At 40.2% G+C, this 121,051-nt stretch overlaps 8 protein-coding genes, 2 long non-coding RNA genes and 1 other non-coding gene across 20 annotated transcripts; 6 read left to right on the top strand and 5 right to left on the bottom strand.

Moving 5' to 3' along the window:
- Positions 1-1,552: 1,552 nt before the first annotated feature.
- LOC130178406 (gamma-interferon-inducible lysosomal thiol reductase-like) lies at positions 1,553-6,590 on the top strand. Its single transcript, XM_056390574.1, has 7 exons — positions 1,553-1,810; positions 3,294-3,482; positions 3,775-3,849; positions 4,097-4,183; positions 4,583-4,735; positions 6,205-6,273; positions 6,423-6,590. Exons 1-7 carry the CDS (start codon positions 1,679-1,681, stop codon positions 6,486-6,488), a joined length of 771 nt encoding a protein of 256 aa, XP_056246549.1. The 5' UTR covers positions 1,553-1,678; the 3' UTR covers positions 6,489-6,590.
- A 135-nt stretch (positions 6,591-6,725) lies between these two features.
- pde4ca (phosphodiesterase 4C, cAMP-specific a) lies at positions 6,726-60,037 on the top strand. Of its 9 annotated transcripts, XR_008829158.1 has the most exons (18): positions 6,734-7,853; positions 9,340-9,569; positions 47,711-47,902; positions 49,028-49,072; positions 49,733-49,769; positions 50,450-50,523; positions 50,634-50,686; positions 51,087-51,199; positions 54,271-54,364; positions 54,522-54,694; positions 54,799-54,897; positions 55,106-55,270; positions 55,387-55,486; positions 55,648-55,802; positions 55,902-56,024; positions 56,126-56,308; positions 56,454-57,121; positions 57,253-60,037. XR_008829158.1 is itself a non-coding variant. In XM_056390566.1 (17 exons), the coding sequence occupies exons 1-17, from the start codon at positions 6,726-6,728 to the stop codon at positions 56,955-56,957; spliced, it is 2,424 nt and encodes an 807-aa protein (XP_056246541.1). In that variant the 3' UTR covers positions 56,958-60,037. The 9 variants fall into 9 exon arrangements, 8 of the variants coding, with proteins under 8 accessions (XP_056246541.1, XP_056246540.1, XP_056246542.1 ...); XM_056390566.1 differs by having other exon boundaries at positions 6,726-6,809; positions 56,454-60,037; XM_056390565.1 differs by having other exon boundaries at positions 56,454-60,037.
- On the bottom strand, positions 11,162-19,815 carry LOC130178407 (uncharacterized). The gene is made up of 3 exons (XR_008829159.1): positions 19,676-19,815; positions 12,405-12,605; positions 11,162-12,181 (listed from the first exon to the last, which is right to left on the bottom strand). It is a non-coding gene; the product is annotated as an uncharacterized LOC130178407 (long non-coding RNA).
- A 644-nt stretch (positions 60,038-60,681) lies between the features above and the next one.
- On the top strand, positions 60,682-69,450 carry LOC130178574 (ras-related protein Rab-3A-like). The gene is made up of 5 exons (XM_056390933.1): positions 60,682-60,797; positions 62,662-62,886; positions 64,497-64,615; positions 65,360-65,484; positions 66,364-69,450. Exons 1-5 carry the CDS (start codon positions 60,693-60,695, stop codon positions 66,552-66,554), a joined length of 765 nt encoding a protein of 254 aa, XP_056246908.1. The 5' UTR covers positions 60,682-60,692; the 3' UTR covers positions 66,555-69,450.
- A 332-nt stretch (positions 69,451-69,782) lies between these two features.
- LOC130178573 (transcription factor JunD-like) lies at positions 69,783-71,755 on the bottom strand. The gene has a single exon (XM_056390932.1). The coding sequence runs from the start codon at positions 71,495-71,497 to the stop codon at positions 70,559-70,561; it is 939 nt and encodes a 312-aa protein (XP_056246907.1). The 5' UTR covers positions 71,498-71,755; the 3' UTR covers positions 69,783-70,558.
- A 1,893-nt stretch (positions 71,756-73,648) lies between these two features.
- On the top strand, positions 73,649-77,286 carry LOC130178575 (pyroglutamyl-peptidase 1-like). Its single transcript, XM_056390934.1, has 5 exons — positions 73,649-74,200; positions 74,723-74,775; positions 74,940-75,056; positions 75,201-75,433; positions 76,171-77,286. The coding sequence occupies exons 1-5, from the start codon at positions 74,170-74,172 to the stop codon at positions 76,397-76,399; spliced, it is 663 nt and encodes a 220-aa protein (XP_056246909.1). The 5' UTR covers positions 73,649-74,169; the 3' UTR covers positions 76,400-77,286.
- Positions 77,287-77,440: 154 nt separating this feature from the next.
- On the bottom strand, positions 77,441-79,329 carry LOC130178578 (uncharacterized). Its single transcript, XR_008829184.1, has 3 exons — positions 79,236-79,329; positions 78,549-78,608; positions 77,441-78,284 (listed from the first exon to the last, which is right to left on the bottom strand). It is a non-coding gene; the product is annotated as an uncharacterized LOC130178578 (long non-coding RNA).
- A 36-nt stretch (positions 79,330-79,365) lies between these two features.
- On the top strand, positions 79,366-93,273 carry LOC130178571 (regulator of nonsense transcripts 1). Its single transcript, XM_056390929.1, has 24 exons — positions 79,366-79,694; positions 80,287-80,423; positions 81,114-81,203; positions 81,395-81,562; positions 81,677-81,857; positions 82,676-82,837; positions 83,210-83,294; positions 83,680-83,778; positions 84,466-84,574; positions 85,041-85,200; positions 85,439-85,557; positions 85,758-85,922; positions 86,180-86,294; positions 86,532-86,675; positions 86,838-87,051; positions 87,489-87,606; positions 87,776-87,932; positions 88,208-88,350; positions 88,443-88,617; positions 88,890-88,971; positions 89,216-89,377; positions 89,485-89,756; positions 90,058-90,180; positions 90,634-93,273. Exons 1-23 carry the CDS (start codon positions 79,524-79,526, stop codon positions 90,175-90,177), a joined length of 3,348 nt encoding a protein of 1,115 aa, XP_056246904.1. The 5' UTR covers positions 79,366-79,523; the 3' UTR covers positions 90,178-90,180; positions 90,634-93,273.
- Positions 93,274-93,520: 247 nt separating this feature from the next.
- Positions 93,521-110,197, top strand: LOC130178572 (homer protein homolog 3). 2 transcript variants are annotated; one of them, XM_056390931.1, is made up of 10 exons: positions 93,521-94,100; positions 94,273-94,321; positions 98,651-98,807; positions 100,605-100,736; positions 100,866-100,970; positions 102,117-102,229; positions 104,377-104,533; positions 108,031-108,138; positions 108,266-108,346; positions 108,474-110,197. In XM_056390931.1, the coding sequence occupies exons 2-10, from the start codon at positions 94,299-94,301 to the stop codon at positions 108,657-108,659; spliced, it is 1,062 nt and encodes a 353-aa protein (XP_056246906.1). In that variant the 5' UTR covers positions 93,521-94,100; positions 94,273-94,298; the 3' UTR covers positions 108,660-110,197. The 2 variants fall into 2 exon arrangements, with proteins under 2 accessions (XP_056246906.1, XP_056246905.1); XM_056390930.1 differs by having other exon boundaries at positions 93,522-94,100; positions 102,096-102,229.
- A 92-nt stretch (positions 110,198-110,289) lies between these two features.
- LOC130178577 (ubiquitin-60S ribosomal protein L40-like) lies at positions 110,290-113,605 on the bottom strand. The gene is made up of 5 exons (XM_056390935.1): positions 113,224-113,605; positions 112,679-112,786; positions 111,244-111,330; positions 111,016-111,118; positions 110,290-110,437 (listed from the first exon to the last, which is right to left on the bottom strand). Exons 1-5 carry the CDS (start codon positions 113,228-113,230, stop codon positions 110,344-110,346), a joined length of 399 nt encoding a protein of 132 aa, XP_056246910.1. The 5' UTR covers positions 113,231-113,605; the 3' UTR covers positions 110,290-110,343.
- Positions 113,518-113,591, bottom strand: trnan-guu (transfer RNA asparagine (anticodon GUU)). The gene has a single exon. It is a non-coding gene; the product is annotated as a tRNA-Asn (tRNA).
- Positions 113,606-121,051: the final 7,446 nt, after the last annotated feature.

Raw genomic sequence — 121,051 nt, 5'->3', positions numbered from 1 at the left:
TCTACTATGAGATTTAAACATAAACATAGCAGAAATGTTCTGTTGGCCTTGTTCAGTTTAGGGAAAGTTTCATCAAAATTGAAGTTTACCTGAGGAGTGTTGACCATTAGCACCACCACTATGGAACAGTGTTTTTAGGAGTGGGTCCCCATTTTGTTTGTGTTGTGCATGTTCACAGTAATGCACATGTGCACACTCATAATACACCAAACATGGGTAGGAATGAAACAAGAAAGGTAGTGAAGAAGAAAACTGCTAGCAAGCAAAAATGCAGGGTTTAAAAAATCTAAAATTCAAAGTTTATTGAGGAAGGGAATACACTCAACATGTTTGCTAGGCCTAAAGGACACACACAATGTATTAGATGTTATATAACATTTGTTTGCTTATCTCTAGGAAAGACGTTTTGTGTCACCTTTATCTGTGAACAAAGTTGTGTTTCCATAGGAAGTGAGTAGTAAGCTTTTCCAAGGACAACATTAGTGTAGTCACTGGTGAGGAGTAACCAGGAATTGTTTTTTTTTTTCTGGAAAGAAACAATGCTGCTTCCTCTTTTAAAAGATAATTTGCGAACGCTGAGAGAAGCACAAATGAAATACCAGACAATTCCACTATGTTAGAGTTGGACATAAACCTGATATGGGTATCTCAAAACTTTGGCAAATAAAACAACTTCCTGTGTAGCTGGATACTTCTACAATGAAGTGAAAAATGTGTGTTTTTGTGATTGAGTGGACCGATACCTTCTTTTGCAGTGTGACACACATTCCACACACTGTAGGTAAATACAGCAAAGGCACACAAAATTGAAAGCTGCACAGATGAATTTAGTGAATTTTAGTTTTGTCTGTAACACTCTGAGTCAACACTCAGAGAAGCAGACAGGAAGCAGAGTGAATCATGCAGTCATGTTATGTCCTGTCCGTTTTTTTTTTGTCACTCTGTCCTTGTTTTTTTGCAGAAAGCTGGGAGAGATCATCTGACAGTCACCAGGTAAAACGTTTCATAATATTCAAGGGTTTGAGCTGTTTTGCTGCAGTTTGTGACCTTTGCACTGAGGAACTGAGCTGAGACATGCAATGGCTTTATAATTAGCCAGATGATGCAGAAGTCATGCAAAAAAGACTATCCCACAAAACAAGCTGAGTGAACTGATCATAAGACTGTTATTCCTCCTGGTGATATTTTCAAGTTCTTGATTTCTTCTTTATCTGTACAAGACCAGTTTGTAGAAGGGAACTTTTTTTTTTAACCCCACCCCCAGGTGTAATTCACGAAACCCAGTAAAACCTCCTTGGTATTTGCAGAATCCATGATATGTAGTGCATTGCGTGTTATAAGGAGAAATTTAATACAATGAACAGTTCATGCTTTTAATTTTTCAGGTTTCATTCTTGTGGGAACTTGTGTGACCACGTGACATTTAAAACTAATTTCTGTGGAATCACACTTCCTCAAAACAGCACCTGCCAAGTCTTCCTGCGGGGATCTCTGCTAGATACAAGTGACGTTGTCTTGATCATATGATCAGGAGCCAATCAAAAAAACAGGCAGCCTCCACAAGGAAGCATCGGGGCTGTATTTAAAGTTGCTCGGGACAGTGGTTTGTAGGTCAGTGTTGTGTTATTGTGGACTTTGTTTAAAAGTGTCAAAGTAAAGCCCTAAACTGCAGCTGAAGATGAAAGCCCCTCTGCTGCTGATTATGACTGTTTGGTTAAACACTCAGTACGGCGGCAGCTTTGTCTCCTCTTCATGCTCCCATCCTCCATCAAAGTGGTGCTCATCTCTGGACACAGCTATCCAGTGCGGGGTAAGTTATGTTCACGTATTAGGAAAGCTTTTAAGACATTATCTAATTTTACGTACGTTTTTGAATGGCTGGCGTCCGTTAAAATCCCAGGACACATCACTCCGTGTAGTTCCGGGAAACAGTTCAACCACCGTTCAAAATCATTGTGCTGGACAGAACTACAGGAAACCATAGCAACAATATTGACAATGAGATACGTCACCGTAACTTAGTTAATCTTAGCTCGCTAACTCACCGGTGAAACCTAGTGCAAACTTTGAATGACCCTGGAAACACAGCTTCTCATTGAACATATAGCCACTGTACAAAATAATACACTTAGAGGTGTCCAGTTACACAAAGTAAAGATGTCGGTGGATGAGTTTTCCTTGTGTAGTTTTTCCCGGTTAGTTTCACAGAGAACTGATACCCAAATTAAGTTGTCAGTCGACTGTATTCTGCTTCAGGTTGTATTTTTGTCAGCTAGCTAAACTCACTGAGGAAGTGAGCAGCAGAGAATTTTTTTAAGACTACATGGTGGGCTAAAGAAAAAATAAGCGAAAGAGGAAGTAATACAGTATACACTTCATACAGGACTTAACCTCTAGTCTCTCTTTACCTCAGTGTGTGGCTGCTAACAGAGACACACTCCAGTAAACACAGATAGTGCCACGTATAATTAAAGAAATGTACAGAGTCAAAGTTACTAAAACTTAAAGCACATCTAGTCCAAGTCACATCTAATAGGAAACAAATATAAATAAAATAAAGTTGTGGGCATATTCATTTGCTCTGTAAATTTTGAACAGCTGATTTTACTGTGACACTAATTTAAACTGATAAATATATAAAAAATGGTACCACTTACCCTGAGCTCTCCTAGTATTGCACCCAAGTGGAAAATGGCCTGACCCTACACACACACACACACACACACACACACACACACACGCGCGCTGTTCTAGGTCACCTTTGGATACATTATAGACTTGCATTTCCTGGAAACTTACCCTGACCCATAACGACTAATTGCCTAGCCCCTCCAACACTAATCTGAATCTAACCCTAACTCTGAAACCAAGTCTTAACCCTCAGACATTCCTTTAAACTTCTAGCAGTTTGGTCCCCATGAAGCTCCATGCACCCCAAAAGTATACTGGGAGTACAAATATAGTAAATCAAAATGCACACATCCTTGTTTGTTGGGACTTGTCATTGACAAAATGTATTCCCTAACCCCTTACCCTAACCATGACCATCACAACTGAATTCTTAACCCTAACCTAGACCCAATTCTAACCTGAACCATTAAACCAAGTTTTAACCCTTAAACAACCATTTTTAAATTGTGGGGTCCAGCAGTTTGGTCCCCACAAAGCTGTCTGACTTCAAAAGTATAGTGGGCTCCCGGTTTTCGGCCCCACAAATGTGGTAAAACAAACCCCCGGAGCACAGAGAGTGATTAAACATAAAATAACCTCTCCACTTTTGCCCCCTTGTGCAGGTTTTGAAGCAGTGCCTTGAGTCTAACTTCACCAGGTCCCATCAGACAGCAGATTCAATCCAGGTGGGGCTTTACTATGAGAGTCTATGCCCTGGCTGCAGAGGTTTTCTCACTGAGATGCTCTTCCCCACCTGGCTCTTGCTGAGTGACATCATGACTGTTACTCTGGTGCCCTACGGAAATGCTGTGGTAAGCAGTGAACCAAGCACATTGGTAAATATGGGGTGGCTAATGTCTTAAAAAGATATGTGATGTTGGTTTTACTACAAAAAGAGGCAGATGCAGGAGAGGTAAAATTGATACAAGAAAAAAAGCCTATATCAAACCATATGTGGTCACAAAATAAGCAAATAGATTTAGCTTTGGTGGCAAGAAAGGGGTAAGTGAAGTGAAGTGTGAAGTGCATCATAATCTTGGTCAAGAAATGTGTTTGTTACTAATTTATGAATATTGCATTTTCCCCACCGCCCAACCCCAACAGGAGAAACCTGATGGACAGAAATTTGTTTTCGATTGCCAGCATGGAGAACAGGAATGTCTGGGTAACATGATTGAGGTAAAGTTACACAACTAATGCACGGAGAGAAAACTGCTGAATAATGCTGTAACTGCTATTTGAAACATGTTATCTGCCTTGGTTTGTTAAAAGAAATACTATGCAGAAAATACTGTGTGGATCCATGTAAACCTGAGTGTTGTGAAAGCATTATAATTCCTCAGAGAAACACTCCATACTCAAAGTACCTTTTTAATATTTTTATTCTCCTTTATATGTATGTGTGTTTCTGTCCTATTCCTTTCAGACTTGTCTACTAAACATGACCACTATTGCTTTCCCGGTCATCTTCTGTATGGAGTCCTCAAGTGATGTCATCAATTCAGCCAAAAGCGTAAGGAAGTCAGAGCGAGTGTGTGTGCATGCATGCGTGTGTGCTCATCTGCCCAGTCATTTGGCTGGTGTCTGTTTGTCTGCCTCCTTCTTTGCACCATCTTTTCAATCACTGTCACTTCCCCAATATATTTCAAAAGGGTCAACCCCTGCGAAGCTCGTCACTTATACCTCTACACATAATTTTATTTATATCTCATTCCATCTCTATTTAATTTTATCTTATATTCGTATTTTATACGACAAGTCCTCTTTTTAGCTGAGCTGACCTGTTTTCTTGTTCAACGCATTTCATTGTACTGTTGACCTTGTGTTAACTTACATATGAATAAAACTGAACTGAACTGAAGTTATTTCACCACTGAAATTCATGTGTGTGTATTTCCATTGTTGTTTATAGTGTTTGGAAATCTACAATCCCCAGTTGAGCTGGGACAAAGTCATGGGCTGTGTGAAAGGGGATCTGGGAAACCAGCTGATGCATCTGAATGCCATGAAGACCAAAGCGCTGAATCCACCACACAAATATGTGCCTTGGGTGACCATTAATGGGGTAAGGCTCCAGTGCATTTAGCAGCTCCTGTGGTATTCTGCAGAAAAACCATAACTACGAGGCAGCTAGACACTATCAATTTACAGATCTAAAGAGACGACATCAACCTGACTTGGAGATTGAATACATGCTAGCTGATACATGCATTTTTCCATCCTGACTTGTTTTGAAGCCACTCTCTCTGCAGTGCCCCCGTTCTGCCATGCTTTCGATGCTTGATTTTTAATCAAGTGATGTTGTGATCATTTTGACACTTGATCTGCCCCAAAGTACTAATCTATAAGTGAAAGAGAGCTGTGACTGGTGCGTGAAGCTACAGCTTGATGCGACTCCAAAGCTTAGCACAACAGATGCCGCTGTCTCTCTGCCAAGCAGCCTGAGACCAAATGCACAATAACGACTTGAAACTGCAGTTCACTCTAAATCAATTCCATAAGAATAGAAGAGGGGAAAAAAACTAATCCTGTCTACATGAAGCATCAGGCAACAGAGACACTGCTCACATTTTATATCCAACTGGCTTTGTCAAACCAAGCCTGAACTGAAAAATTAAAAGCAATTTTAAAGTTTATAAATTACTGCGATAAGAGAATGTTTGTGTTTCTGAGTTTCTACCTCTATATGTACAGTGATCGGGGTGTACAGGGTCAAATAACATTACACAACATTATAATATAATACACTTACTCACTTGATTTGAGGACAAATGGAAACATTTTACTATTTTGAATTGGGATTTTTGCCATTTAGCCCCCAATTGTATTTTATTTCTTTTATGAAAATATTCCAAATTTGCTTACAAATCTGAATGAAGGGAAATACAATCTTGGACTGTGGGAAAATCACATGCAGCAGTCTTGGCACCAAAGGGTGCTCTTGATTGTAAGTGGCCTGAGATTTCTTGGCCATTACATCATCAACCAGAAAATCCTTCATATCTTAAGACTCCCATGAAATATCTGTCCCTATCAAGACTGTATCTGCTACAAGACGCTGTCATGAAATCATACATGTAACTTAAGTGTGAAGCTCAGAGTTTGCTTTTTCACAGAGGTGATGTTCAATATTCTAAGCAATAGTCTCGTCATGTTAAGCAACAATCCTATTGCGTTCACTTGGCTCTGTTGGTAAGCTTTTACTGCAACCACCGTTCCTCTTTGCCTTTGTGGTGACTGTGTTTGGGTGTGTCTCTCCTACCATAATAAATAACATGCAGTTGTTGTGACCAAGTACACCTGCAAGTAAGTTAGTTGCTAACAATTTGACCTCTTTTAAATGTTGTCTGATGGACAGTTAGTGCTATTTTTTAATCTTCATAGTGAAGTTAGTGATTGTGAGAGCTTTAACAGAAAAATGACATACTACATTTATTTTAACCATCGTCCTTGCAGCTCTGTCTTTTTTTTTTTTTTTCAATGACCACCTTTTTTATGCCGGTCTTTGGGAAACCAATCTTTATTTATTTGCAGGAGCACACAGACGATTTGCAGGACAAAGCCATGAATTCTCTCTTCACTCTCGTCTGCAACATGTACAAGGTACAGTTAATCTCATTCATTGACTCTGTATGCTGAACTTTTGCCTTCTTAATACAATTTTACCGTGTATATTTTTAAATCGCAAGCAGTTCATAATTTTTGATTCGCTTAGACTTGAACTTTGACCTTTAACAAACTCTTTTTTTCAGGGCACCAAGCCTGCAGCCTGCGGAGGGGGCCACAAACACTTCAAAAGCTACTGCCACAATGAGTGAAGGAGCAGCACTACACTTGCCTTTATACTTGCTCTGCTCCAGGTGTGGCCACTAAATAAGCAACACTGAGGAATGTCATCAAATATATATTTCTTAATCTTTGATTTTACAATCTGTTTCTATAAAGGGAATAATTGATCACCTCACTTTATAATTCAAAGCATATAAATACAGTTGACTTTTTAAAAAAAACGTGTCATTACTGAAATGTTTTCTACTGAAACCATGAAACCATAAATGCTTTCTGAAATGCAGTGTTCTCACTGTCCTTCAGATGGCGCCATGTTTCATAAGCTCATCTTCAGTCCCCTGTTACCTGAGGTAATAAAAGAAATAAACAGTTACATGTATATGGCGGTTAGATAAAGAACTTGTCATACTACACTCACTTTATTTACCAGATTCCTTAAATATGAGCTCAGCATTGTCTGCCAGATTGTGCATGGAAAGTTTTAACACAACTGATATAACATTCAATTACATCTTATTCAAAAATAAAACTGCAAAATACAGTTAATTATACATTATACACGTCATTAAGCGAACCAGAGAACATAACTAAAGCTGTTAAAAACACATCAGTGATTCATGAGTCACAACTGACGTTATACTTGATGTTTTATATTTGGTTTTTAAGCCCGGGTTCATGTGGGTGTGCGGCGGAAGAGGCAGGGTCATTAAAGTTCACAAAGTCTCCTGGGAATCGCACTGAATGTTTAACACGCACTCACATCCTTTTACAAATAGTAAATCTATCCGAAGTTGTGTTAATGTTGTAAAAAAAAAAACAACAACCATTAAATAGAATGGTTATAGGCAGCAGCTTGATCAAAGCCAGAGTCTCTCTGGCCTAACCAGAAGGGCTGGATGCATGAAGTCCTCTGATTCTACAGGCAGATAGACACACATGAATAATGGCCTGTCATGCAAGCAGCTCCACTGCCTCAATCTCACTACCAGCTAACATCTTCAGGCTCCATATACTTTCGCATTATTCTCAATAGACTAAATATCGCCATTTAAAAAAGTATACACGTATATTCGTTGCATTTGGGTCTAATGAGCTTACAGTTTAAAAAAGGCCACAGCTGAAGTTTAAAATGCAAACTCACAAGTGTGCTTAGAAAGTTAGCTGTTGATCACTGAAATAAAGACAGCTGAGGGTTTCTGAAGAGGCGGGGAAATACTTTTTTACTGAGTGACAGCCCAAGGAAGTATTAGTGCCACAGACAACTTCATATCTGATCTTAAATGGGGTTCCTGTATGCTCCTCTGGTATTTCCTTCCCAGTTGTTTTGTTCCCATGATACAGTAACTGGAAATATGAGGAGAAATAACTCATCAAAATTTTTCAACTTCACCGAGGTAAGAGACATTAATGAACCTTTAAGAAATACTAAAAAGAAAAATGTAGTAAATTACAATAGTCAATTCTGCTTGTGGCTTATGGATCAAATTTATTATTATTTATGATCTTTTCAGAACTCAAACAAAAAAAGAAAGTGAGCTGGTTTAACTTTAGCTATAATACGAAGATGCGAGGTTTCTTGTGTGACTGATCTCTTGTACATCAGGAGTATGTAATTACACTTTGATATCTTGTTCTATGCATTTTACCATTGCCTGACAGCTGTGCAGAAGAGCAATGGAGCCTTGAGTGTTAAAATAAGCCCCATTTAATTGCAAGTTCGGATTGTTAGCAATAAAATAATTTGTCCATTATGTTTATAAGTTTGAACAAATGAGGTTTGGCAGATATCAAACGACCATTTGACAAGAGGAAGTCAAGTGTTTTATCATGAGTAAAGTTTGCACTGTTCCCTGTGTTTTGGTCACCTAAGTCAAAGAAATGTTCAACAATAAAACCGGAGTGTGTGTTGACAATTGCTTATGGAAAGGTGGAACTCCCAAACAGATGGAGAGATAAGGTCACGGGATAGCGGCAGAAAACAAGGACTCTTATCTGTTTCTCCTCAACACTGACGCTGAGAGAGAGATGCCCTAAGAGCTAAATCCCAAACACTGTCTCACTGTGAGAACCATCTGTTGTGTCCAAGGTGATAGTGCGTGGGTCTCAGGACCTGAAATCAGATAAACCTTTCAAAGATAATGCCTGACTGGGGCTCGTCACATTTTCGGCAAAAGCACAAAAACAGCCCTGTCTGCAACTTACCTTTAGATCTCAGCAATTTTTTTTTTTCATAAGGTCTCTTCAAGAGGTTCAGAAAAGGCCAAGCTTGACCTTAGTTAAGGGAATATGCCAGTGAAACCTAAGACAAACACACACTGGTAGCTTTCCTTGGCTTTTCCTGCAAGTTAGTTTTGTGATGAAGCAGATAAAGTATCTCAGCTGCACACTCGGGGATCTAGTGCTGGGTTATATGGAATCAGGTTAAGCTTCACTGAGCTGTAAATTGTTGTGACGTAGAGCAATTAGTGTCAGTAACAGCAGTTCAGGTTCAAAAGTATTTTTGTTTCATCTGCATTGCCATGAAAAGGACGTTGTGCTGACGCTTGATATAGTCGATGCAAAGCATATGAAAAGAGAGAGGGTGGTGGAGACTGACCTCTGTCAACCGTTCCTAAACATGTTGCATTTATAACGAATGAGTGAAGAAAGTTTGCTCACCCAGCTTTGCCATAAGAGAAGTGGTCTGTAAGTTACTGTCTGTGGAGCATCTAAATTTCACATCTCTTCATGCCATCACAGTCTCCTCATTCTCTAGTTTCACAATTAGAAGCATCTGATCTAATAATGTAATCAAATTGACCACATGAAATGACTGCTGTTTCCTTTCATTTCTCATCTCTGTTCTGTCATATCCTGGTCTTTGTTTCTTCTGCCATCCAGAGACAGTGGGACTCCTCAGAGCAGGCCTCCTCCGCTGAGTGTCTGCAGGACCCCGATTTCAAATGTGCTGTGAAGAGGCTCTTCTCAGGCACCCTGCAGCTGCCCAGGCTGTCCTGCAGACCCTCCATGCAGGACAGACCAGAGGACGGCCCCGGGTCCGGCCCCGTGGCCCACAGCATCAAACACTCCAGGAGCCTGGGGACACTGACCAGCTACATATGTAAAGGCCTGTGAGTCAATGATTCTATGTGTTGTCAGTGTCCTGCTGCAGATGCAGTGGATCTTTTTGGTGATACGCCTCTCTATAATGTTCATGTTCATTCGCACCAAAACTTTGGAGTAAATAAATCTACATAATTGAATCTACTGGGGCTCTGTTCCAACTTTAAAGGAGTGTATGGGTCTACTTAGCTTAAAGAGCCATTTTTAAGTGTCTATTATTATTTTTATACTTGAAACTTCAAACCTGTGTGGAGCATGTGTGAAAATGAGTTCGTTTTTCTAGCTGGACGCGTTTTCAAGATTAATGATTAGAATTATATGTCATCAATCGATAACCAGCATGATGGGGTTTAAGGTAACTTTGCAGCACCTTCTTCCAATTCCGTTTCCTGTAAAGAATTCAGCAGAGCTTGACGATTTTTTTTTTTTTAGTGCCTAAGTGCTTAATTTAGGTAGAAAAAGCTGATTTGCTTCTTGAGCATATGATCCAAAGTGTCCCGCTTAAGGCGTCGCTCTCCCCTCTGTCACACTGCTGAACAATTATCACTATAAAAGATCAAACAAACAAGGCTCTTATGATTGTTTCCACAACGACATTCAAGCTGCAGCTGTAAATACATTTTTTGCCTCTCTACACTGTGTATGTGTGTATGTGTGTGTGTGTGTGTGTGGGTGTGGGTGTACTGCACTTTTGTTTTCTTTTTTTACATGTTGGGGGAATGCACACGGACGTGTTTGATTTCATAAGTCATTGTAGTGCATGTCAGAGGTGATCAGATATGGCTTTACTTTGGACAAAGACACAGTTGTATCATAGATATTTTTCCCTTTTACAGCAAACAAACCTTCATCATTGGTATTTATCTGTGCAAATGACGAAAGCAGTACACATACTACACGGTTACTCGCCAGTATTAGTCTGTATGAGTGGACATGCGCCCTGGGATGTCCTAAGATATAACCTGATGAAAAGTATATACAATGAATTGCAATGAAATCTATTGGTGCACTGTGACTTCACGGACCATGAAAAGGGCTAGTCAAAAATTCAATACTATTGTTTACCACCTCTTATATAAAAATGACATTCGCGTGTGAATGATGCTGAGTTAGATTTGACTAAATTACAGTCTAGGATTTTGTAAAGTTCCAAATTACCAATTGATTCAAATTGATAAACACTCCTGTAAGTTTAACTTTATTTGAGGGCGGGACAAGCAGTGTGTTTGTCTGGCACCAAATAACAAAAATGGACATTTATAGTGGCAGAGTCCAGAATTATTTTACTCAGATGATAGCTCCAAAAAGAAATATAAACATTGCACATGTATTCATATTAATAGACTATTATTTCAAAACCAATTTTTACCGGTAACACAAGAAATAGTGTTGTTCAATGGTTTTCAGTGACAACCCATTTGTTAACATGAGTCATGTGTCACTAACTACGGCTTTGCCTTCATACTCATATTTAGGCACAGTAAACTGTCTAAAACAAGTGAACTCCCATTCTGTACAATAGAACACAGTTCGTACAGAGTACATTAGGCAGCTTGACATAATTTGTCAAAATGAGAAGGCGAACACACTGGTGTGCAGATTCATCACATTTAATATGGCATGGTCAAAACTCTACAGATGAGGCACTGGAAAATAGGTTCATACATTGTGATGATTAGGCTATATTTATTCCATAAATGTTTATATACCAGCAGGTATAAAGCAACACTGCCACAGACATGACTCCTATGATGTTGATGGACCTAAAAGCCTTTTATTGTGTTCCTTGTCTCGGGAGAGGGCCATGTGCTCGCCTATTTACAAGTTGGTAGTGCAATTTTGATGCAGCGCCAGAGAAATTGTTTATGGAGTAGCATTCGAAGCCACAGGTTGTTTAAACCTGACAATGCCGCACATGTTAGGGAAATCTAATCAGAATTGAACTGAATTATTTTATTGTGATGTCACTAATTTGATGTCATTATATGTCTATCAAAGTTAACATTAAACTCGCGGTAACTACATCTAAAATAGTCACGATGTTGTGTTCTGTGGAGGCTTGTTTCTGAAAGCTGACCACAGACAGTCATGTAGCCAGTACAGGCAGCGTCTACAGTAAGCCATGTTCTTATAGATGAAAATAAGGTTAAAAAGTCATTTCTGGCCTCGGCAGGATAAACACTTTGTTACCCCCTCTCTTGGAACAGCTTTTACTGTGCGGTGGCTTGAACTCCCTGATGAGGTCCCCATCCAGAACATCTAACACAGGCACTGAAGAATTAACCTCTGGCCCATAGCGCTCCTAGATCACAATAAATTTGGCACAGTTACGCACATGATGAGAGTCAGACACAGGAAACGGTGTAAATTGTGATTATTTGAAGAGGAGATAGTGCAGGAGCGGCTGGAGAACAAGTGTTTCATTTGGAAAAAATGTGAGCTAAAGCACAGGATGGACAAGTGTAGATGAGGCCAGATGCAGGTGAAACAAGGTCTTTCTGATCACACTGCTCATGAAGTAGGACTCTTGTGACTTTCCACTTGAAAAGGAAGATTTCCAAAAGGCAAACCATCGTCAGCCCGGATCAAAGCTTGTCCCCGGTTGTGGCTTGAACATCACCTGAAATTGTGACATCATTACTGGAGGAAAAATATTGTGAGAATAATCTGCCCACACCACTTGGGAACACAGTGTAAACGGGTTGTTTCTTCTCAGTTGTTTCCACAGTGGCCCAATGGACAAAGCATTAGGATGCTGTCTACATGACTAGCTTTGTGCGGCGTGGAATATGTTGTAGCATACAAACGGATGCCGTCTCACATTGCTGAACTATGACAACTACCTTTTAATGAACTTGATCAACCCCACTCCAGGACCTGCGGGAGTGCCGCCACAGGAATGTACACTCTGTTCTGGCCTCGCTGAATCGAACTGAGAACTGGGCAGATCTCACCTCTGCCTCTGTCATCCACATGACTGAAATGATGATGTGCTTCAGGGCCAGGATTTGTTTGGGCCCAGGATCATCCTCTGATGTGTTGAGCTTGGGGAAGAGAGAAGAGCATCTTTACTGCTGGGCATTAGAACAAGGCAGAAGTGGTTAGGAAACAATGCAGACTTCGTCTGGCAGAAGGTTAACTGCTTCATACTCGGGATATATTACAGTGGTACAAACATGTCCAAAAAAGGACTCACATGTAAGAAATGTAATTTTAGAAAACCAATGAAAAATGGTAAGGTTTATATTCTGCAAATGAAAGATCTGAGCAAAGAACAGAAGAGTAAAGCAGTATGTTTTGGCCACTTGGGGGCAGCGGAACAAGCTGTAAACATCATGTTGACATATCATCACCTTTGTTATAACAGACAGTTGTTTATTTACATATTAAGTAGACATGGAACAATATTAGCATTTGTTTGTGTCGACTATTCACCTTCCTTTTAGCTCTGTTGCATTCTCCACCAGCTCCTCAGAAAATATTATATGATGCTAAATGCTCCACCAAGTTCACCAAGTTCAGCATCTAGTTGGTAACTTTGTCTGCTGTTTGGCGCCGGGCAGGTTGCATTCACAGCGTTCATTTCTATTGTTTATATTGTGGAAAACTGGATTGATGAGAGACGTGAGACTGAACAAAAACATTAAAGCTGCCGGCCATAAAACCAAAACACTGAGCTGATAGACGCTAAAAGTCTCTGTAATTCTGGTCATTTCTGGTCCGGTGATGATTCTCTGTAGGTTCATGACTATGCGTGGCCCCTTTCATATTACACATAGTATTAACATAAAACACTGATAATGTGCCGTACATCATATCCGCTGTTACAGACTAATTCTTTTTGTGAACGGGTTACATAAACAATCTTGACAAGCAGTTGACCTCATTATGACTAGTTTACATCCACAGTGTCTGTGTTTCATTTGGATGAGAACAATTGTGTCTATCTACTAGTACAGTACTGCTGCACCAGAATACATACAGTACAGTAGCTATGAGTATATACCAATAAAAAGCCTTTAACCAAAGAATCGTTCTTCCCTGCTCTCCCTACCAGCTGTTGGTCATAGGTTCAGTCCTGTGTCAGATGTTCCAGCTCCCCAGGTTATTTCAGTTACGCTAGACAGCACCGGTGTTTAGCTGTGAGTCCTTAATCACAGGAGGACCTTTTCTCACTCTGCAGCGATAAACAAAAAGATTGGGTGGGGGTGAAGATGATGTTGCCTCTGGTCACAGATAGAGAGCGCCATCGTGACAGCACCCATGCCCTCTATAGCTTTTATCTACCTCTGCTTTTTATAGTCAGAGGCTCTTCATGTGACTTCTCCTGGTACGCTCAGAGCATGTGAAAGGCAAAGAGGCTGCCTTTGAGGAAATAGGCAACTTCACAACAAATGGCACCTCGGGGACCAGGGGAAAAGCCTGAGTATGCAAAGTCAGTTGGAGTGAGAGTAAGAGAGGCGAGCTAGAGGGCCGAGCCAGGCGACAGCTTAATGTTTATACAGTGGAGGAACTTAGAGAGGAAGTAATTATGGAGCACAGTTTGAAGTTGATGAACAATATGCTCCGTAAGATTAGGAGTGAAGGAAGAGGGGAGGCAGAGTATTGGAAAGAGAGAGAAGCAGAAGGGGGCGATCCGTCATGTGTCTCCTCCCTGTATATCAGACAACCATATTTAGTTGGAGAGAGGGAAGGCCTAGGAGTAATGTAAACAAAGCCTGGGAGAGGGAGGGAGGCAGGGAGAGTACATCAACACTAATGTTTGAGACTATTGCCCCGCACGACAGTCAGCATGGTCTTTTGGAAGAGACAAGAGAAGGACTGATTAGGTTTCAAATAAAGATGTTGAAGTCTCTTAGAGAGGTCATTCTGTTAACTTTTTGAAAAGGTTTTGTTTTGGGGTTTTTTGGGGGATTTTTAAAGCAGCTTCTTTGAGAGTTTTAACAAAAGAGTTTTGGAGAAGACAGGAACAGGTCCAGGTTTTGTTCAAATGTGAGGAGGAAGTGAGGACTGGACCAGAGGCACTAGCTTCACCTGGATTTGGCAAATCAAGACGGATCACTAACATACGCCCTGTCACAAAAACATCACGTAAAAGTTTATTTGAGAATCCAAAGAGTTCAGAGACAATTTCAAGAGGAACTAATCTCCTGATCCCTGACCGTCCTCTGTTCAGTATGAGTGACCTGTGCACTGAGAGCTCTGAGGAAGAGCAGTCTGATGTTGAGGACAGGCCGCAGGAACAAACGGTGACCAGGCTGCCAATCATTCAGCTCATGCCCAGGTCCAAAGCAGGCTCACCGGGAGGATCCCCAAAGAGCTCGCCCAAGGATTCCCCTCGCGGGTCTCCTCGTAACTCCCCGCTGCTCTTCAGAAAGCTACTGATGAACCGCAGCATCAACCTCCAGAGGCGCCGCTTCACTCTCGCCCACACGCCCAGGTAGAGTCCGTAACTCTGAGGCGATGATGACAAAGATGACAATGCTGTTTCACTGAATAAGCCATGTGTAGCTTTACCCTGTTTCATTTCAATTTGACAATACAGGTCATTTCCACTCGCGTCTGCACCTGTCCTGGGCTGCTCAGGTGAATATTAAATATATCATTTACAGCTAACAATGGTAAAAGATGGGCCAGAAATCCTCCCCAATATACTGACTTAAATTCAAATACCAAACGTCCAAATACACGCATATTTATTAACGCGCTCTCATTTAAGATGTGGGAGAAATGCTCAGTAGTATTTTGTCAGAACTTCTGATTATTGTTTCAGTGGATCTGTTTGTGTTGTTGAAGTAGGAGCTGGTTCTTGTCTCATGGCCAATAGTCACTCCACTCAGCTGGAAATGTTAAATGTATTTTTGGTTTATTTTTATGCAGGCAGCAACCATTCACACTACAAAAGTGGTTGCCCTTAAGCTTATGTTTTGATGCAGACCACAAGATGTTCATGTACTGCTGCATTCCAGTTAAACACACTGTCCTCTACCAGAATAAAATCAGCTGTTGTTTCAGGGCAATTCTGCTAAATAAAATCCCCTAATGTGAGGATTATTTTGAAGGTGCTGTTTCATCCTCTTTAAATGTGGCAGATGATATTTAAAACAGAAGCAGGATCGGTCCCTACTGGTATTTTTGCTTGATTCTTGCCATCTTTGTGCTTGATTAGAAATTTTATTATTTATATGGGTAAAATTGACTGAAAAGCCCAAATCTGTAAGTTTCTGTTGAAATGGATTTCAAAATATGGTGTCAGTTTTAGTGCTTCATTTCCTACAGGTGTGAGTGTTTTTCCTAAGCTTTGTACACCTTTTGTTTTCCAACTGAGCAGCATCCTCTCAGCAAACACAGCTCAACGTCACCGGATCAGCAGTTTATTGTTCCACTTCTTTGTCAAGCAAGTACTTTAATCTCTCAGGGACAAAATTACCGTTCTTAGTAGCCACACAACAATGGAACACAACTCCAGCCTGGAACTGGACGTTTTGTGCTTAACTTAAAACATTATTCATTTATTTTTAATTATTCATCCGTTATATTGCCCTTAACTCACAGCTGTCTCGCCACCTCCGCTCTGGTAGCTGTTGATAGCTTTAGTTTTATGAGACAGTATTGCATCAGGCTTGGCTCTCAATTCCAATATAAATTAAACATTTACATGGTTAACAACGTCAAGGCAAGAGTCGTATGATCAATTAAACCATACTTGACCGTAACTTCTTGAAAGAGGAAGAATAAACAGGGCCCTACATACAGTATATGTCTGGATGGATATACAAACAGGCAGATATTTGTTCTTTTTGCTTCAAGCACACAGTGTATTTCCACATTGGTCCGTTAAAAACGCCTGTAGGTCTCTTCAAAATAAGTGCCTATTGTGGAGTGTACTGTAAGTACTGTAAAACCAATTTTTTACGCACATGCCTCGTACCTCTTTGTCAATGTTTACCCTTCACTCCTCAGCATATACACATTCAGATGTAGGTACCAAGCAATGCTCGGCTGTTACAAGGTGTTTCCGACCTGCTGCAGTGATGTTAGAAATAAGATTAAAAGTCAGGGAGAAACTTTAGCCGGTGCCGTAAAACCATGCCTTACTTTTATTGGCAAGAAAAGAGTATTAAACATTCCTAAAGACACCAGTGCCTAGTAGAAAACTAAAAAAAAAGTGTTTACAAGTTCATTCACCTTTTATAAACATGTAGGGGGTGGGGTGGGGTGGGGGGTCACTTTCGTTTTGCATCATTTTGTGTTTAATGGTCTTGGATTTGAGATAGCTGGACACATTTCTTTTCCAGGGCTTATTGTAACTCTCCAGCCAAACTGTTTCATTAATTTCAGCGTGTCTGTTGAAAATCTAAATATTAGAGGGCGAGAGTTCAGTCGAGAGGATTCCAACACTCAATCAGGAAAGTCAGATGCTTGCAGGATAACACAGATATTCAACATGTCAGAGCCTTTATATTATACAGCTCTGAGGTCAGGCCATTGTTAGTGTCCCTCTGCAGGGTATGTGCAGTGTCCCATAATGTCAGAGCTGAAATAAATGGACGGGGATGAGTTATTGCAGGATGGCTGGCAAGGAGGAGGAATTAAACAAACTGGGGGTCCAGCGGAAAATAAATGTCGCAGGCAGCTCAAATATAGAACATACCCGCAAAGTTATTTTCACTTAGTGTCTAAGTTGATTAAACCTCTCTTTCCACTCCACAGACACCATGTCAAGTGGATGTGTTGGGAGAAAAACGTTTTGTGAACATCGTTTCAGTCAGTCAGGTCTAGTGTGAGTCTGGGGTGATTTGTTTCCATTACGTCTTTCATTGATAAATTTAGGACATTTCCTGGGCTGACACAACAAAATGTGCATAGAGTACAGATGATGCTTGTTTTCTAGGGGGGATATAGCAAAGTGAATATTAGCAAACCAGTAATGCATATACTGCATGTACAAATATTATAAATGCCGATGCCTTTCATTGTCATTTGAAGGGAGCAGTACTCTGGACCAGAGTAATTGGGGGTTTTACAAAAAGTGTCATTATGAGCCTAAAGAATTGAGATCAGCATTCCCAGTCTGACTCAGGTATATGCTACATTTACAAAAAAACAAAACAAAACAGGATATGTTCAGGATGGTCACACATTCTCCGGATGAATATTAACACAGCATTTCCTGTTTTTTTCCACTAGAGGATGCTATGTTGTGAAATGTGGGCAGAGAGCCTGTCAGGAAGATGTGTTTCAGTTTCTGTGATGGGTCACAGCAGAGGAAAGAGACATCATTCTTTGGCTGCGGTTTGACTCTGTGGGGGCTCAAATGTTTTAGGAAGGTGATTCTGGCATGGTGCTGTTGTCGACCTTTTTCTCTGGCATGTAATGAGTGGGACTGAATGTGTTGCTGGCAGATGAATAATAGTGTTAAAAGTTCAATTATGCACTGTAACTCTAAAAACTCTCATTGATTGAAGGTTGTGTCCTGTATTTTGACCTAAAGTTGTCAAAGTTATGTTTAATAGTGGAACAAGTGAGCAAATGCTCCCAGCTCCAGAGCAGACAGTTTAACTTGATGGGACAGATCTGTTGTAACAGACACTTCCTGTCTGCTCCTCCCTCACATTATGAAAAATTAGATGTTTCAGTCCTTTACTAATCACCTGTTCTCTGCACTATTTTCACAATCACACATTTGGTGACACCAAATATTTGTTTAACACTGCAGGAGGATATTGTGTGAATCAGATGGATTATATTGTGGCATGAGAAGAGAACTCAATATTAAAAAGGAAAATTGAATAACCTCTAAAAAAAAAAAAAAAAAAAAGCGTGCGCACACACACACACACACACACACACACACACACACACACACACACACACACACACACAATACTGAAGTATTGATTGACCAGTATGCTATTGCTGCTGCTGGCATGGAGGCAGGCTGGTTACACGTAAACAGAAACTGTACCAACTGTCTCTCTTTGCAGCGAACGTACTTGTGATCACAACACTATGATATAGCACAGCGCAACATGTTTTTTCTTCTTTCACCTCACCTCTACTAGTCCCACTCCAACCCCAGCGCTGTTCACACTGCTCCACTTTCTCATGCAATGGCTGTCGTTATCTGTGCTCTCTCTCTCTCTCTCTCTCTCTCTCTCTCTCTCTCTCTCTCTCTCTCTCTCTCGCTCTCTAAAACACCCAGCACCCCACCCCTTCTCTCTCCCACCACATTATCTCTCTCTCTCTCTCTCTCTCTCTCTCTCTCTCTCTCTCTCTCTCTCTCTCTCTCAGGGGAGATAGTGTTGTTGTTTGTTGTTTTAAGCTTGAGTTTGGTCCCACCACTCTCAGGAGAGAAGAGAGGGGAGAGCAGAAGTCTATTGTGGCCCACTGACAGGGACTACATGGGACGGTCCACCCCAGGGAGCATCTGTTGGGATTATAACACTCTTTCCAGCTCACTTTTTTCCCACTAAGAATAACTCAGTGTGTTGGTGGTGTAGCATCACAGAGGCAACCCCCTTTGTTGAAATGGACAGCTCTATGTCAAGGTTGTTGGACTTGATTTTTAGAGACAGAAAAATATCTGGGGCCCACTGTTGAGGAACTCGGTTTTGTCTGACTGCAGCTCATTTGGAAGAACTCAAGCTTGCTGTTTCCTATTTAGGAGTACAAGGAGAGAGAAAAAAGAAACAGGAGAGAGCCGTTTATCTTGGCACGTCTGTGGTGGTGAGCTCAAAGGAGAACTGACAGCTGACACCATCCTCAATTTCACTTGATTTGATTGGACCCCATATTTCCACTGTCAGTGAGATGATATACTAACTCACTTTGTGACAGGTCTCTAACAGCCTGGAGTCTTTGCCTTTTTAGGCTGTTCACACACACATACACACACACTCTTTCTGAGCTCTTAATTTTTTAGATTTTTCTTTTTTCCGCAAAAACAAATGGACATATCCTTATCGCTGGGACCGAAAACTGCACTGCAAATTCAATTTCTAGCTTGATGCTCTTTGATCCATTGATTCTGCACTGAGCTGGAAGTGAATCGCTTCTAGATAACAAGTTTTATCTAATAAATAGAGAAGGGGACCCGGCGGGCCTGACTTACTGTTGCGTTCACTTTCATTCTTACTTCTACCAGGTGCAGTTGTTGAGACTCTTGTTTTGCTGTTTTGCATCTTGACATTGTTTTGCATCTGTCATTCTTGGACCTGTTTTTCCTGCATCGTCCTCTCAAAGGGACCTTTCTCCCTGCGCCATAACTTGTGACCACAGAGAGTGTAAAGGAATTGGGACAGTCCTTTTTGATTCATGACAGCATGGGGGTTTTTGATTGCGCCACAGAAGTTCACATTGTTTATCCCTCGCCTCCCAAAGCTGCTATTTTGATGCTGCTCTGAACTCAACCCAACTCTTTTTTCAACCTGCCAATAAAATGATGAACAAAGACTCTCGCTTTTCAAGGAAAATGCACAGCAACTTCTCCACCCGCAGGCACTCGTGCATTGGGTACGTATCCGGCTGTGTGATTGTGATTACAGTTGCTCATGTACAGTGAAGGCAACATAATGCATGTGTGCACAGGAAGTATCGGTAAGCTGACTTCCAATATGAATGTAATCAGCTGATGGGGAATTTTTGACTGTGCTGCTCTGTCACTGTGTTTACAGTGATATTGTGTTGTATCCATGTTGATGTCTATCTGGTGGTTTTATGTGGGTAACTGCGGCTCTGTATTTGCATATAGATTTTGTTGTGATGTGTAGTTGTGAAGTTTCTAGCCCCTGTCTCAGAGTGCCATTTAGATTACATAAAACATAAAATATCGATTGAAGACAGAAAACATTTTGACATGAAAATGAATGCCTTTTGCAGTTCTGAAGCACTGCTGTGAGCTGTGTGAGTTGTGAGTCTGCACCTGAGTGCTGTTTAAAACTCTGGATTAACTTTAACAAATATCCGCCACATGATTTGACATGCACTGTGGTGAAGGCTGTTGCTGTTGCTGTTGGTGTGCTGTGGTCTGCAGTGCAGGCCTTGGGGTGGCATGGTGGATCAATGGTTCTGTCCACTGATGTCCCTCCTTGGGGTCCATGGACCCGCGCCAAGCCGAGGCGTCCGTGATAGGCACGGTATGATACATGAGAGCGGCAGATTTCACCTGTTTTCCATCTTGTCCCGTCGGAAACAAAACAGAGAGAAATAATAAAGAATGTGTCAAATGAACTCACTTCCAAGAGGTAAATTATTGTAGCAGGCCCCCTTGTCGACACACTGACGTGACTGATTGACTTAATTGTAGCTGAAACTTGATACGGCTGTGTAATCAGCAGGCCAGATTCAAAAAACATAAAATCTACTACAGCTGTCATGAGATCCCTGCAGGATACGATATTATGTAAGTTTATAGAGACTAAAAAAAGAGACTCAATGCATGAAACAAAAGAGTACACACACATCATAACCAGCATATGAGTATGCACACACACATATAAACATATAAATCTGCTAGACAACATGACTTTTTGGAGCTTAAGCTCCGAAAGCTGCACAGATTCATAAAGAATCTTTTCTTCCTGCACTGAAAAAAAAAAAAGATGTCAGAGCTCTCGTGGGATTTTTTTCAGTGCAGTGTGTGGTGTGGCAAACTTTTCTGAACTCTGGGCATAAGGCATGTGCCTCGCGAGTGTCATCCGAACTCCTCCAGCCGTGAGCCTGTTTGGATCATATGAGGAGATCAAAGCAGGAGATTTTAGACCACAGCCAGAAATACAGAAGTGCAGCAGGGAACAGAACAAGCCTCTATTCTCTTATTACCTGATTTGTTCATCAAGCTTACTGACTGAAAAAAAAAAACAGCACTGAAGCGGAGTCACTGTTGGGAGCTTCAGCTCAAAGCAATGTTCAGATCCTGTTTTTCAGTTTCAGCACAAATAAAGACAATGATTTTTTTTTATTGTATGATGATGGAGAGTGAGTGATGGTGATGAGTGTTGCTGTGTTACAGCAGTAGAGGTACTTAAATTAGTTAAGTGAGCAGTTAAATTCTTTTACAAAGGAATAATTTTCTCTGCAACACACACACACACACACACACACACACACACACACACATCCAAACACCCTGAGACAAAGCAGTCTCTTGTAATCCAGATGTGTCCATCACAATAGAGACAGTTCTTATCCGCACTTGTACTAACAGTACCAGGGCACCATTCATCCTACCCTATGACTTACACACACACACACACACACACACACACACACACACACACACACACACACTCCTAACCTTCTCAACAATGCTTTTTATGGCTTCTCTGGCAGTGTGGTACATTTAAACAACACTGTGTCACTGCATTAAGCCAAACATGGCTTGAGATGAGAGCCCTCAGTCAGTGTCATGAGAAGATAGTTGTTGCTGCAGTAACAGTTTGAGAAGATGCCATTTATCTGAAGTAGAGAGTGACGGAAAGAGACAGAGTGAGGTATGTGATAATTTACACAAAGAGGCTAACGGCACAGACGAGAGGGCGGTGAAGAAGTGATAGGGAGGACGTGGGTTGAGATAGCGCTGCTTTTAGCGCAGAGATAATGACTGGAAGCAGAGGGTTAGACCGAGGGACAGGGGCATTACAGGGTGAGCAGAGAATAAAAAGATATTTCTAAAGTAGACAAAAAAAAAAAAGAAGAGAGGCAGAAAGTTATTGTGACTAAAAGAATAATGGGGAAAACAAAAAAAAAAGTGTCAAGTGAGGCCACCCCACCAAAGAGCAACAGTGTCAATGTCAGAGGTCCCAATATAGCCGCCAGCCCCCCCCCCTCCCCAACACACACCAAGATTAGTCAATAGGGCCTGTGTGGCTGTGGCGGGCTGGCTGATGTGTGCGTCACTGCTGTACTCCATATTTTCAGCATGACTGATTTCCCCAATCGCCTCCAGAGCCTCATCGATTCCTGAGGCCAGCAGCAGCAGCAGCAGCAGCAGCAGCACAGCAGCAGCAGCAGCAGCAGCACAGCACAGCACAGCACAGCACAGCACAGACACCACTGACATTCAAAATGAGCAGCTCTACTGTATTTCCTACTCAGACTGTGAGAGGACATGAGAGACGTCTTTCCTTTATCCAAAGTTCACAGAGACCGTGGAAACAATCAAAAGATGAGAAAGATTAGAACTGCGAAGGAAATGGCAGTTTTAAGTGATTTCTTTCTGACAGTTCTCTGCCCTGAACAAAGTGGATAAGCTGCTACTCTAGTTATTAGTATTAGCAGAAATCAGGATATGGCCTCCAAAAGTGTGATTAGATACAGTCAAGTTTGTGATACACACCGATCAGCCACTACATTAAAACTGGCAGCTGGTTCTAATATTGTAGCTGATTAGAAAATTTAAAAAAATCATCCTATTTTAACCAAATATTGTTTCACTTAATTATTGATGAATATGTGGATTGAGAATGGAGAAAGAAACTATTGTATCAGACGTCAGTGGTGGGTGTTAGCTCTGTGATAGAGCAGTATCAGGACGACTGTTCACTGTAACCACTAGAGGGGGAAACTGACTTGGTTATGCTCAGAAAGTGATGGAGAACAATGACCTCCTGTTAGACCAGGCGCTACTCGGATATGGGAAAATAAAAACACAATGTATCGGTTTGGTAGATTAAAATTTTATTTTTAGGCTGCTGGAAACCAGCCATGTTTCACTAATGAGACTTTCATGGTGCTGTGGAGTTTATGTATTTGTATTGATCATGCGGCAGAAGGCTGACACTTTTACACTCTGAAACACAGCATTGTGTGTTATTATTATTGGTTATTGGTGTTATTGGTTTGTGTTATTTTTCTGCTGCGGCTTCTTCTGCCTGTTCTGTATATGCAATATACCTGCTGCACTGTCTGTCCAGCTGTGCCAGAGGTTTCTCCCTTTGTCTTTTTCTTCTTTTTTCTTGAGAAACTCTTTTAAATCACAGGTCTTGCGGTTCACATTGTACAGAGACAGATCTATGATTCTGAGTACACAAATACTATTACAACCCAACTACTGATAAGTTACAAATTATTTTTATTTACACACCTGGCACATTGATTTTATGAAAGGTTTAATAATCTCTTTGAAGTAATATTAATATTTATCGGCAAAATCAGACACTCAGCTCACCTCCAATAATAATTTTATTTTCTAAGTTTAATTTTTACATTCATTTTTAACAGTGTTTTGCAGAATTAACTTCCTGTTAGGTACTTACAAAAATGTTGATGTATTCCTCTGTCGTTCATACAATACCTTTTGGCCCTTGTAACCTCAATGATCAGTAATTTATTATCATCTAAAAGTATATTTTAGTTGTTTTTTTTTGTTTGTTTTTTTGCTGGACACTGATGTACCACATGTGCTACTAGTCTTACGAACACCTATACACATACAGTGCCCATGTACACACACTTGCAGTAGGCTACACACTAGCTCAGAGTGAGCATTTCACTTGTATTTCCCACAAACACTTCCCTGCTGAGGGAGTGGCCACCTGCCACAGAGGTGTGCGCACAGACGTGTGTAAGTCTGAATGTCCATTTAAAGTGTGCGTTTGAATGTGTGCCCATGTCCCTGCACACGTGCATGCATTAGTGAACTCCCTTGTGCTTAAATCCTGGCATCTTTTTTGGCTGTGTGTGTGTGTGTGTGTGTGTGTGCGTGTGTGTGTGTGTTTGACTGCGTTTGCATATGTGCGTACAAGTCTGTCATCCACCCAATTCCCAAATCGGAGGAGCCCCAAACTCTGCCGTCATGCTAGCAGATGGCAGCCTAATGAATCATGAGGCGACACACTGATAGCCTTTACTACAGTACATGCTGTAACATGACGTTTGACATCACTGAGACTCAGTTAAATATAGGCCGCTAGCAACAGCCACATGCTGACACCTGGTGCTGTTGCTTTGTTACGTCCACAGTATTTTAGATGACATTTGTAGCAAGAAGAAATTTGTTTCAGTTTATTTGATTTTCTTCTGCACTGTGGTAAATGCTTTTAATTTGAAATAACCAGAACAAGTGCTGTACTGTTTGGGTGCTTTGAAAGATGTAACACGCTGTAAGCCTGTTTTTCTAGTATTTCCAGGGAAGATACTGTCCATTGGTTTATCATGATCATTGCTGCACACAGAAAGTTACAGTTTCAGTGAAGAAATGAATCCTTTTTTTGTAAGGACGTGGTCGTACCTGGGAATAATTCTTCCCTGGAGACCCTGTAACAGATATGGAAGACTATAGTAGAAATGGGCGGCCATGCTCATGGGAATATGCCTGTGTGTGTATGTTATTAGTGTGTTTGTGTACCCTTTTCTTCTGCAGCTGCTTTTTCAACCTCTTGAACTGTGCTGTGCCCAACACTCAGTCCCTTTATACAAGCTCACGTTGTGTAGCTGAGCGTGGTTGAAACAGAAAGTTATTTTAAATTCTGGTAGAGAAGTTTCCAAAGACAGCAAACATTTTTTCTTTTTCATATAATAATGTAATATGTTGGGTTTTAATATATTATTCAGAGGCTAGTTTACTTAGGTTTTGAGATGCTGTTATAGGCACTAGTCAAATAGTATTTCTTCATATTTATTATGTGGCCACAGAGAAATTCTATTCTCGCAAATTAAGAGGAAGGCAGCGCACACTACTAACAGCTGCATGATTGGATTGATGCAGTATATGTTTTCTATGTTTAATCGCATATGTCACACCACTATTTCTATATTAATTATGTAATGGTCTGGATTAGCAGGTGTAAAATTTGCATGTTTCTTAGAAGCATGGCAGTAGTTTCCATTTGCTATGATGAGACATCATCACCATTAAGGAATGAGAGGGTGTTTCTAAATTGCTCATCATTTTTTGGTGCATTTGAGGAGACTGTTAGGACATTATGCCTCCAACTTGTGCCATACTCCAGTTATTCAAATGTTTAATTTAGTCAGTAACCATTTTTTGACCTAACTGCAATATTTAATTGCTATTTCTTGTCATATAACCTTTCAAAACAGCGCCTAATTGTATTCTAAAATATTCTATGTGATAGTTTTCTTTAATATTTTAATATCAAGAGCAAGGAATACTTTCTCATGTAGTTTATTTTCTTTCAGACACGGGCAAACACATCCTAAACAGGCTGATTAGGCTTAATTGCATTCAAATTAAGATGACTTAATTAAGCTGTGCATTCATATCACCACTTTTAAAAAATACTGTAAATTGAAAACTCGAGGCTACGTAAACTTTTTGTGTCCCTCATGGTGATTTGAGATAGGATTAGGAGATCTGCCCTCCACTGTAGCATGATACAGCTGTGATCAAATATTTTGTAATATATACTGTATGTCATATAGTGGTGGAAAAGGTGTTTCTATATTCTAAAATAAATCCAGGAGAAATTTAAGGGAATAATCAGTTAAATACTTAAAGTCTATCACTCAAGGAAGAATCTTATTCTAGCAAGTGGTTCTTGTATAGACAAAGCAGGGAAAAATATTGCAGTCTCATCATAATCACAATGTTGACTTGCATGGATTTCAGACAAAGGAGCAACATAAAGTGACTGACATGACTTCGGATCTCAAAGCCAGACAGGGTTGGTGAATATTCAGTTTTCATTAACCCACATGAGCGCAGTTAATACTGTTCTTTCCAAGTAAATGTCCTCAGATGTTGTTACAGTATTTCATTTCATTGTACATTTTCTTGTATTTTCATTTTAACATAATTGGTCAGCAGTGGACAATATGACTTTGGAAATTAGTCAATGTCAGCTAACTTTACATACAAACCACAAACAGACAGTGTGTCCACTGACAGGCAACAACCCTGACATACAGCGTTCCTCGCTCACTTCAAAACAGCTCGTTATCCAGGAATGCTCACCATGCCTCCATGTAGCCAACACATGATGTCATGAGGCCCCCTTTGCAAATAATGGACTATTAAACCCACAACTGAGGGGTCAGCCAGAATTTATGATGCCTCGCTATTTTATGAGTTATAAGAGATTACCTTGCCACATCGTTTCAGCCTCGGCGTCCAGTGCTTCACAGCGCGACTGTCTTAAGATGAGATGTGAAGATACTGTGCAGAAGCAAACATTTAATGTCTGTCTTTCTTCAGACATCCACTCTCTTCCACCACGGTGACGCAGACACATGGAACACTGTGAAATCCTCGGGTCTGTTGCCAACCGAAGTGTGTGTGTGTGTGTGTGTGTGTGTGTGTGTGTGTGTGTGTGTGTGTGTGTGTGTGTGTGTTTGCGCGCACACGTGTGTGCATGTCCACTCTAGATGACAAAGAATACTGCTCTTGAAAGGTGTCGTTTAAGCTTTATTCCTCTATCTGCACATGAAAACAATTTTCCTGTGATGAAAACCTGTCAAAAGTGCTGGTTGCTGTAAAGTTTCAATCCATAACATCCCTTCATCCAGCTTGTATCAGGACATTGTTCATCCCAGCGGGGATAAATTCTTCAGTTTTACGAGTCCAAAGTCAGGTCGCATGCTAATGTTTATACAGTATGTATTTGCAGAGGATAAGTGTGAATACAGAGCTAGGAAAATAAATGAACTGAGAGACTGCATAGTAGAAGTATTAAGTATATCCGGTTTAACTTGTAGCTTTTCTTTATCAGCCCATGAGGGGCCTGATCATGATTCTGACCCTGCACAGTAAATCCCGTTAAACCCAAATAGCGATTATTCAATTCACTGTAGTTGTGTGATAGGATTTATAAACTGTTGCTGCTGAATTCAGGCTCCAGGAAGCCATAACATACAGCATTATTGTAGGTCTCCTCAGTTTGTGGTTATGATTGGCCCTTTTGTGTGTGCACCTCTTCAGATTTCCTTAAATGGCAGTTTTTCTTGACACACACATCTTGTACAGACACAGACACTTTGTATTAAAGGATTATATTAAATACTTTTAGAGAGCAAACGCCACAGTTATATGTTGTCTGTGCTCTACGTCGCAACTAACGTAAATATAAAGCCGAAAAATGAAACTATACCATATGAAAAAAAATATAAGCCAACTTTTTCACATAAGCAGTAATAAGGCTTTCATATGTAGGTAATGGAGCAGGGGTTCTGAAATATATTTTAAAAACCCTGGCCTCCTGAAAGGGGCCTGGTTCATATTAAAGATACCTATTGAGCCTCTGCTGTATAACCACTCATTACTTTTTCTTTTCTATCCTTACCTATTGTTGTCTCTCTGCCTAACATTTGTGAATTCCAGGATGATGAGGCGATGCCATTGATTGATTTGCCAATTTAATTGAACCATGTCATGCTGCAGAATGTAGCTTGAAGTCCTTTTATGGAGATGTTTTTTGTGCGTACGAGCTAACTGGAGACCAATTGATCGTTCGTCAAGCTCTGCTATGCCTGTCGATCTTACAGTACTTGCAAGGCACAAACAGTAATGCAGTTTATAATGGTGGCCAAATTTCTGCTCAAAATTCTGAGTAAGCCAACAGCTGTCTATTTTGCTGAAAAAAGTCATAAGCAGATTTTATCAGCTGTAGCTAGCACGCTATATTAAGCTAACATTAGCTCCATGAGTTGGTCGAAAATGCCATCTCGGGTTTCCTGTTGCCTCATTTTAAAATCTCAGTCTTGATGACTATATACAAGATGTATAAGCTAAAAATACAAGACTGAGGCTAAAGTTATATGTCGTAGGCAAAAAGTTTACGTCTGCATGGTGATCCATACGTAGGACGTGAAAGACAGCATTGTTCTTGTATTGCAGTATAGCTAGTTAGGTTAACCCCTAGTTCTCAGACTGTCTTACACGAGCAAAGGCTGTTAGGATGAGGACGAACAAATGAGTGCAACATCGGCAGGAGTTGCTGAAGTTTCACTCCCCAGATACAGTAAGGAGCAAGACAGAGCTGCTAACGTTTGCCTAAAATCTAAGGATCTAGGACTAGCTTCCAACCAGTGCGGAAATGCTGTACAGTGTATTTGCAAGTTGCAAACAAGTCTTTTTTAATGTAACCTGTAACCCAACAAACTAATGTAGTTATTTAATACTGTTCTCCCTGGCCTTGGAAGTAATGCTCGGTTACTAAGTCAGCCAGGCATGCTAATGATAACAGCTGACATTAAAGCGGATGAACACAGCATTTAATCCACTCCACATTTACACTTTTTCTCCCTCTCGCTTTCTTTTTGTATTTTTGGTTTTGGAAAGACTGTAAAAGACTGCCGAATATCTCTCTTATTACAGCCCCGTGAACATCACTTCAACATTAGGAGAATCCGAAGCTTGAACAGGACAGCCTGGTTACGGTTACCAAGCTATGATTGGACAGTCTTGGTTTGGGGGAGGGGTTTAGCGAATGGTCATTAGGAATTTTAATACTCAATCCTATGCATATAATGCTCAATGCTAATTTTATAATACCCAGTGCTATATCACTGCAATGTGCAAATTGTCGTATGGACTTGGGGACAGTAAAGCACCTGCTGTGCAGTCAGAAAACACTCCCCCTCAGTAAGTCAAAGGGGCATTTTCCCATGGCTCATTCTGATGAAATCTTACAAAACTCTTTGGACTACGAATCCATAGCAAGGCTTAATCTCTCTCTGGGAACATAGCCTGTAGATTCGTGGCTCCTGACTCATTTTGCTGATCTCTTGTCAAATATTTCCTGTTTAAGTTTTCATATGAAGCATACAGAAGGTCGACCAGCTAAGGTTTCATATTTACTTTTCACATTTCTGGTCTTCAAAAATACACTGCCCCCGGCCACGGGTGACCTTGCATGCTGGCTCCTAAGCCTGTGCGTGAGTGCGTACTGTATACGAGTAAGTGTGTGTGTGTGTGTGTGTGTGTGTGTGTGTGTGTGTGTGCGTACATGTTCTTCGTTCTCAGCAAGCTGTGTCCCAAGAGCTACTTACTATAATACCCTATCATACTCATCCTGTCATCAATCTCTTTACCTAACATAGACGGACATACTTGCCACACACACACACACACACACACACACACACACACACATACACACACACACACACACACACACAAACACACACACACACACACACACACACACGAATACACACTCCATCTGGAAAGGATAATGGTACTGTGTCCACAGGGAGAGTGCTGTCCTGCGATTGTATCACGACTGAGTGTGTGTGTGTGTGTGTGTGTGTGTGTAGGTGTGAGAGAGCAGGAAGGGGTTAAAATTGCTTAAACATTTGGTGAAGGCAGGAACCAAGCTGGCTCTGTTCCTGCCCCCTTTCTTAGCTCTGACCTCACTCTGAAACTTGTTCCCCCCTTGTGTGTGATACACACACACACACACACACATACACACACACACGCATACACACAAACACACACACACACACATACACACACACACACACACACACACACACACACACACACAGACACTTGCTCAGTCACATGCCTACATACACACTTGCTCACTGACGTACACGCTCAGTTGCACACACACACACACACACACACACACACACACACACACACACACACACACACATCTTGTATAGATCTGTGCACATTCTGTGGGGCGCTCGGACAAAAAAAAAAACACACACACACACGCGGCGCACAGGGCTACTGTGACAGACTGGAGCAGGAGAGCAAGTTTGCTCAGCGAAAGGAAAGGTCTGTGTTTGTTCTGTGATTAAAGGTGTAGCAGCCAGAGGGGAGAGGAGGAAGCAGAGAGAGAAACAGAAGAAGAGCAAGAGAGAGAGAGAGAGAGCAGACAGACAGAAAGGGAGAGGGGGAAGAGGGCAGCAGCGTTGTGCCACATTTAGACTCGGAGCAAAGACAAGATGTACAAGGGGGACCGATTAATGGAGCTCTTCTGAGAGTGATGAAAAGCTTTTTTTTTTTACAGCCAGCAAGGAAGACAGATAAGCAGCAGAGAGTGTGCAGCTCTCACAAGAAGAATTCAGGTGCTCAGGAAGGAATACACTCCAAATTTCTACATATCTACCAAGAGAAAGCAGACTTTCACCAGCACACAGTAGCATGTATTGATTCGCCCCGGTCATCCTGTCTCTGCGCTGGAGCCACTGGTCCTAGAGCTGGCGTCCACTCCTGCCAGAGGTAATGAGAACTCCTGGGAAGCCGTGGAGAGCCGGACAGCCCGACAGAGCGAGACAGACGAGGAAGCGGGCCGAGTTTCACAGGGATGAGAGGGGCCACATGCTGAGGAGAACCAAGAGAGGGAGAACAGCGGAGCGGCCAAGAAGAGGAGGGTGAGGACGAGTTAAAGAGAGTAGGCTAAAGAAACATGAGTGTGCCGACGAACTGTGGGTTCTGTTACTCCGTGGAGCGGAGTATCACTGTGCGGAGTGGGAACATATGGGGATCACCGTGCGCTGTCAACAGGCCTATTGACATCATACAGAAACGCAGGCGGTAATTAACAGCTATCTCATTTACTCGCTCGGTCCTTTTGTCTTTCTCTCCTCAGTGTCTTCTTTCATCTCTCTCTCTCTCTCTCTCTCACACACACACACACACATCCAGCGTGTTGCACGTTATATAGATCATACAATGAAATATATGAAGTTAAGAACACTGCTCTGTGGAAAAAAGAGGTTCTTATTTAACTTTATTTTCATTAAAAAAAACTTTTTAGTAGCTTTGACTCCAAGAAGCTGGAATATAGAATCACTTTTGCAGCAACCATGACAATTCCTTATATCAGTATTAACTGAAACAGAATAATTGACATCCTGCAGTATACTACAGAAGCCCCTACATCGCTTACTATATTGTTATCATTTAGAGAATGTAAACGTCTTTTTTATAAAACATAATATCTGAAATCTGTAGACTGCATCGAATCTTTTATCAGCTGCAATATTTACAGAAACATTCTTTTGCCCTTATCAGTTGTTTTTTGTTCATATCTACATTTCCCAAAATATTTTTTATCGTGTTTCTTCTTGACCACTTGTGTAGTCTCCTCTTTTGTAACTGTTTTTTTTTTCATTATACAAATGACTCCATATATCTTTTCATTTTGACAAGAGATGACATAAGGAATTGTGTGCAAATGACAGCTTTTGGATCATTTGAATTTTATGGGTAAAAAAACAGTCCTCAATGTATCTTTGAATTAGTATTGCAGTTCAGAACACTAATGCCAAAGTCATGGTTAAAGACAAATATGACAACTATAGTTATGCTATATTATATACTGCAGCCAAGACATGGAAATGAGGTGACTAAGCTGTACAGAAGTGGAACTGTAATTCAAAGTGTGTGTTGGAGACAGAAATGCAGCTGCAAAGCTCCTTCAAAGGCAAGTTTGGCAAATATCTTGCAAAATTACACTTTCAACTTGACTTTCAAACTTGAATTTTAAAACTAAGGTAAAATATCTGTTAATTTTCATTTTCAGTAATGGACCTACTTAATATCCAGGGAACACTTGTGGGTAAAGTCAGTCAACAGTGAATGTAGAGACGTAGATATCACATGGTGGTGTAATTAACTTATTGATTTTTACTGCAGCTGTAACCACCACGTCTGTTGCGTCTCTAAATAGCAACTTTAGGACATTTCCCTGCACTGTGACTTCTGCAGTCCGTCACAATGTGCGAAACAACCGTGATTGTGGACTGTGCACACATCCTGCACATTGGCGCGTCAGAAATCTGGTTTGTTCACCACATATTACACGGACTCTTTCTTGTTAAAACATATCTATCTGCCATGTGGCTCTAATGCTACAGTTCCTTACACAAATATTCTCACAGGAAAAGTCCGCCATAACTTTTGTAGCTTCACACATAATCCTCAGTGCCAGCGGGGAGGCTGTGAGGGAGGACTCAGAGATAAAGTCGTGTTTACATTATGGTCCTCTGTCCTCTTTCTCAGGCAGGATCCTTGTTTATCAGATTTAATGCAGAACATTTGTGAGCATGGGGGATTTTAAAGGGCAGTTGTCCTTTCTAATTTAATTCCCCTCAAGACCCATGCCAAGAAATGTAATTGACTTCTGCTCTTACACAAGCAAAAATCTCCTCAGTATGAAAAATTTGTGGGGTAAGTATAGAAATGTTGGACAATTATGTATCACATTACTGCTGAGACTGAGTCCACCTGTGGATCTAAAAAACGGTCCAGAAGTTCTCTGCCCGCTTGATCGCATTTTTAAGAGCAGTGGTCTTTGCTGAAGATGATCGGTTAAAAGAAGTCACAGACTGGGAGGCAGGGAGGGAGCGGGAGAGCTGTATTTGGGATGAGGTATCGATCTTGCGGTGTACACCGGTGATGCTGACGAAAGAGCAGAATCAGTTCGAGACGAAATCACCACCACCATTTTATTTGCAGGAGGGAAGGATTGAAGGGGGTTATCAGCCTTGCCAGTCTCCATTTTAGCTAGGAGATTCTTGGAAATGTTTTTGTAGATATAAAACCATTAGATAACAGTAATGACTGACGGCATGTAAGTTGTAAATCTTTAGGCTTTCGACGTGCATTTCTGTTTTTTTTTTTGTTTGTATCTTTCTATTTCCTTCCAGTCCCAGGCATCGACCTATCCACATAAAGTAGAACATGGTGCTGGTAACAAAGTGACATCCATGAAAGCTCTCAGACATGTCGGATAGAGCTCCTTTTGTATTTGAAAAATATATTCATGCTCGGGTGCATCGTCACATAGACCTGAGGCAAGCAGACAAGATGAACTTGCGGGGGGGGGTGTAAATCTGCAGCTTTTGACATCAGACACCAAACCCAGAGTGTCTCGTGTGCCTTTGCTGCGTGATTTAAAGCCCAATTATCTCAGTCAACCGCAGAAGACAACAGCCAGATAACAGTAGCCCTTTCTCCTTAGATGGATATGTGGCGAGGGTATGCACGTTTTCACATGTCTGTGGGCACAACAGGTACCATATAACCTGAAGTGTTAAATACATCTGCTCTTGATGCATACCATACTACTTTTCTAAAGATCTCAGGGTGAGTGGTGATGGTTTATTTTGCCCAGTGGCAGTTATGTCTCCTTTCAACTTTCAGCTGTAAAGCTAACACCTGCTTTACCCCAAAGAGGACAGATAAGGGGATTCCCTTCAAAATTCCTGGGACAATAGAAGCTTATTGGCTTTGATGTGTTTCACTGCATTCATTTATCTTTTGATTTCACTTTTATGAACCTGAAATTGGCTTTAAGCTAAAAAAAAAAAAGAAAAAAGGAATCTGTCAGCACATTTAATTCAACTGTATTTGCTAGCTGAGAATGAAATGATAAAGCTAAAGCTTTTCATGTTGGCGGCGTGGCTCAGTGGATGGCAAAATTGGTTGGTGAGTCCAGCACTTTGGTCCAGACAGAAATATTTCAAGAACTATTGAACAGATGAAGTTTTTGAAAAGACATTCATGGTCCCCAGAGGATGAAACAGAATGATTTTGGGGATCTCCAACTTTTCCTCACGCCCCATCAAGACATTCTTGATGAGTTTGTGGAGGAAATGTCTTGACAACTAAGGGACTGATTGCCATGGCATGTGGTGTAGACATCCATGTTCCCTGAATTAACTTTGGTAAAGCCCTATCATTTCATCTGGCTGGGGTGACACCATCAGGCAAAAATTTAAATTTGTCAAACTTTGGTTTGTGACTAAATACCTGCAAAATGAGTCACATTTCCACCAGCCTCAGCTGTACTTTCTATTTAGTCCTAATTAGTAAATGTTAGCATGCTAACATGCTAACATAGTAAACATGATACCTGCTTAACAACAGTATGTTGGCATTGTCCTTGGAAGTATATTAGCATGCTGATGTTAGCATTTGGCTCATAGCTCAATCAAAGTGATTTCCCTTCCAACAGATCACAGGAGCTGTCCATTCAAAACTGAATGCCTGTTAATTAGCTCCATTACTTTGAGCTATGTTACTTCTCTTCTTTCACCATTTACAGTCTGCTGTATGTCCATGGCCTGTTGATCTAATTTTCCTCAGCGCTGTCTGCAGCGGGCCAAGTACAAAATGAAGTGGCAATGACACAGAGCATTATGCGGGTTATGAGAGCCAGGAAACGGGTGTAAAAATCCTAAAGATTATTTCAAAATGGACCACTGACAGCAAAACAAAGTATGAGCTTTGTTGGATGTCAGGGGGTGAGAGAGTGTGATTCATGGACAGAGTAATTTAATACGAATTAAGAGTCTTACAGAGACGACAGTTTTGGCTTGTTGCATGTGAGTGAGCTAAGTGAGGTTCAACTTTAGAGGTGCATTTCTTAGAAACCTAATCCTCTCTCCTGTCAGTTCAACCTGGGAGGAGAGCAGAGGAAAAGTGAAATCTTCATCTCTCTAATTTATCAAAATCTCCAAGTGTGAATGTTGGATACACTCTGATATTTTAGATGCCAAGTCCTGTCAAGGAGCTTCTAATTTTTTTTCTTTACTGATAAGTTTGTGTACATTAACTCTTGTCTTTGAGATATATACGCGCCGCTTGTGCCAGAGGTCAATTCTCCAGGTCAATGTGGCTATGATAAATGAATCCGAGCTTTCAGTCACAGTACATGAATCTCCTAATTTGCAGAAATTATTAAGTCATCTCATGCCCTCCACGGAGCATAACTCTTGCTGGTTCTGGCAAAGGGGAGGAGGCGTTACAGCCAAAAGGCATCTTGTCGTAATAAATGTGTCTGAGAGTGTTTCCAAGGCATTTCTTAAATCATCAGTGGCTTCTAATGGTGGTCTGGCCCACAGGGAGCTTCACGGACCTTCATTTATCTGCCTCACAGACAGGAGGAACGGGTCCACCGGTGTTGGGTTACAGGCCTCACACACACAGACACACGCATACTGTACTCGTGTGGGATGCGAAGTAGGGCTTGCAACTGTGTGTTCGTGCACGAACACTTGGAACACAGAACACAATCTTTGGTGCTGGGTCATTTGTAACCTTCAATCAGCTGAGTGTTTGCAGTGTGACAGGCGTCATGGACTCAATGCTCTCTTAAAACCCCACAACTTTACTGTCCAGTGACGAGCTTTCCAGACCCACACCAGAATATTTTTCGTAGAATGTCAGAGTAATTGTGCAATTATATGCCTCTGTGTGTGTGCGTCCATATATACTATAAAAAGGCATTGTGTCTAAGGAAAAGGCTTTTTTCCCTTTGACATTAGTTTTTAGTTCATTTTTAAAAATGTCCTCCACCTTCTTCAGCTGACTGCGTACGTGTTCACTCCTCAGAACTTCTTGTTGTGTAACATCATGTGTGTAAATTCAAATTCACATTTAAAGTTTAAAGAATTTTTTTTTATTTTTATGTCTTTATGTGTGCCAGTTTCAGGAAAATTGGGTTTTCCACCAGTACTCTGTACATATAGGTTAAAGTAAAATTGTTCTCACTGATTATTGTAGAGACTGTGGACACAGGTGGAAACAGCTTTAACTTTTTTATGGAGGAATATTTCTCAAAATCACAACCAAGTCATACATTAAAATAAGTGAAGCTGCAAGTAAACACACTGCATCTCAAAGCACTATTTCACAGGAACATTCAGCTTTTTTTATTGACAGTTCAACTAACCAGTAACTGATTTAATTTTGCCGACATGTTTATGATAATTTACGCTGAATAACGTTTAGAATAAAGAAACGTATAAAGTGTTAATTCGAACTGTAACAAGAAGATATGCTGTCGTGACACATCCACACGTTGTCTGATGTTTCTCTGTGCTCTCACTGCAGGAACCTTTACCATTTGCCTCACTCTGATCATGTTACAACACTTTTATAGACCAGGTTCCTTTCTTCATGTCTCTTCTCACCTTCAGAACCACTGCTCCGCTCACTTCCCCCTTTCCCTCCAGTTTCTCTCCTCTCACTTCACTGTTTTCTCTGCTGCGCTACGCAATCCCGGAGGATAACAGAGACTGAATCTGTCTGTGGTGTGTGTGTGTGTGTGTGTGTGTGTGTGTGTGTGTGTGTGTGTGTGTGTGTGTGTGTGTGTGTGTGTGTGCGCGCAGGCAGACGAGGACTCTCCTATGAGTCACTTTAAATCTCTTCTGGTCTCTAGCTCACTCAGGTTTATTAAAGTGACCACTGCCAGTGCTCCTTACTTCACCCTGTTGTCCTTTACCATAAATGTACATTGTCCTTATCTACAAGTTTTTTTTCCATGCACTGACACATATATTTAAGATATAGTATAGTGTGTATGTCTGACCTAGAGTTCACTCCCAGTTTAAACAATGGTCTACGGTTTGAAAGAATACAGCGTGTACAATATGTAGGGTGTCCTTGGCTAGCTGTCCTCACATTATTCTGCAGTTTGTCTTCCTGCCAAAGAGGCTAATTGTTAAAGTTCACTTAAGGAAAGACAAACAGCAGCATCTGAACATAAGGAATTCATTCACAGTGGAGGATCGGCTGTCCAAGCCTAATTTTAAAAAAATGCAAGTATTTCTTAATAATTTGACTGCACTGAAATTGTTAGAATTCTTGCAGCTGATAAGAACTTAGGCAACTAAAAATCAAACTGTGGATTTTTTAAGGAAAGAGAGAAAAACACTGCTATCAGGTTTATCATTTAAAATGGACAAACAAGTCCTTACTCTCAACTTCCTGGAGATCCACATCACTCCTCAAGCTAGGATCGCCTCCTTGATCATGATACTGTACCGCCATGCTGCTCATCAATTGATATCAATCGATTGATGATTGACAGAGAGCCTGTCCTCAGCAGCCACTTCACACTGTGAAGTACATCAGAGGTCAGCATCCACCGGTGCAGGCGTCATCACGGCGTTGTGCTTTGTTTTCCAAAGGAAAGATCTGAGGAAAAGGGCTGGGCTCTGAGATGGTGATTACAGCCGTCGGAAAGAGAACACGGGGACACTGAGAATACTCTTCACATATAATAACACACACACACACACACACACACACACACTCACACACACACACACACACACATGCATACTAACTAGTTTTGTGTTTATTTTTCTGTCTGTTTCTTTCTTTTGGCTGCTCTGAGTTCATAGCAAAATAAACTGCTCCGACTTAATCACAGTGGACAAACTTCATTACAGTAAGACAGTGGCCTCACACACACACACACACACACACACACACACACACACATACTCACGCACACACACACACACACACACACACACACACACACACACACACATACGTGTTTAATTTACAGACCAGCTGCTGGTTTTGAAACGAGCCAGTTAGGTGGCTGCCAAGTGTGTGTGAGTGTGTGTGTGTGTGTGTCACAAGTAAAACTTATATAAAGTAAAAAAAAAAAGTCATCCTTCTTGGCATTGAAATATATACATTTGTTGATACTTAAAATTACACATTTGATCTGACAGTCTTCCCAAATAAAAAAAAAAAGAGTAATGAATTGCGTTTGAAACTATAAACAACTCTTACTTCACTTACTGTTCACAAACAGCCGACAGAAGAAACGATCTTATTTCACACCGCTGCCTCTATACAAACTTGTCCCATTATAGAGTTGGCCTCACAGCTCTGTTCACTTGTTTTATATGAAGGTCAGTGAAGTGATCATGTGTTCCTGCCTTTCTGTTGTGTCAGCTACATTTCCTCACTTTCTTTTAAAACCATTTTCATTGCATGATTCTGAACAATGGACACTTATATCACAGTTACATAATGTCTATATTTAGCTATCATTTTTGTTGGGTGTGAAATGATACAACGCCTGAGAGGTTACTGTTTGTGGTGCTATTCAAAAGTAATTTCTGACATAATAGCAGCTAAACTCGACTTTTAAATCTGTGTTATTTTGTTGAATGCTTTGAGATGCATATATGCAGCGTGTAGATGTTTCCTCCATGTTTTTTAACAAGGGGGATTAGTCAGTAACAGAGACAAGGGCACAAACGGGGGGGGGGGGGGGGGGGGGGCAAATCTAATGTTTTCCTGCATGCTGCTGCCCAGGCAAGAGTTACTGGGATACTGCTCAAAATCAGTTTAAGGAATGATTTGACATTTCGTGAAACATGCTCATTTGCATTCTTGCTAAATAAGCAGCAATGCAGCTGTTTGAGATTCATCCGGGATTTAAATAAGGATTACAGCTGAACAGAATGTAACAGGTAAATAGGTAATAGGTAAAACACACCACCTCCATCAGGCTGCCGCAAAGATGTCACAGGAAAGGAGAGGAAGGGCAAAACAAACAAACAGGGTGGTTCTCTCTCTGTGTGAGGGGCCACAGCAACCCCCCCCCCCCCCCCAAAAAAAAAAAAAAAACAACCAGACAACTTTTATCCCTGAACACAGACTGGTGACTCCTGTGTTATGCAGTAATTCACACGCAGAAAATGTCACTGTGAATTTGAAACTGTTCCAAATGTACTTTTAAAGTCTGGCCATATTGACCACCTCCGTAGTTCATCCATGGTTCACTTTATTGTGTGTGTTGAGCTGCAGGGTGTGGACTCGCAGCTGCTGGTGTGAACTTTGTGGTCTCATTAAGCCAATCCTAATCCCGGTTTGCTCCAGAACATCTTTCATGTGTCATGTGCAGATGCAGCACAGACACATACAGCCTAGATTATAATTCTTAAACCGCAACAGGGGGGGGAAAAAAAAAAGAAGTTTGAGTTTTACAGTTTTGCTGCTTTTGTTTCACAGATCTTTATTTACTTCCGATTTCTTTCAACGGACTCATAGTCACGAAATAGAAATGATCTCAAATGATCAAAGGAAATCCAATACTCTCAAGCGTCACTAGATGAGATCTGTGTTACATGTAATAAATGCTCTCTGCCTTCTTTTAAATGTCTCTTGAATAAATGGCTGAGCCAGTTCTGCAAGTCGGCTCTGGTGTAACTAATTCTACCTCTGGCTGTGTCACAGCAAAGGCTTGGGAATGATGAATGAAGGTTCAGATGACAGCTTGTCCTGGTTTACAGGCCTATCTCCTCTCTCGCTCTCTCCCTCTCTCGCTCTGCCCCGTAGCTCCTGTATTTTAATGCTCCCCAGATGGGATTGACGTTGCCGTGACAGGCGGTGACGCAGGCGGGGTGTCGAGTATCAGGGCCACTGACAGGTTACCATCAATCACACTTCTTACCAGCCAGCCACTTAAATAACAAACGCTGTAACACACCTCTTTCTTTCTTTATGCTTTTTTTTTTTTTTTTTTTGTGTAAAAGGCTTTATGATGCCCAGGAATGTTGGCTCCAGTTTGGTCTTTAGACTAGAGAAAGTAATCAGGTGTGTGTATATACATGTGTGTGAGTGCGTCTGTCCATGTACATGTGTGGGCGCCTTTGAGGTAGATTTGAATGAAGCCCAGTGTACGAATGCAGAGGGGCCAAATTAGGATGGATCTATTTAACCGCATCCAATCCTAGAGAAGTGGCATACTGGATTCAGATTAGATTGAACACTATCGAACCCCGGCACTAAGCAAATAGTTCACTTTCTGTTCTGGAGGACTGCTTCTTCATTTGTGCATGTTTCAACCTGAATGTCACATTTAACACTAATTAGTTCCGTCTGCATCAATCAGGCGCTAAGGGGGTTAATATGCACAGAGGCAAATGATGACAGTAAAGTATTAGTTTACATTCAGACCGGTTAGTAACAGGCTCAAACAAAAAAACAGTTAGAAACTCTAGTTTACAGCATACACATATTGACGTTATTATTTGCTGTGTGATTTGTTATAGTGAAGTCTGTCCATGCGAGGGGGGGGCATGCTTGCACTTTAAGTACACACAGTATTTCAGACATGGATTTATGGATCAGGCTATAACAGTGCCATTTTTTATGCACAGGGTCATTAACTTAACCAAACTACTGTGATACTGTTGGCAAGTCAGGTCTGAGCTGTCTGTATTTGTTTTAAAGCTGATGTTTCCTCATGGTGTTGGGCAACGTGATTGTGTGTGTGTGTGTGTGTCTGTGTGTGTGTGTGTGTGTGTGTGTGTGACAGCAGCTGTGATCAAACCTGACTATCACAGGGGTTTAGTGTAGGAAATTCAAGTCCTTTTGGCTCAACGAGAATTTCGTCATTTTAATCTTTGAACCAAAGGTATATTCAAATCCTCAAAGACCTTTTGAACCATCTGGATGAAAAAATACTCCATCATCTGCACAATAAAAGGTTTTTAATGTGTTTCTTAAGTTGCAAGTCTGTGTCCTATCCCGGTAGCTATCAAGCTGCTATCTTTGTTTTGACTCTGAAACATAGGCTCAACTTGGGAAACAAATTAAAAATCTTTTTAATTGTACGGGCGCAATATTTTTCCATCCAGACGGTTAAAGAATCTTTGGGATTTTTGGAAATATCTTCAGATAAATGTAAGCATTTTTAAATGACTGTCTGGGTTTTTCAAGTAATTATTTCAGAGAAACTGATGGTTACCTCTTTGACTCAATATAAAATAATGCAATGGACAGTGCAGAAAGACGGTCTATGTGTAATGGTGCAGACACTGGGACTTGAGCTGAATGAGGAGAAACTAAGACATTTGGTAACTGACAGCAAATGCAGGAGACACAAATCATCATGAGACAGAAATGATTACTGTGTTGGAATTTCTTTCAAATGTATTTTTTTATTTATTTCTTTTATTTAAAGTGCATTTTGAAAGTATTCAGATCCTTCACTTCCTTTCGCATGTTGCAGCCTTGTGGTAAAATGGTTCAAATTCATTTTTTCCATCATCAGTCTACACTCCAATTACCAATACTAGTTGTCTTTTCCTAAGTCCGTCACATCTCACACTGACCTCATGTCGTTTTCCATCAAGACAAGATACCGGCTAACAAGAGACGCCTATCATTGGTAGTGAGCTCTAAAGAGGAAGTGTGGTTAAGTAACAGCAGACACATCATTAAGTATAATCTGACTACAAGCACCGTCGTGTGACCGACCGAGTGATTGATCACATCTGGTGTTGGCTTCACAGCAATTACTCCCATGGTTCCCAACCTCTCTGGTTTCTGAACACTCATCACAGTTTGTGAGTGGAGCTGTGAGCAAAGATTACTTTTATCTTTAAAAGATTGTTTGATGTAATGGAGGCCTGGAGAGCTTAGAGTATCCAGTATTTCACAAGAAAAAGAAACTGAGAAAAGTCAGAAAAATAAACATGTTTTAGTTGTTAGTTTAGTTTGGAAAAATATATATTTTCTTTTTTATCCCTGTATCAGTATTAACAATCTAATAGTGTCATATTGAGTTATAGATCACAGGGGACATTTTACTGCAGAACCAGTACTTTCACTGCTGATACTTTAACTACATGAAGCTGATAATACTTGTGAAGTACGACCGCGAGTGAACTGATCGTAGCCCGTTAAATCCAGTAGAGTCCCTCTTTTTATGCGTGATCCATATTCGGAGCTCATTAAGCTCAGAGTATTTGGAACAAGTAACGTGTGAAAATGTAGGTCTAAAGGCCAGTTTGTCCAAGCTGTTATTTCACCATGTCACAACAATCAATATCAACCAATAATCAATATTTCAGATGTTCTGCTGCTCAGCTCACTTTTAGGATGGAGCTATGGGTTGTTAACATTAATTAGGCTAGTTTCATTAATGTAATACACACACTTGGGTCTGAGTGATTAATCGGTTAATCAGGAAAATGTCAGAAAATAAAAAATTCTGTCCAGAAAAGGTGCATGAGACGGAACCAGTGATAAATAGTACAACATAAAAAGAAAAAAAAATGTATGAATAAAAGAAATAAAATGTATTCAGTTAGATAAAAAAGCAGGAAATTTGAGAAAATTCGTTTTTTTATTTCATTGAAAAAAACTCTATTGTTAACAGTGGGATTTACACATTGCCCCGCTCTTGCAGTCCCACCCACGGCCAGTAGAGGGCCCCTCTCCTCAGAGTAACTGAACAGATTCATTTCAGTTCCCCAGACAGCACCTACTACACACATCAGCCATCACTCGCCAACAAGTTTATCTGGTATATTGTTAAACAGCACCCTCCCACTCAGCAGGAGGAATTTAAAAAAAATTCAGTTTGTTCTTTTTATTTTTGTCACTTGTGGCTGAGGCTGAGAAAAGGAGAGAGGGAGGAGGGTGTGAGGGGAGGTGAGAAGAGGTGGGTGGGAGGGTGAGACTGGCTGGCATGTGAAAGACACAAAGACAATGGAGTCATTTTTGAAGACCGACCATCCAAACAGCCAGGGTGCTTCTGTGGGAGCTTCCTGTCCGGACGAAGTGCACGCTAAGCCTGAACGCTGACCTTTGACCTTTTAAAAACACAAAATGCCGCAGTTGACATATTTAGTATACATTTGGTAAATTGTATGCTTAAAGACTGCACAATGGAGGTGTTCAAAAAACAATGGAAGATTCTGGTTTCACATTAGGAGCATGTTCACTCCATCATCATCCCCTGCAGTAAAAACATAAACAACTACCATTATTCAGTTTGAATCTAAAATGTAGTAATACATGAATTCCATAACTACAGAAACAAGTCCATATGAAAACCATTTAAAACCTAAATAAGAATGGTATTGTTATTTGTAATTCAGCTGTTTTCCATGTGATTTAATGGAAAGACCATCTCATCTAATCACATTTTCCTCATGTGACTAGATGCAGCAGGTACACAACATAACACCACAGGAAACATTATGAAATACACATATAATACACATCTGATGCATTTCTCCAACAGCAACAAAAAAACTGACTTAAAATTGAATCAACACCTCCCTGACACAAAAACTAATTTTCACAAGGACAGTATGTGTTGTTGAATTATTGTTTCAAGTTATTGTTTATTTGGATCCCCATCAGTAGTTGCCTTGGCAACAACTACTCCTGGTGTTCATGCAACCATGTTTATTATTCATTACATCTGATTTATACATACCAGAGGGAAACCATTGCAACTGTAGTAGTGGAAATCATGTGAGACATTCACATTGTTGCAAGAATACATAGTTGTTGTGTCTGAGTGTGTATAAATAAAAGATAAATAGTCCAGTGTCATGAGTAAGTCAGGAGTCTGTGTTCACTCCCCTGCACTGAACTCAGCAGAGTGAGAGAGAAAGAGGAGAAAAACTGGAAGTGAAATAGCAGCAAGGGAAAGACGTGGGCGATATTTTGATCTGTGATCTAATTTTAGCTTGGCATCGGCTTCAAATAGAAACTTCTCCATAAATATTCATGAATGGAGGGAAGAATCTGCTGCTCTGTGATGCAGCGGGAGAAGACAGGGGAGGGGGAGAACTCTGTATTCTACCTGAAAAGCTATTTTTAGCTGCATCACTGCCTCTCCCGGTCTATTCCCCCACGCTTCTGTCTCTGTGCAGCTAAAATTAGCTGCACAGAGACAGAAGCGCGGTGCAGAAACTAAAATAGAAACGGGTTTATGGTCAGAGCACGCAGGAACAGCCAGGGGTGCAGCATCATTAGAGAGGACAGATCGAGGTAGATGGAGAGAGAGAGAGTTAAAGAGTGAGGAGTGGGTGAGGCTACATGTGTTCTTGTAGTAACAGGGATGTATGTGCTTACAGATCAAAATGGACACATTATAGGTGTGTAAGGTGGCACGTTGCATGACTGTGATGCACATTAATACACACATAATTCAAAACTGATTCATCCACACCTGTGACACAACGCCCCCACACACACATACACGGTTAAATACACATTTGTACATTTGCACCCCACCAACTCAACCCAAACAGCTCCAGTCACACAGTGTGCAGTGCAGTTAAGACCAAAAAGTCCTCATGTACATGTCTCAGAACAGGCTGTACTCTCTTTCTCTGAAATAGTATTTACACTCGCTCTCTCTTTTCCCTATTTTACCTCAGCCTAGCTCTCTCTCACCCCCCTTTACCCTGCTGTCCCCACTCCCTCCCACTCCTATCCTCTCAACTCCTCTCCTTGGCTATGTATAGCGCAGTCAGTAAGTCTGAATCTGTCACATGAATGGAGGGATGGGGGCTTCTGTTCGGCTGGTGTTACGTAATAGCCAGTAACACACCAATGTCTAGCTCTCACGCAGCATCCTGGGAGGGTAACAGGAAAGAGCAATGAATGGGATTTGTACATGCTGCAGTTGGTGCATTCCTACTGTTTGAGCTGCATTTTGCTTGAAATCAAATTTATGTATTAATGCTATGAAAGCCAGTTGCATGGCTCCAAAAATGGCACTGATCAATCAGTCCACCGCTTTTGGATGGATTGGCACCAAACTTTGACACTCGTGCTCTTGAGAGGATGAATCCTAATGACTTTAGTGTTCCCCTGATTCCACCTTAAGATTGACAGTTGCAGTTTTAGAGTGAAATATTTTGGAAATTCTTGTATGTGTGGATTACCATGAAATTTGGTACTTTCCACATAGCACCTTCATCGGGTCTGAATTTTAAGCCGCATTTCAACCAAAAAGTACCTGGAACTTTTAGTTCTAGGTACTTTTAGTCCCAGGTACTTTTTTGAACTTTGAGTTTCAGGTACTTTTCTCCAGGAACTAGAGGTTCCTGTGGTCCATTGTTGTCTGCACGGCCTAAAGTCTCGGGAAGATCATGAAAAATTATTTCTTGACATTACATTATTCACAGCACTTTGGGGACATAATATGAACGAAAATACAGGACAATTTGCGTCCCTTATTCTTTCATACAGGACGCAGCATTTTATTTTCAAATACAGGATGATCCCATATTATACTTTACGGGTGGCAAGTCTAGCCACTCCGGTTGTTGTGGTCCTTTATTCTTTTGAAGTCTTGTTTGCGCTTTTTTACCTTCTCTCGGACCTGTTTTGCTGTGTGGGAAATGTGTTCACTTTCTCGCTGCGGACTTCTAAACATCACGGGTGAAATAAAATGCTGCAAGTACTCTACCAGTCACAAATGTTCACCACTGCAGACCACCCACTGCTAAACATCAGCATGTTAGCATTGCCATTGTGAGAATTTTACCATGCTCCTGTTAGCATTTATCTCTGCTGTGCCAGTGTAATAAACTTTTAGTCTTTATTTTTAATACCAGTTAATCTATTATTTATTGTACTGAATCTTTATGAAGTGGCATATAATACTGAAAAATGTCGCAACAAGTTCCCTAAGCCAAAGGTTACGTTAGAGTTATTAGTTCTGTCAGAGCAACAATCCAAAGCCAAAACATATTCCATTTAAAATGGTATAAAGTACAGGAAAGTAGTGACTCCTCACATACTTACCTGAGCAGTTAATCGTTTATAAAAATTGCTGTTTATGAATTATTTGTCATTCAACTAATCAATTGGTCGAGTAATCGTGTCAGCAGTTAATGCTCCCCATTGACACTGAGGTATCTGCTGAATGATTTACAGCCATCAGGGCTGAACTGCAGAATGCCAGAAGAGACAAATTCCTGCATGCAGGTGATAGTATGAAACGCACAGGTGTAATTAATGACATTAACGAGGGCTGCATTCCATTTAGGTTTGCCAGTTTCACAGCTTTGGTATTGTGCATATTGGCTTATTAGCATGGCTTACTGGGACGCTTAATGGGAATAAACCCTTAATGTGCTCAAGTTTTGGTATTGTGTTTTATTATTTCCCACACTTATCATCAACAGACATCTCTATCTACCACTCCTGTACCCAAAACTCCAGTTTTTGTTTGCCTTGTGTTTCAGAGATTTTTATTTTTGAATATCGTTTCCCCTGCTGTATTTATTTGAAAAATATCGAGTGTGTGGCTTAGCATCTGCCCATCCAAAATCCTCCACGTTCTGGTTGTTTTGCCAAAGTGTGGATTTCTACTCTGGAGTTCCTCAGATTGTTTAGAAAAGAAGACGTGTTGCTTAGCGGAGCTGCAGGCTGACAGAGTCTCTCCGGGTTTGCATGTCAGCAGAGGGGCTGTGGGAAAATAGAGATGTGGATCAAGGCAGAAACGTGCCCAGACTGTGAAGAAGGGCCTCTCTCTGCCTTTATTTGGTGTTTTTCTCCGTAGTCGGATCGTGTTTGATCAGGAGGAACTCCTCCTCACCTGAACACCGGGCTATTTTTAGACTCACACTCACATGACCCTACATCAATACGCTGATGCTTATTTTATACGGGCTGTTCACTCACAGTCCCTCATCACACACACACACACACACACACATGCAGACCTCCCCTGGATATTCACACCTCACCTGCATGACATTAGCCACACAGACTTTACACTTTTAATGAGGTGCACAGTAACAGTTTTTTTTTTCACTATTCATTTCAAGTATGTTATCCTAATGATCAGTCCAGCTCCAGCAGGAAGGCACACAGTTAACCATCAGGATTAAAGGCCATTCACTGTCTGTGGCTCTCAACACCCACTCATTGTGGTTTCAGTGTAATGTTGTTGGGGTTTTTTTTCTTATCACCCATTGTTAGATAAATTTGAACACAGCTCTGATTTTAGTCTACTTTGTGGGATATATCAGATGAGATTTGATAATGGCATTCCCACATATTTCACACTGTCATATCCTTTTTGTCGCCCTCTTATATCTGTAACTTTTAGCTCTTATTGTGGTCTTTACTGGTTTATAATGGTTACACTTCCTTCTAAATTACACTATTTCCTGTTCAAGAGATAAAAATGGCTCGATGTTGTTACCCAGTGATGAAAGCTTGAGGTATTTTTAGATGTGGAGTATTGTATTTTATATTCATTTTCTCCCTTTCATTGTTACTGGAGCAGGGACCAGTCTTTTATCTGGAGTAGAGACTGGGATTGTACTCTACTATGTCTACCTTTTCAAGAGAGTTCATTGGACAGTCTAACAGTCTCTAACAATTTTGGTGACTCCAATTGAAATCTGAAGTCTATGAATTTGTCCTCATTGATCCGTCTACTTGTCTCACTATTAAATTCTTAGTGCCTGCAGCAATCACTGAAACTGATTTGCTCCAGAGGACACCACAGTAGCAGCTCAAATTGTAATGACCAGTCACTCAATGTATTATTAATCACAGTGTTGACGCCATAAACAATCACAATGGATGGATGCTTCTTTCATTTCCTTTCCAAAATCATGCACGTTTGTTTTTACGTCAGAGATTTATCATCTGGCCTCAATAACTTCCCTCCCTCTCTCACTTTCTCTTTCTCCATAGTTTTGATGTGGAGAATGGATTGTCGGTGGGCCGCAGCCCCCTCGACCCCCAGGCCAGCCCTGGATCTGGTCTGGTCATACAGGCCAACTTTCCCCACAGCCAGCGGCGGGAATCCTTCCTGTACCGCTCTGACTCTGACTTTGACCTTTCACCCAAAGGTCCTTCCAGAAACTCCTCCACTGCCAGTGACCTGTAAGTTCATTTCCAACCCAGCTGCTCCACGCGGCGATACTATTGATGTATTTCTTTGTGAACATGAGCCACTCTAATGCATATTATACAATGGTTTATGTGCTGCTGTGTGTTTAGCAGAATAGGTTTTACACAAAATATGTTTTCCTTGATTTATTCCTTCATTTACACCCCTAAGAATCAATGAATCAATCAGTGAAACCTCAGTCATGCAGAGCTAAAGTCTTCTAAATCAGTGTCAGCAGTGTCTTATGTACTGTGCTTTAGGTGTAAAGATGAATTAATATACTGTATATATCCACTCCTGAATCTAAGTATATACAGGTGTATTCACAAATGTAGCATCAGACGTCAAAGCTTGGATACCAGTGTAAGATTACACGTGTTTGTTGTCTGCAAATCGCTCTTTAACAAAAAAAAGACATGTCTGTTTATGTATTTCTCTACTTGTCTGTCTTTCCTGTACGGAGAGGTTTCTCCATCCGAGGGCTCATACCGTGCTCTGATTTAAGGGTTGGCTCCCTTACAAACTGCAGCAAACAGTTGCAAACTTCATTTGCAAATTTGAAATTAGTCTCTTTGGCATTTTCTTTGGATTGCTAGAGAGACCTCTGAAGCCAAAGGGCTTCAGTTTAGGTGCTGTGCTCTCTCTTTCATAGCTTTGTTCACTGATGTTTCAAATCTATTCTGTGCATGTGCTTATATCTGAGAGGAGGACTGATAAGAAGGGTCTACCTTGAGCAACTTTTGATGAATTTGTTGTCCCAGTATTTCAATTTCTACAAGCTCAAAGTTATGAAACATGCTGCACGTTGCATATGTCTGCAATATTCACAGTCAGATCTAAAGTCTCGAAAAAAAAACAACAAAACTACAAGCAGCTGTTCTTTCCATCACAAAATGTTTGCACGTGGAATCTGCTTCACTGGGACTGCAAACCATTGGAAAGATGGGGCTACTTTTTTTGTTCGTTGTTTTATTTTTTTTTCCTATTTTTGTTTCAATTATGTCCCCAAGCAAGACTCTCCCCTCAACCCTCCACTTCATATTGTCTAAACACCTTAAAGTTTGTAAAGTAAGCAGTCACAGGTGTCCTCATCGACTCTTGCCTATCTGTTTTTAAAGGGAAGAAAGCTTGAAGCATTGGGAGGTCAACTGGTTGTCATCTCGGTGAGAAGAACATGATAAAACAAGAATTAGATAAAAACACTGACTCTGTCCCCTTGACGTCCTCTCCTGCATTCCCTCTAGATGCTTTCATGGCCATTTTCCCACCTCCCTCCTGACAAACGTGACTAAAATATCAAACACCTCACCTGTGACCCTTGTTAGACCCCCCCCCTTCAAACACCCAGTTCTGTTTGATTTGTTTTTGCATGTGATGCTTAATCAAAACCAACCAAGTATGATAACACACTCTGTGGTTTTATTTACTTGTGAGTATTTACCAGTTCATACCTACATCACCCACCCTTCTACCTACCCCAGTCCGTTTCCTCACCAACCTTATTATACGCAGTGCATGACATATTTGTTTCTTGACATAGTTACACTTTTACAGAATAATGATGACTGAGCGATAAATGAGGACATCAGACAAGTAAATATGATAACTAATTATGTCCTCCAGCTCAGCACAGCCTCAGGTTTTAGAAAACTAGAAGTGATACCTCCTTTTTATTTACTTCATCTTAACAAAGTCAAGTTCAGCATTTTTTTATTTAACACAGATGCATTATTAAAATTAGGTTTATACATTGGTCCTCTAGTCAGTGTTTCATGCTTTTGTCTGATGCCTGTTCCTTCTGTGTGTTCTGTTCTGTATTGCAGACACACAGAAGACATGATTGTTACACCATTCGCGCAGGTGAGTTTTCCCGAAAACCTTTCCATCTAGCTTTTGGAAGTTATATTCCTTTGTAGGTCTTAAAGAAAATGATAAACTCTAGATGGTACCAGACTGTGTTTTACTGCTCCACTGGAACAGCCCCTTAGCGTTATGTTGGCCCTGCGACAGGATCAGTCGTCCCTCTGGTGTTGCCTGGCTCTTACGTTGGATGTGCGTCACACTTGTGCTCACTTTACACCGAGAGAGAAGCAGTAAATCCAATACTGCTGGATCATGCTGTTTAAATTTGCATGCTGGCTGATAAGGCATGTACATGGTTCAGGTCTGGACACCGGATACTCCATGAGCTTTCTCCTTTCTCTGTGCTGAGTCAGTGTTTGGCTGCAGATGGGGTGACAGACGTGACATAGAGGAGTGTCAGTGATGCCATCAAAACATGAGAAAGGGAGAAGGGAATGCCTCTGTGTAGCGCTTCAGCTAGGAGGATGACAGCCTCAGTGTCTGATTTCAAAAGCTCGTCTGTGATTCATATTGCGAATAATTTGATGTAGCTCAAGATGAATTAAGTGAAGGCATGTGCAAGTATTTAAGGCTATCACTGAAGTGACATCTGTGGTTTCATTACATCACAAATGTGATGTACATGTATGTCATATTTGATCAACTCATACATCCAGTCTCTTGTTCCTTTCCTGTAGGTCCTCGCCAGCCTGAGGACAGTCCGAAGTAACTTTGCCGTCATAACCGGCCAGCAGGATCGCACAGCCAGCAAGTGGGTTTTTAGAAAATGTCACATCTCACCATCACACCTGAGGAGTATAATCCTGCTGTAGTAACAGTATGTCTTTGTACTTGCTGACTGTGGTTGATCTCTGTCTACAGGACGCGATCCTCAGGCAGCAATCCGCCATCCATGTGCAAGACCAGCCTTGCAGGTCGGTACCGGTATTAGGCTTTTTACAAATCGATATCCTATAATCAACATTGATCAGAAACACACAGAACAGCAAGAACATTATCATGCTTGTCAGAATACTCCTTTACAAGTAAAATCCTAGGTAAAAGTATGTAAGTTTTATCAGTATGATGTACTAAACGTGTGAAAAGAAAAGTTAGTATAAAGTCTAAATACTCAAGTAAAGTACCTTAAACTACTTTCTTCACTGATGAAATCTAACATTTATTCATGACCAGTTGTTCTCAAACAAGAACAGTAAGTTTACAGCCCAATTTGAGTTCGAGTTTAAAACTCTTTTTGAATGTTGACCAGTGTGTGAATGCTCTCTAACAGCTGAATCCATCCCCATAATGCCTTCCTGTGTTTATCTGCTACAGAGGAGCCTCACCAGCAGCTGGCCATAGAGACTCTAGATGAGCTGGACTGGTGTTTGGAACAACTAGAGACGCTGAAAACTCGACACTCTGTCAGCGAGATGGCTTCAAACAAGGTACTTCAACATAATACACAACACTAACACAGTTAGACACTCGAGTAGGCCACAGAGGGATACACTGAACATACACACCTGTAGGCGGATGAAAGGCAGATACACACTGCTTCACCGTTCAACATTTAATATAGCTAGGTTCAATGCAAGGTTGCAGTGCACTCATTTTAATCTGTACTGTGATTCACCCCCCTGAAGGATTTTATAAGTTATGTGCATCTTGTTGCCATTTCTAGGTAGTCAGATTCTAACTCCATGAACACGGTACAGTAGATGACCCTGAACTGAGTGAGGTCAAAGCTCACAGATTTTCAAGAACATATTTCCAATAAAAAATGATATGAAAATATTTTGATGTTCGTCACACAGTAAAACCTATTACAGTAGATGCACTGTTGCTCTCTCACGTCACTGCAACGGCTGCTTCATATGAGACCTTAGTGGGCAGAATTCAACAGTCTTCTACAGTCTTCTAGTGTTTCCCTTTTGAGATGAAATACATCAGCATTTTTATTAGAATGGAAAATAAAAATAATACATAAAGCATGTTAATAATGGGAATCTTCGGCTGCACACAGCTGTTTTGTGCCCAAATTAGAATGGGCTCCAAGTACAACACTAAGCCCGGGGACTGTGTGTGATACGCTGTAAGTGCAGTTAGTCTCCACTGATCCCTAAACAAATCTGAAAGCTCACTAATACATAGAATCCGTCATGAAAATATGAATAGAAGCTCCCATCAGATGGGAGAGAGGCTTATTCTATGAATGGGCGTGATGGTTTCAACCATGCATATAGAGACTAGACCTACAGACACACAGTTCCCCCCACTTGTGCAGAAAAATGTGAATGAGGTAGTGGGAGATGAAGATGCAACGGCACACCCCCACCCCCACCCCAACCCCACCCCCCACCCCCTCCATCCTTCCTCCATGTATCCCTCTCCTCTCCTCCTCTTTTCTCAGACGAGATCCTGGAGCTCATGTGATTGCATGATTAGACCGCCCACACAACATACACGTGCTCCTCGTACTAACACACGCGTACACACTCTTCCTCCCATCACATACATGTACATCGCCCGCCTTGCCTCCTGTCACATACATTGCCTACTCGGATATATATACCATTACGCATGCCACACGCTCACATGGCGGCAGCAGAGTTTCGTGGGAGGCAAGACCCCCTGCACACACACGCACACACACACACACTAACACTAACCACCCCACCCAACCACCCACCCACTCCCCCCATTGCTGCAGATCAGTCAATGAGCAGCTTCAGTCAGTGGGGAAGAATTATCCATGCTGGCACTTGGGAACAAAGGCAGATACACGGGAGCGAACATCGTTTCTGAATGGCTGATGACCTTATCGAAGGGTTTTGTTTAGAGAAGTTCCCTAACGACCCCTGAAAGTGTCTTTGAGGAAGAGTGAGATCTCTCTGGACCATTGAAACGACCATGTTTTTCACCAACACTGACTTGGTACTCAGTATACAACAAAGTAAACTGTGACTTCCTGTCCTTTATTGACATAATGAGACAATCATAATTATCTTTTAATATTTTGAATCAGCTCTAAAACATGGTTTAACTGTAATGTAACAAATATAACGCTGGGTTAACCAAACTGAGGAAATCTGACTCATTTTTTCTCATCGAAATGTGTGACTGTAAAGTGCCATCACAGTCCGTTTTTGCACGTTTTCCCACAGTAACATATTGTTTTCATTATGCAGCCAGCTTTGAGCATATTTCTGTATTAGAATATTTATTTATTCTCTGTTTATCATCACACTCATGATAATAATGGTCAGTGTATCGTCATCTTTGTGGTATGGGCTGTTCTGTTTGTATTTTTGGCTACTTGAATGAAATCATCCCACCCCCCCCCCCCCACCCCCCCCACACACACACACACACACACACAATCCATTCAAAGCTTTTCCTTCATATCTTGTTCAAACTTGGTGCACATGGTGTCTCACGCAACCTCCGCCTCCGACACACACAGCCCCGCCTACTTTGTGCATCTCTCGGCCAATGAGGGACATCCGTCTCTGCCAGCCTCTGCTGCAGCAAGCACCTGATTGGCTGCTATTTTTAGGCATTTTTGGAAGGAGGCGGGGATTAGAGTACCTCGTTCTCCCTCTGTTTACACACATACAGGAGCAGGCAGTAACTGAGTGAATGAGGGAGAGTCAGGGGGAGTGAGGGAGTGTGGCTTCTTTGCCTCGCATCCTTGCATCCCACAGCATTCCCTCAGCTATGCTTCCACTCTCTTGTTCTTCCATGGACCCGCTGAACAGTTTTTTTTCCTGTCTGATCAGCTCTTACTGATCAAAGCTCTCATAGCACTAACTAGTGGACTGCCTGCTTGCAGTGGATTTTGCTCATGCAAGCACAGTGCAGGAGCACAAACTGTCCCTGCTGTCTGTTTCTCTGTCGAGCAGACAGTGCCACAGGACGACCAGAAAGCTCAGCTCTCTCACACAGTTTTATTTTTGCTCCCATGCTTGATTTTGTGCTGAAATGCCAGAATTGAGCTATTTAATCTCTGTGCCGTGGATGTTCTTTCAGGTAAGGAGAGGCGAGGGAAGAACTGGGTGGGAGGGGGGTGAGACAGCTCCAGGCTCACATGTTGCTCGTTTTGTGAATGAGTGTGAACAAGTGAACAACTAGTGGTTGAGATTCTCTGAGACTCCACAGATTTATGGATTGTTTGGGTGCAGCCTACTTGTGAGTAAAGTCAGTCATGCATCTTTCTGTGTCCAATCATTAGCTTCTGTGCTGTGTGTGACGTGCAACACACACATGTGCGCTCCAGAGATAGTAGGTCTTGTTGATATAACCATTCTTGGTAGATTACTCCGTTAATGTGTTTCCTCTGCAGAGCTAATGGTTGTCTGTGTTTAAATGACAGTGAGATACTTTTTTACTGAAAGTTTAATTCTCAGCATATTCAGGGTGACATTTGCTGCAGCAGGGAGTCAAGATTCACACAGTAAATCACTTTCACTTTAAGCACAGACTCATGGATGCCTGTATCGTGTGTTTGTGTCCCCAGTTCAAGAGGATGCTGAACCGAGAGCTCACCCAGCTGTCAGAAACCAGCCGTTCAGGGAACCAGGTGTCTGAGTTCATCTCTAGTACCTTCCTAGGTAAAACACCTCTACCTTGTACAATACAGAAGCTGTACATAAACATATACAGTATATACCTTTACATGTAAATCAAATCAAATGAAAGTGGACGGGTTTATCAAGAGCTTGCACAATTTTGATCTACATTACTAGTTTGTCTGTTTCCATCTGATAGAGAAGCAACATGACATGGACATCATGTCTCCCCCCACCAAGGAGAAGGACAAGCAGAAGTGGCCCATGTCCCAGATCAGTGGTGTGAAGAAGGCCACCCACAGCCCCAGCCTCGCCCCCTCCACCATCCCTCGCTTTGGGGTCAACGCCAGCCAGGAAGGACTCCTAGCCAAGGTACCAGGACTAGTTCAACACTTAATTTATCACGTCAATGCAACTGGTTCTATATGTTCTCCCCTGCACAGCATGTTGTAATGATATATATTGTTCACTGGCAGGAGCTGGAGGACATAAACAGATGGGGCATCGACATCTTTAAGGTCTCTGAGTATTCTGGCAATCGGCCACTGACGGTCACCATGTACACCATCTTCCAGGTGAAACATCTCAACATACTCTACTTTTCTGAGACAGAGTGTGGTCCTCGTACTGCATAACCCTCAAACACTTGGCACAGTAAATGAATGGACAAGAGAGTAAATGAATGAATGAAACAATGACGTAACAAACAAATTTGAATAAATGACTGATCTTTACCTCGACTGACCCAGTGCGTGATCTCTTCCTCCTCTCCTGCCACTGTAGGAACGCGAGCTGCTCAAATCCTTTAAGATTCCTGCAGACACTTTCATTACCTTCATGATGACTCTGGAGGATCATTACCATGCTGATGTGGCTTACCACAACAACATCCATGCTGCCGACGTGGTCCAGTCCACACACGTCTTGTTGTCCACACCTGCACTGGAGGTAGACAGTCACGCTCATTCATCCAACAGAGAGAGCATATACAAACTTCAGTTGAAGCTGCACACACAAACACCACATATTGACTCTCCTTTCACTACTTTTGTGTGTTGTCCAAGGCTGTGTTTACTGATCTGGAGATCCTTGCCGCTCTGTTTGCAAGCGGCATCCACGATGTGGATCACCCTGGAGTTTCCAATCAGTTTCTCATCAACACCAGTGAGTTTGCATGGCTCCAGAGGGATTATTGAACGTGTGTGGGTGCTGAGCGTGTTTAACGACGTGGATGAGGTGGCTGTAAACACGTGTCTGTGTAGAATGTGACAGTCAGGTGGTTTACAGTGCTGTGTGTAAACTTTGTCTCACCTTTTTGCCTTCAGACTCAGAGCTGGCGCTGATGTACAATGACTCTTCGGTGCTGGAGAATCATCACCTGGCCGTTGGCTTTAAGCTTCTGCAGGAAGACAACTGTGACATCTTTCAGAACCTCAGCAAAAAACAGAGGCAGTCTTTACGCAAAATGGTGATCGACATGGTAAGACAGTTTTGATAGGACTCGTTAGACCGTAGACACAACGCTGTTTCTACCTTAAGAATCGTCTTTAAACAGTGAATTAATTTGATGTTCTTGCAGGTGCTGGCCACAGATATGTCTAAACATATGAACCTATTAGCAGACCTGAAAACCATGGTGGAGACTAAGAAAGTCACCAGTCTAGGAGTCCTGCTCTTGGACAACTATTCAGACCGCATACAAGTGAGAACCATTTTGCCATTAATTAAAACAACATTAGTAAAAAAGAAATGAGATTAATATACTTTATTTGATACTCACACACTGTTGATTTGTCACCGCAGGTTCTTCAGAACATGGTGCACTGTGCAGACCTGAGTAACCCCACCAAGCCTCTTGAGTTGTACCGACAGTGGACGGACCGCATCATGGTGGAGTTTTTCACCCAGGGGGACAGGGAGAGGGACAAGGGCATGGAGATCAGCCCCATGTGTGACAAACACAACGCCTCCATAGAGAAGAACCAGGTACAGTAGAGAAATCTATTGTAAATCATTACAAAGTGTTAAATTGAAATAGAGAAGAAGTGAAGAAAATTCAATAAAAAAGGGACAGAAAGAAAAAGTGAAATCCCTTTATACATATATATGACTTCTTTCCTCTCTCTTCCAGGTGGGTTTCATTGACTACATTGTTCATCCTCTATGGGAGACATGGGCTGACCTGGTCCACCCAGATGCTCAGGAGATCTTGGACACACTAGAGGATAACAGAGAGTGGTACCAGAGCATGATCCCCCACAGCCCTTCACCCAACCCAGAGGGTCTGGAGGAGGGAGCCCTTGCAGGGGAAGCTTCAGCACTTGGTGGGGGCAGTGGCTCCACTTCCACCGATAAGTTCCAGTTTGAGTTGACCTTAGAGGAAGAAGGAGAGTCTGATACTGAGAGTCCACCTGAGGAAGAGGGCTACAGTGGCAGGAGGGCGTCTGAACTCTCCAGAACTGATTCTGGTAGCGGATTTGATGCAGTGTCAGCTAAGATTCAGCGGCTCCCCAAAATGCTCACTACTGATTCAGGCAGGACGTTTTCTTTAGACTCTGATAAAGATATGGCAGAAGAAAGAGAAACAGACCAAGAAGGCGTCGCTGGGGTACCACGCTTCAGACTTGGCACATAGCGCCAGTCAAAAGTTGTTTTTCTTTTGGCCTTTTTTGTTTTTTCTTGATTTTGGTGCCTCATCCTCTGTCACTCCCCTTCTCCCACTCCAACCAAACACCAACACCTCTGGTTTCCGTGGAAAGGGTGACAGCAAGCCTCAGGGTGCGGAGTGTGGGAGTGCAGGTGGGTTTGGGGGGTTTTAAGAAAGTCTGCAGTTTTACACAGCAGTCACTTGCACTGGAGAGAGACAGATAGACTGAGAGAGGACAGGAAACCAAGTTTCTGACTTGTCCTTTGTGTTCTGTGTCTTTCAGTCAGACTCACTGTGGATGAAGTTCTACAGAGACAATGAGAAGTTTATATTTAAAAAAAACTTCCCTTTCTACCAGCCAACCCAAGGTCTACAAAAACTAATGACAGAACTGTCTTCCTCTTTTGGAGTATTTTTGAAGAAAGTGAGGAAGTGATGAATGTCCGTGAAAACACGACAAAGTCTTGTAAGACATCTTGCCAAACTTGCAATTTACAGGGACAATGCTGTTTTGCCTGCCTTTTAAGTTTTTAGTTTTTTTGTTTGTTAATTTCGTTGTCCTTTATTTAGGTTCATACATCATGGAATACAGTAAATGAAGATTCAGTAAAAAGCAAATGCCGCGCAAGCAAAGTAATGTCGGAAAGGAGCTGTTCATGATTTTATGCAGAACACTTTAAATGTAGCAAACATTTTGAGTGACTCTATCATTATTGTCGAATGCGTAGCACTCCTTTCAGCTCGTGCTGCACAGCTCCTTTAACTGTGTTCAGCAGGCAGTTGTTTTGGAACAGGAATATGTTTAAAATGAATGGGCTGGCAGTACATATTACTTTTGAGATTTTCACTTGTTTCAGGCTAACTAATTCCATTTTTTATAATCCTAAACTACGGTATTGTCAGCAACAAAACTGAGCCAGGGTCAGTGTAGTGGTTTACCATCATAGGATTACATCTAAAGCAATGTGGGCTGTGCACATGGTGCCTCCCAGTGTCGACAAGTGGAACTGAACTGGCATTGGAAGCAAATGATTTGCATGGTTTTGCATAGGCCTATGTGGAAAATACATTCAAAACGTATTTAACTGTAGGACTACCCAAAATATCAGTTACATTTCAGTTTTGTTGCTCTTTTTTGTAATTTTTGTTTAGATTTTTTTTTTAAATTTCAAGTCAGTAATGTTTGTTTGCATTCTTAATATTTGGCACCCATTTTATCAGTTTGCCTTTAAGTTTAGCACTTTACAGGTTTGTTCTCTGCTGGCCCTCATTGTAGTTTTTTAAGGGCTTGAGCCAAAACATGAACACATTGGAGGCTGTTGACTGAGAAACAGTTTGTCATTGACTGTAAAGCAACCAGCACAAACATCTCGCAAAAAACACTATCCATGCAAATCCATTACACAACATGTCAAACACAGCATCCACCTAGTGAAATACTGATTTTCATTTCACTTGCATAAATTAGCAGACTGATAAGGGCAGTGTATTAGAAATGCTGCAAAGAAGGATGTTCACATCACTGTAACTGTACAAATCCAGGAGGTTACCAAGAGATAGTTTCCTGTGCCAGATTTTTTTTCATCTTTTTCCTCTCATTGATCAATATTTCGCTCTTCACAGGGACATAGTCAATGACAAAACAAGTGCCAAGCAAGCATGACACAACCCGTACTGTAATTTCCATTTTGCCACTGGCTACTTTCCATCAGTGACTGATAAAGTTGGTTGATTGTAGCACGCCGTGTGCCAATCTAACCCTAGTGTCTCTGTTCCTTTTTTTTTTCTAACTCCTGTTCAAACAGTAACTGAAACTGATATTGTCTTAAAACAGTGATGTGTTATTTGTGTGTGTGAATGACTGGGTTGACTCTTTTTGATGTATTTGCTAAGAAAAAAAACCAAAGCACTTTGTATGGTACTTTTACAGTTCTGCACTTCCAGTACAGTTGAACATGTATAATGTGACTGTTTCACTGTTTTTCTGTTGGCAATTGGCCTGGTAATTGAGTTGAATTGCACGGGCTGGACCACTACAGCTCTTAAAGGTTGGATGTTGGAGGGACTGAAGTTGTTTTTTGTTCTTTTTATAATTGACTGTACAAAAAAAGGTGTTGAAATGCATGACAGTGGTTGCAGGATTCAAAGAATATGAAGAGTATATAGAGTACTTACAAAACGTAGCCTGTGGAGAAACGTATTTTATTTTACTACCGTCAAACAGAGTAAATCATGTTTTAATGTGTGAATGAGCTGAAAGTTTTTTTGCCGCCTTATTTTCAAACTTGGGATTTTTTTTTCCTGGTCATAGATGTGTTCACTGACATGCTGGAGTAAAATGTGCAATCCTTTCTGTAGCCATAAACAGCAACAAACAGACCATCACTCAAGGATGCCTTCAACACTAAGGACTATTTAACAACTGCTTAACCAGCACAACATGCGAAGATTCAGTCTGTCTCTCTGCGTGTCACTAATTGTTTGATTTTGTACATTTTCCTCACAGAGCTTCATGTACAGTTTATTTATTATTTCTATATTATCTGCCAGAAACAATGGAGCAGTAGACTTTTTTTTAGTCTGAGGTTTAGTGCTTATGTGTAGCTTGATGTGTGAGAAAGTCAAACAGGACAGATTTTCAACTATTACTCAGCTTTTTTCCTTTTCATTTCATTTCTTTATGTCTGCAATTAACATTATACATAGGCAAAAATACTCTTTCATGTTTTTCTTGGTATAAAAATAGTTGAGTGACAGATTTCCGTCTGGGTTTTCTGAAACATCTCTCCTTTCCTTGTCTTCCTCTGTGTCCACTGATCTGGTCAGATCTTACAGTAAGTGTGCTGATCTGAGACTTCTTTGATTCATAGTGAAGATAATTTAGTCGTACGGCCTCAACAGTCATCCTAGATCAGTATTTCTTTTCTTAGAGATTTTATGAACATGTTTCATGAACTGAGACTCTGCAGCTTTGACAATCCAAACTCTGCTGTTTAACTGCGGGTGTGTTAGCCCTCCTCCAACTAGAACTGTATGCCTTGCCAATAAAGGAAAAACTCTTCACTCTTTGATGTCTTGTTGTCTACTTTTTTTCTTTTATATTTCACTTGTGTAAACATCATATAACCTTACTATCTTAAAGCTACAAGCAGTAAGATTAATTAAAAGGGAATAGTGTTGTTGCTAAGCAGTAGTGGAAATTGACTACATTTAGGTATAGTTTTATGGTACTGGTACTTCTAATTAGTTCTATTTTTCTATCCGACCACAGTTCAGAGAGAAATCTTGCACTATTTACTCCACCACATTTATTTGAGCATATTATATTACTTCAAAGGTTAAACTACCTAACAGAATACAAAGCAATAAAAAATTTGCTCCCCCTTATAGCAGCTAAAAGTTTAAATACATACTGCTAATATGTTAATGCATCTATATTTATGGTATCTTTATCCAATAATGTAACATCTATAAGGGGTCCTGCATATTTTTAAATAAATATTGCCCCTTTTAACTTCTCAAAACATCTGCTTAACATTGTTTTTATCATCTTGATCATTAATGAGTCTATTAGTTTGTTTTATAACTGCTTTTTGTAACAGTTTATTCTATTCATAAGAATGAATTTGGGTTGGGGCGGGGCTCTGTGTGCATGGGCGGTCTCTGCTCACTGATTGGTCAGTCATCTTGCCAATCCTCCTCACGCTCTGTTTGCACCCGCTTATGCCAGAGCTGTCAATCAAGAGGTGCACGAGCTACTGCAGGTGCAAAGCTGGGCTCTGGGTTAGCCGCTGCAACGAAGCCGAGGGAAAAAACACACATTTCAAGGTAAATCCTGCGCTTATTTGTCATTGTGGAGCTGTGTTAAGTCGAACAGTAGCAGAAGATGGCATACGGATAATTTGTTGCTTATAAACTCTGGGATTTAGATTGAAAATTTAGTCGTAAATAGGGAAGAGTAACCTTCATTTGACATAGCTGGGATGCTTAGCTAGCTACTGCTGCCACTTTTAAATACTGGTAACGGTACGCCGAGTTAGCATTAAAGGTAGCGATGCTAGCCTAATTACATGCATATTATAAGGGTAAAAACTGCATTTTTATATGCATTGCTTCCATCTCTGTAGCCGTCACTTGATCCTTATTTTAGGCAAGTATTACTATATAACAAAACACCTTGTGGTGCATTTTCTCGGTTTTTCTCCAGCTAACCTGAGCCAGACTGTTAGTTTCAGCTATATATTCACTACCAGCAGGCTAACGCTGGATAAGCTCCTCCGTGGATAGATGGTGTGGTTTAGGCCGTTTAAATTGGGAGCATGTTGTGTTCAGCTTTATACAGTCGTGGACAGTTTATCTGTTTTTCTCTAATTTACTGTGGCCAACGATTCAAACCCTGACCAACCATATGGTTCATTCATAATTGTGCGGCTAGCCTACTGCTCCTCGAAGGTTCCCTGCCCTCCCTGGATGGGAAGGGATAGTCAGTTTAGCTGATGCTTAGCCTGCTAAGCCCCGGTGCTTCCGTCCTCTTATCTCGCGTCGGGGCGGAGGTATGCATTCTTTGTCCGACCAGTATTATTGACATGAAGTGGGAACACTCAAGGCAGTGAGAGGGTATTGGCTGTTTGTATTGACACAGCCTCTCGGCGAAACGGCCATATCATTTTATTCCCTCATAAAGCCATGTCAGTGAGACTGTTAGGGAACCATATGGAGTGGGGTAAGGCTGTTTTTACCGTGGCATATGAATTGAGACGCCTTTTCCTGTTGTCTGTATAAAGAATGCTGATGAGCTGTTTCTGAGAGCAAAACAACCCAAACTAATCAATCGGCTCATTAAATGAATTTGATATTCGACATATTCCACAGGAACTTAGTCTTGAAAAAGAGGAGAAAATACTCACATTTGTTCTTCAATCCTTGTATTATTTATGTCAACCTTTGACTTAAAGTCAGAGTTGTTGCATGTTATTTTAATAACTTAAACATTTGTAATTTTATCCACACATGTTTAAGATCTCTGGGGTTCAGAGCTGTTGATGTCAGGATATAGCTCAGGCAACGGATATCCAAATCTGCTGTGTCAGTCAAAAATAGTTTCAGAAGATGTTTCTAGGTCTATCAGAGGTTTGATCTGGTTTTTCTCTGCATCAGTAGTTTCCTTCTTTCATGTCTGTTGAATGTGGTTGCAATGTGGTTTGTAAATTAACTGATGTTTTTATTTATTAACTAGCCATATAAAATTCGAAACAAAATCAGTATTAATACAAAATTATATATCCAATTGACAAAGAGTATGTTAATCTGTCATATGTCCTTAAACAGAATAGTAACATTTTATAAAATGGTAGAGGCAAGACTACATTTTCCTTGTTTATTTTCACCAATCATTTACACCAAACATGACATGTTGACTTGACACTGTAGCTACAAGGGTTGAACACAATGTCATGAATGCAGTACCTGCACAATTTGATGGAATCAAATACAGCAGCTCTACTGTAAACCCTGCCTTCGTTTATATAATGTTTAGTTTTTGCAGACAATGTCAGACAGGCTTGGATTCAACTTTTTATTTTTGTGACAGTATTTTGTGTTGGTGATGTTCTATTGTAAAGTGTTTCTATTATTTTCTCCAGCCTCTATAAATAAGAAAGCTTATCAAAATGTGATCTCTTTCCTTGCATAGATGGCGTCTGCAAATGCCACATACGGACAGAAGGAGTCATCGGACCAGAACTTTGATTACATGTTTAAAATCCTCATCATCGGCAACAGCAGCGTAGGCAAGACCTCCTTCCTTTTCCGCTATGCAGATGACTCATTCACACCAGCCTTTGTGAGCACAGTGGGCATCGACTTCAAGGTTAAGACCATCTACAGGAACGACAAGAGGATAAAACTGCAGATCTGGGTGAGGAATTGGACCCATACATTACATGCTTACAGATGTGCTGAGGTTGTCAGGTACAGATTGTCTTGTGGTTCCAAGAGCAGGTTGAGCAGGGTTTCTGATGGGGACAAGAAACGTGAAAAAATAAGAAAAACAGGTGTTTTTCTGTTGCGGGTACTCACTCTGGACTTGTTCAAAATTTGGGGGAAAAAATCAATTTTACCTTGCTTTGTTTCTTGCTGCTTTTTGTTTTATCTGTGGTCTGCATTTAGCACCATGGTCCTGAACTGTGCTGTCTAGAATCAGGCTCCATTGAAGTGTGCAACAGGTGGTCTGTGGTCGTGTGTGGTCTATGGCCACACGCTTGTATTATCTATGTCACATAAGTAGCACACATTTCTCAATCAGTGTTTTCTGTTTTTTTCTGTATCTGCTGATACAAAAGTCTAATCTGATATTGATATTTCCTTCCATAATATAATGATGTGGTGCACCCTCAGCCTAAAATAGGCTCACAGTACAATAGGTTAGAGGTGTCTGACAGCAGAATATGAAATAAGGAAATGCAGTCTGCACACCACTTTACTTTTAATGGTTTCTTTAATGTTAGAATTGCTGTTACAAGTTTGCATAGGATTCAAATATTCTGTGTTTACGAAAAATTCAGATGCAGGTTTGAACAGTAGGGACATCCCTGACACAGTATAAGCCTGTAACTAACCATCAGTTTCATTAACAACTAATCGGCAGATAATTTTCTCAAATAATCATTGAGTCTATAAAATGTGAGAAAGCATCCAGTCCATTTTCCTATAGTTCAAGGTGACGTCTTCAAATGTAATGTTTGTCCAACAAAAAGTCTAAAACCCAAAGATATTCAGTTTACAATGATTTAAAACACTGAAAAGCAGCAAATTCTCACATTGGGGAGGCTGCAAACAGATAATGTTTGACACTAATTGGTTAATTAATTGGTTTAATTTGACTAATTGGTTCAGCTCCACAGTTTTATAATTCAACAAGCCTGCAAAAAACTAAATGTGGTTAACCAGAGTTAAGGCGGATTTCGTTGTTACCTGCAGATCATCTTGAAAGGAATGCATGTTTTTCATGCTGCCCCTCACATCTGTGACTTAAGCGGTCTCTGTTATCATGTATCCCTAATGATTCCCAGCTGTTAAACTGGCCTCTCCAGTCCCCAGAATCACTTCATCTGCTGTGTAATGGCAATACCCTTGAAGTGCACTTAACATGAGCCATAAAGCCTGACCCTGGAACCAATTGCTTATTACATGCGACACCAGAGGAATACCTAATGCTCATGTGAGTTTGGCTGAATGTTAAACAGAGACAATCATCAGGAGGAACATGCACAGCCATAAATTGTTTGCAGGTGCTCTGTGACAATTATCTTAACGACAAGACAAAAAAAATACTGTTTACCAATGCTTCTTAAAGTCTACATGGACATGAAGATGGAAGATCGTTGTCCTTGAGAGAGCATTGTTGTGATATATTTTTGTGTATGTCTTTGTCTGAATGTCAAACTCCTCTTGTTCCAACAGTAATGCTGTATATACTCCAAAATAACAGTTGAGTAAAAACAAAGGTGTTCATGTGTCTTTGTTCAGGACACCGCTGGCCAGGAGCGCTACAGGACAATCACCACAGCTTACTACAGGGGAGCCATGGGCTTTATTCTCATGTATGACATCACCAACGAAGAGTCCTTCAACGCTGTGCAAGACTGGTGAGGGACGACTGAGTATGCATGTCTGTGTGTATGAAGGCGGCAAATGAACAACTGACAGTCTCAGTTCTTGTAGTTCAGCTTTGTTGTTGTTGGTACATTTGGCACATTTTCCCACAGCTGCATTTCTGAGATCAGCTGTTGCAAGTTCATATAGTGAAACCTCAGAAGTCGTCAGACAGTCGAACAGGTTTCAGACAAGTTGGTTTGAAATATTTATGCAGCACTTGTTTTCATGAGACAGATCAAGGCATAAATAATGTCCATTATAATCATCTGTCGCTCTGTCAAATTGTGTGTTTGCACGTCAAATATACTTTCAGTCAAAGTTGAAGCAGAAAAAAGCACAACAGAAATTAGTGGTTTGAATTATTTGTTTAGGTAATTCCATTAAACCTGACTTGTTTGAAACCTGTCTGGTTGCTTGTGTGATGTTGCCTTGTTAACTCTTGTGAAGCTATTACTAATGCCTCTACCATTTTCCCACACCTCTGCAGGGAATCAGTAATTAAAATGGCATCATAACCAACAGGAATAATGATTGTTTAAAAAAAAAAAAAGAAAAAGATCTCTTCATTTTTCATTTTTACATTGACAAAATGCAGGTGAAGCATGATCTGTTGGAGCACTGTGCCACTTTGATCCAGTGCTTTCTGAAAAACTGGAACCTGTAGGAAATTAAACACACTTATGAGATTGAGTTGCTCCATGTAGCTGAGCACCCTGTACTGTATCTGCCAACAGGTCGACCCAGATCAAGACATACTCATGGGACAATGCTCAGGTGCTCCTGGTGGGGAACAAGTGTGACATGGAGGATGAACGCGTGGTGGCTGCAGAGAGGGGCCGGCAGCTGTCAGAACAGCTGGGTAAGTCAGCTGGTCACAAAAGAAAACTGGATATGATGACTCTTTTGTTGTCTCTCTCCTGGTGTTTATCTTCCTCTCCTGGTGTTTATCTTCCTCTCCTGGGAGAATTAGTGAAAATTATAAACGATTGTGACACATAGCGTTGTTTAGGGTAGATGACTAAATGATGTAGATAAAAATGAGTACAGTTCATAATGTTGAGGATATGTTTTGACTGTTAGGTTTGGTTCAACTTAGTGGTCATTTAAGGGGTTGTAATTTGTAGTTTTGTTTATTATACTGTAAATACTTATACTGTACAGTGTGTCATGATTAAACCTTTCAGCTCGCTACATTACAGAATTTCACAGTTTGAAACTACAACATTTCTGGCAGCAGTTACTGTATATCACGAATAAAAAGGCAGCTATGCAAGTCAGCCATACTAACATGAGTGCAAACGTGCAGCATGTGACAGTTTTAAAAGAGGTCTGATGATCAGCACTACAGTCTTGATGAGGAAACTTGCAGAAGCATAAAGACACCAGATAGCAGCTTTTTTTTTTTAAATTATTCTTTTTTTTAGACAAGTTATTTTCTGCTCTTTTGGAAGTTGTAACCTCGAAAATCTGCCAATTGTGATCTGAGTTGTCAGAGTATAGTCATGGAATCATACAGAATCTGACTCTAATTAGACAATTTCAAACCACCAGATATGAAAACATGGAATTAGTTGTTTTCAAGATTTACGAATAGTTTTCATTTAGAAATACTTACACAAATCTGATATGGAGGATGTGTCCTGACTTGATGAGATAAGTGGATTAACTGGATAAGCCCCACACTGGAACAATAATTGTAACCATAGTCTCTCTCTGCCTCTGTCGCCCCTCCTGGCAGGTTTTGAGTACTTTGAAGCGAGCGCCAAAGACAACATTAATGTGAAGCAGACCTTCGAGCGGCTGGTGGACATCATCTGTGAGAGGATGACGGAGAGTCTGGACAACAATGACCCGACCATCACCGGAGCTAAACAGGGGCCACAGCTCACTGAGCAGCCTCAGAGGTCCCATCAGGATTGTGCTTGCTAAACACTGCTACGCACACACACACACACACACACACACACGCACACAATCTGCTGTCCTAAAATCCACACACCTTGTTTTTTTTAGTATGTCTCTGGCTTTGTCTTTCTTTCTCATAAGCATATAAACAAATAAATCACACACAAACACTGCCATACAGAGTCAAACAATCTGGCTGCTTTAATTCTCCACCCCTCTCACTACACCACGAACACTATCCACATGAGCTGGCTTTCTTCAAAGATTTAGGTGTTTTCAGAGGTGAAAGTGAAAGTTTTTGTTCATTTTGTGTCACAGGAAATAAGTGATAGTGGTAATTTAGTCAGAGGGGTGAAGAAAGCTCAACAAAAGCATCAACAATCCTAAATCCAATCCTCTTTCTTTCATACGTGTACACATACAGTACACACACACACACACACACACACACACACACATTATACTGTATGATAGCAGAATTATGAAAGGTCAGTCAAGGCTGAGACTCCATCATTCCTTATTGGCAATTTCACAATTGGGGTTTAACTCGTAAAGGTTTTGAATGTGGGACATTCTCCTGGTCCCACTCAGCACCAAGGCCTAAAATCCTAAATGGATACAAATCATTTGCAGTTATTTTATCTTTTAGTCCCATTGAGAATATATGTTTGTTGCTGTGGATAGAGTTGATGTTTTTTTTTTTAAAAAACATTTTTCAGTTGGTTGGGTGTGGTTTTGAGCATGTCAAATCTCCCGTCCTTCCCCGTGGTGTGATTGAGTTTCTACAGATAATTACGGTCCAAGTTTGGCGTCCAAACAAGGTCATTTCGAGGTTTGTCTTACGTTTAATTTTAGGAATGAATGCAGGAATAGCAAATGTCACACATATCAGTTTGCTAGTTGCATTACATTGTTATAGGATTTTATAAAATTTCTGTTAGCAAGTGTGCTCTATGGATGGCAGTCGCATGGTTTGTCCAGCCTTTAAAACCAGCTCGGTCCAGTGAAAGGAGCTGCGGAGCCTCGGGGGCTGCTAGTTTTTTGATTTCTAGTTCTTTCTTTTTTTTTACTTTTGTTGTTATTTTTTTAAGACATGACAAAATCAAGGGATAAGGGATGTCTTTCACCACACGGAGAAGAGTGTATAAATGTTTAAAAGTCAATAGATGTGCATTTTTCAAATGCATATATAATATAAATACATATATAATGAACATATACAATCCAACTGATTTAGGATATTGGATTCCTACCTGTGCTTTAGTGAGAGGTGCATGATGTTGATGTTTTTAACCAGTGATGGTTGACTGGATGGTTATTTGTATGAGCTGCTGTCTGAATTTAAAACCCGTCCTGTCCTACAGTTTCAGTACCAAATGGGGCTAAAGGTTTCACATGTTAAGCCCGTGGCCTCTTGTCATTGTATTAACTTTCATTCACTGCATACAACGTGCACCATGCACTCACTAGAAAGGCATGTGATTCAGTGTGAGCACTGGTACACCCACAGAGCTGCCATCAACATCCAGATCGTCTGTTGCAGTATGTCAGTGAAGGGGATGTTTTCATCTTTATTTTTTTTTGGGGGGGGGGGGGGCATGATGTTTTTAAGCATGTTAAATGTCAAATTGTGAGTTTTATTTCTCTCTCTGATGCTAAGGTTAGGGATTTGTCTGCTTGTGTATACAGTACAAAACCTTCTGTAAATCATGCATTCACAGATGTGCTGAGGCATGCGAAAATATTTTCAACACCTACGTTTTTTTCAGAATACAACTTATTTATTTTGTATTATTTATAACTTAATTTATTTTTAAGATAGTGTTCTTCCTAGATTATGCATTGCAATCTGCACTTGACTTTTTAAAGAGATGTCCAATAGTATTCGATTGCTTAAACTGTTCCAGCTTTTAAATGAAAATGTATTTGTGTTTACAGTGAGTACAAAGCTTGACATGCTTCCTCAAGAGGAAAGTTAAACATTCCAGTGTAAGAGCCTCTTATCACATTCATGCGGCTTTGGTGGGAAGTTTGTTTGTCTTTTGATATCGCTTATGTAACTTTTAAGACTTGGTAGTGTACAAGCCGACTGTTCTCACAGAGCAATAGCAGTTCTTTCTCTCCACACCCAAATATCAGCAACATACAACCCTGCTGAAGGTTTGTAACACACGTACTGTATGTGGGTGTGTGAATGTACAGTTTGTATAAAGACAGTCGTAATAACTGTTCTTTCCAAAGAGTTCTCGACAATAAATTTAGAGCCAAAAAGAGTGGTTGTTACCAGGGAGATTATGTTTTCACCCATGTCTGTTTATTTGTCAGAAGGATTATGCAAAAAGTAGTGAACCGATTTGCACCGAACTTTGAAGACGTGTGGGTATGGGCCAGAAAAGAAGCAATTTGGTTTTGGGGCTGGATCTGGATCATTTACTATGAATTTGAATTATTTTCTCTGAAGTCTGGTGTATGTTGTTTGACATTGGTCTTGGCGGAGGACTGTGCTCTTTGAGTACGTTTCTAGTCACACATTTGTCAGACTTCTGCTGACAAATTTGGCTACAGCATTCCTGCTCAGTACAGAAGATTCACAAAGGGGGAAATGTTTTGGGAAGTAAACTGAATACTCTGAACACTTCATTTAAAAAGTGATGATTCTTACTGCATTGGTTCACTTTTGACTTGTTTGTTGATTTTTGTTACTTTATTTATTGTGTTTTGCTACAGCTGTAAACTTGCCCATGATTTAGGAACACGTATCGACCCCGTTTAACTCTCCTTCTCCTCCTCCTTGTCATAAATAACCTTTGTAAATAGGAATTTTCTGCCCGTCGGGTATTAGTTGTGTGAATTGTGCTGTAATTCTGTAATGCCAGATTTGCTAAAATGAGGAATCAATAAACACATTCTAAATGCTGGAGTTCTGCGTTGGTACAACAGTTATTCCAAAAGGTCTGATTTACAAGAAGAGCACATGTGATGTATCGGAAATGGTGTAGAGTAAATGTTATTGTGCCCAGCAGAGGGCATAATACTGCATTAATGTTTTCTTTTGCCCTGAGAATTGTTTGACCATCTATGGTTTGGTTCAGCTTCTCTACTGCACTTAATACAACACCCACAGTGTCAACTGTGCATGAAAAGAGAAATGTGAAGGTTTAAAATGATGCATTTATCCTCTCAAAATGTTCCTTCTAACTATAATAAAGCAAGCAGAGCCCCCTCGTCTTAGTAAGAAACAAAACACATGAGTTGTAGTAATGTAGTGAATTTAATAAATGTCAAGTAGACTTGAAAGTCTATTACACATGGATACATATGGTTTCTCAGTACGTACACATACATTCATGGAAGTGTGGTGACTGAAGAACTACACAGCAGCCACCATAATGAAAAATACAATGGTTACTGTACACAAAAGCGACAAGACATGCAGTGTTCATTTTTTGCAAAATAAGAGGAACAACTAGAAATAAGACCATATGTAAAATAAGAAATGTTTCAGTAAATAAAATAGATATATTTGTCATTGCTAAGTGCTTGTAAACAAGTAAGGCATTATATTACACAGTGGATGACAGCACTTGGTGACACCCCGGTGTTTGGTTGCACTCTTATTGAGATTGTCCAGCTTACACACAGATAAATGCTATCACACATCAGTCCACTGGATAGCAGTTTGCTACATGGCTTCCCAAAAATTAGGGTGACAAAATAAGTCTGTTGGCTGCAAAACACTGCCAGAGTTCCATGAGTCAGAGGACGCTGCAGCTCATACCTGCTGCTGGTCTTTTTCCAGTTGACCTGCAGCTTTCATCAAAGGCCTGTTCATCTCCATACAGTGCAATGCAAATGTTTTTCTCAGTTGCAGCCTTGTATCTGGAAGGTGCATTTACAATGGCCTCACGTGAAGTCTCTGATGAGGATTTTAGGTTACAAAAGGCGAATGTTCCTCAAAGTACAGGCCTGTGTCCTCAGACCATATTTAGAGCTGGAAAAACATCCATGAAAAGCACCATTGCTGGGATTTAATAAGCTTGGACCTGGTTTGGTAAAAGCTGGCATCCGCTGCTGACATGGTTCATCACCTTCTGCTTCAGCTGGGCCACTTGCTCCCTGAGGACGCTGGCTGTGGATGCCAGCTCGGTATTCTGAGTTTTCAGGGTCTTGACCTTGTCCTCCAGCCGAGAGATCCTCTCCAGTTTTCTTTTGCGGCATTTGGAGGCGGCTATCCTGTTTCGCAGCTTTTTCCTCTCCGCCTTGATGCGCTCCTGGTTGTCCATGTCGATGGGAGACAGGGGAGGGCTGTCTCCGAAGCTCTGCATGTCTGGTACCGTCTGAGGCTCGTCCTTCACACCGGCAGAATGGAGTCGTGACAGAGCAGCCGCAGCGGCCGCCTGTTGCTGCGCGCTGGCCAGATGAGACGGAGGCGGCGGGAAAGGGATGGTGTCCGTGGAGTAGTTGATGGTGGTGCCACCGAGCGGACTAGCCGCATAGCCGTTCAAAGTAGTGTATACAGGAAGGTCTGACGTCTGAAGCCCGGCGGACCCGACTGCGTTGGATGAGGCGAGGAGCTCCAGTCTATCCACGGAGACGCAGCCCGCTTCGCTCAGCTGGTTCTGCTTGTGAAGATCCTCCAGCGCCTTGACGAAACCCTCCGCGAATTCCTGCTCGTCACTGGCAGATTTCGGGTAGAGGAACTGGGAAGTCGGGTTGTTAGTGGCGGTGGTGACCAGACCGTTGGACTGGATGATAAGGCGCTCCAGGTCCGGAGAGGTTAGTTTCAAGAGTCCTAAGTCCGGTGAGTTGAGAAGTCCGTCTGTATCCCGGAGCGGGTTTGATTTTAGCTCGGAGTTCTGGTCGTCCAGGTTCAGATTAATTTCCTTTTTCATCATCGTGGTCTGGGAATAGATGTTGGGAACCCTCGGAGTATTCACCTCGGTGCCTGGGTAGAGGGTTGTTTCCATTCTACACCCTCACATGAGGGAGTGTTGAGCGTTACGCATTAACGACTGTTGACCAGGAACATCCAGACATGAGGAAATCAGCTGATCCTTATTTTTAAATGATCCTGCTTCCTTATCTCCTTCTTGTGTTGTATCAGCCACTCTATGAGTCGACCACTTCAGCTGTTGTTGTGCCTGAGGGGCTCTGATGTGTCTCTCCTGCGCGTGGATGAGATTGTCTTTTCCTGATGGCACGACTGCTATGCGCAGCGCCAGACCTCGCTCGCTTTCTACCCCTAAAAATTCCATTATGTCACTCCAGAGCGCGGAGATTGGCCCAAAATGACGTTGGTTTCCGGTTCAATTTGAATAAGGGGCCGAACCGGTCTTTATTGCCATGGAGACTCTAGGTAAACTACAAACAGTGCAATGCATTGTGGTTTGATGTCATAGCATAAAAAAGCTCAGGGTCGCCAAAAAGAGAGCAGAGACTGGGCGGGGAAGGTGTAAGAGGCGAAGGCCAAGGAAAGGAAGAACAGAGGAACAGGCCTTACAGAAAATACTCCTTCAGCTCAGGCTAAAGCAGCTATTAAAGAAGGAATAGAATAGAATAGAAATAATAGAATGGAATGGAGTAGAATAGAATAGAATAGAATAGAATAGAATAGAATAGAATAGAATAGAATAGGAGTAGTCTGTTTTATGGGTTGAAGTTTTTATTCATCAGACTTTAGGCTACAATGCTAACACCTATTATTGGAGCTCTGTAAGGATCAGTAGTTACACAACCTTCATACAAACAAGACTAAAAGAAAGAGAGTTGAAATAAACAAAGGGTTATGACGCCTCGAGATGAAACTCTCTTCTGGGGAAAGACAGCATAAACGAGAAAAGGGAAGGAAACACTGACAGTAGAATGAGGAAACCATGTGTTATTGGTGACTGAAAGTTTATCATGTGAAGAGGTTAATGTACTGACATGTCCACCAGTGGCTGCTGAAATACAAACACACTGTGTTCTCATGGTTTCAGCGGCTGTGGCTGGTGGATGCTGTCCTCTGCCTTCCAAAAATAGATTTTAGTAATCATAACAATGAAACACAAAGCATTTAAACATATGTATAGAGTTTAACAAAATGAAGAAAGAAATCATTCATAATAATGCTATTTAAATAGTAGTTGAATAGAAAAGAAAATGGAATAGAACCGAAGAGACGAATAGAAAAAATTGAATAGAATAGAAAAAGGAATTATCTCACAACATGAATTACAGTATGACTGCTACAATATTCTTTAAACAGTCAATCACAGTGTTCATCCACTATGCAGTATATAAGGCCCTGAGTCTGGCTTCGTGGTGGAAACTACTGTAGGATATTGTTATTCCACCCATACACAGCGAGGACGTCAGCAGACTGTCTGCATCAGCACCACACAGCAGAGAGGGCATCATTAGTTTCCATGGCAACAAGGACACAGCTAGTGACGCAGGCGAGTGAGAGAGAGAGAGAAAGGTGAATGGGTTGAGGGAGGAGAAGCAGGGGCTGTTAGCGACTGCAGTGCAGGATGTGTAGGTGGTTGGAGTAGGTGTGATATTGTGTGTGATGTGGTTCAGAGGCATAAATCAATGTTGATTCTGTAACCCTAGAGACTCTAACATGGATAAAAGAATGGTTTTGTTTGTCAGAAACGTTCACCTCATAATATTCTTCCAAGAAAAAAAAAGAAAAAAAAAAAGATGTTTTCTCCTCTATGCCAGTTTGGAGCCTCACAGGGTGTAGTGTCCAGAATGTGTGAGTCATTTCGCAACCCAGGGGCGTGGACCACAGAGTGCACCGGGTATGAAAAAAAAATCTGTTCCTGTAAAACGATATTAGATTAGCTCGGCCTTCATGACAACAAACTAAGAAGCAGGCTTGTCCTCTGAACTCAGGTAATGGAGTGTGTCAGAGGTTATGCAACGTACAATCCCCCCCCCCCCCCCCCCCCCCCCCCCCCCCCCCCCCCCAGCCGGAGAAGTGTCCTTTGACCTGAACTCTCTCGGGAGAGAATAACATGTTCAGCAACGCCCTGTGTCGCACTCACGCCGTCACAGTGCATACATTCACACCTGCCCAGTGACACCACTGAGCAGCTCCAATCAGGCAGCTGGTTGGGGGTTAAATGTTCATTCATGGAGGACTCTCAACTGGTCTTATTCAGAGAGGGGAGGCTGTTTTTTATTCAATTAAATCTTCTTCCCTAACCTTTAATCTATGAATGCATTGCAGATGCTTGCTCTGCACTGTCAGTATACACATGTGGCTTCAGTTATGTTCTATTTCATTAAAAAAAAGAAAAAAAAGAAAAAAATCTTGGATTTAAAAAGATCAGTTTTCATTCCCTCCTGCCGCTTCCTAAACAAAGACCTGTCTCCTCATGCAAAAAAATTTAAGCAATGCTACTTCTTGAATATTCTTCTTCTCTCTCTCTTTAAAAAAAAAAACAATTCTTACTGTGAACTGTGGTGGCTGGATACATGCCCGTACAGTAGATGGCAGTATAATCTATTCAGGTTTTGTGTGTCATTTCCTTTGAGCAGTGAACCAGAAGAAGACAGAAGCCAGCGCAGACAATCCTGCGATTCTTGTGTGGGATATTTGATCCCCCATATTTAAAATCTATGACAATTGTTGTTTTAAGAACTGGGGATAATGGCCAATAAGAAGAAAGTAATAGTAACAGGTGAGAGGTTTTATTTGCTAACAGGAGTGGAGGGAGGCAGATCTCTCTCAATTGATTTCTTTATGTTACTTATGTTACTGTTACATCTCAAGAGTTTTGTGCTTGTGGCTGAGCTGCACAGTTGATCTGGTTAAAATGATTGAATGATCTTGTTTATGTTATAAATATGTAACAACGGTTATGAAATAATAATATTGCTGTCAGGAGAGAAGAGTTTTGTCTCCTGGTTGAGAGAAGGAAACAGAAAGCACAAATCTCCCTGACTGGTCAGCTGTGAGAGAGGATACATCCCGTGTCTTGACTCTTTACGCATCATGTGCTTGACTCCTACAATTAATGTTTAACTTGATGCAACCTTTAGACTTAGAGTCCTTTTTATATTCAGCTTTACCACGTCTCTCCATGGCAGATAAGCATCTTCAGTGACTTTTTATTCACCCCGCTACACTATTAAACCACTGCTGCAGTGACGAATCCTGCCTGATAATTTATGTACGTTGTTTTTTGGTTTTTTGTCTGCAGGCTTTGAGCCTTTTGGAGAGCATGCAGTCAACTCCAGCTGGGTGGCAGTGCAGGTAATGGGTGATCAGATTGTCCTTACTGAACAAAGGTGTCACTTCAGTTTTTGTTCTTTAAGCTTTACCAAAATGTGGCCTTTAATGGCCATGGAGTTTTGTTTATTGCGGGTCTGTAACTGCAGTCAAGGGCTGTATAAAGGCTACTGTGTGTTCGCCCACAGGAACTGGAGCGATTAGGGCTGGGTGAGGCAGTGGACCTCTATGTGTGTGAGGTGCCTGTTGAATACCAGGCTGTTCAGAGCCTACTGCCATCACTGTGGAGAGAGCACCAGCCACAGGTATTCAAAGAAATACACATACTGTACATTAAACACACATTTCTATCACACTGTATATGAAATATTGATAAAAATCCATCAATCATTCTTTAAAAAAAACTAACGAACCTTTGCCAACTCTGTCTTTGGTGGTCGTCTGAGCAGTTAGTCGTCCATGTTGGTGTTTCTGGGTTAGCTACCACAGTCACTCTGGAGCAGTGTGGCCACAACATGGGTTACAAACGCCTGGATAACTGCAGCTTCTGCCCAGCCTCCCAGTGTTGCATGGAGAACGGCCCGGAGTGCATCAGCTCAGTCCTGGACATGGATACAGTCTGCAAAAGGGTCAATGACTCTGACATCGGGGTGGCTGTGTCGATATCGAAAGATGCTGGAAGGTAGGTAGGTGATGTTATTCACACATGTACACGTGTAAAGGAATTCTTAAACTCACCCTGCGTATTGATCTTAGCCTAATAAAAGAGTTTTTCTCACAGCAGACATTTTGGCTTGTCACAGTAGAAAAACCACAGGTGTTTTGATTTCTACCATGTAATAAAACATAGACGGGAAAACAAGAAATAAAATGTAAGTATATAAAGTCTGTTAATAGTTAGCCGTGTGAAATCACATGATCAGTAATAATAATAGTCACATGTTTTACCTCAGTGTTATTTTGTATGCAGGGAAACCACACGATTCCCTACAATCAGCTGATTATTGTCCATTTTCATGCCTGCTCTGAATGCAGCCACAAGAGCATAGGTTAAGGAGTTTGATCTGACATTGACGATAAATATAAATATACATTTATATGTTTATTTTATATATTGTCTTCTGTTTTTTCTGTCAGTGGAATTTGGTTTAATTTCTTCCTCCCAGGCCTACACTATGACAAAATATTAATCTTTTTAACGCTGAATAATTGAACGATAATTAATATGGTTTTATCAGTTTATCTCACTTTAAAAAATGCCTTGGTGTAACAGCCAGAGGCTAAGCTGGCTCACATCCTTTATCACATGTATTCCCCTCTGTCTTTCCTTTTGTGCTACTCTCGCATCAATTTGATAAAGTAGAGATGTGATAATACAAACTGTACATAATCTAACAGTCACCCTTTGGCCCCTGCTAGGTATCTGTGCGACTACACCTACTACACGTCTCTGTACCTGGGGCAGGGCCGCTCTGCCTTCATTCATGTGCCTCCGCTAGGAAAACCCTACCGCAGCCAGGACCTGGGTAGAGCCCTTCAGGCCGTCGTGCAAGAGATGCTGAACCTGCTGGAGCTGGATCGTACTGAGGAGGAGCACAGACACAACGAGCACTGCGGTCACAAGCATCAACACCAGCATGACCACTAATGACCTCACAACCTGAGAAGACTCATAGATCCAGCTGACCATACCGGACCACTGGCTTGTAGTAATGTTTTAATCAATGTTACTTCTGAAGCACATTTTGATTTAGTTGTCTGGCTTAGAAAATTCACAAACTGTGACTTACAATGCAGGTACAGTGATGACTAAATGCCCTCACCATTAGCATGAATTTGACATTTGTTGTCAATTTAGCAATCAAAGAGTCTCAGATGGGTGCTTTAAGAAAAAAAGTTGTATCTTAAAACTGTTGCATGTCTGTTCTGGGCACAACACCCTGACTACAGCATCTGTTTACTGTAGTCTGTGTGTGGGAGTGTAGGTCTGAATGCGTCTGTAATGTGCATGAGGCGTTGGCATCAGCGAGTCTTTATTATATCTGCCTCTGATCTTCCATAAGACTGTGAAAGTAGATGTCAACTCAGCGACATTTATGGACATTAATGTGAAAAGAGGATTTTTTTTTTTTTACCAGTTTAACATATAATCATCAGTAGTACTAACAAGGTGGCAGTTGTAAGTGAAATGTTGACACACTGTGTGAATTTTTACAGTTACACTAACCTCTCACCTAGTTTCCCAAATCCTCTTGGTGTGATTTTGTTATTGTCTTGGAGATCCTGTCATTCCCTTTTATTGTTTGCATTTGCAACAGACGAATGTGATGACTTTGAAATGATGGAAATCTGAAGAAATTTAAAGATTTGCGCTTACAATTGTTTGTTTATCTCAGGGAATATATTGCACATGCAACCATTACTTGCAATTTGATTAATTTGATGTGTCTGTCTAGTGTATGTAGTGCAGCTTTGCCACACAAAGCCAGCTTAAATTTGTGTGTAATTAAAACACTTCACCTACTTGTCCTTGCATATTGCAGCAGCATTTATGTGTTCCTAATATGACACACTGGCATTTTTTTTCTTCCTCCCAACACACCTTTCTTATTGAGTAGGCTACTTAATGTGTTTTCTAATATTTTTTTGGTTTAGTTCAAAATCCCCAAAATTATTGCTTATAATTTGACTGTTTAGATTCCTGAATATCCACTCTAGCCACCGATAACATTAGAACTATGATTTTGTATTTTTTTAATGGATGCTTTGGTGGGATAATATCAGTAGATAAAAGACATTTCTTTCACCTATCTACTGTTCACATCTTAACGATACATGCTAATGTTATTTGACTTGAATTGTTACACAGGGAACCACACCCATAAAAAGTCAACAGCTTAATAAAAAAAATCTCACAAGTGAGCTTGTACCCTGCCAGAACAAATTATGGCCTGTGATTACTTTGAACACTGTGTACTTGGAGTCTGACATACATTTTTTCCCCACACAAAGGTGTTGCCTTTTAAAACCATGTCTGAATTGAGGCAGTAGGAGAATTCGGGTTCTCTTACTAAGCCTTAAAGCGTCTGAAAACTGAGGTCAGAGGCTGGTCTATGATCAAAAACTTGTGCTACCCTGGAGAACAGAGAAGAGGATGTACGATCCCTTGACTGATGTTATGTTGCTTCCTCTCAGTGAGCTGAATTCACTTGAAAAAGCAAAATTTGAGAGAGTTCCTAACAGCAAACTCTTATCTCAGTTTAATAATAAATAATAATAATAATAATACATTTTATTTAAAGGCGCCTTTCTTGGCACTCAAGGACACCGTACACAGTTACACAAATTGAGATTAAAAACATATTAAGAATTAATTAACAACAATAAAAATGAAATATAAAAATAAAAACAATACAAAAGTGACAGTAGACAGTAGCAATGATGGTTGGAGTGGGACCAAACAGCTCGCAGACAGTGGATTCAAACGAGCTGGAGACGGGCACAGACACCGGCGAGATTTTCCACTAGTTACACTGTTAAAACAAAGATAGGCAAAAAAAAAAGGAAGAGAATTGTTTAGGTTTGCTTCTGTATTTTCATAAACACTTGAGATTAGAAACCTGGTTAATGTCTACAGTCACTGACACTAAGAATTTTGCAATCTGTTCAGGAATCTATCCACAGCATTGTCATGTGTGGTGTTCCAATGAAGTCTCATATATAATTTAGTTTTGAATTCCTTTGGTGCAGGATGAATTATGATAAAAGTGGGTGTTGTACATCGTAGTTAAACAGACCTGCTGAACTTGTTCTGACCTGATGGATCAGTGCAGGACAGAGGGAAGGATCATGATGTTCTGAGAATTGAAAGAAGGTATTGGCACAGGAGTAAATTCATTTTACCACATCTCTTATATATAAGCACCAGGATTTATGAGAAGCTCAGAGCTGATCTAACCTGTTAAAAGTCAGCAGATGGTAAACAAGGACAAAGTTCCAGTGGTGGACATAAAATAAAACTTTAAAGTCAAAATAGCAATGTTCCCTAGAAGTTGCAAAGTAAAATTAAGCATCATTACATTATTAAAAATTACCTTAAAAAATAATGGCATTAAACCAATTCAGCCTGTAAAATGTCCATATTTACAATGATTTTCCCCACTAATAGGTACAAAGATGAAATCTTTGCTCTGCTGTTCCTTTCCATGTTGTATGTGTTATCATAGAGTGGCATTATTTATGAGTGGCTATTCCATTTTTGGATATTTATTATAGGCTATATTTGAATTGTTTAAGATATGTTGATACAGTTAATCGACGAGCATTGTCCCAGTCAAATAACCTGATTTAAAAAAAAAAATAAAATATGAAAAAGGTGCAAACACTCTTTTTTGCTCATTAGTAAAGATTTGACCCTGTTGCATAATAAACTTTCTGAGTTTTTAATAGAGGACTTCTGTGACCATATAAGCAATCAATTGTACCATTTCTGTTCACATGTGTCTCCTTGACTCCTCCACTTCCCTCGCGCCCTGCAGATGACTTCCTGTAGCAGACAAGTGGTAGTGGAGTAGGAAAGGAAACGAGCAGGGGGAAGGAGACAAACGGAACGCGGCCGCAGTCGAGGCTCTCTGTATCTCTCTCACACCACCACTGTTTGTCATTTTCCCATCGATAGTCTGTCTCCGTTATTAATTTTCTCCCGGATAAGCAAAAGTCCGTGCAATATTCGTTGGAAACGACTAAAATACCGTTGAAAAGAAGCAACAAACATGAGCGTCGAGGCGTACGGGCCGAGCTCGCAGACTCTAACGTTCCTGGACACCGAAGAAGCCGAGCTGCTGGGAGCGGACACCCAGGGCTCCGAGTACGACTTCACCGATTTTACCCTGCCGAGCCAGACCCAGACCCAAGGCCAGACCCAGAGTCAGCTCGACAGCCAGGTGCGTGAGGTTTTTCGTGGCAGCTCTGTGTCAAAATATGTCTTCTACTGTGTTGATGAAACGTGAATTTGCTAACGTTAGCTCACAACATCCCAGGCTACCTCCGGTTAGCACGATGACGCCTTCCATCTGTTACCATGCTTTTATCCCGCTAATTGGCTAGCATGCTAGCTAACCAGCTCGCACAGTTAGCATGCTGACACAGCTAGCATGTCAAGATTCAAGACTTTATTGTAATATTACTCAGGAGTGTCAGGGATTTGCCAGTATTGCAGTCTAGCCACAGATGTCTATATTTAAACATACTAGCACTTGTATGTACTAACTACTCTCGCAGTCTACTGACAGCAACAATCATACAGGTCAGTGGACACAATTAGTTAGATACAGTCAGTGTAATATAGCTGTCAACTAACAATGTGTTGATGTGAAAGTCAGAAAGTTAGACTGCAAATGAAATAAATGATCACTCAAGGCATTAACTCTCTGTTTGGATGTCCAATTTTTGCACGGTCCGTGATTCTTCAAGTTTATTCCACACAATGTTGACATAAAGTTTCAATTCTTATATGAAATTCTACTGTCTCCTCAGGTTAATGGTCCTGATGGGGTGCTACAGAATGGAGACGACCCTGTAGTAAAGGCCAGTCAGTTGCTGGCAGAGTTGAACTTTGAGGAGGATGAGGAGGACACCTACTATACCAAGGACCTTCCTGTACATGCCTGCAGGTAAAGAACCCGACTAATGTGACTGGTTCACTGGCAGTCACCAAAGTGGAAATAATCACTTGATATTCCAATATATTCATCTATCGTTTTTTTTTACTTTCTGATAACGGTATATGCATCAGCCCCAAAAATCCAATATCGGTTCGGGCTCTACTTGTGATGATTTTATTTCACTCTGGAAAAATTTTGGGATTTTTTCTATTGCTTGTTTTGTCTGGCTGGAGTTTATGATGGGTGTTGATATTTGTTATAGCTACGTACACCCCCTGTACAATAGTACATAGCAAAATAGTAAAACCCAATAGTTTTATTTTTATAATAGAAACTTTGATACCCATCAGCAACACGCTGTTACATTTTGGAACATATTTTCCTCAGGGAACAAAAGAAAGCGTTTCTCATGAGCTGTCAAATTCTCACAACTGAATAGTTTACATGAACATTTGCATAACATTTCTCTAAGTTACTTTTAGTCACTCAAACTTATTTTGTCCTTAAAATGGAAAAAGAAAAATGACTATTGAGCATGTGCTGTTGCTTTAGTCAGCCATAAAATTGTGATAAAATTTCTCTTTGATTTTAGTTCGTGCTTATGTTTTTTTGTACTTGTTCTGTTCTAACACAGATTAGATTTTATTAACAGTAATGTTATGTCTTTCTTTTTTAAATTTTGACTCACCTCTATTTTAGTTATTGTGGGATTCATGATCCAGCCTGTGTGGTCTACTGCAATACCAGCAAGAAGTGGTTTTGTAATGGCCGTGGAAACACATCCGGCAGGTAAGACACAATGGCTTTTCAGCTTTTTATCAACTAAATGAATGAGCTAAATGAACTGAGAGGGAATCCTTTTACAGGTACGGTATCATCATAGCAACAGTGCTGTAGGACTTATCACTAGTGTATACAAGACTGTAGTCTTTTGTGTTTCTTCCAGCTGGGGCATTAATTATCTTTCTCTTCATTTTTAGCCATATTGTAAACCACCTGGTGAGAGCAAAGTCCAAGGAGGTGACACTGCATAAAGACGGTCCTCTGGGGGAAACAGTGCTGGAGTGCTACAACTGTGGCTGTCGTAATGTCTTCCTGCTGGGCTTCATCCCCGCCAAGGCTGACTCAGTAGTGGTGTTGCTGTGCAGGTAAAGGCAAATTTATACAGCTGACTGTGCACTCTGAACTCCCTGCTGATGGGGTCAGTGAAAGAGAATTCAGAACTTTCTTTTTTTTATATTTTTGTTTTGGTTGTAACACAGGCAGCCATGTGCCAGCCAGAGCAGCCTGAAAGACATCAACTGGGACAGCTCACAGTGGCAGCCTCTCATTCAGGATCGCTGCTTCCTGTCCTGGCTGGTCAAAATCCCCTCAGAGCAGGAGCAGCTCAGGGCCCGCCAGATCACCGCCCAGCAGATCAACAAGCTGGAGGAGCTCTGGAAGGTACTGTTAAAGCAAATATACTTATACAGTTAGGTGTGATGCAAATAACTTATCTGCATGTGTGTTGAGCTATTTCTTCCTGTTCAGTACCAGTTTCACTGCCGGTTTAATGCTTGTGTAGATATTTCTTTGTAGTTTCCTGTCGTGTAGAAGTTTGTTTACTCCTAGTACTTCTTTCTGTATTTCTTTTTTATGTCCTTATAGCATGACAATGCTTTGTTAATGTTAACTTATGTTGTCTAATGAATGAATGAATGACAGTGTGACAGTGAGCCAACATGCACAACACCAGGACTTTGAAACCGAAATAGCTAAATTGAATTCATTTTATTATTCACACCTGTGCTTTTTCTGCTGTGACATGTCAAAATGTCTTTTGTGAACACACCTGTTGTCTGAAACTGTCCAAGTTGGGATTTGAGGAGATTTGGGCATATTGAAAGAAAAGACTCAACTCTAATAGAACTCTGGCACGCTGGTCAATTGGCTAGCAATCAAAAATGGCTGATTTATAGTCTGATTGGCTATGATCGGTGACTGGCTGTTCAGCCTCAAATAGCCAATTCTTTGCTGGTCAAATTTACAATCATGCACCACATGATGACAAACTTAATCAGACACTTAAAACACCATCAACCCACTTAACATGTTTGTGTTTGTCAAAATCTGAATTGGTAGGTCAGACTTAAAAAAAAAGAAAAAAAAGGAATCAAAAATCTGAATCAGCCATAAAAAATGCATCTCTCCTCTATTTTGCTTCTCTATCCATATTTCAATCTTTTATCCTGTGTGTGTCTGTGTGTGTTTCTCCCTGGCAGGAAAATCCAACTGCGACCTTGGAGGACCTGGAGAAGCCTGGTGTGGATGAGGAGCCCCAACACGTCCTGCTGCGATATGAGGATGCCTATCAGTACCAGAACATCTTTGGTCCCCTTGTGAAGCTGGAAGCTGACTATGATAAGAAACTCAAAGAGTCTCAGGTAAACAAAACTTGAAAAAATTATAAATTCAAAAACCATTTGGTTTATGCTCGCAGTATTTTTATAATAAATAAATTGAATGATAGTTTGTCAAATCAGTAAATTACTAATTTAATGTGAGTCAGATAATCAGTTAATCAATAAGCAGTTTAAGTTGTAGTTGAATTTAGTTTTTGTTCTGTAACGCTGGAGATAAATGAAATTAAATAGCAAATTTAGCAAATTATGTTGTTTCAGTCACTTTTCAAGTTCCCACTGTGGTTTTTAATGAAATCACTTTATTCTTTTGTTGTCTGGAATAGTTTTGACTTTAAAATGGTTTCTGCTGCTGTTTATTTGTTAAATATATATTTTAATGTTGCTTCCAAACAGACTCAAGACAACATCACGGTCAGATGGGACTTGGGACTGAATAAAAAGAGGATTGCATATTTCACTCTTCCCAAGACGGACTCAGGTATTTATTTGAAGTTTTGTTTCAAATGTATTATTATTGTATTTTGTCCGAGTGAAATTTTTCATGTTATTCTGACACATTGATCCACAAGTTTCAAAAAGGAAAAAATATTTATAATCATTTAAATACCTGCAAATGTTGCTTTCACGTAAGATTCTTTAAATTCATCTTTTGATTGATTATTTTTAAATTGCGCCTTCGTGCAGACCTGCAGGAGCTGGTCAGTTGACCAGAGTTAAAGCTAAACAGGGTGAAATGGCTTTCAGCCATTATTCTGCCAACTGCTGGAACCAGCTCCCAAATTTTAAGATCAATTTACACCCTGCAGTGATGTTTATATAACAAAGTTAATTTTTTTATGTCTGCCTTTTCTGCTGTCCTCTAGATATGCGACTGATGCAGGGAGATGAAATTTGCCTGAGGTACAAAGGGGACCTGGCCCCTCCATGGAAAGGCATTGGACATGTCATCAAAGTCCCTGATAGTATCCTTACGGCTGTAACAATACACACTTTATCTAACATTTTACCATTATATCTGTGATTCATATGTTCATCACTTCAGCCACAGTAAGAAACATGCACTTGGGCCTCTTAATTTACTTGTTCATTGTGAATGAAATTAAACGTCCCAACAGTCAAATATGGGTCTTTAGTAACATCTAGTGGCAGCTGTAGAAAACTACAACAACATTGACAAACTTGTGTCTTCTCACCACAGTCCCCTTTGGTTCTGGAAGTAAATTCTATATATAGATTTCACACAAACAGCTTACCACCTGTTAGTTAACTGATATAATACTGCGGCCATATGACCTGAGGCTGCATATCAGGACAATTGTCAGTGGCTCTACCCAATATTTCTAAATTTTAAAGTAATTTGAAGTTTAGAATTTCTAAATGCTGTTCTGATATTCAGCTGGGTTTTGATTAAATATAATCAGAGGTTTAACCTGTTTTTAAAGCCTGGAACATTAGCAGCAGGTGACAGAAGAACAACTAGGTTAGGTGGTTAATGAAAATAGACACCTACATAGCACCCTGGAGATGTCTGACCTTAAAGCAGATATAAATAAAGCACAGTAGATACTGTCAAAGCAGTTACCACAAATATGTTTATAACTACAGTATATGTTCAAAGGTTCCACCTCTTCCTTGACTTTTTGTACCAGACTATGGTGATGAGATTGCCATAGAGCTGAGGAGCAGTGCCGGGGCTCCGGTGGAGATCCCACACAACTTTCAGGTCGACTTTGTGTGGAAGTCCACTTCCTTTGACAGGTATTCACAAGAAACCGACATCAATACTTTCAGCATTTTAAAAGAAGTGCTACAATGATAAAAGACATGAAAAGGAGATAAGTGCTTAAAGATGGAAAAAGATGTGAGGGGAGGTAGTTGTTGCAGTTGAGTCTCTGCTGACACAACACAAGATTAAATAGAAGTTATGTATATAATTTATTGGTAAGCTGCAGCAAATGGTAATATTTTAAGCCCTGATGGAAATGAGCTCCCATATTCAGCAGGTCTCACTACAGGTGGGATCATAGATGCCAAAAGTTTCTTCACCTTGCTTGGTTTGATTCTGGGAACACTGAGTAAACCTGTCCCACGTGACCTGGGGGGTCTGGGTCATAGCGTACAAGGAGATCAGAGATGTATTAGGTTGACAATGGATTCCCCTCCATGATGGGATTCAAATCCAGTTTATCAACCTTGTCCAAGTAATCCTGTTTCCATCCTCCAGAATGCAGAGTGCCCTGAAGACATTTGCTGTGGACGAGACCTCAGTGTCTGGTTACATCTACCACAAACTGCTGGGACATGAGGTTGAAGATGTGGTCATCAAGTGTCAGCTGCCCAAACGCTTCACCGCTCAAGGCCTGCCTGATCTTAACCACTCCCAGGTGAGGTAGAGAGACAGCTGAATTGTTTTCATTGATACACTTTGGTAATTTATCATCAGAAAAAGTTATGTCAGTGCCCACCCCGACTTTACAGAGAACAAAAACAACACGACAGAGATGAGAGTGCTAAGACTGAGGTCATTCATATCACCATATCATATATATTATAGTTAATATTGTAGCAAACTTCTTCATTATTGTCCTCTCAATGATATCAGTGTGGTTTGTTGTAATGCAGGTGTATGCTGTGAAGACGGTGCTGCAGCGTCCCCTCAGTCTGATCCAGGGTCCTCCTGGCACAGGGAAGACAGTAACCTCTGCCACCATAGTCTACCACCTGGCTAGACAGGGCAACGGGTGAGACTCATAAATGTTTTTACCCTTGTCTTTGGGGCACCTGTCGTTTCTTTTGGACATCCAAAAATATTTTTTTCTATTGATGGGTATTTAATCACTACCAATAAACAAAAAAATTAAATGACCAATACTGTTCTTGAATAACGGCTTGGCTGCGTGTTGTGGTCTCTAAGACAATACTGTAACTTTTGCCTCCTCAGGCCAGTGCTGGTGTGTGCTCCCAGTAACATTGCTGTTGACCAGCTGACGGAGAAGATCCACCAGACAGGACTCAAGGTGGTGAGGCTGTGTGCCAAGAGCAGGGAAGCCATTGACTCACCTGTGTCCTTCCTGGCTTTGCACAACCAGACCCGGAACATGGACAGGTAGCACATAACCGCCTAGGATCAATAATCATTTTTAAAGACTAACTTTGGAGTGTATGCTTAACTTTTGTTTGCTTTTGTGGTGGTACTGTGAGTTGTTAGTAGTCGACCAGCTAGTCCAACTAATAATTGTTTAGTAAGAAATTGAAATATGGGAAGTGCAAATACCGTCACCTTTTAAGTAATACTTGTTACAGATATTAGTCTTTGCTCTGAAGCACAACGTTGATCTCTGCTGAAATCATTCAAACCTGCAGTATGCCAGAACTTCAGAAGCTCCAGCAGCTGAAGGACGAGACTGGCGAGCTGTCCTCCTCAGATGAGAAGCGCTACCGAGCTCTGAGGCGCACAGCTGAGAGGGAGCTGCTCATGGTATGAAGACTGGTCTTGCTCAAGTCCTACCAAATGTTTTCCTTTTTCTTACTTTGCTGACACAACACTGTACAGCTAAGACTTAATAGTTAAATTTTTTTCTGCTAATCTGTTCAGGGCCATTGAAAAGAGTATGTGCCCTGGTTTTGGTTTTCCAAAAAAACTAGGAAAGCTTTACAACAAGCAATATTTCACTGTTCCTAAACATGTCTGCTTTATTGCTTCTCTCTTTCACAGAATGCTGATGTGATCTGTTGTACCTGTGTTGGTGCTGGGGATCCTCGTCTGGCCAAGATGCAGTTCCGCTCAATCCTGATCGACGAGAGCACTCAGGCAACTGAACCAGAGTGCATGGTGCCTGTCGTCCTGGGGGCCAAGCAGGTTGGAGTTCTTGAATCATTCTATGGCATCAGATATCTGCTTAAAGTGCAGTCATTCCACAGTTGTGGGGCGTACGGGTCTCCACAAATATCTACTTTATTTTCATTCATATTTTCCTTTCCTTGTCCTCTCAACTGTAATCATCTGTTCTTCTTTTTGTAGTTGATTTTGGTGGGTGATCACTGCCAGCTGGGTCCTGTGGTGATGTGTAAGAAGGCAGCTAAAGCAGGTCTGTCCCAGTCTCTGTTTGAGCGTCTGGTAGTTCTGGGCATCCGGCCAATCCGTCTGCAGGTCCAGTACCGCATGCACCCAGCCCTCAGCGCCTTCCCCTCCAACATCTTCTATGAAGGCTCTCTGCAGAATGGAGTCACTGCTGGTAAGATGGAAATAATTTTTTATTAAAATCTAATTTTGTGATGTTCAAATATGGCTCTCCCATTTCAGACTGAGTGAAAGCTTTTGAAACTGCCCTGTAATTTCCTGCCAAGGCTTCAGAATGCAGCTAAATGTTCTTTCACGTGTCCTCGACGACTTGCTCCACACAGACAGTTTAAAAAAGGACTTGTCCAGTGATGCTGTCAGATCTTGTGTTCACCTTATTGGTAGTCACAGCACCATTTGGCTGCATATGGCCTGCTTTACCTGTATTTCAACCTCTTTCGAGTGTATTAATTATCATCTATGATCTTTGAAGAATGTGTAACATAGATGCTCTGAAGCTTATCCCCTCAGAATTCCTTCTTTCAGGTACACATTAGTCAGAGTACTTCTTTGCAGTCCTGAGTCGTACATGTTTGTTTGCTCTTTCTATAGCGGACCGTGTGAAGAAAGGCTTTGACTTCCAGTGGCCGCAGCCTGACAAACCGATGTTCTTTTACGTCACACAAGGCCAAGAGGAAATTGCCAGCTCTGGAACATCTTACCTGAACAGGTTTGAACTGCCTTGATCATTACGCTGACCTGATATGTTTATCCTTCAATCTCCTGGGAAATGCAGCCACTATAGGCATAGGTGTTCAAAAATATCACTTTCTGTGCAACGTGTTAAGTTATTGTAAAAAATGTTTTCCATCATATAACAAGCCTTCTCGTTCATGCAGGACTGAGGCAGCCAATGTGGAGAAAATAACCACAAGGTTGCTGAAGGCTGGAGCAAAACCTGATCAGATCGGCATCATTACCCCCTACGAGGGACAGAGGTCGTACCTGGTCCAATACATGCAGTTCAGTGGCTCCCTCCATACCAAGCTCTATCAGGTAGAGTGACAAATATTATTTTCAGTTTAAATGTTGTATTGCTCAGTTGCACAGAAGCATCTGTCACAACCATTTAAACTGAAATCCGGTAAGATGTTAAGTCTAAGAGGAGACTGAAAGGGCTCCAAAAACTACAGTGTGTAGACATTTACCTCAAACAGTCCCACCTTTGTGAAGAAAGCACAACAAAATACTTTCTCACTATTTGTAAATGTATGATCCTAAATCATCAGTCAGTTTTTTTCCCCATTCATGTTTCTTCATTCTTTCTGTAGGAGGTGGAGATAGCCAGTGTGGATGCCTTTCAAGGCAGAGAGAAAGACTTCATCATCCTGTCCTGTGTGAGGGCCAATGAGCACCAGGGCATCGGCTTCCTTAATGATCCCCGACGTCTAAATGTGGCACTGACCAGGGCCAGGTAATAGCAATGGCTATTATGGCAACTAACTGACTGATGTTAACTCTTAATCATTTCTTTGTTAACAATCATCTTCTGCTTCTGTCACACAGGTATGGTGTGATCATTGTGGGAAACCCTAAAGCCCTGTCCAAGCAGCCCCTGTGGAACCACCTGCTGAACTACTACAAGGAGCAGAAGGTCCTGGTTGAAGGCCCCCTCAACAACTTGAGGGAGAGCCTCATGCAATTCAGCAAGCCGCGCAAGTTGGTCAACACCATCAATCCTGTGAGTTGTGTGTGTGTGTGTGTGTGTGTGTGTGTGTGTGTGTATTTTACACACTAAGCATATCATATAGAATGATGAAATCAGGGTTTCCTAACTGGGCCATGAGTTTTTTTTTGGTCCCGGTGGGGTACATGTAGGGGTACATGCATTTCAGAATTTACCCATGCACCTAGCATGAGGAGTTAATGGAAAACAAAGTAATAAATCAGTGTACACACAAGAATTAATGAGCTTTGGTCTAAAAACATTGAAAACAGCATTTTGTTTTACAGGGGGGTCGATTCATGAGCACTGCCATGTATGATGCCAGGGAGGCCCTCATTCCTGGATCTGTTTATGACCGCAGCAGCAATGGTGAGTCATTTTGAAACACACACTCATTCTTGTCTCAAATGTTAGAACATTTCTTACCACTAAACGTCATTACAAAGGACTCGTGCTGTATCTGCTTTGCTAGTTTACAGGTTGAATGTGCTTTCTAAAGTATCTTAAATACAAAACAAGAGCTGTGTGCACTGTCATGTGACAATACTGTCTCTGCACACAGCCAGATAATTCAAACCGCAGTAAAATTAACTTGTAGTTCTTTCCACTACAGGGCGTATGTCCAACATGTATTTCCAGACTCATGACCAGATTGGTATGATTGGCACAGGCCCCAGTCCCATGACCTCCATGAACATCCCCATCCCCTTCAACCTTGTGATGCCTCCCATTCCTCCCTCTGGGTACATGGGACAGGTGAATGGGCCCTCAGCAGGTGAGAAAGACATAAAACTGTAAGAGCGCTGCTAACTGTGTAGTTCTTAGAGGCCTTCTGGGTTTTTCAGTTAAAGCGTCTATACAACATACTTTACTTTCCTCCAGGTCGTGGTGGAGGTATGAAGGGCAAGGCAGGCAGTGGAGGAGGAGGCGGGACTCGAGGTGGCCGTCAAAGAAACCGTGGCAACATGGGGAACCATGGTGGAGGGAACGGAGGAGGGGACCGCGGGCATGGAGGACATATGAGCGGCAGCCAGGCCAGCCAGGACCTGGGCTCTCAGCCCTTCTCCCAAGGGCCTCTGACACAGGGCTATATCAACATGAGTCAGCCGTCACAGATGAGTCAGCCTGGGCTCTCCCAGCCTGAACTCTCCCAGGTTTGTTAATTCCACTGTTGTTTTATTGGGAATAAATCTGTATCATAAATTTGAGATATTTTATGACTTGCTAACTAGGTGCACTTTATGAGGCAAGCTGTTTGCAGTCTGTTTATTCACAGCAATTAATACTTCATGTCAGGGCTGTCTGCTCATACAGTATATTCCAAGGTCTTGTCCAATTTCCTCTTCAAGTAAAGACTTCATCTTGTCTAAAACCACTTATTCCTTTTCTGCCTGGAAAGAAGTGAGGGAATAACTGTTGACTGGTCTCTTTCGCTTTCTGTTTGTCCCATTATAGGACAGTTACCTAGGAGATGAGTTCAAGTCCCAGATTGATGTGGCTTTGTCCCAGGACTCCACCTACCAGGGGGAGCGGGCCTACCAACACGGTGGTGTGACTGGACTGTCCCAGTACTAGACTGTAAGAAATTCCACTGTGGAGTTAGCTGACTCACTGAAATTAAAGGATTAGTCTGCCATTTCAGGAAAATCTGCTTGTTCATTTTCCTGCTGAGAATTACATGAGAAGTTATGCAAAATTTGAAACTGTATTAAGGAGACAGATAGCTTAGCACAAAACAAACCGGTCTACGTCACTCTTTGGTTTTTGTACAGATTAAATATACAAGATATCACATGTTTAGCCATAGAGGTTGGTACAGTTGCACAGAGCCAGGCTAACTGTGCCCAGTCTTTATGTTAAGATAACCGTCTCCTCACCTGGTTCTCGAGAGGTATCGATCTTCTCATCTAACTCTCGCCAAGTAAGCGAATAAGTGCATTTTCCTAAATGGTCAAATCATTGTTTTAAAAATTTATTTTCTCAGACAAGTGTGTATATATATGTGTGTGTGTATTTTTCATTGTCTTACAGGTTGCTGAAAAGGAGCTAGGCCTGTGTGAAGCTTAGTTCATCGGTATTTTAATCTGGGTAATAACAAAAAAGAACAAACATGGATACCCGTTTTCCACTGCTACAACCGAAGCACCACTGTGTGAAAGTAACAGGAGAGAGACCGTGAGAAACCAACCAATCACAAGAGTGAGAGCAAAAATGGGAGTAGAGCTGGACAGGAAGAGAGCAAGAGAAGAGAGCGGGAGGCTGGTGGAGGAGAGAAGGCACTGCTGCTCACATGCGAAGACATGGCGAAGGAGAAAGCTGTCGTCGGAGCAGCGCAGTTGGAGAGGCGAGACCTTGGACAGGTCAACGAGGGTGGAAGGTCCGAAAGATTCTGGAGTGGGGAGAGGGGAGACTGTGTCATCTTGTCCCCTCGTGTGCCCCTGAACCCTCTGGGATCTCCAGGCGGTATGGTTGGGAATCTTGCTCCAAAAGCTGAGAAAGATGGAGAAGAAGAGGTGTCTCACACAGAAGTCCTCCAAGCTAACTCAACAGGACATCCTCTGTGACTTGGAGAGAGAGAGAGAAAACAAAAGGGGACACAACTCTTGAAGCAGTTGACATGGCAACTTTTTTAAACTCAAAGCTTGAATCGAGGCTCTGCATTTGATCACATCTAAGCATCCAGGAGAGAGGAGTGTAAAGACACTGTTTGGCTGTTCGAGTGAACTCAAAAGTGCTTGTGGTGTTGTGCCTCAAAGAGTTGAAATGATATTTGAGGATTACACAGCCACGGATCATTCGCTTTTCTTTCTCAGCTTTGAGTTGGAAAGTTTTCTAAATAAAGGCTGTTTTCATTGAGGTTTTCAGTGATGTTTGCTAGTGTAGTGGGCTGTCTTTAAAGGCAGGTCTTTCTCAAGGTGGTCTGCAAAGAATAAGTGGTGGAATTAGCTCTTTAAAAATATAAATGTAAAAGAAAAACATCTTTGTCTCCAGATCTGAGGATGACGGCTCCAAAGATCTGAATAGAGGGAGACAATTTTGTTTTTGTTCTTCTAAGTGTATGTCTTTAGTCGTGCAAAAGAGTGAAAGTGAACGCACCATAACCAGCTTATAAACGAATGAAGTTTTCATTCTTTTCTGCTGGCCCTGAAGCCACTAAAGCTAGCAGATAGGGATCATTTTGACCTATTACATGGTAGCTAAAAGCATCAAATAAGCCAAATCCAGAGGGCAGTACTCCCCAAAGACCCTTGCCCTAAAGTCATATATCAAAAAGCATGCGTACAGTTAGATCATTTATGTACAATGTCACACCCTGATTATTGCAGTGAAGTGAAATGAGAGAACACTTTTATTACAGAAATCATGAACTTCAGGAGTAGCTGAACGCTACTCAGTACAGAGGATGATGAAAACTTCTAAGGCCCCATCTGAGAACAAACGTGTTGAAGAGAAACCTGGTCATAGATCTCACCACGCTGGACTTTGGTGAAAGAGATTTTGAGATGTATTTTGGAAAGGCTACTGATTTACAAATTTAGAGGTTATATGTTGTACATGCACTATGAAATTTGGCTCAAAGACATTTTTAATTTATGAAAACCTGACAACCCAAGAGTAATGTCTATGTTGGTCGGACCTGAGTCCAGAGAACGCCTCATGTTTTCTTGCTCTAGTTTTTTGGTTCTTTGTTGTTCTAAAGTCTTGAGCTTATAGAAAAGTGAAACTGTCACAGATAGTGCGTCATGTGAAGGACAGAGCAGTTAGTTTGTTCTATAACTTTCGTGAATTTTGTGTCTTAGTTTCAATATTCTGCACGTGTTGTAAGTTCTCATTTCACATGCTTTAGATAGACACTTGTGAAGTCTTCTCGTACCTTGTTTTTAATCGGTGTCTCTAATTACTTGTGCACTGTACTGACCCTTGTTTTCCTTTTGATCTAAACTCCTTAGATTTTCACATCATTGAAATGCATGACCCTAAAATTGGTTTTAAATAGTTATGATACCCCCCCACACCCCACTGCCACTGAAATGATTGTTTCATCCATCAGTTGCAGAGAGAACCTGGTAAAAGGTTCTCAGAGCCATGGAGACAAAAGGCAACCACAAAGATTTGAATTTGTTTCCACAACACAAGTTACTAGTGAGTGTTTTTTTAATCTTCCCAGTTACCAACAAACTGAGGTCAGTTTGTGGCCAACTCCAGATGTGGAGGTGACACATCCCCATCCTGTACAGGGCATTAATTTCATATATATGCCCTAAATTCTTTATGAATCATGTGTAGAATAGTAGATAACCTGCTTGTTCTCTATATTTCTCTTACACCCTAGTACTAGCTAGATGCACAAGATCATTGACATATTTAGGTCTAACTTGAAAACAACACAATAGCCTATCACTGACCACCTCATCCTTTACCAACATATAGTTTTGCATGTCCTATGACTGGAGGGTAACTTTGAGTTGGATGTTTTCCTCTTTATTTTTTTTTTTCCTATGATAATATTTATTTGGCTTGTTGCTGTTTAAAACTGAAAACGTTGGCCACATGGCTGCACCATTTTGTTTTTCTTCCCACTAATTGATGTTGGTAGTTTGAAAATTATTCTCACAAAAATCCTCCTGTTAATCCTGGGACATTAAAGTTTGCTTCTTTTTTTCTCCTTCAGTCTGACTTCACTGTTGTACTTCTCTTTTTTTCACCCATTTTTACGAGTGCAGGACAGAACCACCTGCAGCTTTAACATTTCTGATGATATAAAAATCTATAGTTTTATTACAGCTATACCCTGAATGTGCTGTAGTATGACTCTGAATAAGTCTTTTTAGGTCATGACTTGTCCTTCGGGACGATGCTTCATTAAGCCTTAAAACTGGCAGCTCCACGCAGACCTATAAGATCCAGTTTGCGGTATGCACACATGCAGGCTCATTGGCTGCAGGCAGGTTGACACAGATTCGCTGCTTCACCGCCTCACAACAGCTGTAGCCGCTGCTCGGAGCCTTTAGAGCCAGCAGGTGGTACTCTACTGTTGGCCAGGTCCCACTGTTGAATGCGAGCTGGATGGAGAGCTGAAAACTGGAGGCAAGGGGGGCAGAGAGCTGCGACCAGCGGGACGAGCTGAGAGGAAGAGAGAGGAAAGGAGAGAGCAGCTGCTGCTCCTCTGGTCTAACATGGACACAGACGGGACCGCGGTCACTTCAATCATCGAGCTCAGCCGCTCAGTCGCCCCCGGGTTGTGACTCCCCGCTCTCCGCAGAGGTATCCGGCGGACCCCGGTGACCAGGACAGGACGGGGCTGACACTTTGCAGGCTGCAGCAGGCTGTGTAGCGCCTTGCAGTAAAAACCTTCCCCCCTGGAGAATAAAGCAGGAGTCTCAGCATCTGGTGGCTCAGAGGGAAAGAAAGGGGAGAGTGACTGGGATAGCAACAACGGTTTGAGTGCGGAATTATTGTTAGATAACAGACTCAACAAGGGTTTACACCGAAATGGGGTAAGTGTGGCTGGGTTAGTATTGCCTAGATTTAATTAGGCTTAAAGAGAAAATTGAGAGTTTGTTGTTAATTCAGCGAAACAAACTCTTTGTACTATTTTAAAGATTCTGTAATCATTTGGACTAAGAGTTGTTGGGTTAATGCTTCAACTCTCTCCCATCTTTTTTGTAGAAAAGAAGTCTCAGTCACCTTGTAAGATGTTTCCTCACCACAGAGAAAGGTAAGAACATTTTGAGTCTGAGTTTGAACATTTACCAGCCTGGCCTTGTTTTATTTTCCCCAGATGAAATGTTTATCTCCTGTAGGCTACTTGTGACCTTGGGATGCCAACCACACACAAACCTGAAGAAAATGCCTTATGATCTTGATATGAGAGGTTAGCCTGAACTTAAGGGAAAAAATCAGTTATATTAATAGTTTGAAATGATAGTAATGCTGCAACACAAAATTAAGACACTTGTGTCACACAGTATGAGTCCTGTGATGTTTTTTTGCTCTGCAGCACATCTGGAGCACCGCTCTGGTTTCTTTTTCACCATTGTACTAACACAGATTCAGTTCACACTTGATGAATCTGTTCAATTAAAACCTTCATGTTCTGTGATGTTTTGACTCTGTGTGGCCCCAGAGTCTTCAGCCGATTTGATCCATAATTCTTAGTAATGACTGTACTTATGAAGCTTTTATTGAAGTTGTAACTATAAAAAAAAGGAGGACAGGGGTGCAGAGCAGACATTAGTGAATGAAGCTGCTAATTTCCTTCAAATTTATGTCGAAACTTATGTCTGATTTGTCGATTGTGTTTGTTCTTATGCGAGAATTAATCTGTAGTAGGGCAGCTGTGAACTGCCACAGCCAGTTGTGTTGGCTGCTTACTGAAACCGGATATCGTAGTGCTGCTGTCTGTTAGATGGATTATTCAAAGACTACATAGTTGCAAGCAGCCACTTCTTTTCTTTCAGCACCAGCAGCACTGGAGGATTGGTACCGACTGAAAGAAATAACAGAGGTTTCTTTGCATTCATTTAGAAATCTGTCTCTCTAATGTTAAACAGCTGCGTATAAAAGATGTAGAGATCAGATCAGAGGGTGGCAGGAGAACCTCAGTGAAGCGGATTGCGGATATTGGAGATTGTGGTAGGAATTAGTGGGGTTATCCTGAGGTGTAGCCCCTACCTCCATCCAATCACTGTCAGGCTTTGTTATACTTAGGCACCCCCGCTAAGCCCTGTAGGCCACATCCATCTGCTGAGGATGAAGGTCGAGCCTCTGAAGATCATTGAGAAATGATCAACTGCTGTCCAGTTAATAGAGACACACACATGCACACGCGCACACACACAAAAACATGAGCCCACACTGTTTTATACCTGCCTTAGGGGTGTTGCAGGTTTGATTCCGGGGTGCGCTTGAGTGTTGGTGAAGTTGTGCATGTTTTTCAGGTCAAAGCTGTTAGATGCCAGATATTCAGCAGGAGAGCACAGACACCAAACCTCAGGCAAGGTCAAAGCGTGGTAGTAACAGCACAACTTTATAATTGAGTGTGGGACCTTTCCCTCCTTTCCCACTGCCCTTCTACGGGGCTTCACAAACATGTGAGCGATGCCCAGGCCTCAGTGACTTAGTGCTAAATAAAAGTATTGGACCTCCAAGGCTAATAACCATCATTATACATACAGCTGAAACTATTAACTAGTTCCAGCTTCTCAGATGTGAAGATTTGTTGTTTTACCTTTTCTTATATGATAAAAATCTTAATTTCTATCAGACAAGACAAGCAATTTTTTTAATGTTTTTCTTTTAGGAAATCGCAGCAGTTTTCACTATTTTCTGAGGTTTTATAGACCAAAGAATTATTCAATCAATCATGAAAATAATCACAAAATAAACATTAGTAGCTGGACTCAATAGAATAATTACATTACTTATATTTTCAGGGAAATCTTAATGTTTTTGTAGTAAAATATTCTATCTTTACGTAACTTAAATGCATGTGATGGTTGAGAGTTAAAGGGCCACCCCATAAAAAACGTGTTTTTAACGGGTCTTGGGGAGGACTACTGCATATCTGTAAAAAGTGGTATAAAGTCTTTTGTGGCTCCAGAGGGGCCGCATGAAGTCTTCAAGTGCCACATGTGATGTCACTTGAGGCAGCGTCTGGTTTGAGGACTATTAGATTGAAAATGAAAAAAGAAAATCTGTTGAGTGTGAGGTCATCAGACCCCTTTAACTTGCTCCTCATCTCTGCTTCAGACTAGTAGCATGAGGCTAAAGTATCCACCACTAACATAATCCCTGGCCTAACTGTTGGCAGTAAAGTTGCATTGTGGGTAATGTAGGTGTCATGTTTTCACAAGGAAGAGGAATGTTTGTAGTGAAAAAGATGATATCTCTGGTTCAGCTGTACCATCAGGAGACAGACTCCTGTCTAGATGAGTGCAGTGCTGAAGTGTTTTCATACGGGTGGATTTTTCTGCAGTTAAAGGGACATACCTCCAGTTTCACACAAGGTCATTTAAGGTCTGTAAGGTCTCTGAGGCAAGCTTTTTAAAGTGTTATTTTATCATTTATCTTGGGTTTGGCTTTAGACTTCAAATATTTGACAAAAAACCAGCATTATAATCTGGGGACATGGAGTTTGAAAGATTAGGGGTTCCTGTATTTTTGAAGTACAGCAACTTCATGGAAGTGTAATACTAAATCGCCACAGCGCGGCAGGCGGCTTTAAGTTGTACAGCTTCCTTGTTTCGACTTGAAGAATGAACTGTATGTCAGCCTTCAACCTTCTTCGTCATTGCCATAATTTAAAGTTATTGCATTATCTAAAAGTAGTAAAAGTCAAATTCATATGTACACACTAAGCAGATACTTATCACTAGAAAGAGCTTCAAACAGGCTGCAATCATCTTAGTGTCTTGTCCCAGTCAGACCTCAGACCAGTGTATCAGTGGTTGTGGAAACTAAGCAGCAGATCCAGTGATGACAGGGGATTACTGCGAGATGAGAAGACTTATAGCGCAGGTTATTATGACACTGGAGTGCCGTCAAAATGCCACTGTTCATATCAACATCTCCACAGTCAGTCCTTGAAACGCTGCATGCGCCAGTTCACATAACATTTCTCTTTTATCATGATCTCCTACGGCGAGAAGACACACAGAGACCAATACTGGATTTGTGTGTCACTAATGGGGTCAGATATAAATGCACAGTGACTGGCCAAAATCACACCGTTCTACTGGGAACAGCCACAGCAATTTACAACACTGGATAGAAGAAGAGGTGTCCTGGTTTTAACCATTTCATACTTTAATTGGGCTTTTTGGAGAACATTTAGGTGAGAAGGAGGCGAGCAGCAAAGACACGAGTGAAGAACAGCAGCATCTTGTCCTGATATTAAAATCCTTGAGATGTCTAATCGATGTTGGTATTGTCACATCAGGATTGAAGTTAATAATCTGCCTCAATTTGACATTTCAAACACAAGTGGCCCTGCAATAGGACCTCATCAATGGTTTATTTTCTGGCTCTAGGAATGGCAGTGTTAATGTGTCAGTCCACCTATTTGGTCTAAATATTGAATGGGTTGCCCTGGTGTTCGGTACAGATATCCATAGTGTCTGGAAGATTAACAGTAATGACTTTGACGATCCCCTGACTTTTCATCCAGTGACACCACGTGGTTCATATTTTTTTTTTTTTTTATCTCTAGTGAAAATTATTGGATGTCTCATGAAATTTTGTACACTGATTCATGTCAGAGTGAATAGGATTAACTTTGGTGACTTTTCATCCATCATGAGGTCAAAATTTCAGCAGTGAAATTTGGTCACATACTTAGATAGTTAGACAAAACTTTTGCCAGCATTATGTCATATGTACTCTGCTTTATCTTATATTTAAAGTGTGGGAATACTCAGTGCTGTAAATGTCCTGCCTGGCCTGGGCCGACTCCAGCTGAAGAGGAGAAGAGAAAGACCTTTAGCAGTCTTGCTATTCATACCACATGACAGTGGCTAAACCACCTCGCAGCACCAGTGACTTTGTTGCTTTGATGTATTTACCTCGTATCCAGGAAACATCTCTGCAAACACTGCCAGGAGCAGAGCTGAGGGTGGAGGGTGAACGACTCTGGAGACGGTTCAGAGCGTTTTAGTCAACATCATTTGCCAGTTAAGTCACAGCCCTGTATGGCGGCTGGTGAATGACGCAGGAAAAAGTGTAGGAGCGAGCCAAAGGATGATTCCAGCGTCTGTCCCTGGATGTCAGACAGACAGACGGAGATGTCTCATTATGAAAATAATCAAGGATTTCTATTTTAAGCAAAAGTGAGACAAAAAATGAACAGGATTGCACAATAATGAGCTTTAATGGAACAAGTTTGAAAAGTTCAGTTTAGTCCATGCAAAAAGATTTTTGTCTTGTTTTGTAGAGTTTACAACATTATATTCAGTCACATAAATCATATTTAATTGACCTGAAGATTTGCACTTTGACATTCCCAATCAAAAATCTTATCTCATCACCACCCCTGTGTTTCCTCCTCCAGGGAGCAGCCGATCTTCAGCGCCCGGGCCCATGTTTTCCAGATCGACCCTGCCACCAAGAGGAACTGGATCCCAGCCAGCAAGCATGCCGTCACCGTGTCCTTCTTCTATGATGCCAACCGTAATGTCTACCGCATCATCAGTGTGGGTGGGACCAAGGTGAGAAAGATATAACGATATATGGTTCCACAGTTTCGTAGCCTGCACGCATTGTAAATGATGTATATTTCATGATCAAGCACGTGTTTCTGAGGGATTTTCTCAAAGTAGTGTTAAACTACAATGAGGCTGGTGGCCCTTGGCATCAAGAGAGGCTTTTCAGTATTTGTAACAAAGCCAGAGGCCAAACAAAGCGGGACAAACAGCAGCTTCACATTGATTTTCCTCTGTGAGGTTAGGAAATGTGCAATAAAGGTGACTTTTAACAAATCAGCAACCAAAGCGTCTGTCTCACAGGCCTGTGGATTTAGATTACGGGGAAGAGGCCACATCAAGCGCTGGAGTGGAGGGAGGGGGGGGGGGGTCTATCTGATCTCTTCTTAGCACCTCTGGTCTGACCCACATTTCTGCCTCCCAGAAGGCAGTGCGGGGTGGCAGTTGGTCGTTCAGCAGCCCAATCCTGCCAGGACTGGTGTCTGCCTCCAGAATAATCTTCACTGCTGTTGCCACCGTCCAACATGTTATGTCAAACCGTAGAAATGCCGACTGTAGAGTTCATGTAATCATTTGTTTGAGGAGAAAAAGGAGGAAAAAGCGTCCTCCCAAGCTGCTGTTGCCCTGTAAGTCCGGGATTTTAAATCAGTCCCATTATTGTAACGCTGGGGATGACGTAAAAAGGTTTATAAATAGGTCTGTTCTAATATTTTTTTCTGGTGTGCTCAGGGGGAAAGAGGTGGCTTCAGCCACTTCCCTGACAATGAGGTGATGAACCTGGTGGATTTGCTGTGTTTGTGTAACTTTACTGCTGCCCATCTCTTTGGAAGAAATATAATTGAAATTTTCCTCTGCTCTCGCTTTGAACAGTAAGCGCTTGTGATGTGGCAGAGCGTTGGTTTTTGATCATGTTCAAAACAGTCGCTTTTAAAAGAACAAACATGTCTCAAGGGAGAAAGAGCTTGAAAATAGCTGATAGCCAGTGATCCTAGTGGAGAATTAATGCTCCACAAATGTCACAGTAAGCACAAATGTTTTCCTGTGTTCTTCACTTTTCTAGCAAACATGTGAAACATCATGTTATCTCAGTGTTGACGAGGTTTGTGCAGGTGAAATAATCAAATTACGATGCATCTCTTTAAACCTTTATTTCCAAAAAAAAAAAAAAGACATTTTTAGGTAGATAATTCAATAAAACTGGTGATTTCTGCAGTTAACCAGATGTAAAATGGAAAATATGTCGATCAGGGAAGAACTGTATAAAAAAAAAGAATTAATATTTTATGTTTAAGTCATCATAGTATATTTTTTTTCTTTACATTTTGCTGTTGCTTTCCTGTTCAAGAGTAAAGAATTTATCAAACAAAAAAAAGAAAAAGACTAGCATGTAAAGAAGATGCTATTGTGTCACAGTGTCTGAAACAGGCCAAGTGTTGTGAAAAAATTAGCTAAAACATGGAGGTTAGGAACTATTGAGTATCTCTGATTCTAAAAAAAGCCTCTCCAACGTTCCTTGAATTAGGAAAAATTCCTCCCCCAATGTCCCAAAATGACATATTTTTAACAAACATAACAAAATTATATTAACAAATCCCAACTGCTCTGTTTCTGACCCTCTCCTGATGACTCTCCCTTTAGCAAAAAGAAAAAACTACATAGTCGTCACATTTCTCTGACGCTCTCACTCACTAAGACTTTGTTGGTTTGTTTTATGCGTCTGAACTCCCAGAATCCTCTGTTTTGTTCACATGTTGGAATCCCACCTTATGAAATGATCTGTTTTGTTAATCTCTGCATCTGCAGGCAATTATCAACTGCACTGTTACACCCAGCATGACGTTCACCAAGACGTCCCAGAAGTTTGGTCAGTGGGCCGACAGCAGGGCCAACACTGTCTATGGTCTGGGTTTTGCTACGGAACAACAGCTGCACCAGGTAAATGATACCAAAGTTTACAGAGGTTAAAGCACTGAAAAAAACGTCCCTTTTTTTACTCACCGTACATTTCCAGTGATTAACGAGTGAAACAGTTAACCGGTTTATCACTTGTACCCTTTTGAAAAGTTTTCAGAGAAGTTTAAGGAGGTGAAAGATGCAGCTCGTCTGGCGCGAGAAAAGTCGCAGGATAAAGAACTGGTCAACACAGCGCTGAGCATCGCTGCTCCTCAGGTGAGCTCTGCCCTTTTTAGAAAACAAACGTAAACATGAAAGTAGAGCGAGACTCTGCAGGTATCAAGCAGAGAGTGTAAATGTGAAAAATTTGTCATGATACACAAGAAATAACCAGCCACGCATTTTTGGCATTTTGGGAATTTTGGGATTGGGGAGACACTGCGAGCGCAGGCCAAGGTTAGATGAATACACCTGTGTTACTCTGCAGCAGTTCAGCTATTAGACATGGCCGCTGTGATTGACTCAAAGGAGGGATGGAGAGAAAAGAAAGAAAGGCAAGGGAAAGATGAGCTGGGTCACTTGTCTCGGAGGGAAGTGAAAGTGAGGAAAACTAGGACGGTGGTAAAATTATCCCGTGCTGCTCAGCAGTGCACCTTATCCGCATTTTCTCCACCCACTGCTACTGAGCCTTCGTCTCAAACACTGTAATGATGAAAATGTAATCAGCCCAGGGCTCTTTTGATCAATAGAGAATAATTACCCATCAGTCACATCTGCTTGGTCATGAGGAACATACCCATTTCCTTTCAATTCTACAGCTGAACACATTCCAAGTGATGTCTCTCACTCCACGTCTTTATCGATTTAATGAACACATCGCAGAAGCCAAAGCTGCAGAAAATTGCCAACTACATCAATTAATTGTACTCGATTTTTGCTAAGTGGCAGTAACTGATCATACAGCCAAGTATGACTCTGATTGTGATATTCTGCAAAGGTCATTATGTATGGTGTTCTTTGTGTTGATATGTTTCTTTGTCTGTTTTTCTACCTGATGGATTTCCTCTCTAGTTCTCACAGGTGAGTCTTCCATTATTGCTTTGACTATGTATCATCTGGCACCATGCGAAACAGAAACTGTCTCTGGAAGTCATTTAAAGCACAAAATAATACAATATGTGTGCAAATACACTCTGAAAATCTGTCTTTTTCTCTCTAAATAGAAAATAGAATTTTTTTTTTTTTAGGAGTAGTTCTGCTCTAACTTTATTTGCATGTGTTTAATTAAAAAATCTGGACTAAAAGTAGTTCTCATGAGTGGCTTGTCTCCTCTCTCAATAATCTGCTTTGTTATAATGATGTGTGTTATTAGGAGAGTACATTTACTGATGTGTTTCTCAGGACCTCTCTGATGAACTCCAGTCTCCACCTGTGATGTGTGTGAACGGACCGGAGGACAAGCTGTTCCGCAGCCAGAGCGCGGACATCACCCTGTCTTCTGAGAAGGAGCGTATTAAAAAGATGCTCTCTGAAGGGTAACCAAGTTATAAACACACACACACACACACACACACACACACACACACACACACACACATACACGCGCACGCACGCACGCACGCACACACGCACGTACGCACGCACCAACATAATAGAAACCAAAGAGACCACAAACTCTTCTGATGTGAGTCCAATCTCACCTTCTGTTCAAACAGTTGATCACTGATTAGAAACAAGAGGTTAAACCTTTCATATGTAAAATGTTCTCGCTTTATCCATCGCCCACAAACACGTGTCTCTTAGCTTTCATCAGTGGATGGAGCTGCTCAGTTGTCATGGAGACGGTTAAGTTGCTGTCACATGACCTAACCATCCTCCACGACGTCTGAGCAAACCCCTGATGTCGCTGAAAGCTCCAGTAGATTTTAAGTAAATGGTCTGTGTCTTAAGAAGTTTTTGTTAAATGTGGAATTATTTTACAGTGTATTATCATTAAGAGTAAGTCAACATTTTTGGGTAATTCATTTATTCATTTTTTGGCGAGAGTAAGATGAGAAGATTGATGCCACTCATGTGACTGTACACTGAATATGAAGCTTAAATGTTCTGGCATTGGCATTTAAGAGTCACATTGTTGAGACATGATGTAAATTGTTGTCGGGTTTGTGAAAGACTAAAGATCCTTTGGACATTTGCAACATTATAGTGCACCAACAGTCATCTTAACAAACAAGTTCATCTTCACCATGGGACCAGTCTTCACACTGCAGTTTTGGAAAATACACGATTTTGACCAGGGTAATTTTAACACCAGCTGAACTAAGCTGAGGTTGTTACAGATTTCATGTGATCAATACTATTGATGGCATTTACACAGGTAATCCCTTACCTTTTAACATCCACCTTCCCAGCAGTGAGGCGGGTGATTCCATTTGTTTAAGCTCTCGAGGACGTGAAGAGGCCACTGTTGAGGTGACTCATACATAGCATCAAATAAGGCTTGTAAACATCCTTTCATTCAGTCCTTTGAGCCACACACAATGATTTTACATCCTACAGTTCAATTATTACAACAGAAAGCTGCTCTTGAATGGTTACCATGGTAAACTGTTGCCATGTGACAACCTCAAGCTTTGCAGATGTAGAGGGATAGAGCGAAGGCTCGGAGATGAAGAGCAGCTGATCTTTTCTGCAGATTGTAGAAAAAAAAGATAGAAATGGATCACGTTTATTGATCTCATATGTCTCCTATGTATTTTTATAATCAAGTGACTTGTACAGTAAGTGCAGCTATAAACGGGCTTAATATAAATGAATGTATGTGGAACCAAGGTCAGCAGGAAAGTATCATTGTAATGGGAAAACAAATACACAAAAGAGACTCCTAACGTCAAATCATCTTGGTCAAAGAGCACAGCCACTATCTTCTACTTCTTTGTCCCCTGATGCTCACAAATGTCCTAAATTTGATGATCCAGCTTGGGTTAAGACATGTCAGTTACTCTAATGTCTTTGTAAAAAGTAGCCTTTGCATTTGAGTCTGTTAATAAAGATGACTTTCGATAGTCAACCCTCCAGGATTACTGTTTGGTCTTGTTTGGGCGTTTTTAATGACTGTATCTTTGCTTTGTAACAAGACCTGTAAAATGACCTTCCCTCTGGGCCGTAGGTGTGCTGCTGCAGGCTGCAGCCCACGGTTCAACCTCCTTAATTGTGTTCCAGAGGCTTGGTGCTCATGTTAAACAGGCCAGCAGTGTTTCATCATGTTCCAAAGTTTTGGCAGCGGGAAACTTTGGCTGTTACTACACAACAAGCGATAGTATTCAGCCTCATGTTGCTATGTTTTAAACAAGACTCAGGTTTTAACAGTAAACTCAGATGGCCCTACCTGCCCTGGGTAGACAAGATGTGGCAGGTTTTCATTCCAGTCAAAGACACAACAAGCAGCTGTAAGTGCAGAAATTATGATTAGTGAAATTAATCACTCTAGTCGGGAATAGAGCTTTCCGTCCTATTGAAATTATAAATGTTCAAATACACATTTTTTCTGAGTACTTCAAGGACTCCTTGTCCATGTTGCTTCAAAATATGTGTAATAATTATATGCCATATAAGCCATACTATCATAAGATAAGATATGCATCATTTAATGTGTTTAAGGTTTCGTGTTTGTGTTTTTCAGGTCTATTTGTGAGATGAACCTGGAAGCTGAGCTCTTCACTCTGCAGGACAGCAACTCCAAGCTGGTGGCAGCTTTGCACGAGGCTAATGCTAATGTAGAGCAGTGGAAGAAGCAGCTGGCAGCGTATCAGGAAGAGACGGAGAGGCTGCGAGAACAGGTGGGCCTCTACTGTATTCAGTCTGGCACTCGGGCACAGAGGGCACATTGACGGTGCTCCGTGTAAGTGTGTTTACCCTGAGCACTGAATTAGCCTTTAACAAAAATATTCATTCAAATGCAAAACACAACCCAGAGCTTCATGTCAGCCATCTCCCAAACAGCCAGCAAACAATGACCACAGCATCACTCCGAACAGATTATTTTAATTTTCTGAAGCCAAACTGCTGCATTAGTAGGTTCACAACTGCAAGATAAAACATCCCTGTGTTTGCATAAATGACCAACCTCAGGTAGTTCATCAGTGAGCAGAGGTAGAAAAGTGTTATTGCTTTCACGTCCTAAAAGTAATTAGATATGTCTTGTCATATATTAAACAGATTTTACTTAGAAATAACTACATGGATGCTAAGTCCAGAGTGTCGCTTTTATAAACCTAATGGTTTAGAGCAGCTTTTTGCTACAACAGCAGACACACACAGCAGGTTGAGGGTACAGCACCAGTTCGCATTTTGAAGTGAACCCCAAATGACCCCCGATGTACCATCAGTGTGTGAGTGTATCTGTGTATGGTTGAAAAGTACTAAATGAAAAGCGCTGTAAGAATATTTGTGTGTGAATGTGTACAGTCCAAGCATTAGTTTTTATATCAGCTGTAAAAAATTATATTTTCAGTTATTTCCTGGAAGTTTTGCGTATAGTTGATAACTAAAAGACAAAGACGTAAAATTGCCACGTTGTCCTAATGTTACATAAAACTCAACAATCGGTCAAAATGTTCATTTTTGGTTGAAGTAAGTGAACAGAGATTTCTTTGAAAGGTTTTTTTTTTTCAGTTTGGTCGTTCAAATTACACTTTAGTCTCGTATAAACTGTCTCATGAAAATAACTGAGTTTAGTTACTGAGTATCAGAACAAATATTACTATATAAACACACAGAAAACTGACAACACAGGAGCTTGGGTTAAAGATATGACACAGCAGCATGTCAGTGGAAATGAATTTATAAATGTAAATCGATCAGTAGACCCAGGTCCTCTATGGAGGGTGCAGATGGAGAAATTCAGAACATTTCTTCCATTGTCAAAAGGTGAATTACAAACTTTGAATTGCCCATGGGTGTGCGTTAGACCCGTAACAGACCCAAAACGGGATAAGTGGTTTGGGTGGATGGATTGATTAAAACTTTTTAGAAACATTGCCCTCAGTGCCGTGTTTCTAGTAGCAGAGTTGCACGTAGAAAAAGATCAGTTCAAAGATGAGACACAGTTGGTTAATGAGAAATTAAATTGGGCCAAAAAAGCAATTCAAGCATTATTGAGTCAAACACTGAAAAGTAGTTGTTCCCTCTTGTGGCTCCTGAAGTCCTTTGGCCTTCGTGTGCAGCCAAGTCCTTGTTCATTCTGTAGGAACCTGCAGGGCCGAAGCTGATGGTTAAGGTCACACCTAATTATCAATGCTGGAGCTGTGAAGCTCTGTAACAAGAACAGACACTCGGGTTACTGCAGAAGAAAAGCTTTTCTCAAACAAGAACAAGGTGAAGCTGACGGGACACAGTCTGTCAATCTGTTGCTTTCAGTAACGGCAGCTGCACATCTTTCTCTGCAGAGGAAGGTCATGCTGGTTTTGATTGGGCCGTCGCTTTCACACACTTCATTTCCTTGGTTTTGAAGTACCCAGAAAAAGAAGGACAAGTTAGAGAGGCCGGTAACACACTTCATCATTCTTTGACGTGACTTGTGCTGCAGGCGTTTCCCCTGCAAAGCTTTAATCAAGGTGTTCTCTGCTGGTTGAACCGGTTCACTGCCGTATGTACACGGCAATGTCACATTTCACCATGAGGGAGTTTGGTCCACATACACTGAGCCTCAGGAGGGTTTTACACTTGAATTACCTTTCAGGTTCCAGTGGATGCAGACGCCCCCACCCCCCTCCCATCCCCACTCATCAATAAAAGGTATTTTCACCTTTGCTGGGAGCTGATTCCTCAAGGAACGACCTCGCCTCAGGCTTACAATTACAAACCCGTCTGATTCAACGCTTTAATACGTTGATCCCTCTCAGTTATAGCCCGGCTCTACAGTATCGATCACTGCTTTTGAATTCTCTAACAATCGCCTGGTATTTCAACAGTTTTAACCATTTTGGTCCAAATGAATTCATACGAGTGAGAACCCTGTTTCCTTCAGCCTTAGTTCTTTGTATCGGAGGAAGGGGACCAGGTGGCTGAAAATGGTTCACGTCTCTGGGGTGGTGTGAGAGGGAGAGGGGTTTGTAGGACAGCAATATCCTACTTTCAATGCCCCAGTTAGGAAAAAATGAAAAATCACCAGAGGGAGCTGGCATCTACTCGGTTCTCCTTTTTTTTTTCTTTTTTTTTCTTCTTCTTCTTTCTAGTCTCAACCATACATGGTTTAAAATAATCCAGCCTGTCTCTGTCAGACACGGGGGCATTTTTAGAGGAGTCTGTTTCTCTCTGATTCATGGGACCCAGATGACTCTGCAGTGAGGATCGCACTCCTCTTTACCTGATAATGGTGATCATCTGCCTGTTAACGAATCCTAGTTACAAATTATAACTTCTAGTTACAGTCAAAAAAAAAAATAGTCAAAATAAGCAGATAAAAATGGAAGTGTGTCACACTGAAAATTCTCACAAAGAAACTGAATCCTATAGAGTATTATTAGCTGTTTGGCTGTGACAACACCCCAGTCTAGTGTTGAGAGCTCGTCTGTAGATCAGAGACTTTGAAGAATTACAGAAGTACAGCAGTTTGTAATTATGTTCATTTTGCGCAACATTTTTCTATAATTTTTCTATTATGACGTTAACCACAATTTAACTCCAGCTTAGATTTCAACATTGTAAATGACTAATAGTCAACATGAAATTCAACAGTGACTAATTGATTCACCCTAACCCTTGACACCATCTAGGTTTATTTGTAATAGTAAGTAAATAAAGATTTACATATATAGCACTTTTTAAAAAAATATACAAAATGCTTCACAATAAATGCATTTAGCAAGGAAATATCAAACAAACCCAAGAGCAACAAAATAGAGTTGACGAAGCAGAAATAACATCAAATTGACCAACAAAAATAAATCAATTGGTTTGGATGACCTAATAGTGAGATGGAAACTATTTCAGACTTTGGGCGGACATCCAGTAGACACTGGTTAGCTGACCTGAGAGTCTGGAGTGCCTTATTGGGAATAACTAAGTTTATGTAAATGTCATGTTGGCTTTAATCTTTTAAGAATTCTGTGTGGATCTGAGAGTGACCCAACGTGTGTGTGTGTGTGTGTGTGTTGTGTGTGTGTGTGTGTGTGTGTGTGTGTGTGTTGTGTGTGTGTGTGTGTGTGTGTGTGGTGTGTGTGTGTGTGTGTGTGGTGTGTGTGTGTGTTGTGTGTGTGTGTGTGTGTGTGTGTGTGTGTGTGTGTGTGTGTGTGTGTGTGTGTGTGTGTGTGCGTGTGTGTGTGTGTGTTATAAGGTGGCTGAATTGGAGACACATGGAGGCCATGGCCCCAGTGACCTGCTGAAGGATGAGCTGACCCAGTCTCTGGAGGAGCTGGAGGCCCTGCTGAAGGCCAAAGATGAGGTTGGTACTTCATTGTTCCATTTTCTCATCAGCTGATGTCAGAGGTGAAAAGCTGCAATGTTTGTCACAGGTGTCGGATGAATGATGCAGCTACTCAAACTCATACGAACCTTTCATTCTTTTCCAGGAGATCCACATTTTGCAAAGCAAGAAAGCAGAGTACCACGAAATGGAACACGATAGAGATGAGGCCATGCACAGATTGCGGGTAGGAGTGTGATTATTACATGTGACATGAACACATTTATTGAGTAATAGTTAAACAATTAGTAGTTAAATTAAGTTTTTACAATTTTCCTTGCTTGGCATCCCCCTTTTATTCCCCTTCTCTGCAGGAGATGGAGATGCGTAATTCTGACTTGGAGAGGCGCATCCAGAACACAGAGCAGAACCTGAGTAACTCTCTGGAGGAACGGGATCGCATGGACAATGAAATCCAGAGGGCAATTGAAATTCTGGACATCAAGATCTTTGACCTTAATGACCTTCGCCAGAGCCTGGTCAAACTCATCGACAAGTAAGAAGGAAAAAACACAATCCACGAGAGAGCTGGAGCGGGAGACAGGGTTAAAGTTATTGTGGCCACGGCAGCAGCCAGTAAACAAAACACGATGGAGCTGGTCCCTGTCCTCCTCAAGCACAAGAACCACCTCGGCCGCAGGAAGGTTACTCCATGTGTGTGTTGCAGCAGTGGCTGTGCTGTACTCAACATCATACTGTAGGTGTTGGCCTAAGCAGCATCATATACATGGTATTGCTTGTCCAATCTAATGTAACGCTTCATGTTGCTTTCAAGGGTAACATTCAATGCAATAAACCAACTTTAAGGTAAGTGCTTAACAGTGCTAGACATTTAATATTGAGAACTGGTGCTTGTAGTTTTTCATAATTATGACTTTTGTATAAAAAAAAAAAGGCAATGCAGTGTCAATATGAACGATAAGAGGCCTTGTTTTTTTCAACTGACAGGTGATATTTAAACATCTGTACAACAAAATGAGTCGATGCATATATGGAAAGGAACTTGTTCTCAGTGAAAAGTGAATGCAAATAAGAGAGTGCGCAAGACAAAATTACTTTTAAGAGATTTGCCTGTTTAACAACCTGCATACGACATAATTATTACCGAATTAGCAGTCAACAAAGTTTGAATTGTGCAGAGATTAACTCGTGTATGGTGTTGTAGTCACCCATGCATCATGTAGCAACTATAATGTGAAGGACAGAGTGGTTCTATGTGGTGCTTTTCCACAGGAATAAACAATGGAATATATGTAAAAAGAAAAAAAGGAATAGTATGCTAATAGTATTTGATATTAGGGGGCGGCATGAATTTAAAGAGTAGATCTGAATATTGACACCAAAGATCAAATGTTACGAGCAGAGTCATTGATAAGGTCTTTCAGCAGCTTGTCTATTAACACATCCTCATTTAAGCTTGTAGGAAGCGTTTAATTCAAAAGTAAGTTACAGTACTTCTTAAATACATGTTAGTAGATAGGCTATGTTACACAATTAAAATTAGGATAAATAAGTGTTTTCAAAATGATACATGATTCAGTAACGCTACAGTAATTAATGAGTAACCATAAGAAATACAAGTCATCACTTAGTCATGCAGATAAGTTTAACTGACTGGCCCAGTCTAAGTAATTGTCCTGTGCTTCATCTCTTAACACAGCACTAAGCAACTTATTTATGATACATCTTAATAAACATGTCGCTCTGATTGGTGTGATGCATTCAAGGAACTTTAAGAGACATTTTCTGCCTTCTGTCTTTTTTCAGCACGTTACCTTTAGCTGTGGACAAGACTGTATGGCATAGGCCGTGAGTGTGGCTGTGCTGTATGAAAAAAGAAAACCAGAATGTCTACTTCACTGAGTCTTTCTATCACACAGACTGTATTGTTTAACGTGGTCTATAATGCTGTGTTTGTATTAATTTTTTCAAGCCTTACTGTTGTATTTTAAGGATGATTGTGGACAGTCATGCCAGCTCTGTGTGTCAAACTTTGAGCTGTTGTCATGACAGTTTGGAAATAAAAGCAAAGAATACAGTCACTGTCTTCTGTGTGTGTGGACCATCTGGTTAATGAATTTTATATCTGCCATAATATTTATCCAAATGTAAGACATGAACTATTATCAGTCTTGCTTGTCAAAATGTTTTATTGACAACACTGATCACTGACTCCAGTTTTTTCTACTTCAGCTTCTTCTTGGGTCTGATGTTGCTGGTGTGTCCGCACTTCTTCTTGCGACAGTTGACGGCACGTGGATGCAAACGAGCGTAGCACCTGACATGAGGGGAAAAAACTGTTAGATCAAAGTAATATAGCATTGATTGACTGCTACAACTTTTTTCCTCATTTAGAAACACAAAACAAATATGAAACATTTTGCTACCTCTCCTGTTCTAAGCCATATTTTCACTAGATGACAATCAAAATAGCTGAATGGTTTAGTGAGGGCCTCGATAACCCACTGATTAGATTCAAACTTTTTGAACTCTATCAGCCAACTTAAAGTGCTACCATTAAGTTAGGACAGTAGTTCTCTGACCTATTCTTCCATGCCCCCATTAGGAGCAGGAAAAAAGCCATAACACCCTCCTCACTGTAAACAAATTATTTTTTTTCCAAATTTTTTTCAACCATTAACATAAGCAGGGAAATTCATAACAAACTGGACCAATTTTAAAGTTATTTTATTTCACTAAGAAGACACAAGACAGTCCTGCCACAATGTGTGAACGCATAAGCAAGACAGATGTGTCCTTGATGAGCACTGCCTGTTTTATGTCCTTCCCCGTGACAAATCCTTCTTGTACCCTCAGACTCACTTGTATAACAGTGTGCTAGGTTTGTATACATACTTGCGGCAGACCATCTTCTCACAGTTGTACTTTTGAGCCAGCTGTCTCAGGGATGGCTCAATGATGCCCCCTCTCAGACGCAGAACAAGGTGGAGGGTGGACTCTGAGGGAGGAAGGAAGGAAAAGGGCAAATAATCATGATACATCAACAATGGAAAAAGCTGTAGACAGCAACACCTGTACCTTATAATTTTAGTGATAGTTCAGCACGGTGGAAGTTTCACCTACCCTTCTGGATGTTGTAGTCCGACAAGGTGTGTCCATCCTCGAGCTGCTTTCCAGCAAAGATGAGACGCTGCTGATCAGGGGGGATACCTCAAAACAAAAGAGTCGCAATTGTGAATTGGTGATTGTGTCAGGCATGGACAGTCATTTAACATTTACAGCTGTCTCTCAAATGTCAGGCCTGTGAATCATGGTATTACTCATACTTGTTAGAAAAAAACCTAACCCTGCTGCCCAGGTGCTGCCCACTGCTTGTGTGTGTGTGTGTGTGTGTGTGTGTGTTCACTACTCATGGATGGGTTAAATGCAGAGGTCAGATTTCCTGTGTGTATAAACATATATAAAGGCCTTATATAATGGGTTTCCCTAGATGTCAATGGAATTGTTGGATTAAATATTGCTGATATCAGCTGACCCTTAGTTCATGCACAACTACACTACACAAGACGTTACGTAACTCAGTGTTTCCTCTACATTCATTTAGCAGTGGCGGCCCGCCACTGCTAAATCATAGCCGCCACGCCTTCAAATTTCTTTTACTTTTTTTTTTTTTTATTTTTTTTTATTTTTTATTGTCGCAAATGCACCACCGCCACATCTCTCCACCTTCACAGCCTGTGTGATGATGAGCGCAACAGCGGCGGGAGGGGAGGGAGGGAGTGGGGTGGTTGGAAGATCCTATTGGAGTTAATTACTCGCGAGAGCGCGGCCTTGAAAGTGACGTCACGTCAGGCACCAGGTGAGAGTCAGAGAAGTGTAGTCGTGAGGAATAAGGCAGCGAATTACCGGAGAAAAGGTAGACTTATTAGCCAACTCAGTGACGCTAACTTGGGTAAACTAATTGATAGCATTAAGCTAATATCTACACGTCATTATGTATTAACTGCTGACTGCATTTTCAGATGAGCTTGTTCAGATACTTCTCTAAGAAGAGAAAGACAACAGATGAAGAAGACGCTAGTCAGGTAGCATCATAAGCCTTTTACTGACTCGTAAATGATGATGGTTAGGTAAAAAATAGTATTTTAATGTTCACACTTGTAATCAGATGTGATTTGGGTGTAAATTATATAACGCTGTTAGCGTTACGTTACTCACACTTTTAATGTAATCTTATTAGACAAGTAACATTAGACAGGGAGGAGTTGTTAAACAAAGTGGAGGAGAGCAGAGCACAGCAGCGGAGAGATGAGCCTGGGTGCAAACACTGTAACTGCTCTCATATTAAATAGATATAATAATAGTATCCCTAGTACATGTGATAACTGAATGAGCGTAAAGGAATCTTCGTACATTTTATTTGGTGTGATAAGAACAAACAAACAACAAACAAAATCAGTCCTGCTCTTAATTAGAAACCGAAAGACTACAGTACATGTTCATTTATACGTGTGTATAATGAACAAAGTGTGTATGATGAACAAAAGACAAAGAGTACCTTCTTTGTCTTGGATTTTGGCTTTGACGTTGTCGATAGTGTCACTGGGCTCCACCTCAAGGGTAATTGTTTTACCCGTCAGTGTTTTCACAAAAATCTGCATCGTTGCTGAAAAGAAGACAGAAAAATGAGTCAGTCAGACTGGGATGGGCCAGCCAATATGAATACCACTCTTAGTGCCAACTTAACAAAACTCTTGCAACATGCTGCTAAAACTTGTTCCTATCTTTGATAATAACTTACTTCCTCATGTTTAGAATTTACTATCCAGGTACATGTATTTGTTATACATCAGTGTTTTCAGCAGGGGATTTTAACGATTTATTTGACACTGCTGATAGTGACAGTGCTGATAGGTTACATCAGCAACATGAGCCTATACATACTTAACATACAAGAAAACTAGAGCTCAAAACTTATATACGTGTGTTTAAGTTGAAATGCCATTTCTATACAGCCAAAAACAAATTTTAACTATATTATAGTAACAGTTTAAATCCAACAAAATAAACGATCGCTTTATAAACAATAAAATCTGGACTTACCTATCATTCACCAGCAGATAGGCAAAAGAGGAATCTGATGAACCCAGCCCCGTGCTTAAGAAGGGAACAAGCTCATCCAGTTTTAAAAAAAAATGTACTCCGTTGACACATCTGGACAGGTGGAGGAGGGCTGGTGTGTGTAGAACGCAGGTGCTGACATGTAGAGCCATACGCGGTTACGATCTGATTAGATAATACAAGTAAAGATAGCTACGTTCAGAATAATTTAACAATAATAAAAAGAGGAATAATAATTATTAAAGAAATCGAATAATAGAAAGCATAAATTTGCGTCGTCCCTGGGTGGGCTCGAACCACCAACCTTTCGGTTAACAGCCGAACGCGCTAACCGATTGCGCCACAGAGACAACTGAGACTTGAATACACACGCATGTGCTTATGTAATATTCACATATACAGCACAGTACATCACGACGGAAGTTGACAGTGAACTTGTTAAGCATCGGTGCGATAGCGCTACCTACTGACAGCTACACTACGCAAGTAGCATTACAAAGCAACACGCATGCATTTATCTTTAACACCGCTGGGGTATGAAACCGCGAATATAAAAGTTGCAGTTAAAAAGACATAAACACACAAGAAGTAAGAAAATGCCAGCTAACGAAAAAGCAACAAAAATTGCGGTAGAGGGTAATGGGGTTTGCAGATAGCACGCGATTTGCGCTGCGCTCGCCTCTTGGGCCAGCGCACAGTTCAGGTGAGTCGCCGAGTACAAACGTCAAAAAACAGCATAGTATAGTGAGGCATAATACACATCATACTATAGTAAAGCATACGAAGTCATAGTATAGTAAGGCATAAAGAGTAAAAAAAAAAGTCATAGTATAGCAAGGCATAAAAAGTAAAAAAAAAATCATAGTATAGTAAGGCATAAAAAGTAAAAAAAAAACAGCATAGTATAGTGAGGCATAAAAACTTCATACTATAGTAAGGCATAAATAATCAGAAAAACAAAGTAGTATAGTAAGGCATAAAAACATCATAGTATAGCAAGGCATAAAAGGTAAAAAAAAATTAATAATATGGTATGGTATAAAAAGTCAAAAAATTTCATATTATATTATGGCATAAAAAATTTAAAAACGGCATACTATATTGGGGCTTAAAAATGTCAAAATATAGCAGGGCATAAAAAGTCAAAAAATATCAAAGCATAGTATGGTATAAAAAGTCAAAAAACAGCATACTATAGTGAGGCATAAAAATGTTACAGTAAAGTATGGCATAAAAAGTAAAAAAAGTGTAATACTATAGTGGGGATTAAAATGTCATAGTATAGCAGGGCATAAAAAGTCAAAAAAAGGTTATAGTATAGTGTGGCATGAAAAGTAAGAAAAACAGCATAGTATATTGAGGCATAATACACGTCATACTATATTAAGGCATAAGAAGCCATAGTACAGTAAGGCATAAAAAGTCAAAAAATGTCTTAGTATACTGAGGAATAAAAAGTCATTAAAATATCATAGTATAGTAAGGCATAAAAAGTCATGAAAATGTCATAGTAAAGTGAGGCATAAAAAATCATAAAAATGTCATAGTATAGTAAGACATAAAAAGTCATGAAAATGTCAAACTATAGTGAGGCATAAAAAGTCGTAAAAATGTCATAGTATAGTAAGGCATAGAAAGTCAAAAAAATGTCATAGTATAATATGGCCTAAAAAGTCAAAAAAATGTCATAGTATAGTAAGGCATAGAAAAGTAATAAAAATGTGATAGTATAGTAAGGCATAAAAAGTCATAAAAATGTCTTGTTATAGTAAGGTATAAAAAGTAATTAAAATGTCATAGTATAGTAAGGCATAGAAAGTAAAAAAAATGAAAGGCATGAAAAGTAAAAAAAATGTCATAGTATAGTAAGGCATAAAAAGTAATTAAAATATCATAGTATAGTAAGGTATAGAAAGTCATGAAAATGTCAAAGTATAGCAAGGCATAGAACGTCAAAAAAAATGTCATAGTATAATATGGTATTAAAAGTAAAAAAAAATGTCATAGTGTAATAAGGCATAGAAAGTCATAAAAATGGCATAGTATAGTAAGACTTAAAAAGTAGAAAAAAATGCAAGGCATAGAAAAGTAAAAAAAAATGTCATACTATAGTGAGGCATAAAAAGTTGTAAAAATGTCATAGTATAGTAAGGCATGGAAAAGTAAAAAAAATGTCATAGTATAGTAAGGTGTAAAACATCATGAAAATGTCATAGTATAGTAAGGCATAGAAAGTCATAAAAATGTCATAGTATAGCAGGGCATAAAAAGTCAAAAAAAGGTTATAGTATAGTGTGGCATGAAAAGTAAGAAAAACAGCATAGTATATTGAGGCATAATACACGTCATACTATATTAAGGCATAAGAAGCCATAGTACAGTAAGGCATAAAAAGTCATGAAAATGTCATAGTATAGTAAGGCATGGAAAGTCAAAAAAATGTCATAGTATAGTAAGGCATAGAAAAGTAATAAAAATGTGATAGTATAGTAAGGCATAAAAAGTCATAAAAATGTCTTATTATAGTAAGGTATAAAAAGTAATTAAAATGTCATAGTATAGTAAGGCATAGAAAGTCAAAAAAAATGTCATAGTATAATATGGCATAAAAAGAAAAAAAATGTCATACTATAGGAAGGCATAAAAATGTCATAGTATAGTAAGACATAAAAAGTCAAAAAAATTTCATAGTATAGTAAGGCATAGAAGAGTAAAAAAAAAAAGTCACAGTATTGCAAGTCAAAGAAAGTCAAAAATAATGCAAGGCATAAAAAGTAAAGAAAAATGTCATAGTATAGTAAGGCATAAAAAGCCATAAAAATGTCTTAGTATACTGAGGCATAAAAAGTCATTAAAATATCATAGTATAGTAAGGCATAGAAAGTCATGAAAATGTCATAGTATAGTGAGGCATAGAAAGTCATAAAAATGGCATAGTATAGTAAGACTTAAAAAGTAGAAAAAAATGCAAGGCATAGAAAAGTAAAAAAAATGTCATACTATAGTGAGGCATAAAAAGTCGTAAAAATGTCATAGTATAGTAAGGCATGGAAAAGTAAAAAAAATGTCATAGTATAGTAAGGTGTAAAACATCATGAAAATGTCATAGTATAGTAAGGCATAAAAAGTCATAAAAATGTCATAGTATAGTAAGGCATAAAAAGTCATGAAAATGTCATACTATAGTGAGGCATAAAAAGTCGTAAAAATGTCATAGTATAGTAAGGCATGGAAAGTCAAAAAAATGTCATAGTATAGTAAGGCATAGAAAAGTAAAAGAAAATGTCATAGTATAGTGAGGAATAATACACGTCATACTATAGTAAGGCATAAAAACGTCATAGTATAGCAAGGCATATAAAGTCAAAAAAAATGCAAGGCCTAAAAAGTCAAAAAAATGTCATAGTATAGTAAGGCATAGAAAAGTAATAAAAATGTGATAGTATAGTAAGGCATAAAAAGTCATAAAAATGTCTTATTATAGTAAGGTATAAAAAGTAATTAAAATGTCATAGTATAGTAAGGCATAGAAAGTCAAAAAAAATGCAAGGCATAAAAAGTAAAAAAAATGTCATAGTATAATATGGCATAAAAGTAAAAAAAATATCATAGTATAGCAAGGCATAGAAAGTCAAAAAAAATGTCATAGTATAATATGGCATAAAAAGAAAAAAAATGTCATACTATAGGAAGGCATAAAAACGTCATAGTATAGTAAGACATAAAAAGTCAAAAAAATGTCATAGTATAGTAAGGCATAGAAAAGTAAAAAAAAGGTCATACTATAGTGAGGCATAAAAAGTTGTAAAAATGTCATAGTATAGTAAGGCATGGAAAAGTAAAAAAAATGTCATAGTATAGTAAGGTGTAAAACATCATGAAAATGTCATAGTATAGTAAGGCATAGAAAGTCATAAAAATGTCATAGTATAGTAAAGCATAAAAAGTCATGAAAATGTCATACTATAGTGAGGCATAAAAAGTCGTAAAAATGTCATAGTATAGTAAGGCATGGAAAGTCAAAAAAATGTCATAGTATAGTAAGGCATAGAAAAGTAATAAAAATGTGATAGTATAGTAAGGCATAAAAAGTCATAAAAATGTCTTATTATAGTAAGGTATAAAAAGTAATTAAAATGTCATAGTATAGTAAGGCATAGAAAGTCAAAAAAAATGTCATAGTATAGTAAGACATAAAAAGTCAAAAAAATTTCATAGTATAGTAAGGCATAGAAGAGTAAAAAAAAAAAGTCACAGTATTGCAAGTCAAAGAAAGTCAAAAATAATGCAAGGCATAAAAAGTAAAGAAAAATGTCATAGTATAGTAAGGCATAAAAAGCCATAAAAATGTCTTAGTATACTGAGGCATAAAAAGTCATTAAAATATCATAGTATAGTAAGGCATAGAAAGTCATGAAAATGTCATAGTATAGTGAGGCATAGAAAGTCATAAAAATGGCATAGTATAGTAAGACTTAAAAAGTAGAAAAAAATGCAAGGCATAGAAAAGTAAAAAAAAATGTCATACTATAGTGAGGCATAAAAAGTCGTAAAAATGTCATAGTATAGTAAGGCATGGAAAAATAAAAAAAATGTCATAGTATAGTAAGGTGTAAAACATCATGAAAATGTCATAGTATAGTAAGGCATAAAAAGTCATAAAAATGTCATAGTATAGTAAGGCATAAAAAGTCATGAAAATGTCATACTATAGTGAGGCATAAAAAGTCGTAAAAATGTCATAGTATAGTAAGGCATGGAAAGTCAAAAAAATGTCATAGTATAGTAAGGCATAGAAAGTCAAAAAAATGTCATAGTATAATATGGCCTAAAAAGTCAAAAAAATGTCATAGTATAGTAAGGCATAGAAAAGTAAAAGAAAATGTCATAGTATAGTGAGGAATAATACACGTCATGCTATAGTAAGGCATAAAAACGTCATAGTATAGCAAGGCATATAAAGTCAAAAAAAATGCAAGGCCTAAAAAGTCAAAAAAATGTCATAGTATAATATGGCCTAAAAAGTCAAAAAAAATGTCATAGTATAGTAAGGCATAGAAAAGTAAAAGAAAATGTCATAGTATAGTGAGGAATAATACACGTCATACTATAGTAAGGCATAAAAACGTCATAGTATAGCAAGGCATATAAAGTCAAAAAAAATGCAAGGCCTAAAAAGTCAAAAAAATGTCATAGTATAGTAAGGCATAGAAAAGTAATAAAAATGTGATAGTATAGTAAGGCATAAAAAGTCATAAAAATGTCTTATTATAGTAAGGTATAAAAAGTAATTAAAATGTCATAGTATAGTAAGGCATAGAAAGTAAAAAAAAATGCAAGGCATAAAAAATAAAAAAAATGTCATAGTATAATATGGCATAAAAGTAAAAAAAATATCATAGTATAGCAAGGCATAGAAAGTCAAAAAAAATGTCATAGTATAATATGGCATAAAAAGAAAAAAAATGTCATACTATAGGAAGGCATAAAAACGTCATAGTATAGTAAGACATGAAAAGTCAAAAAAATGTCATAGTATAGTAAGGCATAGAAGAGTAAAAAAAAAAAGTCACAGTATTGCAAGTCAAAGAAAGTCAAAAATAATGCAAGGCATAGAAAGTCAAAAAAAATGTCATAGTATAATATGGCCTAAAAAGTCAAAAAAATGTCTTAGTATACTGAGGCATAAAAAGTCATTAAAATATCATAGTATAGTAAGGCATAGAAAGTCATGAAAATGTCATAGTATAGTGAGGCATAAAAAGTCATAAAAATGTCTTAGTATACTGAGGCATAAAAAGTCATGAAAATGTCATAGTATAGTGAGGCATAAAAAGTCATAAAAATGTCTTAGTATACTGAGGCATAAAAAGTCATTAAAATATCATAGTATAGTAAGGCATAGAAAGTCATGAAAATGTCATAGTATAGTGAGGCATAAAAAGTTGTAAAAATGTCATAGTATAGTAAGGCATAGAAAAGTAAAAAAAAATGTCATAGTATAGTAAGGCACAGAAAAGTAAAAAAAATGTCATAGTATAGTAAGGCATAAAAAGTAATTAAAATATCATAGTATAGTAAGGTATAGAAAGTCATGAAAATGTCAAAGTATAGCAAGGCATAGAAAGTCAAAAAAAATGTCATAGTATAATATGGCATTAAAAGTAAAACAAAATGTCATAGTATAGTAAGACTTAAAAAGTAGAAAAAAATGTCATAGTATAGCAAGGCATAGAAAAGTAAAAAAAAATGTCATAGTATAGCAAGGCATAGAAAGTCAAAAAATGTCATTGTATAGTTGAGGCATAAAAAGTCAAAAAAATGTCATAGTATAGTAAGGCATAAAAAAGTAAAAGAAAATGTCCTAGTATAGTGAGGCATAAAAACGTCATAGTATAGTAAGGCTTAAAAAGTCCAAAAAATGTCATAGTATAGCAAGGCATATAAAGTCAAAAAAAATGCAAGGCATAGAAAAGTAAAAAAAAATGTCATAGTATAGTAAGGCATAAAAAGTAATAAAAATGTCATAGTATAGTAAGGCATAAAAAGTCATAAAGATGTCTTATTATAGTAAGGTATAAAAATTCATAAAAATATCATAGTATAGTAAGGCATAAAAAGCCATAAAAATGTCATAGTATAGCAAGGCATAGAAAGTCAAAAAAAATGTCATTGTATATAGTGAGGCATAAAAAGTCAAAAAAAATATCATAGTATAGTAAGGCATAAAAAAGTCAAAGAAAATGTCCTAGTATAGTGAGGCATAAAAACATCATAGTATAGTAAGTCTTAAAAAGTCCAAAAAATGTCATAGTATAGCAAGGCATATAAAGTCTAAAAAAATGCAAGGCATAGAAAAGTAAAAAAAAATGTCATAGTATAGCAAGGCATAAAAACTAATAAAAATGTGATAGTATAGTAAGGCATAAAAAGTCATAAAAATGTCTTATTATAGTAAGGTATAAAAAGTCATTAAAATATCATAGTATAGTAAGGCATAAAAAGCCATAAAAATGTCTTAGTATACTGAGGCATAAAAAGTCATTAAAATATCATAGTATAGTAAGGCATAGAAAGTCATGAAAATGTCATAGTATAGTGAGGCATAAAAAGTCGTAAAAAAGTCATAGTATAGTAAGGCATAGAAAGTCAAAAAAAATGTCATAGTATAATATGGCCTAAAAAGTCAAAAAAATGTCATAGTATAGTAAGGCATAAAAAGTACTTAAAATATCATAGTATAGTAAGGTATAGAAAGTCATGAAAATGTCAAAGTATAGCAAGGCATAGAAAGTCAAAAAAAATGTCATAGTATAATATGGCATTAAAAGTAAAACAAAATGTCATAGTATAGTAAGACTTAAAAAGTAGAAAAAAATGTCATAGTATAGCAAGGCATAGAAAAGTAAAAAAATTGTCATGGTATAGCAAGGCATATAAAGTCAAAAAAAATGCAAGGCATAGAAAAGTAAAAAAAATGTCATTGTATAGTTGAGGCATAAAAAGTCAAAAAATGTCATAGTATAGTAAGGCATAAAAAAGTAAAAAAAAATGTCCTAGTATAGTGAGGCATAAAAACGTCATAGTATAGTAAGGCTTAAAAAGTCCAAAAAATGTCATAGTATAGCAAGGCATATAAAGTCAAAAAAAATGCAAGGCATAGAAAAGTAAAAAAAAATGTCATAGTATAGTAAGGCATAAAAAGTAATAAAAATGTCATAGTATAGTAAGGCATAAAAAGTCATAAAGATGTCTTATTATAGTAAGGCATAAAAAGTCATAAAAATATCATAGTATAGTAAGGCATAGA

This window comes from Seriola aureovittata, chromosome 12 (genome assembly GCF_021018895.1).
Source record: "Seriola aureovittata isolate HTS-2021-v1 ecotype China chromosome 12, ASM2101889v1, whole genome shotgun sequence".
NCBI classification, from domain to species: Eukaryota; Metazoa; Chordata; class Actinopteri; order Carangiformes; family Carangidae; genus Seriola; species Seriola aureovittata.
The sequence above is the reverse complement of the archived record's forward strand: the minus strand, read 5'-3'. Positions and strand labels throughout refer to the sequence as shown.

Coding starts and splice junctions, on each gene's coding strand:
- LOC130178573 (XM_056390932.1), bottom strand. CDS start 71,497: ATGGAAACAACCCTCTACCCAGGCACCGAGGTGAATACTCCGAGGGTT.
- LOC130178577 (XM_056390935.1), bottom strand. Junction 111,331..112,678: donor CAAAATCCAAGACAAAGAAG/GTACTCTTTGTC, acceptor TTTTGTTTTGAG/GTATCCCCCCTGATCAGCAG. Junction 110,438..111,015: donor GAGAAGATGGTCTGCCGCAA/GTATGTATACAA, acceptor CCCTCATGTCAG/GTGCTACGCTCGTTTGCATC.
- LOC130178574 (XM_056390933.1), top strand. CDS start 60,693: ATGCCAGAGCTGTCAATCAAGAGGTGCACGAGCTACTGCAGGTGCAAA. Junction 64,616..65,359: donor TTCAACGCTGTGCAAGACTG/GTGAGGGACGAC, acceptor ATCTGCCAACAG/GTCGACCCAGATCAAGACAT. Junction 65,485..66,363: donor GCAGCTGTCAGAACAGCTGG/GTAAGTCAGCTG, acceptor CCCTCCTGGCAG/GTTTTGAGTACTTTGAAGCG.
- LOC130178571 (XM_056390929.1), top strand. CDS start 79,524: ATGAGCGTCGAGGCGTACGGGCCGAGCTCGCAGACTCTAACGTTCCTG. Junction 80,424..81,113: donor CTTCCTGTACATGCCTGCAG/GTAAAGAACCCG, acceptor CCTCTATTTTAG/TTATTGTGGGATTCATGATC. Junction 87,933..88,207: donor TCCATACCAAGCTCTATCAG/GTAGAGTGACAA, acceptor TTCTTTCTGTAG/GAGGTGGAGATAGCCAGTGT.
- LOC130178575 (XM_056390934.1), top strand. CDS start 74,170: ATGGCCAATAAGAAGAAAGTAATAGTAACAG. Junction 74,201..74,722: donor GAAGAAAGTAATAGTAACAG/GTGAGAGGTTTT, acceptor TTTTGTCTGCAG/GCTTTGAGCCTTTTGGAGAG. Junction 75,057..75,200: donor GGAGAGAGCACCAGCCACAG/GTATTCAAAGAA, acceptor TCGTCTGAGCAG/TTAGTCGTCCATGTTGGTGT.
- pde4ca (XM_056390565.1), top strand. CDS start 7,740: ATGGGGTTCCTGTATGCTCCTCTGGTATTTCCTTCCCAGTTGTTTTGT. Junction 50,687..51,086: donor GTGCAAGACCAGCCTTGCAG/GTCGGTACCGGT, acceptor TATCTGCTACAG/AGGAGCCTCACCAGCAGCTG. Junction 56,025..56,125: donor ACTATTCAGACCGCATACAA/GTGAGAACCATT, acceptor TTGTCACCGCAG/GTTCTTCAGAACATGGTGCA.
- LOC130178406 (XM_056390574.1), top strand. CDS start 1,679: ATGAAAGCCCCTCTGCTGCTGATTATGACTGTTTGGTTAAACACTCAG. Junction 4,736..6,204: donor CTTGGGTGACCATTAATGGG/GTAAGGCTCCAG, acceptor ATTTATTTGCAG/GAGCACACAGACGATTTGCA. Junction 6,274..6,422: donor TCGTCTGCAACATGTACAAG/GTACAGTTAATC, acceptor TCTTTTTTTCAG/GGCACCAAGCCTGCAGCCTG.
- LOC130178572 (XM_056390930.1), top strand. CDS start 94,299: ATGTTTCCTCACCACAGAGAAAG. Junction 104,534..108,030: donor CGGAGAGGCTGCGAGAACAG/GTGGGCCTCTAC, acceptor GTGTGTTATAAG/GTGGCTGAATTGGAGACACA. Junction 108,347..108,473: donor AGGCCATGCACAGATTGCGG/GTAGGAGTGTGA, acceptor CCTTCTCTGCAG/GAGATGGAGATGCGTAATTC.